The sequence below is a fragment of the Danio rerio genome, chromosome 9, assembly GCF_052040795.2.
Source record: "Danio rerio strain M-AB ecotype USA chromosome 9, GRCz13ab, whole genome shotgun sequence".
NCBI lineage: Eukaryota > Metazoa > Chordata > Actinopteri > Cypriniformes > Danionidae > Danio > Danio rerio.
In genome coordinates, this window is record NC_141029.1 from 21,077,370 (window position 1) to 21,221,548 (window position 144,179).

At 36.9% G+C, this 144,179-nt stretch overlaps 3 protein-coding genes across 10 annotated transcripts in view; 2 read left to right on the forward strand and 1 right to left on the reverse strand.

Moving 5' to 3' along the window:
* The first annotated feature begins 23,729 nt into the window (after window positions 1–23,729).
* Window positions 23,730–68,757, forward strand: htr1fa (5-hydroxytryptamine (serotonin) receptor 1Fa). The gene is made up of 3 exons (XM_087267664.1): window positions 23,730–24,026; window positions 60,962–61,090; window positions 66,150–68,757. The coding sequence occupies exons 2-3, from the start codon at window positions 61,072–61,074 to the stop codon at window positions 67,220–67,222; spliced, it is 1,092 nt and encodes a 363-aa protein (XP_087123790.1). The 5' UTR covers window positions 23,730–24,026; window positions 60,962–61,071; the 3' UTR covers window positions 67,223–68,757.
* Window positions 68,758–103,382: 34,625 nt separating this feature from the next.
* On the reverse strand, window positions 103,383–130,700 carry zgc:152951. 7 transcript variants are annotated; one of them, XM_087266978.1, is made up of 9 exons: window positions 130,430–130,700; window positions 128,058–128,305; window positions 127,835–127,940; window positions 117,117–117,190; window positions 116,312–116,505; window positions 116,092–116,229; window positions 112,959–113,048; window positions 112,706–112,849; window positions 103,383–106,093 (listed from the first exon to the last, which is right to left on the reverse strand). In XM_087266978.1, the coding sequence occupies exons 5-9, from the start codon at window positions 116,489–116,491 to the stop codon at window positions 105,965–105,967; spliced, it is 681 nt and encodes a 226-aa protein (XP_087123104.1). In that variant the 5' UTR covers window positions 116,492–116,505; window positions 117,117–117,190; window positions 127,835–127,940; window positions 128,058–128,305; window positions 130,430–130,700; the 3' UTR covers window positions 103,383–105,964.
* A 997-nt stretch (window positions 130,701–131,697) lies between these two features.
* The window catches only part of slc37a1 (solute carrier family 37 member 1), a 52,046-nt gene continuing 39,564 nt past the window's right edge, over window positions 131,698–144,179 (forward strand). The window contains exons 1-5 of one of the 2 annotated variants that reach the window (XM_087266388.1): window positions 131,698–131,894; window positions 132,321–132,544; window positions 138,498–138,579; window positions 142,746–142,857; window positions 142,955–143,033. In XM_087266388.1, the coding sequence (XP_087122514.1) occupies window positions 132,489–132,544; window positions 138,498–138,579; window positions 142,746–142,857; window positions 142,955–143,033 (329 nt within the window). In that variant the 5' untranslated portion in view covers window positions 131,698–131,894; window positions 132,321–132,488. The remainder of the gene's footprint in view (window positions 131,895–132,320; window positions 132,545–138,497; window positions 138,580–142,745; window positions 142,858–142,954; window positions 143,034–144,179) is intronic. The other variant, NM_001007439.1, reaches the window with a different exon arrangement.

Here is a 144,179-nt window from a genome sequence, read left to right on the forward strand (position 1 = left end):
ATATTTATCTTTTTTTTATTTTATATAGTTGACGTTCACAATATTCACACTAAAATTATGGATCCTTAATTTCTAAAAATTGAGGAAACAGTTAAGTCATCACGTATTTTAAAAACCTAGTGGAAGGTTTTCTGGTAGTTTGTACAATATAAACATCCTAAATAAAGTGACTGTTTTGAACCCTTGAAATTTTGAAGTTTCATCCCTTCATTAATTTGTGCTTTTTTAAACATTGTGGGCGATTTGTACCCAGTGGTGTAAAGTAACTAATTATAAATACTCAAACTACTGTAAATGGGTAGGTTTTCTCCGAAATTGTAATTTACTAAGTAGTTTTAAAAATGTGTACTTTTACTTTTTCTTGAGTACATTTTAGTGCAGTATCTTTTACTCCACTAATTTACTTCAACCGTGCAGTCACTTATTTATTTTTTTGTGCTGGAGGGCCGATGTCCTGGAGATTTTATCCCCAACTTGCCTCAACCCACCTGCACGGATGTTTCTAGAAACCCTAGTATAAGATTGATTAGCTAGCCCAGATGTGTTTAATTGGGATTGGAACTAAACTTTGCAGGGCACTGGCCCTCCAGGACCAAGTATGGGCACCTCTGGTTTAAATGCATGTCATTGATGAGAAAATGATGGTTGTGGAGACGCTGCATTTTGTTTGGAATTTGTTTGTCAGAACTCAACATCAGCTCGAAGTCAATGTCCAACGTACAACCTAAAACCAACTAAATATTAACGCCTAATGATGTTACAGCTTGACGTTTTGTCGAAGTTACCACTATGACGTTTATCAGACGTTGAATTTTGGTTGCCATAACTGATGAATAAATTTCAGTATTTAACATCAATAGGATGTTGGTTTAAGATGTTGTCTCGACATTGGATTTTGGTCACTTTCTAACAACCTAAAATCAACCAAATATCAACATCATTTGATGTCATTATTAGACATCAAAATAATGTTGTCCTTAGACGCTGGCTAGACATTAAATTTTGGTCACATGACATTACAACCTAAATCTAATCTAATATTAACGTGTTATGACATTTTGTGCCTGCTGGGCAATGACTAAATGCACTACAGAATGTTACGTTTACACACTCATCCACAAGTCACATGTAAATGCATCAACTTTTAACAGCATAATACTCACTACTCATGAGTACTTTTAAAAGAGCTACTTTTTACTCCTACTTTGAGTAATATTTACAACAGGTACTTTTACTCTACTCACACTACATGTTTAGGCAAGTAATGGTACTTTTACTTAAGTATGCTTTTTCAGTACTCTTTCCACCACTGTTTGTACCATTATAGATTATGATTCTAAAGTGCTTTTGACACCACATGGTAATCGGCTCTATTAAAAAGGCTCCAATGTCTGGCTGGGTTTATCTGGGATGGTTATTACATTTGTGTGTAGTCTTATTTAACTAATGTTATACTGTACCTGTTAGATTGGGAGTTCAGTACTGGGCCCATATGGCCAGCCTGAACACCCGCTGCTGACCTACTCACACCTGCAGCTTCTCCACGATGAACCCCCAGTGTTCTCTAGTCTCCCGCATCTAGACTGCAGCTCTGCACAAGAAGTTTGTCCAGAGGAGTTGAAAAACCAACTAAGCCTGGTTTCAGGGTTTTTGTACTTCACTTTTGTCAATTGGTGAAGTTTGTTCCTCACCACTGTCACCCCTGGCTTGCTTGGTTCGGGACTTGTGGACAAATAAACTTTTTTCTCTGTTTGGACTTTTAGCAGTGAAAATTAAACCACAGTGAACTGAACTAAACTGAACTTTAACTCTGATAACTGGACTGACACAGTTTAGATTTACTAGAACTTCTGTGTTCAGCTGCTTTGATACATTCTACATTGTAAAAGAGCTATAGAAATAAACATGCATTGAATTGAATTGAATTGAATTGTATAGCAACAGGGTGGCGCAGTGGGTAGCGTCGCTGGTTTAAGCCCCCGCTGGATCAGTTGACATTTCAGTGTCAACTCCCTATCTTCACGTGGGTTTCCTTCCGGTGCGTTTGTTTCCGCTACAGTCCAAGGACGGGGTTTAGGTGAGTTGAATAAACAAAATTGGCTGTAGTGTAAGTGTGGGCGTGAATGCAAGGGTGTATGGGTGTTTCCCTGTGCTGGGTTGTGGCTGGAAGGGCATCCGCTGTGTAAAACATACAGTTGAGGTCAGAATTATTATAGCCCTCTTTGAATTTTATTTTCTTTTTACTTAAATGATGTTTAACAGAGCAAGGGAATTTTTACAGTTTGTCTGATCATGTTTTTTTTTTCTTCTGGAGAATGTCTTATTTGTTTTATTTTCGCTAGAATTAATTTTTAAAAAACATTTGAAGGTCAAAATTTTTAGCCCCCTTTAGCTATATATTTTTTCGATAGTCTTCAGAACAAACCATCAATAACTTGCCTAATTACCCTCTCCTGCCTAGTTAACCTAATTAACCTAGTGAAGTCTTTAAATGTCACTTCAAGCTGTATAGATGTGTCTTGAAAAAATATCTATTCAAATATTATTTACTGTCATCATGGCAAAGGAAAAAAAAAATCAGTTGTCAGAAATGAGTAGAAATGTGTTGAAAAAAAATCTTCCCTCCGTTAAACAGAAATTGGGGGAAAAATAAACAGGGGGGGCTAATAATTCTGACTTCAACTGTATGCTGGACAAATTGGCAGTTCATTCTGCTGTGGCAACCCCTGATAAAAAGGGACTAAGCCAAAAAAAAAATTTAAATAATAAAATAATCATTGTTGAAATCTTGGGCAGCATGGGGTGTGCATATCAATGATCCATGTGCAAATATTACTGTCTGTTTTTTTTTTTTTTTTTGTTTTTTTTTAAACTGACTGTATTTACATGAAAACAGTGAAATAATGGTGTTTGAGGTTTGTCACTTTTATATACTGAACTGTATTTAGTTATGCCTACAATAGATATTTCCAGAGTTTCATTATATGGCACCTTCAAATAAATGTATTATTTTCATTGACTGTACAGAACTGCACCACATATATTTGTTATGACTGTGTAAATGAAAGAACAGAGAAAAAGTACCTTCAATCCTTATATCTTTCATTAAAACAACTGCTCATCGAAATTGACAATGCTGTCATCATTTATTCACCACCATGTCAATCTAAACCTGCCTGCTTTTCTGTGGTAAACCACAAAATTAGATTTTAAACAGACATGCTGTGATTTCCATGAAAACAAGCATAAAAACAGGCAATCTGACTTCTGATACCACATCAAAACAAATTAACTCCATAATTCACCAAATTTCTTGGCTGTTGTTGTTTTGACATCACCCACTAAGTTTGTTTTTTTGTGTGTGTGTACTATCTTTTTAAATTGAATGAGTACTAGATGATTAGGTGTATGTTAGTCACATATAATCCCAGGTTCATGTTAATCTTGATTTGAAAACTAAATGAAATAGGATGTCGGGTAATGCACTTCTTAACTGGGCCAGTCAACATTAATCAATGACTGCCAGTGTCACGGTAGGTTGTGCATATCTAATTAAAAAGCTAAAATAAACTCTCATTAGCAAACAGGAGGCAGTGCTTCGAGGTTGCTTGTGAAAACACACCTGGTGGTTCAGATAATCAGCCTCTTCGCTACTTTGCATGTAGGAATTGAATTCTTTGACATTTCAATTCATCTTCAGTGTATTTCTGTTGGGCTTATCAGTGTGCTTATTTTCCCATTGTGCTAAAGCAGGGCTTGCTATAGCCAATGCATTATGCTCTAGCCTTGTGCTATTTTCATCCAATAAACATCAATCTTGCTGTGTTTGACAAATATGGCTGAGAGATTATAAATTGAACATATACTAAACCCTATGAGCACCAGCTGACAACATGAAATATTGTATTATTTTGATTAAGACAAGATAGTTGCAAAAAAAAAAAAAAAAACTTCAGGGATGTTTACCGAGTGCAAGCATAGACTAGAGATCCGCTGATGAATTGACTGATCTTGACGGCTTTAAAACGCTCCAAAGTCCTTCTATTTGTGTTTGCAATCTGTGAAGAGCAGTGAACTGATGACCTTCACGGCCAATCACAGTCATTTGTTGAGCACTTGTAAATACTATGACAAATCTGTGGTGTTTATGAACGTGCTCAGCAGCACTTAAAGGTTAGCGGGAAATAGACGTTTTTAAAATTTCAATACCAGGACAACACTGTTACACAAGACTGCATTGTTTTATCACTCACCACGTTATATAGGCTGAAGTGTAGGGTTGTATCCCCATGGTGTTTACAACTTGCCATGAACTGAAGGCTAGAAGCGTACAAAAATGTTTTTAAGTAATCAACAAAGTGTTTGGTTCTTTAAATTACACACTTGTGTTGTCAAACTGTTGTATAAATGCAATATAACAGACTTAGCAGTGCAGCATGGGTATATATATACCCATATTTGCTGCTTCTTTAAACTACTTATTTTAAATTAGTTGCAAAAACACAATTGCTGAGGATTTCATGGGGACAACTTAAATGTTTTATGTTCAATCCAATTAAATTTGTAAAAATTATTAAATGAACTGGATCAATTTGTGTTGGGACAACATGAAGGATTTGTTTGGAACCCAGCCTTTCTGACAGTATATATATATATATATATATATATATATATATATATATATATATATATATATATATATATATATATATATATATATATATACAGTTGAAGTCACAATTATTAGCCACTATTAGGCCCCCTTTGATTTTTTTTTTCTTTTTGAAATATTTCCCAAATGATGTTTAACAGTGTAAGGAAGTTTTCACAGTATGTCTGATAATATTTTTTCTTCTGAAAGTCTTATTTGTTTTATTTCAGCAAGAATAAAATCAGTTTTTAATTTTTAAAAACATTTTAAGGAAAAAATTATTAACCCCTTTAAGCTATTTTTTTTCGATAGTCTTCAGAACAAACCATCATTATACAATGACTTGCCTAATTACCCTAACCTGCCTAGTTAACCAAATTAACCTAGTGAAGCCTTTAAATGTCACTTTAAGCTGTATAGAAGTGTCTTGAAAAATATCTAGTCAAATATTATGTGCTGTCATCATGGCAAAGATAAAATAATTATGTTTAGAAATGTGTGGGGATAATAATACTATCTGTATATATATTGGTGGGTCATTATTGGCATTAACGTGCTGCATTAACGCGATAGTCTTATCGTGCGATAAAAAAAATAGCGGCGTAAATCTATTCTTAAAATTTGGGTTGGGAGATGGGTCTGTTTTGCGCGAGCTACAATAAGTTTTAGCTTGATATTTTAGCACAGATGTATACCTAACCGGTGAGACGTCTGACAAACAAGTGCCCTTCTGAATCAAATCAGCAGGATGCCTTTACTGCTGTTCGGCAGTTTCACTTTAACTCATAAACATTTAATTCATGCCGCTGTGACAAACTGAGGTATTAGACACAAATAAGAAGTAAAGACTGGTGAGAGTGTTAAGGAATTTACTAACGCATACCAATGGAAAGAAAGAAACTTCCACATTTCGCAATGTGTGTGTGTGGATCTTATCGGAAAATAGGGTGAAAACTCCTACGGTAATAGTTTGATTGCAGTGTTTACTTCAATAATGCCACTAATATATGCATACTCCACAGGTCTCAATTCCCTTTCTGTTTAGTTCAGTTATGACTTTAGTCAGATTAAGGTAATCAAAAATTGCTGTTTTGAGCTTATGTAGGCCTACAGTTCAAAATGCATGTTTAACTGAATAAACAGTTAGTAAACACAATTACATCCTATTGAACATCATTTATTTTCATCACCAATTATCATAGTAAATTTTTTCAAGCAGTTTGTGATGCATTTTGCAAACAGGAGATGAGCCCCTGGTCTAACGCGTCACCTGGCTTGAGAAACCTGTTCTCAAAGACTTGGGTAGCACACATATTCTGAATGCCTGAATGCAGAATTTGAATGAGCCATTTTAATCTAGATAAATTCTGATATATATATATATATATATATATATATATATATATATATATATATATATATATATATATATCAACACTATTTCTGCAGAAATCCTCTAGAATGATTTCACACTCAACATCAAATTATGCCTTTGTTTGTTGTAAATACACCCCATCTAGAGGTGAAAATGACATACTGTGCCTTTAAATAAAACACTGCAGAACATGTGTCTTTATAACAGGAATGTGGATGATTTAAACTCTACAAATCTGCATGTCAACCTCAAATATTAAAGCAAGTAGAGGGTTAAACAACAGTATGCAAAGTTTTGATGGATTTTGGTAAGTTTTTAACCACATTTTGTTGTCAGTGAGATTGCTTCATGACACAGTCACAGTAATTGTTTAAAACCTTCTTGTCATCGTCTTAGGAATGGGGAAAAAGCTTGCAGACAAACATTTTTCATCATAGAAAATGATAAATTCTTTATTTTAATTAAGAAAATGAGCACTACTTGCAATTTGATGTTTCTGACACCACTGAGATGACGATAGACAATTAAGTTCCAGCAGCTTTAATATTTTATACAAAATGTTTTTACATGTTGAGAGAATTATTGCTACAGAAAATGTCATCTTTACCATGAAACATTATCACATCAGCCCCAATACAGAAATAAGAATAATAGTGCTGATGTTATGGCGCTTTGATTACAAGAGATGCTGTTGAAATGATCTCAAGTCAGACAATATATCTCACTAATAAGTACCACTTTAAGTCAGTGGAATTGTGCACAATTCCACATGATGTCAAACAGCTCAATGGATCGCAATGGAAGGCTGAATATCTCGTCACCCAAGGCCATCTAAATCTTGAGGTCTTAGTTTTGTGGCCTTCATTCGGGGTATTTTGAAGAATGTCAGTTCTCATTCACTTCCTACAGTTGCTTGCAATCTTTTCATCAATCAGCACACATTCAGATTTATGAATAAGAATGAACTAGCCCATGTTCATTACAAGCAGGCAGGAAATATTTTTTTTGTAGATGAAAGCTTTCATTTCCTCTTGTTTTGCAATAAATTAATAACATAAAACTGGCTTTGAAGTACAATTCTTTTTCATAGATTTGCAATAGCATAGTGGTTCTTATTCTTATATACAGTTGGGTCAATAGATGTTTGGACATCGACACAATTTTATCATTTTTGGCTCTATACGCCAACGCAATGGATTTAAATTAAATTAACGAGATTTGTAGACAGTGCTTTACCAACAATTTTAAACAGAGAGAGAAAGGGAAAAACATTACCTGATAAATCGTTGGTAATATTTCCAGAAGATGACCATGTCGCAGTTTAGCTAAATTAATTCACGCCTCCTCCTAAAGTGACTTGCGATGCGCCTTCGCAGTTTGCAGTGCATTAAAAATAGTTTTTCAGCCGCAGCTGTGCTTCTTCCTCAAAATAGTTTGTCTGAAGTGATGTATACATACTATAAAGTATACTATGACCAGGGATACAATCAGCCAGCCCAGTTCCCCTTCGGGGGGAACTTCAGCACTATAAGTGGATTTGATTGTAAAATCCACGCATTGGGGAGGTTCGGTTCAGAAGCTACTCGTCTGAAAGAGTATTGAACGGGCCAATTAAGAATGAATTGGCAGCGCAAGCCTGCGCAGGTGAGCGGCATAAGCAATCAACTGAGTATATAAGCTCACCTGGCGCAGCAGACGCTATCCTTTTCGCTTCAGAGACTTTCTGATCGAGTCGATGAGGGTTCCTCCTGCTGTGACCAGCGATTCTGAGCGAACGAGAGCATTCTCCCGGTCCAGAGTGTGTACACGCAGTGGCAGACGGTCGAGCTGGGTTTCTCCCTTGCCTGGCGTTCTTTGGGTCCGGTCCTCCAGAGCGGTGCGTATAAAGTTGCAAACTTCACAGAAAGAGCAACACAGTCGTGCAGCACGTCCTTATCAGGACGGCGCTCCGACTGTGCGTTTCTGGATGCGGTGGTTTCCTGTCCTCGGATGATGGGCGCGGGCACTGTGTTACATGTCTGGGGGTCCAGCATGTTAATGCGCTGCTCGCGGGCAGTTCATGTCGTCATTGCGATGCCATGACTGTTGCGCAAGATCGCGGTTAGCCTTTGCAAAAAGGCGAACCACCCCAGTTGTCCCCTGCTCTGCAGCGGGCACTCGGGCAGATCTGAGGGTTTCAGCGAGAGATAATCCGTCGCCCACGGGCCCGCGGACCTCCCGCTCCTCTAAGCGCTCCATCCAAGCTTCGGGCGGAGGAAGCGATCCGTCTAACAGATGGTAGCCCTTACGCCCGATGACACCGGAGACCAGATGTCCACCGCGGCATCGGAGGGTGGGCTTTCATTGTCCGATGATGATCCAGACCCGCTCGCCCCCTTCGGGCTGGTGAGCGCTGTCACTACGGATCCTGAAACGGACATGTTAGCCGTGCTTTCCCGGGCTGCTTCGGCCGTGGGTTGGAGATGGTTTATCCCCCAGCTCCGCGGCCGGACCGACTAGAGGGGCGTTCCCTTCTTCCCGGAGGTGCACAGTAGGCTCACGCGGTCTTGTAAAGCACTTTTTTCTGCTCGTGCTGCGTGTTCCTCCACCCTAACCACTCTTGACGGTGAAACAGCCAGGGGGTATGTGGCGATTCCTCAGGTTGAGTGCGCGATGGCGGTAAATCCGCGCGGCGCCTCTTCTTGGCGGGGTCCGCCTCGTCTCCCATCCAAAGCCTGTAAGTTATCTACCTCCCTCGGAGCTAGAGCTTACATAGCTGCGGGCCAGGCTGCTTCCGCCTTGCATGCGATAGCCACCTACCAGCGCTACCAAGCGCAGGCGCTGGCCGAGCTGCACGAGGGTGGGTCCAACCCAGGCTTACGAGCTTCGCACCGCCGCCGACTTAGCTCTTCGGACTACTGAGTCCGCTGCGTGTGCGTTGGGGAGGACGATGTCCACATTAGTGGTCCAGGAGCGCCACCCCTGGCTGATATGCGCAAAGTCGACAAAGTCCGCTTTCTTGACTTCCCCATATCCCCAGCCAGGTTCGGCGACACTGTCTGTGAATTCACCCAGGAATTCAAGGCGGTGAGAGAGCAGTTGGTGGGTGATGTCTTATCGGCGGTCCGTAGCCCGCTCCGCCCGCCGTGCCATTCATACCTGCTCCTCGCCGAAGGCGTCCGCCTACGAGAGCTGCTCCGCCCCCGCACACGCCTAAGGCGAAGCGAGCGCGTCGGGCACCTCGGAAGCAGGCAGCCCCCCTGCCCAGAACGCCGCTAAGTCCGGCAACGGACCGCGAAGCGCCCCTGGGACAGGCCATCTGGAGAAGAGGGAACTTGCTCTTTCCCCGCTGGAGGGCGGGGCCCCATTTCCAACGGCACTTTTTACTGCCATGAAAACATTATGAAAGGGCACTTTTCACTTCCCCAGATGTGACAGCCCGAAATCTGCCAGTCTGGGACGCTATGCTTTCTAGCTTGCAGATTCGGTGCGTTTCGCCAGTGGCTCACGAGCGCTGGGAGGACGGTCTCCTTTCTCCCACCCCTCGAGCCTCCCCTCCGGAGCTCGGGTTTGGAGTGAGAGCAAATATCTCACCTCCAGCTTTTCCGTGGGACCCGCGAGCTTCCCGGATCAGCACACCCACTCCGCGCTGCCCCACTGCTGGTACGTCAGCGATTGTAGCGATGAGTCCATTAGCGAGAGCTCTGCCTGCCTGGTTAGCGCGGGCCAGCTCTTCGCGGTGGCTCATACGCACAATCAGACTCGGCTATGCGATTCAGTTCGCGAAACGGCCCCCCAAGTCACGGGTGTGTATTCACCAGGGTCAGCCCCCTGTCCGCCCCTGTCTTGCGAGAGGAGATTGCTGTCCTCCTGGCGAAGGATGCAATCGAGCCGCTCCCTCCAGCCGAGATGGAGAGCGGGTTTTACAGCCCACGCTTCATCGTGCCCAAAAAGAGCGGTGGGTCACGGCCAATCCTAGATCTGCGCGTTTTGAACCGCTGCCTGCACAAGCTGCCGTTCAGAATGCTCACGCAGAAGCGCATCCTCCGGTGCGTTCGTCCTCTGGGTTGGTCTGCAGCATTAGACCTGATGGACGCGTATTTCCATGTCTCCACTCTTCCTCGCCACCGACAGTTTCTGCGGTTTGCGTTTGAAGGTCGAGCTTGGCAATACAAAGCCCTCCCCTTCGGGCTCTCTCTGTCTCCGCGGGTCCTCACCAAGCCCGCGGAGGGTGCCTCAGCGCCCCTTCGGCTCGCGGGCATCTGCATACTCAATTTCTTTACGACTGGCTGAATTGCCCTCTCTTTTGATTATGCACAGAGTTGATTATGCACAGAGACAAAGTGCTCTGGCACTTCCACCTGTGGGGGTTTCAGGTCAACCGAGAAAAGAGCAAACTCGCCCCCGTGCAGAGGATCTCTTCTCTCGGGCTGGAGCTGGACTCGGTCACCATGGCAGCGCGCCTCTCCGGAGAGCGCGCTCAGCTGATGCTGTACTGTCTGAGAGAGCTCGACAGTAAAATAGTGGTCCCACTGAAACAATTTCAGAGGCTCCTGGGGCATATGGCATCCGCAGCCGCTTCATGCCGCTCGGATTATTCTATATGAGACCACTTCAGCACTGGCTTCACGATCGAGTCCCCAGACGCGCATGGCACGCGCGCGCACACCGAGTCTCTGTTACTGCGCTGTGTCGCCGCGCCCTCAGCCCTTGGAGCGACCCCTCGTTCCTACAGGCCTGGGTGTCTCTAGAACAGGCGTCCAGTCTTGTTGTCGTTTCAGCAGACGCTTCCAACACGGGCTGGGGGGCTGTGCGTTGCGGGCATGCGGCTGCGGACCTGTGGAAAGGTACCCAGTTGCATTGGCATATCGCCTGGAGCTGTTGGCAGTGTTCCCCGCTCTCCACCGTTTTTTTCCGGTGTTGGAGCGGCAACACGTGCTGGTCAGGACGGACAGTACGGCGGCGGTGGCGTATATCAGCCGTATAGGGGGTATGCGCTCTCGCCGCATGTCTCAGCTCGCCCGCCGTCTGCTCCTCTGGAGTCATCCGCGGCTGAAATCGCTGCACGCCATTCATATTCAGGCAAGCTCAACCGTGCAGCCGATGCGCTCTCACGGCAGCCTTGCGTCCTGGAGCATGGAGACTCCACCCCGAGTCTGTTCAGCTGATATGGGCGCGATTCGGGGAAGCCCAGATCGATCTGTTGCTTCCCCCGAGATCGCTCATTGCCAGTTGTTCTTTCCCTGACCGAGTGCTCTCGGCACGGATGCACTGGCTTACAGCTGGCCTCGGGGCACGCGCAATACGCGTTTCCCCCAGTGAGCCTGCTCGCGCAGTTACTGTGCATGGTCAGGGAGGACGAGGAACAGGTTGCTGGTTGCGCCCCTCTGGCTCAACCGGACCTGGATGTCAGAGCTCTCCCTCGCGATAGCCCTCCCCTGGCAGTCCCTTCGAGAGAGCACCTACTCTCTCAGGGACAGGGCACCACCTGGCACCCTCGCCGATCTTTGAAGAGATTTTTAGACGCGAGGAAGACTTAGGTAACCTCCGATTGCGGTGGCTAATACCGTCACTCGGGCTAGAGCCCCCTCCCCGAGCGCGCCTATGCCCTGACGTGAAGTCTATTCACTGAATGGTGTGTCTCTCGCTGAGAAGACCCCCGTAATTTGCCAGATCAGCGTTGTGCTTTCTTTACGCCGAGAGAAGTTGGAGAGCAGGCTGTCGCCCTCCACACTCAAGGTTACGTGGCTGCCATCTCCGCTCTCATAACGCGGTGGCTGGCAGCACCGTGGGAACGCATAACCTCATCATCCGGTTCCTCAGGGGCGTTAAGCGAATTAATCCACCCCGCCCCCTCTTATGCCCTCTTAGGATCTCGCCCTCGCGTCAGATCCCTTCGATCCTCGACTCAGTATATTTCTGTCCCTGAAGACAGCTCTGCTGGTCGCGTTGATATCGATTAGAGGGTCGGGGACCCGGAGGCATTTTTCGGTCAGTGACTCGTGCCTGTAATTGGGCTGGCTTCTCTCACGTATGAGACCCCGCCCGCGATATGTGCCCAAGGTTCCTACCACTCCGTTTTAATACGAGGTAGTGAGCCTGCAAGCGCTGCCCTCGGAGGAGGCAGACCCAGCCCTTATTTATTGTCCAGTTCGCGTTTTGCGTATTATCCGGACCGCACTCAGAGTTTAGATCATCTGAGCAGCTCTTCGTCTGTTATAGCGGTCGGCAGCAGGGAAGTGCCGTACCGAAATAAGTTCCCACTAGATTGTGGATGCCTTCTTTCACTATCAGAGCCGAGATAAGCCGCGTCCCCCGAGAGCGCGTGCGCACTCCACTCGGAGCTTCGCATCCTCTCGAGCGCGCGCACGCGGCGCCCCTCTAACAGACATCTGTAGAGCTGCGGGCTGGGTGACACCCAACACATTTGCAAGGTTTTACAATCTGCGAGTGGAGCCGGTTTCCTCAAGGGTATTAGGTAACCCTTGGTGATTGAGGAAACAATTCGGTAGGGTGTTGAAACACGCTTGCTGCGCCATTTTCCCTAACACGGAGATACGTGCGCCTTTTTATCTGTCAGTAAAGTTCCCCGTCAGGTGAGCCCTGCAGATTCCTCCGTGGCCCCCAGCACTGACTCAGCGGAGGAGTCACTTGCTGGCCCACTACGTTGTAGGTCTGCCCGCTGGTCAGCCCGCGTTTTGGGTAAAGGTGTCTGCTATGCGTGGTCCCCACTAGGCGATCCCATATGCTTATTCAGCCACGGTTAAGTCCCCCCCCCCCTGGGCGGACCCGTGTCTTCCCTCCCCGCTAACCACTCTTTTGCTATGCGTACTCCCCCTTTTTAGGGCTAGTCCATATGTAAATTCTGCCATCTATCCCCCCTTGGGTAACGGATGGCCTCCGCAGCGTCCTCCCTATCGGGATTGCACGCTTCCCAACGTACTGTCGTATTTCCTAGAATTATCTAGATGCTCACGACACCCCAAAAAATATATATAAATCCGTAAAACTTCTGTTGAAGTAGGATAAATTAGGGCCAGGGACACGTTGGAGGACCGCGCCCCCCATGATGTGGGTGCGTCACGCTTGCTTGACTATCTCCTCATCGGGGGTGTTGGTAAGGTGCAGTCATTATGGCGCTTTCAATGGGCTCCCAATGCGTGGATTTTACAATCAAATCCACTTATAGTGCTGAAGTTCCCCCCGAAGGGGAACGTTCGAGGTTACTAAAGTAACCCTTCGTTCCCCGAGGAGGGGAACGGAAGCACTATACTCCGTCGCCATAATGACTGTCCCTTAGCTGTTGAAAGTCTCTTCAGCTTAAAAAGGATAGCGTCTGCTGCGCCAGGTGAGCTTATATACTCAGTTGATTGCTTATGCCGCTCACCTGCGCAGGCTTGCGCTGCCAATTCATTCTTAATTGGCCCGTTCAATACTCTTTCAGACGAGTAGCTTCTGAACCGAACCTCCCCAATGCGTGGATTTTACAATCAAATCCACTTATAGTGCTTCCGTTCCCCTCCTCGGGGAACGAAGGGTTACTTTAGTAACCTCGAACGTTATCCATTCATAGTAAAAAGCGACATTTTGTGTCTGTCGGCTTGATTACTTTCAGGAGTTCCATTGGCATTTCCCAGCACGTTATTTCTGACCAACCGAAAAGCAGTTTAGGAAATATGTTCAATAACATCTGGCCAATGGGTGATTTGGATTTTGTCACATGACTGCATTTTGATTCTTTTCAACCAATCAGTGTGGTGTGAAAAGGACCCAAAAACGACAGGAAAATGCTACAATGTATTATTTGTTGCCCTTGGTCCAGACCAAATTAACTGAACCACAAATGTGAAAGCACCCTCAGAGTCTGTGTTTGAAATCACACTTTGTGAATGAAATGAGTTTTCTTGAGTTTTAATTCAGTGCATGTATTTTTACAGCAACAGACTTTAAGATAATAGTGCAGTACTGCCAACTGCAACTGCCAGTACTGTACTGTTAATTTACAAGGCACATTTTTTACAGTGTACAGAATTGACAGAACTAGTGCTGTAAAAACACAGTATGTGGCTGGCAATCCAGCTGCTAGTATTATTCTATAAATTTACAACGAAAGGTTTTACAGTGGACAACCTCAAAACATTATGCATTTCTGAGTGTGCCTCAAGTGAGTGGGCTTGACAAACCACCAGCAAAAAAACACACTTTTTCATCTCTCTGACACTTTAACCAACCCTCGCATCAGTTTTGCACATTTGTATAATGCTTTCTTACAATCACTCAATATCTCTAAAAAGCTAAACAAAACAATATTTAACATTTATAAAGTGTGCTTCACACAGGTGAGTGGGCTTGACAAACCACCTACAGAAACTATAGGAAAAAAAACCTCCTTACTCTAGTGTATTTTCTCTTCTTGTTGAATCACTGAATACCTTCTCAATAAGTCGCTTTGGACAAATGTGTTTGCTAAATGACTAAATGTAAATATGAATCTCCACGGACGAAAGTAAATCCACATACAAAATTCTTTTAAAAGTAATTATGTGATTGTATCTATTATACATACTTGTGCTGTCGAAATACACAAATGTAGCACAATAATCAGCACAGGTCCATAGAGCTTAGCAAATTATACTCACCAACTGTAATTTGATATGGATATCAATAAAATCATGCATGTGACTTTTTCTAGGATAGGACATGCTTGATTTATTGAAGTGTATAAGATTTTTTATATTCTGACTATATTCCTGCTGCCGACTGTGCTTTTCATTATTAATCAAACAATAAAAGACAAGGACAAAGTCACTTTCTGCTCTTGACTGAATCACTTTTTTATAGCTTTAATGAGAAACATCTCAATGTTAATTCTTATAGTGAAGACTAGCTGAAAGCACAGTTTATTTCATTTGTATCTTCTCATTTTATTTGTATTTTTTTATGTTTTCAATAATATTTCCTTCATAATTATTTTAAATAATAGTGATAACAATATTGAATAAAATAATTGAGATTAAAATATTTACCCAAAAACCAAGCAACCCGAATATACAACCCTGGCTCATTCAAAATACGTACTCCTATATATAATTCTAAATGTGCCAGGAGATTTTTTTTCGCAAATCCAGCAGAGGCCACTGTGTATACTTTTTGAGATCTCAAATTTCTTTCATGAGTGCCGTTCGTGCCTGCTCTTCTTGCGTAGATCCACCAGAGGCTGCTGTCGACTGACTGACTCACTGACCGACCGACTGACCCTCCCACCTTCCTCCTTCCCTAAACCCAACCGACATTGTTTTCAAAAGTAATCCAGAAAAAGAAAAGCCCTCACAGCAGCCTGACTTTTACTACATTTTCAGATTTTACCTCATTCTCACCTTGTTATTTACTTGTTTATTTTATTTTTTGGCTTTTGTTTTTGTCTTACCTGCTTTCTGGAATCGTTCTTCACCACACTCAAACCCTGTTGTCACGGTCAACTCTGCTCTGCATCTCAAATCCTTCGACGTACACGACGAGGCACTGGACAAACTGGTAACAGCGGAAAAGGCACCCACATGGAGGTAAGCAGTTGTTAGCAGGCATGGATTAAGAATTCAGAGGCCCCTTGGCACAATGTCCTGTAGGCCCCCTACTTGGCCGCATTCCTATAGTTAAATTAAAAAATAAATTAATATCATATTTTTTAATCTATAATGTATTGCCTGCATTTTTAAGTAAATGATATACAGTACATATATTTCTAGTCTGCAAAGATTTAGCTTATTAAAGCATTTAAGGCACACTTTAAAAAAAATATATACTAATACAACTAGTGAAAATTAATCGATTTAATATACTTGTTCAGGTTCAGTGAAGCAGTACTAAAATTTATATTTAAGGGTATTTTAAAGTATAACTTCTATAATGCATATACTTTGGATATAACACCTCTCCAATCCAGTTCAGTTCTAAGAATCTGAATCTTCCATAATACACACACTTATTAATGATTCCTACTTGTCTTCCTCATGATGATGAGTAGGCAAAATCTCATATGTAGTGGGGGGAAAAAGATGATGGGTGTTCATCAGACGCTGGATTCGAACTGGGTTCATGATCGATCATGTCAAAACATGTTGCCAAGTGCTTTACGAGCTATGCCACTTACGCTACTGTTTGCCGCTCTCTTTAGTTATGCTGTCTCTGTGAATTAAACGGTGATGGGCGGGAATCACTCAACTAGCTCATTCCAACGAGGTGTGCTATTTGCTCTACAAAAATCGACACTACAAAATTGCCGTTTTTTTCCCCTCCTCGCAGGGGCCCCAAGTGTGCATGGGCCCCTGGGCTAATGCCCATTGGTTAATCCGGCCCTAGCTGGTAGCGCGAAAAGAAGCAGAAGCCATTGGTTGCATCATCCCATACCATAGCATTTATTATAAAGATAAAATGCAACCTTACGTTTCTCTAGCTTACATAATTCGCAGTCTCCACAAATGTACTGTATATAGGGTAACGTTGCTAATTTAGGCTAGTCAACATTTGAAGTGTATCAGAAAGGTTTTTTTTTTGTTTGTTTGTTTGTTTTGTTTTTTCTTTAAATAATACAAGAATTGTTGTTGCCAAATGATTTCATATATAGTTTTATTATATGTACAATAAAACATTTGGGGTCACATGATATAAACCAACCAATCAGAACATGACCCATGTTATTATAAAGGTGGCAAAACAGAGAACAAAACTCTAAATAAATAAATGAACTCTTTAATCAACAAAATACTCTCTTTTTAAAAATAGTTTGTACCAAATTAGCCTATTAATTTTAATTAAAAGTAATAAAATGTAAACGCTCAGAAGAACTAAAGGTGAAGGACAGAGTCACATGCTTCAGAAACATCAAAAATGCAAAAAAAAAAAAAAAAAACACAAAAACAATATTTTTATAGTGCCAAGGAGACACAGTGTCTACACATTTATTTACACTATGAGAGAAACAGGTTCACATCAAGAAAACACTTCACCTCTAGCAGATTTATATTCATTGTGACTTGTGTTTGTTTGAAATGTTTTAAAATGCATTTACTTCTTTCCAGCAGACAAAACAATGAATTGATTTTTACCGGTCAAAGAAATCTTTCACGAACACATACACACATATAAAAACAGAACAATCTGTCCCTCGCTCAAAAAAATCAACATCTCAGCAAATACTGACAGAGAAAATGTGTCCATTGTACAGAGTTAGCATGATTTGCATGTGTCTGACTTCTGTGCTATCCAACAGTTCCCGAATACTTGTCACAAAACTAAAAGCTTAGCACAGATGAAAGCACTGACTTCAGAGAGAAAGCGAGTATTCCCCCAACTCTGGGTCTGAAACTGCCTCCATACCTGACAAAAACAGTCAGGGAAAGAGAAATGATCAAAACGCGTCTGCGGCTGCCTGCAAAACGCGCACTTCTGTATCAACAACTGAATTCACTGAGCACATTTAGCCAGCAGGTGGCTAAAACAAACCCCTTCATCGTAAAATGGGCTGTTTGGTTGCTGTTTCTGCAGTCCTGCAATTAGAATGATTGATTTTGAACATTAATAGACTGCCAATAACAGTGAGGCACTCTGTGGGTTTCTATTTGTCCTAGCAAGTCTTTCCATATTATCCTTTGTGTCCTTCATTCTTCCACTTAACTGAACTGAACTGTGAAGGACTGAAGCAGTTTCAGTTTACTAGAACTTCATCTGAGCTAAGCTGTTTTAACACAATCTACATTGTAAAAGCGCTATAGAAATAAAGATAAAATGAAAATTTCGGACGGAACCCTTCATATATATTTACAAAAACCACGGTTAAACAAAGGTTAGTGTAGCAAAACCATTTTTAGTTTATGACTAAGAAGTGTGCAGAATATATTTTAAATGTTCACAGAATGTCTCAAATCACAATGTAATAATTCAAAAGCACTAATTGAAGGTAATATTATTAGACAACTAAATTACACCAGCAACAATAATCCATTTGCAAAAAAGCACATGCACAAAATGAGCATAAAATGTTCAATTATTAAAGATAGTGAAGATCCATTAGGGAACAATAAAAGTAAAACTTTTAAAACAATAAAATAAAACTTTTTTGCATTCTAAAATGATCATTAACTAAAATAAATAATAAAAATTATTATATTATAAATATAATACTGTTTTTGATATTTGATATTTTTCAAAGTGTAATTATTGCTGCAGTTGGTCAATTACAATAAAAAATAATAATAATACATTGCTTTAAGGTCAAAACCTGGTTATTAATCAACCCAGGCTCTTTCTGAAAATGTATCCCTATATACATTTCTAGGGAGAAGTATATTGCAGTTTTTGTTTTCACAAATTCACCAGAGGTCGCTGTGTACATTTTTGCATACCATTCGTGCCTGATCTTCTTACGTAAATCCACCAGAGGACACTGTCAACTGATTAAATGACTGACTGACCGATTGACTAACCCACCATACTACTTCCCTAAACTCAACCAAAAGTGTTTTGAAAAAGTACAGATTAACCTGCTGATTTAAAAAACAATACAGAAAAAAGCTCTCAACTCGGACTTTCATTTGATCAACTTGTCTCTGCATCTCAAGTCTCAAGTCCATTGACATAAGCGTTAAGCTACTGAACAAACTGGTAACAGCACAGGGAAAGCTGTGCATATGAAGGTAAGCGGTCAGTTGGTAAGCGCAAAAAGAAACAGCGTCATATCGCCCCGTAGCATTTGTTTAAAGATGAAATGCAGCCAACATACTTCTGGCTACACAATTCTCGATCTTCAGAAAAGTATATAGGGCTATGTTTTCAGAATGAACCTATGTTATTAATATTATTAATATCATCATCATTTTGAACACTCTATAGACAACCTGTTTTAATCTTGTCATGTTTAGTATTACATCAACAGCATAATTGAAAGTCTATATTTTAAGCTTTTAAATGCATTAAAATATTATTTATGGTTGTTAAAATTTCTGCTAATAATACAGCCATTAAAAATTCAACATTTAGCTACACTTACATCTTCTTTCAAACTCCATTCACCATTAAAGCTGAAGTGTCTGTCAACAGTAACATCGCTTTAATTTGATTTGGTTTCGGTTATTTTCACACCAACTATAGTCCATCTTTTTGTCCATGACGGATGCAGCACTGAATTACACGCTTTGTTAAATTAAAACGTAACTTGCCCTTCTCAGCTTGCATTACAGGTGATTAGAACTAGGCAAAGGCCAAGCGGTCACAGAGACAACCAGAAAAGCAAACTCAGCAAGACACAATGTTTTTTTTTTTTTTTGTTTTAGATGTTTTTGGAAGCTACACATTTAATTGGAGACATTTTACAGTTTACCACAAGCTAAAGAGGGAGGATGAGACCAATTTACTCATGAAAAGGGCTTTACTGTTGCATGCACAAAGAAAGTCAAAGGCCACTGACAGTGACAGTCTGACCTTTTCAGCATCTACAGCTCCACTAATTAAATTCCCAAACCTTCTTTTTTTTTCTCCATTGTCAATGCTTTCTGCTTATAGTTTACTCATATTCCTTGGTGGATGTAAACAAATGCAATAAAAGGAACAACATGATTCATGTAAACCTTGCATGGATATAGTGACACTTTTTTTAACTGATCTATTAAATTAAAAATGGGTCAACTCGGCACAGTCTGCCCAGAAGCCACAAAGGCGACACATCCTTTTCAAATAATTAATCATTCATTTCATTATTCAATAAATGAAAACTTACATTAGCTGAAAGATAAAAGTGATATGAGGCGTTCAGCTCTCCTTGATCTTTTTTTAGATAAAAGAACTTCCGCATAAAAAAAGGAAAGTGATTCAAACTAGGCTAACCCTTTAGAAGTAAGCTACTGTAAAATAATCTTTATAATGTTAACTAAAACCTAACGTATACATTGTTGAATTTTTTTGTGCATGTTGTACAGTCAAATTCCCAGTCTTTCAAATTATATTTATTAACACATGCTCTGAAAAGATTAATCTTTATCTAGTTTTTTGGGTGACAAAAAAAATTGTATTTTATTAAATTGGCATTTATTGTTTTTGTCCTTAGTTGTGTGCTGTTGCTATTGTTCCTCTTCCATTACTTGTTGAACTGTAAAAAAAAAAAAAAAACACAGCTTCAAGTTTCCAGATATTGGCTCTTAAAGGCACATTATGTAATTTTCACCACTAGATTGCGCACATTTACAACAAACAAAGGTGTAGATGGATAACGCAGTGATTAAGTGTAGGATTATGGTATAAAAATTGCAAATAGCAGTATCCAGGACTGCAAAAATGTTGTTCTCGAATGAGCTTAAGTACTTATTCTCATGGAGGTATGATGAAGAGTAAGTCATCAAAATGAAACAAGAGTGAACTATTGCTGAGGGGAAAAATGCGAAATGACATAAAAGCAGCTTAGCTTTTATTATGCCGCAGTCCACCTTTTCCAAATCTTTTTCTCATGTTCATGTGGAGCAGAATCAGTGCTGAATTATCAGACTATACCCTACAGACACACAACGTCAAAAGACATTATTATTAGGTTAGATTTACATTGCCAGCATCTAAGGACAATGTTATTTTGACACCCAATAACAACGTGAAATTACATTGATATTTTTTTGTTTTTAGTTTGTGTTGGAAAGTGACCAAAATCCAATGTCAAGCAAACATCTTAAACCAACGTTATATTAACATCAAATACTGATACTTATTCATCAGGTATGGCAACCAAAATCATCCACACGTCCACACAACGTCAAGCTGTAACTTCATTAGACGTTGATATTTTGTTGTTTTTAGGTTGCGTTGGAAAATATGCAAAATGCAACATCTGTTCGACGTCGCACATGGGATCTGATGTCAACCGATTTTCATTTCAAAACTAAATTAAATGTAACACAACATTTAGGTACGATGCCAATTAGACGTTATGTTGATGTCCTGTGCTTGCTGGGTAAATACATTTTAGGGTTCTGAAAAAAAGCTGTTTTTTAGTCTAATAAAATGCACAGCATATTAAAGTGTCTTTGGTGTTCCCATGTTTTCTATAAAACCAAATCAGAAATAGATGGTGTGCTTATAAACATAACATGACATGTTTCAATCACTTCACTTGATAACATCATTTATTTAGACTTGTACATTCCTCAAAGCATTCGGGATAATGTAAGCACACAAACCATCACAAAATATACAACACTGTTCTTGTAGTTTTTCAGAAAGTTTAATAAAAACAATGTACACATTGTGCCTTTAAGAGCACTGTCCATCAGCAAAAACTACCCAGCATTTGTTTGTGTAAAAATTATCTGAATAATGAATCCCCAGGATGTGTTGCATTGTTCTGTTCTGTCTAGCATTTAGATTTCAATTTGCACTGGTATGTCGCTCACCCGTGTCATTACGGCACAAGAAGTATTATTAAGACATTATTGAAGCATCTATTAATGTAAAGATGTAAAAAGCCCTTGAAAGAGTCACTGGAAGAGCACATTTGAATTTGCATTTAGCTGATCCTGACATTTTACCAAAATTTTCCAGTGAATGATTCCAGTGTGTGTGGTGGTGGGGGTGGTGGGGGGAGGGGGGTTGAGAGAGAGAGAGAGATTATTATAAATGAATTATTGTAAATATACTGATTATTATTGATTATTACTGTTTGATCCTAAAATGTTTATTGTTAAATGTACAGTTTATTCTGATCTAGTTATAAATGAATAAGATGATATGAATGATATTATATATTGAATAATAATGTAATATATTGAATGATAATATGAATAATATGATGTACAACTTTATGGACCCTATCATACACACAGCGCAAATGCAATTGTTGTTTGCAAGTTTTAGCTCAGTGCAAGAGTCGTTTTGACGTTTTGCACCACGCTGTTTAAATAACAGACGCCTTTGCGCTCATATGTGCACCCATAGGCATTCTTGTCTAAAACAGGAGTCGTGTTGAGGCGCATTGCTGGTGCATTGCTATTTTGAGGAACTATAATAGACTTTTCTATAGACCAGAACAAAGCAGGTCTAAAGTCCAAAGTGCGTTAGTTGTGCACCTCGCTTAAACATTGCTTAAAACACACTGGATGTACAGCAATAGGCAAATATCTTTACATATGAAAAAGATTTAAAGGATTAAAATATTACAAAAATTATTATTTTCTAGCCTACATAATTATAAAAACCATGCCTTCTTTATCATGGGGGCTTTTTTAGTTAATTCATGACAATTTGCTTCTGTATAATGTTATTATTACTAGCAGTATTATTTATCATATCCATGTTTATATTTGTTTTATTAAAAACAAGCTTAGATTTGCCCACCTGTCAGGTTTTAGACCATATGAGGCATAGCATGTGTATTTTTTTGAACACACTTCGTTATTATTGTTCATTTATTTGTTTGCTGGAAATTAGAAATGAATTTAGAAATAGTTTTGAAACAAATCTTTGCACTTAATAAACAAAATTAATTCTATATAGGCTAATGGATGTCTGTGCCTACAACTTGTTTCCCTATCCACAAGAGTGAGAGTGAAAGTAAAAAATGAGGAGGCTTATTCTCATGCTGTAGATCCTCTATTTAACCGTTTTCTCTCCAATGAAGCGTTCAGTTTTTCCACTTACAAAGTCCGCCATTTAAATAGCAAATGCGCTATGGCGCGACGCAACCGACTCTTAAAGGGAATGGGAGATGAGACTCTGATTGGTTTATTCTCAAAACACACTCGTAACTCATTAAGAGAATAAGCTCAACCTTGTTAGACCATGCGCCGAGCCGCAAAGTGGATTTTTCTGTCCTTAAAATAGCAATTTAAAATTAAAATAGTAGATTCTGACACGCCCTTAATGTTTTTTCCCCTGACCGCTTCCCCTTCGCTTTGGGCTTTGCGCCTTGCGCCTTGCGCCTGGATTGTCAAAATAGAGCTTTATAACTTTGGCAATACATTTGTAACATTTGTAATCAGTGTTGCCAGATTGGACGGTATTCTGCCCAATTGGGCAGTTTTTAAGTTGTTTTTGCGGGTAAAAATGACATAGGTGGGTAGTGAAAATTTGTGCGGTTTTGCAATGGTGTTCCCGCCAGCCCCGGTCTTCACTTATAAACCTGTTATGATCTCCCAAATAGATGCCATAGCCCTCGTTCTTCACATTCACATGCATACAACAGTTGTGATCTCCCAACGAGACAAACCATGTTTATTTTTTATATATATTTATTATTATTATTATTATTTACAGTCAAAATGTAAGAGCTGTGAGGACGGGTTATGCGCAAAAGAGCATTTTCTGCGCTACTTCACATCACTATTTTGTTTGTTTTGTTTAATATTACAGCAACACAACAGCAACAACATAATTAATACAAATCATAGCGTAGATTTGTGGATTTCAGAAAAATTCAATTGGATTTTTCCAAATGTTGCTCAAAGACCAGCCTACATTTGATTTTTTGTTTTTTATTTACCGTCAAAAGAGCTGTCAGGACGAATTTCGCGTGAAATTTTCCCGCTATTAATACTATGCTTTCTAAATAGCCTATAACAGCAACAATAATATCATTACAAATAAATAGATGTGTGTATGTGTAGACTGGTTATGCCACTTGTAAAGCGCATCAGAATGCTGAATTTTGAATATTGAGAGAGAGAGAGAGAGAGAGAGAGAGAGAGAGAGAGAGAGAGAGAGAGAGAGAGAGAGAGAGAGATACGATGTAACTGATGCATAATGGATCAGGATTCTAGCATGAATCAAGCAGTCACTCAGTCTAGCTCATTTACACAACTGTACACGTGCGTCGGCGAATGCGCGCGCCCGGCGCCTGCCTGTAGTCGATGCTGTTGGTTCAATGTCAGTCTGAGCACGAGCGCACCTGTGAAACACATTCATTCATCTGTTTTCATGAGGAGAAACATCACATTCCAGCGCGAGCCTTCACAGGAATGCCTCCATCTCAACACAACAGCACATCACAAAGTAAGTCGTTATAATATCCTTCTCTGTGTTTTAACGAGATGTTTCTGGAAGTTCTTCTAATATTAAGATGGTTTTGTTTTATCCTTTTAAAGTTGAATCAAGTTAACGCTGTTACCTAGTAATTGCTTATCGAGTGGATATGAACTAAATACGCAAAATAAGTTTGCACTCAAAAGGCTGATCTTCATTTTGATAGGACCGCGCGCGGTTAACAGTGTGAACGATGCTCATCATTTATCTTGCGGTTTGATATTTCTTCGGTTTACAGTTTCGTGAGAACGGAAGAGTTCATGAGACGACATGATTTCATCTCAGCAATTCTGTTATCATGTTGTAATTCTGTTATGATCTTATAATGATAATATTTTCATCTATGCCGCTGGATTTTGTCTTTATGTGTGACTTCCTGGACCTCAGGACTTTCACGGGACATTTTTACAATGTTGCATATTGTATGTGGTTAAAATGTGCATCTATGCCACAAAAGTCATTAAAATATTAGATGGATAGTTTACCCTAAAATGAAAATTCTGTCATCACTCAAATTTTCTTCTGCGTTGAACACAAAAGAAGATATTTTAAAGAATGCTGAGAACCTGTAACAACTGACTCCAAAAGTACTTGTTTTTCAACGGATGTCAATGGTGACTGGATTTCAGCTTTTTTCAAAATATCCTAAAGATATATATCCACTAAATATTCATTTAATGAAAAAAAAATAGCGTGAATCCTTTAAAATAATGTTCCATAAAAATATTTAGTAAAATCACAACTGTAACTGTTTTAAAAACGTATTTTTGATTAGTAACGTGCATTTTTAAGAACATTTAGACAGCTTTAAAGCCATTTTTTTTGCAGTATTTTGATTTATTATTTTTACCCTCAAATTTCAGACTTTCAAATAGTTTATTCTCAGCAAAACATATCCTTACAAACAATACATCAGTGGAAGCTTAAATTTGTACTTATTACTGGTTTTGTTATCCAGGATCACATTTAAAGCTTTCCACTCACACATCATTTTTAATGGTTTTAATGACCAGAAGCGTGATTAGCCTATGAAGAGAGTGATGTGTGTTCAACAGAATCACTGTATATTCCAGTACTTATCCCTTCATTCATAACTGATGCATTATTTGACTTAGTGGTTGTTTTAGTTTATCTCAAACTGATCATGTGTACATAAAGAAACAATATCAGTCAATATACAATCAATACATATTCAATAAATCCTCAGTACAGTCAAGTTAATACTCAGTATAGTGCGTGAGATAATCATCCTTTATAAAGTACCTCAAATTGACCACATTTTCAACAGTTCATGCTACATATTGCACATTGAATGTGTGGATTTATACAATAGTCAGTTTTCAACCATTTTATTAATTATTCGAGGGACAATAACAAAATACTGTGCTAAATAATAAACTCTGAAATCCAAAACTGGTGTTATTTAAATGAGCACTTATAATTATGCCTAAAATCTTCCTAATGAAGACAATACATTTTATTTTGAGAAACATTTGAAATATGTTAGAGCAGTAAACGTGTCAGGCTAAATTAATTATTGACTTCTGCTGTCTTCATTTGTTTCTAAAACAGATTTTCTTTTACAATTTCAAACATCATCTTTTGTTTTGCTGGAGATATTGTCGTCCTAAAAACTAAAAAAAAAAAACTAAAAAAAAAAAAAAAAAACAAATAAAAAATTGTACACATACCTTAGGAACAGTATTGCAGAAAATTTTGACGATATTAAAACCTTGACTTTTCCTGGTATACTTTAAAAACTGTTATCATTCCATGTCTAGTTTTGACATATTATTAGCTCCAACCAAAACCATATGTGACCCTGGACCAGAAAACTATCTTATGATGCATAGGTATACTTTGGGCCAAAATTATAGATTTTTTCTTAATGCCCAGAATCATTAGAATATAAAGTAAAGATCATGTTCCATGAAGATATTTTCTACATTTTCCTACTGAAATTATATCAACTCAATGTGCATTGCTAATAACTTAATTTGGACAACTTTAAAGGAGATTTTCTCAGTGTTTGATTTTGTTTAAACTAGACATGGGCCAGTATACGTTTCTGACCGTATGATAACCTTGGATAAATATATCATGGCTTTAACAGTATCATTGTATTGTGATTACTCTAAAAAGAGTTCTTTTTGAAATGTCAGGGTAAAAACTACTTTTTTCCCATTTAACACAATATATATATATATATATATATATATATATATATATATATATATATATATATATATATATATATATATATATATATATTTTTTTTTTTTTTTTTTTTAGAAACAATGTTAATATTTTGGAACAGTAAACATGTCAGGCTAAACAATTAAAATAAATCAATGAAATCTACTATTTTCATTAGTTTTAAAAACACAGATTTCTTTACAAAATATATAACACACAAACATACTTTAAAAAAAAACACTTTACATATCCCTTAGAAACAGTGTAACAGAAAATTTTAGTGGTTTTAAAAACCTTGAATTTTCCAAACCACGCTAAACCTTGAAACAGGTTATTATCCCATGCCTAGTTAAAAGCCTCAGATTCTACATTTACAAATAGTTGTATCATGCAGCCTATTTTTAAATACAGGATCACATACTGTATTGGCTGATCACTTAAATCTTTGTTTTTCCATTTCCATGATATGCAAACAACATAATGGTTTTTCCACTGAAGTTAAAGGAAAGTCTCCACATTTAAGATAATAGTGCCTGTAACTTTACACAATATTTGATACTTAAAATAGAGATTTCCGGAAGTTACATTTATGCGAAAAGCTTATTATTGCAATCATTGTTTTCATTCATAATGTATTGACTCGATAATTTACCATATATTTTTCCACCATGAATCATGACATGCACACGATGGATGAAAAGCTGCCTCAGAATACTCTATATCCTCACACTGTTTTTAAAGGAAAGAAAAAAAAAGATGCTGGACCTCATCCAGGCGCAATGACAGATGTTGAGTCACTTGTCAGCAGTAACAGATAATGTGTTATGCACTGGCAACTCTCCATTCAGAAGCATTTGTCAACATGGGTTAAGAGTGTGAGAAGCGTATGGACTTTGTCTTGTCATTTCACACAAGTCTGAGTTTCTGTATTGAGAAGACTCGAATGCAGTCGTGTGTTTAGACTACAGAAGCGTGCACTGGAATCGTTCCAGTGTTTTTTTCTTTTGTTTTGCTTTAAGTTTTCACAGGCTTTTCCATCCATGATGTGAATATTGCATTTCAGAAATGAAGAGCAGATGCGGATAGCACTAAAGTGTTGATTATTTGCCCCCGGGAATCCTATATATATATATATATATATATATATATATATATATATATATATATATATATATATATATATATATATATATATATATATATATATATATATATATATATATATATATATATATATATATATATATATATATATATATATATATATATATATATATATGAAAAAATAAAGGTTTTGCATATTTATGAAACACAAGAATAATTCTGAATTCCCAGAAGAACCTTTTAGAGAACTACTTTTTTTCTCTCAGTGTGAAGAACATTTTAATATCTAAAGAAACCTGCATGTGGAACTTTCATGGATGATAAAAGATTGTGATTTGATATGCATAGAAAGCATTTTAAATGAAAGTAATGCGTCTGCTTCAATGTTTCAAAGAACTTGCGAATATACAATGTAAAAATATGGGTGAAGTAATGTTTAATAGATATTCAGTGTAACAGACACATGCCTGTCAAATTGCAACAATAGATTTTTTCTAAATAAATTGCAAAGTATTAAAAATGTACAAATTATGAAAAAGAATTATAGATTTTTAATTAATTTGTTATTTGTGGACTTTTTTTTCTGAAATAGAGTTAATGGAGTCAATCTAGTGCCATATATACTTATAATTAAAGAAAGTTTTGCAAACAAAAATGTCTTGAGCAATTTTAAATAAAATTGCAAAGCAAAAAAAAAAAAAAAAATCTATATATAAAACTATATATAAATTATGTAACTTGGGTATTTATGGCAGGCCCAGACCTTACTGGGCTGTTAGAACACCTCGGTGATACTGTGTCTCCAGGTGATAACGTCGCTAAAAATGGAGACAGGTCTGGGCCTGCTGTAAAGGGCCAAGTTCCCTTGAATCCGCCCCCTTGTCAAATCAGGGCCACAAAGTGAAACGCGCAGAAACGTGAAGTGAAAAGTGAAAACAGCATCGCAAACTCACAGTTAACTAAAAAGCAAATCAAAATGAGCATTGCAATTGACTGGACTGGGTTTTGGAAAGGCAATGTTGTAAAAAATGTTTTGCAAATATAAATAGTTTTTTTTATAAATAGTTTAATATTTTAGTTTTTTCTTTTCTTTTTTTCACTGCTTGATTTTTATTTGCAGTTCTTTTTGTTTGCAAATTTCATTTTTATTTCTCAAAATTTCTCTTTGCAGTTTTTATTTTTATTTTTATTTTTGTTAGCAAATGTTTCTCAAAAAAAAAATTTGCTTTGCGATTTTTAGAGATTTGCATTTACTTATTTATTTTTTGTCACTTGCAAAACTTTCTTTGCGATTATATATGACATATATATGATAGATATGATAGATTGACTCCATTGGAGTCTTAACATATGATTGCATGTTTTTGTTATAAGCATACTTAAGAATATTTTTGGTACAGAAACTACTGTTACTGTACACTGAATTAAATTTGATTGTGTGCTTCTTGAAATCACATTAAAATGTATGTTAAGTATGTATGGAAATATTTATAAAGAGGACGTTATAATGCATAACAACTATAAAAAAAAAAATTGTTAAGAGAACAATTCAAAAAATATATATATATAACGTAGAGTCTTTATTTGCGGAAACTGACAATAGGTCATATCAAAAATTCCATGTTTTCAGACCTTAAATATTAATACAATTTATACACTCACTGGCCACTATATTAGGCACACCTAACTAGTACCGGGTGGGACCCACTTTTGCTTCAGAACTGCCTTAAATGTAAATTTAAATATTCCTCAGATATTTTGGTCCATATTGACATAATAGCATCACGCAGTTGCTGCAGATTTGTCAGCTGCACATCCAAGATGCGAATAGAGTAGCACCTGGTGTGGTCTTCTGCTGCTGTAGCACATCTGCCTCAATGTGTTATGTGTTGATAGATGCTCTTCTGCATACAGTACTTTAGTTGTAACGAGTGGTAACTTGAGTAACTGTTTCTATTAGCTCGACAAGAGATTTACACCCACGGAACTGCTGCTCACTGGATATTTTCTCTTTTTCGGACCATTCTCTGTTAACCCTAGAGATGGTTGTGCATAAAAATTCTCGTAGATCAGCAGTTTCTGAAATACTCAGACCAGCCCGACTGCCACCAACAACTATGCCACGTTTAAAGTCACTTAAATCTCCTTTCTTCCCCATTCTGATGCTCGGTTTGAACTGCAGCAGATCATCTTGACCATGTCTACATGCCTAAATGCGTTGAGTTGCTGCCGTGTGATTGGCTGATTAGAATTTTTCATTAACGTGCAGTTGGACAAATGTACAATAAAGTGTCCGGTGAGTGTGTGTATATATGTATTTAAGGTCTGAAAATAGGTCTGGAATATTGTAATATTGTGCAAATAAAATATTTCAGCTTCTAATGGTTCAGTTCATCTAGTTCATTCTATTTTTTCAGATTTTTTAAAGGCTGGTAGATAAACTTAATGGGGAGAACACTCTCAAGGCCAGTGAAAATGTGGGCGGACATTTTTGTGCTCTAATAGCAACAAGATGAGACTAGAAATCACCCGCTGTATCTATCCACTAGCATTTCCTAAGGCCTGCATATCAGCAAATACCTGTAATGCTAGGCTATGATCTCAAATAATCTTACGCGATGTTATCTGATCCTTGAAAAGATAGAGATTAAACATCAGCAGGGATTAATAGCGCTTTTGTCACGCTGCTCAGAGATGTATTTCTCTTATATTGTTTCACAGCTCTCGGTGTAGGAATTGGCGGGGATAAAATCAATGAAGTGTCTCCCCAGAGATATCTTGGAAACTGCTTTTATGTGAGCAACAGGATAAATTGTTGGCTGTTTTCTCAGATACAATACCAGTGGTGTTCTCGAAGCAGTCAATGTGACGAGACAGCATATTAGTCATGTCTGTTGTCTTAGTGCAGGGCTTGTTTGCATTGAATAGTTTGCATAATTCTCTCTACCTGCTTTGCATTGCTTTGATCCAAATAAATGGACCTGTTTAATATCCTATTGTCCCAACACCTTCCCCATGGCTGGCATCAGAAATGACAACAGGAGGTGTTTTTATTCCCATGAAGAGTCTTCCGAGAAACACAGCGCGGATGCTACAGAAATAGCGCACAATCTCCAGGCATCTCCTTGAGTACTGCTAATTGCATTTTTAAGCGCCTCGGCTCAAGTTTTGACATCATTCTAACAAAGAAACGTGGACGTCTTTCAAGAGGAGACATTTAATGGTAATTCCTTTGACTTGAAGAATGGCAGGTCAGCAATTTTTTCCCCCATTTCAGGCTCTTCATCTGAGGCCAGTGCAATCACTTCAATCAAGAGCATCATCCACTGTTCATCCAGAATGATGGTGCTGTCATCATTTACTCAACCTCATGTCACATGAGCCTTTCTTGAGAGGATAATAAAAGAAGAAATGATGAAGAATGTACTGGCTGCTCTTTTCCATTCTTTGAAAGATCTCTGTTTGACCATGATGACTTGTGCTTTATAGACCTATTGTTTGTTTGTTTGAGCAGAGCTTAGGTGTTGAAGGCAGATGGATTTCCCCGACTACTTCACTAATGCTAGCTACATTTATGGTACTGTAAAGGCCAATTTACAATTCAGCTTTGAGTGATCATTTAGCTTACTCTATTGTGAACACTTCTACATTCTATCTGTTGCTCTGCTATAACACTTCTGAACACTAGTATAACACTAGTAGGCAGTATGGTTTTGCACTGGGTTATTTTGCCGCCGTTTTGAGTTTAAATTTGAAATGCGTGCAATGCTTCTGTAGCAGTTCTGTTGTTCCAACTCAGACTCATTCAGGGAAGAAAGAAATAGCAACCAGTGAACATTTAACAACTTTAATTTTAAACAGAAAACAAAACTATGCATTCGGAACACTCATCACCGATGAGTGTGAAACTATGGCAGCCAATCACAGATCTTCTGCTCCGTGTTGTCACGTGTGCATCAGGGCACCGCTAATGTACTCGAGACTTACCATGTATGCTCAACACATAAGTATAAATTGACCTTAACTTTAGAAAAGAGATGACCCATTGATGTTGACTTTGTGTTTTGTCTTTGGTCTTTAGCTCAGCCAATTCGAATGTTATCTCTCGATTGAATGGGGATGAGTGGTTATTAGCTGATAGATATGGGCCAGTAGGGGCATTCTGTGGCTACTAGTAGGCTCATAAGGCTGTTATCATCCACCCATCCACATGGTTAATCAGCTTTAGATCACATACGGCCAGAAGTTTGCAAAAACTATTCATATTATTTATAAAATTTCCCATTAATTGTATTTTATTAACGTCTACCCTAACCGTAAACCCAACCATCACAGTAAAGTAAAAACAGATCTGGATCTGGAGTCTTCTCTATTAGTATAGCTGATTAACTATGTGGATGAATGATAACAGCCTTCTGAGCCTACTAGTAGACACAGATGGCCCACTCTGGCCTATATCTATACAGCTAATAACCACTGATAGTGCCTATTCATTCATTCATTCATTCATTCATTCATTCATTCATTCATTTTCTTATCGGCTTCATCCTTTTATTAATCCGGGGTCACCACAGCGGAATGAACTACCAACTTATCCAGCACATTTTTACGCAGAGGATGCCCTTCCAGCTGCAACCCACTTCTGGGAAACATCCACACACACACTCATACACTACGGACAATTTAGCCTACCCAATTCACCTGTACCGCATGTCTTTGGACTGTGGGGGAAACCGGAGCACCTAGAAGAAACCCACGCGAACGCAGGGAGAACATGCAAACTCCACACAGAAACGCCAACTGAGCCGGGAATCGAACCAGCGATTTTCTTGCTGTGAGGCGACAGCACTACCTACTGCGCCACTGCGTCGCCCTTAAAGCCTATTCAATCAAGTGATAACATTCAAATCACATTTAGCTAACTTCTAGTTGAGCCACCGAAAGTAATAGCTTACAATGCTAATAAGTTATGCCCTAAAAAGCATTATAACAAAAGTCAATATTTAACCTTCCCTTATGTGAAGTGTGCTGTTAATACAAGTATTTTGATTATTGTTTCTGTCTTGTCCACTCATTTTACAGAAGCTATCCTTTCAAAGCTTTATAGCTTCTTTGTTATGGTCTGACATGTATGCAATACAACTTCAAATTGGAGTCTGTATTTGGTTGATTCTGGCACCCAAACAGACAAGGGGGGACTATGTCTGTCACAATAATCAATATATTGACTTATCGCACATGGACATGACCCCAATCATTTTAGACATGCAATATATATCACCCCTACATAAAAAACTATTCTAGCAACATTTTAGCTGATTGTGCAACCTCTCTATCTCTATTGGATATGTCAGTGTCAGTATGGTTAAAAAAACAACACTGTAATATTACTATAATATATTTTCATGTGTGTCTGACAACTGAAAATAGATCTGTGAGCAGATATCACAGCATCTGTTACTTTTTACCTTGCACCTTTTTGTTGACATTTATTATTATTTATTTTTTAAGGATATATACATTTTCACATTTCGGTTCCAATGCCTAATTATTCAATCGTTAAAATGACTATATTTAAAGGAAATATTCTAAAGAATAAAATATGATGCGTTCTTTGGAAGAGTGTACTTATTATGATAGTATGTTGTCATTCTGGCATTATATAATGATTGACAAAAAAAGTATTATTGCAATATATATTGGCGCAGTAGCGAGGCAGTAGCGCAGTAGGCAGTGCTGTCGCCTCACAGCAAGAAGGTCGCTGGTTCGAACCTCGGCTCAGTTGGCGTTTCTGTGTGGAGTTTGCATGTTCTCCCTGCCTTCGCGTGGGTTTCCTCCGGGTGCTTCGGTTTCCCCCACAGTCCAAAGACATGTGGTACAGGTGAATTGGTTAGGCTAAATTGTCCGTAGTGTATGAGTGTGTGTGTGAATGTGTGTGTGTGGATGTTTCCCGGAGATGGGTTGCGGCAGGAAGGGCATCCGCTGCGTAAAGACTAGCTGGATAAGTTGGCGGTTCGACCCTGGATTAATAAAGGGACTAAGCCGACAAGAAAATAAATGAATGAATGAAAATTGGTGCAGTACACTGAGAAAAATTATTCAAAGATGATTCCTTGGATTTACTCAATTTTTTTTACGTTAAGTGGTTCTAAACAATTTATTTGTGTTGAATTTAAACAAACAAATTAAGTTGAACATTATTAAACTTAATTTGTTTGTTTAAATTCAACACAAATAAATTGTTTGCAACAATTCTGCATGCAACACTTTTTTCAGTGTATATAATACCACCAAAAATAGATATTGTGACAAGTCTAGGGGGAAATTTTAATGGTTTGTAATGCACCGGCCACTTCCTCCGGTAATTCCTTTGTTTTGTCTTCAGCTGCATGGCACCTTTTTTGATGTTGGCACTGAAATTAGTTTGAAATATGCGTTATTATTCCCTGAAAGTTTTCTTGTCTCTTTCCCAACATGCATAGTTTTCACTGTGTATGGATATCGTTATGTATTGTAACATTTACTGTACAAGCACAAAAACTCTCCTTAACCCAAACCAGTTTTTAACCATTTAAATATAAACAACACACTATTATACAGACTGTCCATCTACTTTCTTTAAAGGGGTGGTCCACTACGATATCATATTTTAAATTTAGTTAATGTGTAATGTAGCTGTGTGAAAATAAACAACATCTATGAATGTAAGACGCTCAAAGTTCAATACAAAGGGAGACATTGGCTTTTACAGAGTTAGCTTAGCAAAGCCTACAGCGTATGAAGTTTGGGGACTACAAAAAAATACATTCGGGTAAGTGAGATCAAACGCTTCAGGTTACGTTGTAACGGTGTCCCTACCTTAAAAGTGGGTAATGTTTTACTTTTTTGTTCAGGTGCCAGACGGAATAAATCCATCAATATTACAAATTTAAGTTTAGCCTAAATAGCTATAAGCTACCGACTACAACTATACTAAGATAACAAACAAAATACACAAAAAATATACACAAATTCAACAAATGAGTACATATTAAAATATTTATATTTTCCATCACTGAAATATCACCACCACCATTTCGCTCACAACCAAAACTGAAAAAAAAAAATAATAATAAAAAAACTGTTTTATGAAAACATCATAATCAATTTATAGCACGCCAAAAGAAAAATGTATCCACTGAAATATAATTAACAGCATCTACTACATGAAGGACAACCCAGGGAGCATTTCATTAATATAAAAAAACAAACCCGAAGAAAGTTAGTCATTGGCTCTCTGGCCATACAAAGGTAAACAGCATGTAAAGAATTAATTCAAGGAAACCCAATTAAGTCGCATCAGAGTTCAGTTTTCTCTCAATTAACAACCACACTGGAGGCACTGCTGGGATATGAGTGTTAAATAGTTTGTGCAATGTATGTGTGTGTGGAAGTGTGCATGTCCAGCCGTCTCTATGCACTGAATGTATATGGCCACTAACAGTTCATTCAATGAGTCACTGCAAATTTTAGATAGTAGATTTAACTACCTTAAGTTAAGTTAAAAAAGAGTTAAAACTAACACTCCCTCAGAGTTTATATAGGAACCACTGTTAAAGAGTTAACATTATCGACACTGAGAGAGTGTTAATTAGCCAACTCTTATAGTATAACATATCTGTTAAATTTACAGAAAAATACCAGCAGCTACTAAGCAGATCTTTCAGCCCATAATATTGTAGTGATATTAACGTACTGTAAACTGAGTAACTTAGAAATCATTTTGACTAAGGTCTGTCTTTAAACACTAAAAGAGTACTGTGGAAGATACGAACTATAACTTTTCCATCTGAATGACAAAAGAAAGGGCAATGATCGCACACACTTACCAAATTTGTAGAGACAGGACAATCAACACCAACTGGAGCCGCATCTTTTTTCAAAAGGAGACGAGCAGTAAATCCGGATTTCACCATCTCAGATGCGAAAAGCTTTAGCGTAAAAAAATTTCTGTACAAATAGATTTTTGTCGCGTGTCACGTGCACTGATCCACACATGAGTCCAGCTGTGCTCTCATAGTGGGAAAATGAAAACAATACATTCCTTGTAACAAATGATAAAAGCAACACTGATGACCCGTATCTCCAAACAAATCTTTTTTTCCCACTTGTTTTGGCAACACAACATTGGGGTCTCTCTGCCATCTAAACACTGTACAGGTACAAACAGTCTTCGAAGCTATCATGCATATTAATGAAGTTGCACCGCATACACAATAGAGTGCACTGATTGGTTTAAAACAAGTCTTTCTCATGAATAAATGCGGCACACTCAGAGAGGCCAGTCTACATGCTGAAATACACGCAAGTACCTAATCCGCGTGATGCAGCTTCAAAAATTCGTTTCAAACAAGAAGAACGGATTTGCTCGAATTAACGCAAAAACAACCAATTTTTACTTTTTAGTGAAATATGTGTGTCCTAATAGTGTTTTTAGCAGCGTGGGACATATATGACTGTCACCAGCTCAAAAAATGTGTTTTGGTGTTTTGTGACCCTTTATGATTAAAATAAAATATTGTGTAATTAAACATATAAATATAGTATTGTAATCATAAAAATGCAATAATGCAAATTAACATAAATATATTTTATATATTCTATAGATGTATTTTACATTTTAAAATAGGGGTCCATTATATGCGTGTTGTGAAATCTATTCATGAACTTTCCTCGCTTGACCACCAGAGGGAACCATCACCTGAGTTCTAATTGGGACTGATTACACACAGCTGAAACCCATTTCAGACTCTCTATATGAACACATTTATCACACACACATTCTATCACTCGGTGCGAAGTTTTGATTAGCCCCGGCCATCATCTCTGAGCGTTACCCTATTGATTATTGCCTATCTGTGTATTGACCTGGACTATCTGCCTGCCCTGACCACTGCTTAGTTATATCAATACCGACTGCCAGCACCAGTCCCAGATCTCTGCTTGTCTCTCATTTAAGATTACTCTCTCCTAACCTCGACCCACACCTGCTCTTCGACTATTCTACGGGAAAGTTTCCATTGAATCCGATGTTTGTGAGTTTCCACTTGTGATTCATTACTGTTATTAAAGAGCCCATATTATACATGAAATAGGGTCATATCTTGGTTGTAAGGGTCTCCAACAACAGTCTAATATGCATGCAAGGTCAAAAAACACTTTCATGGTCTTATAATCAGCATTTTTTTTTCCTAATTATCCCAGCGACTCCCGTATGAATCGTCCAGTGATTAATTTGTTCCCAAACCCCTCCTTAGCGCGAAGCTAATCTGCGCTGATTGGACCGATGACAGTCTGTTGCGATTGGTCGATTTAGCTGCCAGTGGGTCAATGTAAATACAGACGATGGACTTGAAAATACAGACGACTAACATTTTTATTGAGCAAAAACTCCAAAAACTGTTGAGGAGATCTTCTAGCTTGTCTAACTCTGCTCTTTTCACAGACACACACACACACACACACACACACATATATTGCCCTCGTCCTTGCGCGCGCACACACACACCCCCCCGGACGACAACGCGCGCGCACACACACACACACACTACTGCTCCGTAAACAAAGCAGCACGCGTCGCGTTTTTAACGTGGCTTTGCACACGATATGAGAATATAGCGAGTTAACCTGATACAGTACACGCGGTTACAAGTAACAAATCGCAACTAAATACATTTGCAAGCTAGAGTCAACGAGGCAACAATTTAGCATGTTTGTGTGTGTATGTTTGTGGGTGTGTGTGTGTCTGGGATTCTGTGTCAGAGGGCAGGGCCGCAGGTTTCAAATCTCCCGGGTTTGCGCGAGCACGTGAATAACTTGGTTTCGTTAGTTCGTCATGGCCACAGCCATAGTCACCCATAGTCACAGCCATAGTACGCCACAGCCATGTCACCCTGCAGCCCAAGACCGGTTACTCACTGAAGCTAAGCAGGGCTGAGCCTGGTCAGTACCTGGATGGGAGACCACTAGGGAACACTAGGTTGCTGTTGGAAGTGGTGTTAGTGAGGCCAGCAGGGGGCGCTCAACCTGTGGTCTGTGTAAGTCCTAATGCCCCAGTAAAAGTGAAGGGGACACTACACTGTCAGTGGGTGCTGTCTTTCGGATGAGACGTTAAACCGAGGTCCTGACTCTCTGTGGTCATTAAAAATCCCAAGGAGAAGGACTTCTCGTGAAAGAGCAGGGGTGTAACCCCGGTGTCCTGGCCAAAGTCCCTCTATCGGCCCTTACGATCATGGCCTCCCAATCATCCCCTCTCCACCGAATTGGCTCTATCGCTGTCCCTCCACTCCACCAATAACTGGTGTGTGGTGAGCGCACTGGTGCCGTTGTCCTGTGGCAGCCGTCGCATCATCCAAGTGGATGCTGCACACTGGTGGTGGTGTGGAGAGACCCCCTCATGATTGTGAAGCGCTTTGGGTGTATGGCCATACACAATAAATGCGCTATATAAATTAAAAAAAAAAAAAAGAAACACCTAATGACTCAGTATCAAGGCGACTCGTTTGAAGCACTATGAGTCGACTCTTTTATAGATGAATCAACCGTTTTAAACACTGTACTCTTACAGATTTAAGCCTTAGCTGGATACTTCACTTAAAGCTGTGCTACACACAAGAAATGTCTGATGAATCATTACAATGAGGATAATCATATTCATGGTTTCCATGTCACCAAAGCATAGAAGAATCAAATGGTTCATTAAAAGAAAAACGTAGCCCTATATACATTTCTGGAGATTGCGAATGTAGCCAAAAGTACATATGCCTGCATTTAATCTTTTAACGAATGCTATGGGGTGATGTCGTTCCTTTTTGCACATACTGCTTGCCTCTGTGTGAATGGCTTTTCCGCTGTTACCAGTTTGTCCAGTTAGCTCGCCATGTACGTCGGCGGACTCGAGACACAGAGAAAAGTTGACAGCGATGATGGGGTTTAAGTCTGGTGAAGAATGTTTGTGGAGAAGCAGGTAAGTCAAAAACAAAAGCCAAAAAAATAAAATAAACAAGTAAATAACAAGGTGAGGATGTGGTAAAATATGAAAATGTGGTAAAACTCAAGCAGGGGCTTTTCTTTTTCTGTATTGCTTTTTAAAATTTTTGGGTTGGTTGGGTTTAGGGAAAGAGGAGGGTGGGTCACTAATTGATCAGTCAGTCAGTCGACAGCGGCCTCTGGTAAATTTATTCGAAAAGAGAAGGCGCAACTGGCATTAGCGAAAAAAATTTGAGATCTAAAAAAGTGTACACAGCAGCCTCTGGTGTATTCCCGAAAACAAAAACAAAGAATCGTACCTTCTTGGACATATTTTACAATCTCCAGAAATGTATATAGAGGTAATCAGAATGAGCCTGAGTTGGGAGGGGTTGTGCATTAAATTTAAAAGAGTGCTGAGATCCACCAATTCAACACAAATACAATTCAACATTTCTCCATCTGAAAACCTTATGCAGGTTTGAAATGCCATGGGGGTGAGCAAGTAATGGCAGATCAGTTTAATGAAGGTTGTGCTACTGCAGCACAATCCAAAAGCTATACAACAAAGAAAAGCACAAGTTACAAAAAAGCATATTGTTCCTCTCAAGTGGCATAGGAAAAAAAACAGTCCAATGCTCAGAGTACTTCATGCATACTGCCTCATACAGTATTTGTCCTTGAAAAGCCTAGATCTTTTCTCTAGTCAAACACAGTTTCTGTGGCTTAATTCCCATTTCGTAGGAATAGATGACACATTGAGTTATCATCATGACTGCTGATTTCTGCTGTGCTCTTGTCAGACTAGGATATGCAGAATGTAATTGAGAGCACAAATGAAGCCCTTAGCTGAAGGCATCCTTGCTTCTTTATCAGTTTCTTAGTTCATAATTCTGACGCAGGCCCTTATTTTCGTCATTCATGCACTCTGCGCAAGTGTAATTACTCTCCATTCTGACAGATTTGATACTGGCCTTGCTCTGATGACATCACTCGTTATATTACAGCAAGTGGCACTGTTATCTTTTTTCATTAGTACCTGCGGTGAAGAGGAAGTATGTATTAAGGCCTCTTATCAAGCATGTCTTTTTCAAACCCAGCGCTGAGTGGCTTCTCACTCTGCATAAACACAATTAGAGCTCTTTCTGGATTGCTTAGACATCAACAAGTGGCCAATTGTGTCATTGTGAGCTTTGTTCCTATCATTCTGACATCTTAGAGATAAAACATTTTCACAGAACTTATTAAATATTAATGTATGTTGGATAAAATATTGACATGTGTTGCTGAGTCGTTCAGTATAGGCTGATGTTGTTAGCTGTTAATTTAAATATTTGTCATTCAAGCAGAATGGACAACTTAGCGGAAATATTCTACATGTTATTTTGAAGAGGTCAGGAACTGAGAAACCGAAATTCTTATAATTCTAAAAACAGCTAGTACATTGGCTTACATGTTTACATGCTCTAATTTTCGTCAATCTGAATTGGATGCGATCGCTGGTCTGTTTATGTGTACTCTAAACAATTAATCTGATCTAAATATCCGTTTATGTCCAATCCGATTAAAACTTTTGCATTTAAGAAAGCTTAGGTTTATTCGTGTACTTTTTAAGCAGGCTATGTGTCTGAGATAAACTAGTTTTAATTTCAAAGGTTTGTTTTATTTTATTCATTTATTTTCCTTCTGCTTAGTATCTAATTTAGAGGTCGCTAGATCGCAATGACCTGCCAACTATTCCAGCATATGTTTTATACAGCGCATATACTAATGCATGTAAACATTTGCCCCAGATACTTCTGAATATGATTGAGAAAGTATTCAGATTCAAGCATTTACACTACCTGACTGAAGTTGTGTCGCCTATTCAAGTTTTAGAAACAACAAACAATAAGTTGAGTTTACTTCTAGTTGAGCGTTTGGTATCAGAAGTGGCTTAAATGAAAGGCCTCTAGATTACGATCATTTTACCAAAATAAAATATGATCATGCCTTGATTTTTAATTATGTATTAGGACAGTAAGGTCTGACTTTGCTTAGACAAAAGTCTTGCCTCTTAACAGAAATAATGTACAGTATAGAATATAAAGTCATGGTGCAGTGGAAAAAGAATGAATATTGTGTATGACTCCCATGAGCTTGGAGGACTGCATCCATGCATCTCTACAATGACTCCAATAACTTATTAATAAAGTCATCTATAATGGCAAAGAAAGCCTTCTTGCAGTACTTCCTGAGTTCATCAAGATTCTTTGGATTCATCTTTTATGCCTGCTCATTCATCTTACCCCAGACATGCTCAATAATGTTCATGACTGGTGACTGGGCTGGCCAATCCTGGAGCACTTTGACCTTCTTTGCTTTCAGGAACTTTGATGTGGAGGCTGAAGTATGCTGAAGAATTTGCCCTCTTATGTGGTTTGTATTGTAATGGGCAGCACAAATTTCTTGATGGCTGTCGATGTTGCCATCCACTATGACTGATTTCTGTGAGAATTTTGGGTCCATGTAGGTTCCAATTGGTCACCTGTAGTATTTGTGATGATTGGAATGCAGTTTAAAAGATGATTCATTGGAAAAATCTACCTTTTGCCACTTTTTAAAATGATCAACTAGAAGTCGTTATTATTTGCTGCTCTTACAACTGAGATCAATGACAAGACTTTTGTCAGGTAGTGTAAAATTATTTCTTTGTTGTTGGATCAGATTGGTAAAGGAACAAACCACCCATTCCAATCCGACTAAAATAATTTCAGATTGAGCTTAAACAACATTAAAAGTTGGCTGAATGCAGAATGGCTGACAGCATCCTAATGATTAAATGAAGGACTAAATAGAGCCTCCCCTGTGTAAAATGTGTAAATTTAGTGGTCAACACTGTTACCTGCAAACTTTGTCTCACAGACTTTACAGCAAAGGTCTCGAACTCAAATTATCGGGGGGCATTAGGGCTGCACGATTAATCGGAAAAAGATCAAGATCTCGATTTGACACTACACACAATCTTAATTCAGCTTTTCTACTATTCAGCCAGTTTTATGTTCAATGTAAGGAGAGAAGCAAAGTAGTCGCATACTGTAAGTCTTCAAAGCAACCTCGACACCTTCAAATGGTGTTAAAAGTGTCACATACTGTATTTATAAGGTATAATTCACCCAAAAATGTCATTTCTGTCTATATGTAATGATGTATTTGCAGCCGCAAAATCACACATGAGCTGACCACCAGCTGTTTGTTTACGTTACTACAGAGAACGCAAGCGTGCACACCCAATGACGCCTACTTTAGTGAACAGAACCTGCATAGGTTGTGAATAACAGGTAATGAAGTTGTAAATAATGTTCTGTTGGTTGCACAGAGCAATCATTTGAGGGCTTGTGGGAGGTTTGATTTGCATGTATGTGTTTTTTCACACAGTGACGGCAGCCATGAGCCGCACTCGGAAGTAAAAGTGAAACCTGTGTGCACATCATTTAAGTGAGCATATACAACAAGAATTTTATGTTTTTTTCTTTTATAGCGAACACACAAAGTGTTTTGCAGGAAAATAAATGTTTACTGTGTCAGTATAACAACCCTAGCTTATAATGTTAAATATATTACAAGAAGGAATCTAATAGACAGAATTCTAATTTTACCAGTGAAAACAAATGGTCTAATAATGTTGACAGATGACAAGCACAGGTCTTAAACATAATAAATCAACTTCAGAATTATGAATAGTTATATTCTGATGTCATCATTTTACTGTGAATTAACAAACAGAAGATATTGAAAGTCATTATACAAAATTTAGCAACAGTAGAGCTACACATAGGCCTATTATGATTAATGTTGTTTTACCATTTGTTTGAGAATTAATCATAACAATAGGCTAATCATATTAACCTTTATTTTACATTTAAAGAATTGTGAGAAAATCGTGATCTCGATTTTAAGCAAAAAAAATCATGATTCACATTTTTGCCAGAATTGTGCAGCCCTACAGTGACTGCCAATTTATAGGAGGGCCTTTTTAATATTCAATGGCAAAAAAAAGTGGAAACCTGACATAATTGAGGCATATTAGAACAACAGACATGACATTTATATTTCAAGAATTACCTGTCACCAGTGATAATGCAAATCAGGACGTTTATCGCGTCACACAGCTGCTGAAATATATCTGTGGCTGTTGTGTGCATGGCTGAGCATTAGACACACACTCAGTCATCTGTCCACTGAGTATATGCTGTTAAAACTCTAGCTTTGTGTTTCTTGCTGTACTTATTGAAGGGGTAGTTTAATAAAACAATAGACATAATAATTATTATTCTGTCCCAAACAATTGTTGCTTAACCAAAAGTTTGTGATAATGTTGTTGTGAGAAAATGCAGGAGTTTTTGTAATTTGTTTGCGCTGTGAGAAAAAGCAGTGCACTTTATTAATTTTTTTTTTTTTTAGTTTTTTTAATGTGTATGTGTCGTGAGAATTTGCAGCACGTGTGCTGTCAAACGAATGAACATTTTTTCATAATTTGTTGATGTTTTATGGTGAGGCAGTGGCGCAGTAGGTAGTGCTGTCGCCTCACAGCAATAAGGTTGCTGGTTCGAACTTTGGCTCAGTTGGCGTTTCTGTGTGGAGTTTGCATGTTCTCCCTGCCTTTGCGTGGGTTTCCTCTGGGTGCTCTGGTTTCCCCCACAGTCCAAAGACATGCGGTACAGGTGAATTGGGTAGGCTAAATTGTCCGTAGTGTATGGCTGTTTCTCAATTCCAAGAACGCAAAGACTGGACTTGCGTTCTTGTGGAGACCGGTCTTGCCAGGTGTCCTCGGAAGAACGAACTCAGGAGACTGCGAGGACAGAGAATGCGTCCTTTGAGAAATGGGATGCTGCGTTCTTCCTGATGGTCACGTGACCTTCACGCGATTTAAATGGAAATTATTTAAACATTACAGCATTCATACAACGATGTATTGTTTTCCCTTCTCTTCAAAATATATACTATGCATAAAAACATTATAAATGGGTGTTGCACAATATAAATAAAACACATTTTAATACGAATTTCAGCAAACAAACACCCTTAATGTGTTTATTCCTTTTTTAAGATATTCACATTAATGTTTACTTTCACCGTTTCATTTAGGGAAACTCCTGAGGTAAATAAGTGATATCTCTGAACTTTAATAATAAATCTAAATCAAATGCTGCACTTCCCACCTCCAGTCGCAATGACTTCTGGGACTTCCAGAGAGAGTTCAGTGCTCAAGTCTGCATCAGTGCGTCCTCGATAGTAGTATTGAACTGATAGAGTATTGGAACTGAACTTAGGCAGCTGATGATGACGTTGCACGAGAACACGAGGACGCAAGACCGCTGAAGAACGCATATTGAGAAACCTACGAGTGTGTGTGTGAATGTGTGTGTGGATGTTTCCCAGAGATAGGTTGCGGCTGGAAGGGCATCCGCTGCGTAAAAAACTTGCTGGATAAGTTGGCGGTTCATTCCGCTGTGGCGACCCAGGATTAATAAAGGGACTAAGCCGACAAGAAAATGAATGAATGAATGTTGATGTTTTTTTAATTGCATGCGTTTTCTTAAATTACAGCACGTTAAAAATGCTTCATGTACACTCTATCATCTGTAATTCTTTCCGTCATCCACACTAAAATCACTGAAAATGGTTTTCTTTACTACTGCACATATACACAGACATAGTATGCTTTTACCTGTGTCAAATCCGCCTGGTGTTTATATACTTTGCTTCTTTTTGAAGCTGCGGCAAAATGTTGCAACTGTCACCTGCTTTCGCTGTTAAACAGTAGCTCCCAGTAACCATTTAAGCAAATATTAAAGGGCAGCTATGGTAAAAAATCTACTTTTCAAGCTGTTTGGACAGACATATGTGTAGGTATAGTGTATAGAACATTATATTGGGGTGATATAAACACACCCAGTCCTTATTATTTTATTTCACAACATAAAAACGGTGGACCAATTGGAGTGGCTTTCAGACCGACCGCAACTTGACGTATTAACAGCTGCAACAGCTGCGTATTAACATCTCTCTGTAGTAAAGCATATAATTATATCAACAAAACAGGACGTGAGCAAAGCAACCAGGAATAAAAAGTCTGTTCAGTTTGCTATGCTCGACAATCATCATCAAATGTGATTAGGAGTGAGTTTTACAAGTTTAAAATTTTTTAAAACAGCGCATGTGTGTAATGAATTACAGCAATTTATCTCAGATTCACTTCATCAGCACAGCCGCGTATTAAAACAATTATGAAGACGCTTCAATCCCAGTTTGTGGACGTTAAATCAGGTTTATTTTGTACATTACCGTAAGAGATATCCATACAGCAGTGGAGATTAACCTGTATCCTGTCACATGTGCTGTGCAAAAAGAGTGCAAAGCTAAATGCGCGAGCTGTCTGTGTGTGTGTGTTCGCGCTGTGTGTGTTTGTGTATTTGTGTGTGTGCGTGAACTTTGTAATGAAATTGTGTGTGACTCATCATTGCAACTCCACAACAAATGCATCAAATATTCATTGGTAAACATCTTACTGTAGTATTTCTCACAATCGCTTCGTGAGATCTTCTTCTTTTACATCTGTTTGTTGTCTGAGGCAGCCGTGGGAGGAGATTAAGGCACGCTGACAGGCACGTGGAAACGGTGGGCATGAAGGACTAGCCTTAAAGTCGCAGTAAAAAAAAAACGCTACCTGATGCTCAGAGGTATAAAATAGAAACTTATAAAAGATATAATAAAAAATCTGATGGGTGTTTTGAGCTGAAACTTTACAGACACATTCTGGAGACACAAAAGACTTTTATTTAATCTGTAAAAAGGGGTAACCTACAGTAGGTGCCCTTTAAAGAGAGGCAATGTGGACCATGTACAAACTGACATTACTCTTTAATAAAGCTGCATCCAAAACACCTGCTTTACAATGTCGCGATGCAACTCCAGTGTGGACATGGTCTGAGGCTACAATCTGCCACACCTATTCAAACTGTACATTGTGATCAAAACAGCACAGAAAGCTGCTCACCGGTAAATTAATAATTTTTATTTTATGTAAGCATCATGATATCTTGGAGAACAGTACAAAATAAACCCCTTTAACATGTTTTTTTCAGTTTTAGTCTTTAGTTATTAGTCTTTTTTTAACACAAAGACAATTACTGTTGCTACAAAGCCAGATGAAATGGTTTATTCTAGATTATTTGCAAACATTTTTAACTGTGCATATATAATATAGAGCTGTCTATGTGGTCTTCAGTGGATGCATGAAGTCAGTTCTCCTCAAGTCCACACAGGTGTTGCTCATCACATTAACTATGGACGGGATCCATCCACTAGAATTGTCTAATAAAATTTGACTACCAGATGGTGTAAAATGCTTCTATCCTCATTCTGCAAAGCATATCTACTGATGCTTAATTTAAACTGACTTTTAACTCAAACCTTTTTTTTTTTTTTTTTGCGTCTGTATCTGAAATAAGTGGCATATCTAGTTAAACACAATCGATTTGTGTTGGGACTACAAGAAGGAATTAGGTTAACTTATTAGTTTTTACAAGTTTAAGTGAATTGAACACTAAACTATAGTTTTAAATAGTTATATATAGACTAAGTTGTCCCCCAAAAAACTCAAGAATTGTGTTGTTTCAGCTCATTTTTGAATAAGCAATGTAAACAAAAAGCAAACAATTAGAAAACATTAGATTTCTTTTACTGATCAATTATAAAGAAGAATTCTCTAATATTTATATAATGTCAAGTGCCTCAATTAATATTGATGTAAGATGATCCAAAGTCTGCTACATTGTAATTCATTAAAATCCTTGTTTACATGATTTCATATTAATAGATTTTTCAAGACGAAGTTGTTGTTCATCTTTTTGTTGTTGTTGTTGTGACAGATTTTTTTTAATTATTCATACTCAAGTGTTCAGGGTTCTAACTAACTAATCAAGCACTTTTTAATTATCGTCCTCTCTAATCTAAATATCTGTTCACTTGTTTTATAGTAATTAACAAGCTCTCCTCAATGGCTAGCGCTCCAGTAATTCGAAATTATCTTCTGAATAATCATGACAATAAACAGTTGTTTATTGACAAAAGGCTTCATTTAAAGTAGATAGTGAAAAGAGCCAAATGTTTGTGACCTTGTTTGTCCACTTTGGTAATTAAATTAGAAATATACAATGTTGTAAAAAAAAAAAAAAAAAAAGAAAGAAAAAACATGTGAACTAAATGATTTAGTATAGGTCAAACATTGTTTGGCAAATGAAAAAGAAAAGCATTTCTTTTATGAAATGAGTCGAAATACAGCTATCTTTTGTCATTTTGTGTACAAATTGCGTTTGTCACTTAATTTTAAGTTTCAAAGTTTGTACCGTGTAAAATTGTGTTTATGTGGCTTTAATGTTTGCTGTTTAGTGGCATCGATTAGACAAATCCATTACGTTGATGATTTAACCTGGTGTTTAATTATAGTGGTTACCAGTGCGTTGTAAGATAACTTTAGGTAGCATTAAATAAAACAAGATATAATACTTTCTGTGTATTAATCACTCATTTAATGCCAATATTGGAAAAGCTTGTGGCAAATTTGTTGTCTCTAAAAGCCTGTGAACTGATTTTTTTAGGAGTATGGCTCAGTTTGTTTGTTTTTTAGAAGGTAATAAAATTGTCATTTATGGGTGAAGAATCCCTTTATATTAGTAATAAATATAATCTGCAAACACTAAAATTCCAAACAATATACGAATATCAGCCAACTGCATTCAGTAAGAATTTACTTGAAGGGATGCTCATGTAACAGGATTATTGCAAGCATATTGATTTCACTATATTTTCCTCCTGTTTACTTACTGTTCATTTAAAATTGTTTTTTTTTCCCAATATAAATGTAAAAAGAGTGTGCAAAGCAGCAGTGGTTTCACCTCTTCTCTCCTTTGGTGTTAACATCAAGGTGGTATAGTCCAAGCAGCCATACCTGTTGCACTATTGTTTGAGCCGTCTTTTCCACCTTTACCTTGAACTAAGGAGGTATGCTCTACCTGTTCCATATTGAACTTGCCACTGGTCATAATTAACATACACACAAATATGTATTTAAGTTTAATTTTAATCATTTGTTATATTTACTGATGTAAAAACTATTAGTTATATTGTAAAATGTTATTTTTGTTGACAGTATACATTTAATGGTATGAGCTGAAGCTGCCGTTCTGTCATAATGACATTCTCTGTGCAGGTATGCATTTATGATTTTTATTTTGACGATGTAATATGTGGATCGTCAAGGTTCATATGCTGGTTTTTGTAATTGTGAGAGCTAGTTTGCTCTTTCCTTTTCCTGTCTTCGCGCCTTTCTGCGGCTACTCTCAAGCGTTTTTTCCATCTTTTGCTTCTCCTTTTCCTTTTCCATTTTACCTTGAACTAAGGAGTGTACATTTAATGGTATGAGCTGTAGCTACCGATCTGTCATAATAACATTCTCTGTGCAGACTGGAAATGTTGTCCTCTCGTCATTTACTACACAACGCAGAGCAAAAGAGAGTACGCTTACACTCATAAGACTGTGGTAAAACCTTTATAATCCTGACATAACACAACATGAATGTAAACAAGATTTTATGCATGCTTTTAACAGTTAAATGTAATCTTTAAAATGTCATTTGCTCAATTATGATATTTTAAATGCAAAGATGACATAATATATAATATATATAATCTCTTTTTTACCTCAACTACCATGGTACAAGCTGATTTTGTCCCTAAAATGTAATTAAATATTAAGGACACTTTTAATGAGACATTTTAATGAAAATACATTTGTTCCACTGAAAAAGTGATCAGAAAAACATTCTTGACACAGTTATAATGCCTCATGACAAGTTGACAAGATATGTTGTCTTGGTAGCTGTCATGACAGACAAAAAACAGGTTGTAAAATATTTGTTTATATTAAATCGTCATAACAAATAATGGCATCTTTGCATTTAAAATGACTTAACTGAGTAAATAACACTTAATATCAGTTGTTAGAAGTATGCATAAATCCCATTCACAATTATGACGTGTGTTATTTCATGTTCATTGTCACATGTACCCTCATATACATTTCTGGAGAGCACAAATTATGTAGCCAGTTGTACATGTGGCTGCATTTTATCTTTCAAGCAAACGCTGTGGGGCGGTATAACGCTGCAGACAGCTTCTGTTTCTTTTCACGCTACCAGCTGACCTCTTACCTCTGTGTGGACCAGTTTGCCCAGTGGCTCACCACGTACATCGCTGGCCTTAAGATGCAGAGAGAAGTTGTCAGTGATGACAAGGTTTGAGTCAGGCAAAGAACAGTTCCAGAAAGCAGATAAAACAAAAAATGGCAAAAAAAATTTTTTAAATTAACAGGGTAAGAACATGGTAAGATCTAAAAATGTAAAAAATCAGGCTTCTTTTCATTTTCCGGATTGCTTTTGAAAACACTAGCAGTTGGGTTTAGGGAAGGGAATGGGTGGGGGTATCATTCGTCCCTCGTTCAATCAGTCAGTCAGTTGACAGTGGCCTCACAAAATTTGGTGGTTTCCCGAAAACAAAAACTGCAAGAAATGTACCTCCTGAGACGTAATTTATGCTCTCCAGAAATGTATACAGGGGTAAATCCATAATGAGCCTGAGTTGCATGATTATAAAGGTTTTGTTATGGTCTTATAAACACCCTTTATGAAGTAAAGTGTTACCCTGCATGTTTGTGCCTGTATAATGAACAGGTGGTTTCCAAGAGTATCTGTTAAATTCAGGGAAGAAATTCAACATTTAAAAGTGACATTTTGGAAGTTCCTCTACATGAATATTGCAATATGGTTCTATGAAGTTTCGATGCTTTTTTACTATTATTTCTGACAATCTCAGGGTTCCCAGGAGAATCTCTACACAAGAGCAAAAGAAGAGCATGTGGGGTGAGACAATGAAGTCGACAGTAGAAGGAAGTTTGTTCTGTAGAGAAAAGAAATACTGCAGTAAGAACAAAAGCAGAGATTTACATTCATGTAGACGAGCTAAAAATGTTATAAGATGTCAGATGGAATGTATTGCTGTGACCAATGTCACAAATGTAACCATAATATGATTATGGATAGACATCTCCACACATAAAACGCTTTTCTTACTCAGTTACTTACTTACTTGGCCCAATCCCCAGTCTATTTTTGTACCCCTTCTTTAAAATTTACCCCAAAGAAATGGGACAGCACTACAACACCTGAGCATGTCATCATATGTCATCGGGATTTCTTACTTTATTTGAGATTAACGATGGTGACTGCTGTAGTTATTCCAGTTGAGTTATTTTTTGGTATTTATCTTCAGTAAATCACTAAAGGCATCGATATCATGTTTTTAAAACGATATAATGTGGCAATAAGCTTGTAATTGTACTGTATTCACACCGTGGGCATATTCATCTATGTAAACACAAAAATACAGCATTAACATTATGCCAGACACTGTAAAAGGTCATTCACAGCCGCTAGACATTTCTGACAGGGTATTCGAATGTCAGATGTGAAAGTATGTTGTGGGACTGCTTTACAGGAGTTAATATTACGGAATATAGATAGCGAAATTTTGCGTTTTTTTTTAAGCATGACTCTCTGTTTCAAGGGCTATTAAGCCCATACACTTAGCCCTACGCAAAATGAGGGGTAGGGGGAAGGGGAAGGGCTGAGGGCTAGAATTGGAATTGGGCTTTACTTATTTTTCTACTTGTCTTGCTTCTAGTCCAAATATAAAAACATTCTTAAATCAAGAAGCCTTTTCTTGACAAGTAAAATTTTTTTTTTTTTTTTAGAAATAGTGTCAAACTTTCACACACGCACTCATACACAATGGACAATTTTGTTTACCAATTCCCCTATAGCGCATGTCTTTGGACTGTGGGGGAAACAGGAGCACCCAGAGGAAACCCACAATGTCTTTTTACACATTATGCCACATTATGTCTTGTTGAATCAGCTAGTAAGTTTCTTGTTCAATATTGTTGTTTAAATTCATTCATTCATTTTCTTGTAGGCTTAGTCCCTTTATTAATCCACAGCGGAATGAACCACCATCTTATCCAGCAAGTTTTTTACGCAGCAGATGCCCTTCCCGCCGCAACCCATCTGGGAAACATTCACACACACACTCATACACTACGGACAATTTAGCTTACCCAATTCACCTCTACCACATGTCTTTGGACTGTGGGGGAAACCGGAGCACCCGGAGGAAACCCACGCGAAGGCATGGACAACATACAAACTCCACACAGAAACGGCAACTGAGCCAAGGTTCGAACCAGCGACCCAGCGACTTTCTTGCTGTGAGGCGAACGTGGTACCCACTGCGCCACTGCCTCACCCTGTTGTTTAAATTACATTTTTTAAATTACAATACTATGAAGCAAGATATATATATATATCTTTCCTTTATTATAGCCTTTAGTAAGCACCAATCACATTTAAACAAGTTTCTTCTTTAATATTCTGATACAAAATGTTATATAATATCCAAAATTGTAATATGTAATATGAAATGTATAAGAAACATTTAGCCAACAAAATAACATTGGCTCTTAAGAAAACTGATCCCCAAGCAATACCTGTAGGACGTTAACATAATTTTTTTTACCAATTGAGTTTAAACAGCTTTCTTCACTTTGGTACTCCTATTCAAAATGTAAAAGTATAAAATGTATAGGAAACATATAGCCAACAACATAACATGCATAACGTTCAAGCTCTTGGGAAAACCAATTCCCAAACTGTGCTGAAAACACGCGGTGATACTTCTTCTTGTTGTTTTCGTATGGTGACATCCAAACGCACTACCGCCACCTACTGATATGCGCGAAGTGACTCTCCAGAGTGAGAGTTGTCAATTTGAAGCATCTCAGTCTCATTGAATCAACATGTTCTGATCAAATTCATTTGATTATTTCTTGATTCAGTTTCAAATAACATGAATTAATCATTTAACATACGTAAACTTGATTTGTTATTTTCAATCTGACAAATTTTTATTGTGTAAATCCAATACATGCCTAGTTGATTTTTTTTAAAGTGCACGTGAAAACAGGGAGAACATGCAAACTATACACAAAAATGCCAGCTGACCCAGCTGGGACTCGAACCAACGACCTTTTTGCTGTGAGGTGACAGTGCTAAGCCACCGTGCCACAGACTCATCTTTCATTCAGAGGCATTTTGTCAAAATAAAATAGTAGTATGAGCATGTCTCTCCCTCTAATACAACATACCAGTAAAATAGCTGGGAAGAGCCACTATTAGCATTACACTGTTCATCTCAATGGCAGTTTTTTGGCAGGCACATCACCATCCGGGAGAATGTAAACTAAAATCGCCTGTGCTGTAAATACCATGTAAATAATTACACTGTAAAAAAAAAGGCCATTAAAAAAAACTCTTGAATAGCAGTTGTCTGTAGCTCGTGATTCATGTGTGCTTTGTGTTTATTTTGGCTTTTAAATAGTAGTACACTATCTTGATCCCTGCTCTGATTGTATCATATTTAATGTCGAAGATCTGGTAACACTTTGAGCTCTATTTTGACCGTCCATGCGCAAAGTGCAAAGCGCAGAGCGCAAACGCATTAAGGACATATCAGAATCCACTTTTGCTAATATAAGGATGGAAAAATCTTCTTTGCGCCGTGGCGCACAGTCTAAAAGGGTTGAGTTTATTTTCTTAATGAGTTATAGGTGTGTTTTGAGAATAAAACAATCAGAGTCTCATCTCCCATTCCCTTTAGGAGTCAGTTGCGTTTTCATTTGCTATTTGCATGATGGACTTTGTAAGTGGAAAAACTGAGCGTTTCACTAGCAAGAAAACAGTTTAACAGAGCATCTACAGCACAAGGATAAGAGATGAGCCTCCTCATTATTTACTTTTACTTTCACTCTCGTGGATAGGGAAACCTTGTACACACAGATATCAATTAACCTATAAATAATTAATTTTGTTTGTTAAGCGCAAAGATTTGTTTCAAAACTATTTCTAAATTCAGTTCTAATTTCCAGCAAATAAATAAATGAACAATAAAAGTTATATCCAAATACATATGATGTGCCCCACATGGTCTGAAACCTGACAGGTGGGCATATCTAAGCTTGTTTTTAATAAAACAAATATAAATATGGATATAATAAATAATACTGCTTATAATGATAACATTATACAAAAGCAAATTGTCACAAATAAACTGAAAAAGCCCCCCGAGATGAAGAAGAAAGTATGGTTTTCATATTTATGTAGGCTAGATATATATATATATATATATCCTTATTATATATATATATATATATATCCTTATTATATCCTATATATATCCTTAATATTTAAATTCTTTTTCATATGTAAAGATATTCGCGTATTGCTCTACATCTTGTGTGTATTAAGCAGTGTATAAGTGAGGCGCACAACTTATGGCTCTGTGCTGGACTTTAGACCGGCTTTGTTCTGGTCTATTAAAGTCTATTATAGTTTCTCAAAACAGTAACGCGCCAGCAATGCGCCTCAACATGTCTTCTTTTTTAGATCAGAATGCCTATGGGCACACATGAGCACAAATGCATTTGCTATTTAAACAGCGTGGCGCAAAACGTCAAAACGACTCTTGCACCAAGCTGAAACTAGCAACAATTGTGTCTCGCCTTGTGCCACATTGCGCTTGGTGTATGATAGGGCCCTTTTTCTTTATGGTACATTTGAGTATTAGTAGATTGTCTGCTTAATATCTGTTGATACTGCTCCTTCAACAGACATTAAACTGACTATAAGAAACTTTGCAAGTACATAACAATTTACGCTAACCCTAACCTCAACCCCAACCTAACAGTCTACTTATAATCTAATCAGAATTAGCTGTGTAGGTAGTGCTGTCGCCTCACAGCAAGAAGGTCGCTGGTTTGAGCTTCAGCTGGGTCAGTTGGTGTTTCTGTGTGGAGTTTACATGTTCTCCCCGTGTTCGCGTGGGTTTCCTCCGGGTGCTCCGGTTTCCTCCACAAGTCCAAAGACGTGTGGTCTATTAATTATCTGCAAAAGCCAGTCTCTGCTCAAAAATCCTCATTTCATCTCTCAATTATAAATATCTGTCAATGAATATGTCCGTGGCATCAGATTGACTAGGCCTTGTGTCTTTGTGTATGGATAAGACAGTCAAATGACTCACTCTACTGTACTCTGGAGGGATGTTCTGATTTAAACTATGGCTGCAGTTTTGATGACAACTATTGTAAATTGTAGGTTACACCTTATGTGGAAGTTCTATTGTAAGTGACTGGACAAGATTCACATTTATCCTTTTACTGTTTGTACTGTAATTTGTTGACAGACTATGTTATTTTGACACAGAAAGGACAAGACAGCCCTGCATAGCACTAAGGAAAAATAGAAATGTGAACACAGGACAATCTCTCTAGGGAAAACTGTGGATGCAGTGCTGTATGAATGACAGTACAGTCTTCTTACACCTCCTGACATTCCTGTCTGTTGGCCCACAAACTCTCATCCACATTACAAAACTTGCTAGTCCATTGTACATATATATATATATATATATATATATATATATATTTAAATATTTATTTATTTATTTAATGGGGAAAAAAGTATTGGAGATGTCATGTTTTTTCCTCTGAATAATATTTCTAAAAGAGCTGTTGACATGGATTATAATGGATTATGATTGTAATAACACTGAAATGACAAGGAGAAAGCACTGAACTGCTGGAATATATTTGATACTTTATAAAAGGGTTAAAGACACCACTCATATGGAGAATAAAGTCACATGAATTGCTCAGGTGTGAGTTTTTCACAGACTTCAACAGAGTGTAAAAATCTTTCTTTATCTGAAAGCATTTAAGTGTTTCCTTGGCTGTGTTTTGGATTATTTTCTTGGTGAAACAATTTCTGATTTCAACTTCATCATTCTGATAATGTAGATGTTGGACTTAAGCAACTAAATTTTATTTACAATGACGAAGGACAGATGGTTGATGAAGAATACAGAGATTTCAGCAGCTGTCTGGGCTTTCACTGCCTTTCTACACCTCCATTTCTTCATGTGTTCAATATTTCTTCCCTGCATCATTTCATTGTATTATGCATAACCTAATTTGTAAACTAATTTATATTGTTTTCTTTGCATATATGGATTTATTGGGTTGTTACCAACATCCATTTCAAGTCAGCAGCACCTTTAGAAACATGTTTTCTGAGAAAAATGGTGTTGTGTTCAATACTTATTTTCATTCATTCATTTTCTTGTCGGCTTAGTCCCTTTATTAATCTGGGGTCGCCACAGCGGAATGAACCACCAACTTATCCAGCAAGTTTTTACGCAGCAGATACCTTTCCAGCAGCAAACCATCTCAGGGAAACATCCACACATATCTGTATTCATCTGTACCATCTGTACCACATGTCTTTGGACTGTGGGGGAAACCGGAGTACCCAGAGGAAACCCACGCGAACGCAGGGAGAACATGCAAATTCCACACAGAAACACCAACTGAGCCGAGGATCGAACCAGCGACCCAGCGACCTTCTTGCTGTGAGGCGAATGTGCTACCCACTGCGCCACTTCGTCGCCCAATACTTATTTTCCCCACTGTTTTACATATACACAGTATATGCACTTTCATTATCATTAGAGAAAGCAAGATTGATTGATTATTTGATTATGACAATATATAATGGCAATTTGTTTTACAATTTTACATGTAAAGACTTGTGCTATGAAATCAAACTTAAATGTTAGGGGGTGAGACTATTCAGACAGACCTCTATAATACAGTTTGTTCAACATGGCATAAGTAATTGATAAACAGGAAACATGAGAGAATCATCACAATCATTTGCATGGATGTACCAAAACATTTGCAACTTTTTCAAAGAAATTAGAGTTTTTGATGTGCACAGGTAACACAATTTTGTGAAGATTGAACAGGCAGTTTTGAGAATTTCAATGAAGACCTGAGAAATAACCAATATATTATTAATATTTAACAATAATATAAGCTAATCTGAAAAGTTTAGTCATCTGTGAATTGAGTGTCTTCTTATTACTATAAACACTGACAATGTGGCAGTGTGTCATTTACTTCATTAGCTGAAAGGATCAACTTGATGAAGAGACAGACAGACAGATGCAGACAGGCAAACACAAACAGACAGCCAGATAAGCAGACAGAAAAACAGACACAGATAGAACAGATAGGTAGACCAACAAAATCTCACGGCAATTCGTAACTTTTTGATTTAGTGGCTAATTCATATGAATTCGTACAATCTAATTCATACTATTTAGTACAATTTGCTCATCCCACAATGATGGTTGGGTTTAGGGGTGGGGTTGGGTTGGGTGCCACGCCCACTTTTCAAATCATACAATTTCATATGACTGAACTTGTACGAATCAATGAATTAGCCACTAAACTGACAAAATGTAAAATACTTTTGTGTTTTCTCGTGAGATCAGGCTGGACAGAAAGACAACCAGAGGAAAACAGACAGATAAATGGAGGCAGATACAAACAGAGAGACAGCTATAGAGGCAGAAAAGGCATGCAGACAGATAGACAGACAGATACAGGGCAGATAGATAAACATCAAGCCAGACACAGACCAACAGGTAGATAAACAGACAGCCAGACAGGTAGACCGACACAGACAAACAGATAAAGAGGCAGACAGACACCTAAAGAGACAGGCAGACAGTTAAACAGAAAGACAGACTGGCAGACAGACAGATAGATAAACAGACAGATAGGCAGACACAGAGAAACAGACAGACAGATACAGACATAGGAAGATAAACAGACAGACAGAGAGATAGGCAGATGCAGAGACAGATAAACAGACAGACAGTCATGGACGGGCAGGCAGATAGAGAATCATACAGAAACAGAGGTAGACAGACAGACAGAAGTAGACAGACAGAGGTAGACGGACGGACGGACGGACAGACAGAGACAAACAGATAGATAGATAGATAGATAGATAGATAGACAGACAGACAGACAGACAGACAGACAGACAGACAGACAGACAGATAGATAGATAGATAGATAGCAGGGTAATAATTCTTCTCATATTGACACACAATAGAATCAGTTCTTCAGATAAACTGGCTATAAAAGAATAAGCAGACTAATATGGCAACATGATGCTAATAGAGAAGGGCTTTGTAGAGTGTTTAAAATCAATTTTTGTTGTATAGCACTGGCCTTTCGCTCATAACGTCTGTCCCCGAGAGTCTCTATGACAACCATACTGTCACAGCCAGTGTTATTACACAGACAGACACAACGAGAGCCTGTAATGAAGTGTGCTTCACTTCAGCCATCTTTAATACTCACTCACACACTGCTAACCTCATCTTGTGTGTGTTTAGATTAGAGATGCACCAATGAGTCCATTTGCATATACTGACACGGACACATACCAATAGTGCTTCTGCCTTTTGTAAAAAAAAATTTTGAGTGAATAATATTTAATTAAAACATTTTCATTGAACAATTTAACAAAAGACAATTATACTCTTATATTAATAGTCTTAACTTGTTAACTGTAACACACACAATTGCTTCATGCTGTCTCATCACAAATCGATTAAGTGAACTTAATTGTTACAAATTTCAGTGGATTAAACATAAAACACTTAAGTTGTCCCAAAAAAAAACTCAAGAATTGAGTTGATTCTGCTCATTTTTAATACATAGTTTGAACTCAGCAAACATAATTCTTTAAGTGTAAATCCTGAAGATTAAGATGTTTTTTTTTTTTGTAGAAATTTTGAAAACCTTAAAAAACCTTTGAAAACTCCATTCCCTCACCACAAACAAAAGCATCTCTGTGCAAACTGATTGAAAGTAAATAAGCAAGTATTTATTAATGAAGTGTCATCCACTCATCATAATGTGAGATGATATTTACATCTAAAAATAATGGCTTAATTTGTGATTACTCCAAAAATATCACTTATTATTTATTATAATATATGAATTCCTACTTTAAAATGATCTGCACCTTTACCCCAGTCTTTAGTGTCACAGGATCCTTCAGAAATAATTTAAAAATGATGATTGGTGCTTAATTATTGCTAATGGTGCTTATTATGTTCTGCTCCATTTTTATTTTAATTTTTTTGCATAAATCATTCTATTCAAACGAACAGCATTTATCTGAAAGAAAATCTTTTTGTAATACTAAAAATTCCTTAAATGTCACAATTGATCAATTTATAATAAATGTGAATGATTTTATTTTTCAAAAGTGAAAAAAACATCAATTGTAATTAATCACATCGAAAATTAATGTTTGTTTTGACATAATTTAAGTGTATGTACTGTTTATACTAAATTTTTACAACAGTTTTGTCTGATTCTCCAACCTGGGGTGCGTTTCCCAAACAATGATGTAACTCACAGCTGAACCATTATGTTGTGATGCATTGTTCGGGAAAAGAACAATGTAGTGACGATTGTTTCCTAAAACGCATTGTTTCTGTCGCGGATCCATCGCTTGAACCACATTATATAACGTAAAATGCGTAATGACGCTCTAAACTGGGTGGAGTAACAACTTCTTTAGAGAAGAACCCCATAATTTCTTTGGGCAAATTATCTTGTTTTAAACAAACATGCATTTAAAACAAAATCCAATGATAGATTTGGTAAAAACAAGCACTCGTTTTCCATATTAATTGAAATATATGGCACATATAGGGCCTATGTTTGCTTAACAAATATTATTGAAAATCACATGTCATATTCTAAAACATAAAATCACTTACAAAACTTTACATGTACTCTAATATCATATATAAATTAGATAAATAAATAAATAATGAGGCGATTTATCAAGAAGTTTAATTCAATAATTATCATGTATTAGAAATTTAAAAATCATACTTTATTAATATAATTAATAATTATGATTATTATTATTGTTAAGTAGGATATTGTTTATTTTTTTTAAAGTCTTCTTTTACAATTTTTGTAAAAATTGTAAACTACAGCAGAAAGTTCTAACGAGCAGGCCCATGTCATAAACAGAACAGATACTTAATAAATAACCTACTTTAAATGAAAAGAATTAATGTATGCTTTTTGTTTTCACTATCTTTGGAGACGTAACATAAATTCTGCTTTTTAATAATAGGTCACCTATAGCTTTCGCCATGAGGCTGTGTTTAAAATGACATAAATGTTTTTAAAGTGCACTGCGAAGGGAGCACAATTGTAAACATAAAGATTGCTAAAACTGAACTGTAAAAATAGTTTGAAAGCAAATTATACCTAAGAGAGATGACCTTAATTCTTTTTTACCTTTTATAATTCTAACTTTGAATGATTGAGTGTTCTAAATGAATAGGGTATAGGGGGGATAATTGGGAATAGAACACAGCCAGGAACAATGTTTTGAACTACAGCTCCAAAGGTGTATATATATATATATATATATATATATATATATATATATATATATATATATATATATATATATATATATATATATATATACAGTTGAAGTCAGAATTATTAGCCCCCCTTTGATTTTTTAAAATCTTTTTTAAATATTTCCCAAATGATGTTTAACAAAGCAAGAAAATTTTCACAATATGTCTGATAATGTTTTTTTTCTTTTGGAGAAAGTCCAATTTGTTTTATCTCAGCTAAAATAAAATCTGTTTTTAATTTTTTTAAAACCCATTTTAAGGACAAAATTTTAAGCCCCTTTAAGCTATATTTTTCCTATGGTCAACAGAACAAACCATCATTATACAATAACTTGCTTAATTAAATATCTAAATATCTAGTAAAATGTTATTTACTGTCATCATGGCAAATATAAAATAAATCCATTTTTAGAAAGCAAATATCAAAACTATTTTGTTTAAAAATGTGTTGCAAAATTTGTCTCTGCATTGAACAGAAATTGGGGAAAAAATAAACCAGGGGGTAATAATTAATAATTCAGGGGGGCTAATAATTCTGACTTCAACTGTGTATGTATGTATACACATATATATATATATTAGGGTTGCTCGATTAAGGGAAAATCATAATCACGGTTTATTTTGGTCATAATTGTAATCACGATTATTCAAAATGATTATCAGTTGAAGTCAAAAGTATTAGCACTTATTATTAGTTATTTATTTTTAATAAATATTTCCCAAATTATGTTTTATAGATTTAGGAATTTTTCACAGTATTTCCTATAACATTTTTTTTTTTATTCTGGAGAAAGTGTAATTGTTTTATTTTGGCTTTATGATAGCTGTGATATATTTAAGTAATATCAGCATCCGTACAGCCTCTTTACCCTTTGTGTGTTACTCCGCCCACATATAGCCAGCAACAAGCAGACACTACAGTTTGACAAATATTACAGTGGTTAGAGAACAAAATATACTTTTGAGGCTTATTTTTTCAAGAATGTAGTTGTTTAGATTGCAACTATGTAGTTTATTTGCAAGAATAGTGACTATTTTAAAATATTTACAATTTCTGGAAGTCGTCGGCGGCCAAACACAGTTGACGTTGTCTATCCACAACATGGCGCCAGGACCGCATAATAAGCCCTTGCTCAGTGTGTTCTCTGAGTGCAAATAAAAAGCTGAAAAACGTGGTTTTTAAGGTGCACCGGATAGAGTCAATAAGAAGTTGCGAATAAGAAGCTGGATTCAGCCTTGTCCCTCCCTATTGCAAACACTACAGCAGTCTGGTAAGAAATCTCTGTATACGGATGGCATTTCATGTTACGTTCAGCCTTATAATCTTAAAATGTGAGCAAAATTAGCTGTTTTGTCATCACATTAAGGGGGTCACACACCAGAAGTGCCGCTTTACATTACGCCTGCAGCCTTGTGCCAACGCATGCCTCTCACCAGTGGTGATATACAGCCATAGCACACTGCTACTAATGTGATATTGCTCATATATATACACGTTTATGTCGCCGAATTGTTGTATAAATGCAATATCACACTCGTATCAGTGCAGTATGGCTGTATATCATCACTGGTGGAGCACTAAGGCACTCGGCCTGCGGCCTCAAGCCGCAAGCCAACACCCACCTCCTACCATAGTTTGCACTGTGATAAATTCCAGTTTGCACAATGATAGGAAGCAGAAAAAAACTCATACAAAACAGTTATTTTAAATTGAACAAATATTTCACAGTGTTACTGTTTTAATGTACTTTTGATCAAATAAATGCAGAATTGGTCAATATGCCAGACATAAAGGTTGGACAAATAACCTAAAGCATTATTATTATTATTTATTTATTTATTGTTATTATTATTATTATTATTTTGTGGATTATGTGCCTGCCTAGCCTGACTTCCTTTTAAAAGAAAGCGATTGCGAATGGATTTAGAGGAAATGACATTCCTCTTTTATCAATGGCCTCAGCTGCAGTCACACAAACACATCATCTACTCTCTCCCAGTCTATGCAGGGCCAATCTGATAAACGTCCCTTTGACATTAACACTCTTTGATCTTCATCTTTTTCTTCCCAGATGCTTTGTGACATATTCTGCCATGTATGGCCATGGTCAAGATCTCTGAACACTGGTGCTGTGACGACGTGCAGCTCCTTTAATGCACACCGGCGGAAGACTTCAGATGAATGAGCAGCAATTCTGCAGGTATGAACAGAGAAGTGCGCCGTGTACTCACAAGTGTTTTCCTCTGCGCAATCAAAATGAACATAAGCAAGGAAATGCCCACATTATTTAATACTCATAAAGGTCACTAGATTAAACGGGTCTTGCTGTGTGACTCACACAGCATTATTACAGTTCTTGATTTATTTCTGTTAGGACATGAATGAAGTTTATGATGACTTGGTGGTTTAAGGAATGAATCTGATGCTTGTTAGCATGATTCAGTGTGAAAGCTTGTGAGTCATTAAAAATTGTTTGTTTGTGGTGGAACTAGGGATGCTAATTTAGGGTAATTTTGCCAACTGACAACTTGTTAACCGAATATTAACGGTTAACTGGTCTGATTAATATGAAATTATTATTTAACAAAAAAATATAGATATTGATGTGTCTATTTTGTGTCTGACGCATTACATATTGCATTTTAAAATACTGATTTATTTTAACATGTGAACAGCATGCAGATCATTATAACATAACATCTTCACACATCCTTCCTGAATCCTTTTAAGAACTGCCATATGCTGTGTTTATCCAATCATATGTTTTTTGTCTTCTGTCAAATTAAAAAAAGCAGGCTACCTCAAATTGATCACTCAGAAAATATGCATTTAATTCATGCTCCACTCTTATTCTTATATCACAAGCCTCTGTCAACATTTTAATAGATGTGATTAAAGATTATGTCTTGAGCATCTGATTTTAACTTAAAGCTTGTGTGCTTTTATTTCCTCTCTCACTCACGGTTCATGTGCACGCCCTGCATGTGATAAAGTATGTTGACTTTGCTCATACAGTATGTTGACTTTTTGTTAAGTATATATTACTATAACATATAACAGTTCTATTGTTTACATACGATATTGCATTTATTTACATCCATATTTTATAAGCTATAAAGTGAAAGCTTCAGTTTGGAGCAGAGTTATCACTAAACAAAAATCATACATCTTCAGATTTGTTTGATTCGTAGCTAAGGCTGTTTTAAAATCTGATATTTTATAATAATTATTAGAAACTATAAAGTAATTTTCCAAATGAAAAAAAAAAAGGTTAGTTTGTTGGTTGTACACTAAATCATCAATAGCCTATTTGTTGAGTTTATGATGCAGCTCCAGGACAGTTCAGGCAATCAGCATCAGCGCTGGTTTAGCATCAACTCGTCTGTGTCAAACTGTGTTCAGGAATATTGTTCTTTCATTTTGCTTCTTTAGCAAAATATGTCTGTAGGCACTTGTGGTTGCACGTGTTACTGTCCCGGGAGTTAACAAATATTTGTTACACATTTAGACACACATTAAACACGCTTTTACATCCCAAAAATGTGAGGCGCACCAGCCTACTCTGTGCAAATGTTGCTGTTGATGTTTTTATAATTGTAATGTTTAATAATATTGTGATATTCAAGATTTGTAAAGTAATACAGCTCTGGATAACTTGAAACAGCGACCACAAGTCTCTCCTCTATCTTAAAAAGTCTTTGTAGTTTTCTTAACAAAACAAACACTGGTGTCACCTCAACAGAACCATCGATGTGCATCGATGGATTTGCTCTTTAGTGTTTGGACTCTCAGTAGTGACTATTAAACCACACTGAACTGAGCTAAACTGAACTGAACTTAAACTCTGAAAACTGAACTACTCAGTTTCACTTTACTATGTGAAGCTGCTTTGACACAAGCTAAATTGTAAAAGTGCTTTACAAATAAAGGTAAATTGAATTGAATTCATACCATTAATCAGTTACACGCCCTTTCGGTTTACGGTTAATCGGTTATTTGGAGCATCCCTACATAAAGCACAGAGAACACAATGCCAAATAAATAATTTGTTTCTTTTTTGCACTGCCTGGTCTTTACTTCACACTGCCTGACATTTTGTTTAAAGATCGCAACTTTATTGGTTATTTACAATATTGTAATGGAAGATGTAGTGTGAATCAGATCATATTTGTTTTTGTCACAAATTAGGGTGAAGGGAATATGTGAGGACTCCAGAATGCAAGAAATGAGATTTATTTATCTTTGACAAAACAAACCAAACAAATAGAAAGTACCCCATAGGGGAAAAACATCACTAAACTGGGCTGGCGAGGCAGGACTGGACACAAAGCAGGATAACTTCAAACACACCAAATGTAAGACAATAAACTCGCACAGGACAGCAGACAAGAGGGAGCTATAAAGGAGAATACTTAAAAAAAAAACAGGTGAACAGAAAAAAGTATATTGGATAACAAGGAGGGTGGGAATAGACATTAGACAGAAGAGCATATGGTACAAAGACAACACAAGCCATGTGCTCACATAAAACAGGACTAGAACGCGCAACCAATGAAAGAGCTCAATAACTGAGTGTTCACACATGGCTGAGTGTAAACACAGGCCACATGCAAGAAACAATGGTAACTCAAACAGAACTCAAGACATGATGTACATGATAAATAAAACACTTACCGTGCACTCACACAGGCAGTCAGTCTAGTTAATTTCGGTTTCAGTTGGCGCTGGGATCGGAACATGCATGCGCCAACTGAAACCGAAATCAACTAGACTGAAGCTCTGGGAATAAAACTGCATGCCGTGAATGAAACAAACACAAAGACGAGAGCGCGCATCCAGAGCCTGCCTAGACCTCACACCTCTGCAACACGCAGCTCGAGCACAGCCAAGATCACACTCATACAAAGACAGACAGAGACAGAAGATATGATTATGAAAAAAGTCAAGCCAAGCACAATATACAAGACAAGAAAGGACTAGGGACTGGACTCTGCCATCAAAAAAAGAATTAACTAAGTGGCAATGTACTGAGTTTCAATCAACAACACATTTTAGATGTAATTTAAACTACAATTATTTTTTCCGTAAGTTTAAAACATACGTTTCACAGGAAAACTCTTTAGCATTTCATGTATAGTTGAATGATGTTGTTTTTTTACTTATTGAAATTTACTTGAACCTAACCTAACATTTTGTTATTTAGTTATTTTGTTAATAAAAATTTACTTCTGAAAAAAAATTCTGCTGTTTATTTAAGCTTTCTATTTGCATGCATCTCAAGGATATTAAATATCCTTCAATATTTCAATGAAACTATTAAACATTTATCATAATAAGAAATGTTTTTTTACTTCATGTTTTTACTTCAAACTCACCTCAATACTATAGTCGAGTGTTTGAAATAAATCCTGCAAGATGATTCCATAGTCAAGGGTTTATTAGTTACGCTGAATCAATAAAGGCAGTGAAATTTTCTGTTTATTCAGCAACCACTATTACCCAGGAGATTTTCTGGTTGTCTTCACATGTATATGAACAGGTTTGTGGATTTCAGTGAGTGCTTTCTGGCCTTCAGAGATGATTTACTACAAATCACACAATGCTTCCTTGAGAAGATTTGTATGACAATTGCAGCTTTGCACAATTATGTCTTAGATTTCAATTTGATTAATCGCCCAGAGGTGCGCTTCCAAAAAACATCGTTATCCAACTACGGTCACAGGTTCTGTCATTACAAACATAGTTAGTTGATTTAGTGTTTTCCAAATCCACCGTTCCAACGAACATTCGCAAACTTGTACATTTGCAACTACACCTCTAGAGCTGTAGTTAGAAACATAGTTCCTGGCTGTATTCTATTTGTCATTATCCTCCATATGCCCTATTCTTTTAGAACATTACAACATTTAAATGGAAAGATTAAATAAACTGTAAATCTTACAGCCATCTCTCTTGCGTATAATAATAATATTTAACATTTAGCCTACTATAAATTAAAACCGTTAACGTGCTGATTCATATATGAGATTAGAATGTGTGTTCGCTTTTTGTAAGTGGTTTTATGTTTTAGAATAGAATATGGAATATTCTTAATAATATCTTTAAAGAAAACGGGTTTTCACAAGTTTTTTCTCTAAAACTAATATTGGATCTTTTTAAAAATGCATATGCATGTAAAATAATCCTTCGTGCAAAAAAAATTGGGGGATTTTTTTTTAAAGAAGTTGCTTCTCCACCCTGTTTGGAGCGAAATTATGGACGATTTAAGTTATAACTAACTTGGTTTAATCAATGGATCTACAACAGATAACTGCAGTTTTGGGCAACCCAGGCACATTCTGAAAACGTAGTCCCATGGACGTTTCTGGAGATCGCGAAATACGTCCTTGGAAGTACATATTTTTGCAGTTTTTGTTTTTGCGAGTCAGCGAGAGGCCGCTGTGTATGCTTTTTCGCATCTCAAATGTCTCTCGCGAGTGCCGTTCGCACGCACTCTGTTCTCACGTAAACCCACCAGAGGCCGCTGTCAATCAACTGAATGATTGACTGGGCGACTTTTTTATTTACTTCCCTCAACCCAACCGATGGTTTACAAAAGAAAAACCCTCATCTGATTTTTACTACATTTTCGGATTTTACCACATTCTCACCCTGTTGTTCACTTGTTTTTTTTGTTTTTTTGGATTCTGTTTTGTTTTACCTGATTTCTGGAACTGCTATTCCCGGCCTCGAACCCGGTCGTCATCGTGGTCAACTCCTCTCTGCATCTCAAGTCCGGCGACGTACACAATGAGCTAACTGGACAAACTGGTTGCAGCAGGTAAGCCCTCCATATGGAGGTAAGCGGTCAGCTGGCAAGCGACAAAAGGAACAGCGTCATACCGCCCCGTAGCGTTCGCTTAAAAAAATTAAATGCAGCCATATGTACCTCCGGCTACATAATTTGCGGCCTCCAGAAATGTCTGCGGGACTACATTTTCAGAATGAGCCTGTGTTGGTTTTGGGAAACACTCATCACCATATCGTTTTCCAAATGATGCATCATACTAAAATGGTATAGCCACGAGTTATGTCGTTGTTTGGGAAATGCACTCCAGACCTACTTCTGACATTAGAAATGTAATTATAATATATAATAATTGTGCATTACACTGTACCAAACCATCAACTCAATGCTAATTCTTACAAGCCTAAATTGCAGTGTAAACACAGCATATGTTTCCTTTCTGACTGATTCTATCTGTATTACTTACTCCTAGGCATGGATTCAAACCACACCGGGCCCAGCAAAAACAACGGAGACGTGGTTCTTCTCTCACTCACGCTTTCATTCCTGGCCATACTGACAACAGCCATGAACTGCCTGGTCATCACAGCCATCATTGTCACACGCAAACTCCACCATCCCTCAAACTACCTGATCTGCTCACTAGCCGTCACCGACCTCTTGGTTGCCATTTTAGTCATGCCCTTCAGCATCATCTACATCGCAAAAGACACGTGGCTCATTGGTGAAGCCTTGTGTAAATTCTGGCTAAGTGTGGATATAACCTGCTGCACGTGCTCCATTTTACACTTGGCGGCCATCGCTGTGGACCGCTACCGGGCTATAACAGATGCTGTGGAGTATTCCAGAAAAAGGACATCTCTGCGGGCTGCCATTATGATTAGCGTAGTTTGGCTTCTGGCTATAGTCATCTCGCTTCCACCAATACTTTTGAGAAATGGAGAGGAAAATGAATGTATTATTGTACATACAAACATTGCATCCATGCTTTACTCCACATTCGGAGCTTTTTATATCCCGCTTATACTCATTCTCATTCTCTATTACAAGATCTACCGAGCAGCGAAGACTCTTTATCACAGGAGAAGAACAAGTTGCCTAAATAAGTCAGAGATGAATGGACACATGCTTCCCAAATGCAGCGATAGGGAGCCAACAACGCCAGACACTCTGAGTCCACCGGAGAAATCAATGTCTGAACCGTCCACCGAAGGCGACAGAGTTCGCATTACTGCAAGAAGCCCAAAGTCTCGCAGGGAAAGGTCTCTCAGGAGACATCGCATCTCGAATATTCGTGAAAAGAAAGCTGCAACCACTCTTGGACTCATTATTGGAGCGTTTGTCGTCTGCTGGCTGCCGTTCTTCATCCACGAGGTGATTTACAATATCTGTACAGTATCCTGCAGTCGTTCTGTTGCTGTTACTAACTTTCTGACTTGGTTGGGGTATTTGAACTCTCTCATTAACCCGCTGATTTACACCATCTTTAATGAGGATTTCAAAAGGGCTTTTCAGAAGATAATCAAGTGCAAGAATTATCTTTAAATCCTGTTGAGGGGTCTTTGATGATGTGAATGGAAATTATTACACTCAAAAAATGGAAAAAAGTTCAAAGTTTAATCTTTTCTGTTGGCAAAGTAGTTCAATTAAAAGAAAGAAGGCTATAATGATGGAGTTTTCAAAATCTTTTTTTTTTTTTACTTTTAATGAGAAAGTTAAAACAAGTTAAAAATTAGTCAAATGATTGAAATGGAAATGGAATAAAATGGATTAAGTATTTTATAAGTCCACGTATGGATAAAAGGGGTGATCCACAGTATATTTTTAAGGCTTGGTTGTGTTAAAAAAAATCACATTATTTTTTCATATATCTTATTTTGATTATCTACTAGCTTATTTTGATAATCTACTAGCACATGCTTTGCCGAATCTAGCACTGAACTGGGAGAGATTCTGGAAGCTGTCCTTTGTCAAATGCTAGCTATAGCTTTTTTATAATTTTCTGGAACATAATAAGAATTAAACTGTAAGCACTTCTCTCTTTGTGTCGTGTCCTTTGGAAGCCCAAATACAAAAATAGAAGAAGCTCTGTGGAAATAGCAGGACGGCATTTTAACTTTCTCTGCTATAACATTACAGTGCCTCTAGCCATGCCCTTTCACTGTGTGGGGTGTATCCATTTGGTGAATGCACGTAACCTGAAGTGTTTGTGATCTCACTAATCTGGATGTATTTTTTGTAGTCCCCAAACTCTGTAAAAGCCAATGACTGCATTTACATGGACATCAGTAATCAAGTTATTTGCCTTAATCTAATTAAGGCAATAATAAGATTTAGGCGTTTACATGAGTTGCTTTTTGAATGTTCTTTCATAATCCCATTTTACATGTTATAGCATATAATTCGATTAATGTTATCACGTTACCACACTATATGTATTTCCTGCAGAGTGTTATGTAATTTTAACTGCAGTTTGGCACTTTCACTTTCAATCGGGAACATTTCATGCATGCCCCCCATGACAAACAAGATATTGGATGCAACTATGAACTGCTGGAAGAGTGTCGTTTTAATGGAATTTCATACCGCATGCTGAATGGAAAAAAAAACCTCTGCATTTCACCATGCAGGTGTCTGTGGTCTGTCCTGACTCAGTAGGTGCAAAGACTATCAAACAGCCATGTTGCAAAACGCGTCTAAAAGTCCTACATGATGGTATTAATTCGATTAAGGTGTTTACATGTCTGTACTGCACTTCAATAATGCGACTAAAATCAGCATACTCCACACCGCTTAATTAGATTTCTCTTTAGTTCGATAATGACCTTAATCGGATTAAATTAATAAAAACTTGCTGTTTACATGGTAGACTCTTAATCAGAGCATTGTCTTAATTGCATTAAAACTGAATTATTGGTGTCCATGTAAACATACTTAAGGTCTCCCTTTGCATGAAACTTTGAGCATTTTACATTCAGAGATGCTGTTTATGCACACAGCTGCATTACACATCAACTAAATTTTAAAATACGATATCGTAGTGGACCACCCCTTTAATGCTTGTTTATACCACGGATGATAAAAATAAAGATATAGTTTTACAAATATTTGTAAATGTGAGAGAAACCACCACATGTCTAAACCACATTTACATTTACACAATATATAAGAACAACATCATTGGAATTACTTGCAGATTTTTTTTCCAGCTGATAAACAGATAAAATTGACAGCCAACACGGAAAAAAAGTATTCATTGGATTTACAGTGGATTTAGCTTCCTTGTTGGAGCAACCAACTCCCATTCAGAGAGTCAACGGTTCGATCCCAGCTTGGAGCAGGTTGGGTGGTGTAGGGCCGGTGGGATTACATTTGCAAGTTGTTTTTTTTTCTTTGAAAATAATATAAAATTATTATTATTATCATATTGATATATATGATTATAAAATAAAACATTACCCCGCTCTAATAAACAAAAACCGATTCATTTTTTTTTTTTGAGTGTAATATGAAACCCCTGCAAAGAAAATGGCATCTGACTGAAAACGTCTTATATTTAGGTAGAAATCTGTATATGCAACTAGACTTGCTAGAGCTCAATATATTTTTGTGGCTTTTAACATCATAGATTGTAAACAAACTTTAAAGCTGTTAAGTGGAAATGATGTTATTTTTCATAAGATAATTCATAATTAAGTTTACAGCCTGTTGATATGAATATTCAACCATGAATATGTGAAGTATAGGGAAATGGGTGAAGTTTAGAAAATAAATATAATGTGTAATATATTGTATGTAGATGGACATACTGCACTTGCATACAATTAGAATTGTTTTACCAGTGAATTATTGTTTAACTGAATGTTTCCCATGATGTGTGTGTGTGTGCGTGCATGTGTGTGCGTGCGTGCATGTGTGTCATTTCACTGGTAATGAATTGTTTATTATTAGAAACGTTATGAGTTTGGGGTAGATTTGTTAGGCAAATATGTTGTGTATTTGTTTATTTTTTGTTTGTTTAATAATGTTGCTGTATGTTTTATCTGAGACTTCTTATTGTTGGCTGTAAAGTTACAGTGAAACCAAAGATGTGAACGGAGAGAATATTTTCACTGATCTGATAAGGGTCCATAATGTACTTAATATTTGTACCGTTACTCATTATGTACTTCTTTTCATGTTAATAAATGTTTTGCATAATACACCAGATACGTTGATTGTACAGTTTTTTTTAGATAATGGCAACTTTTTGTACTCTGATTTTACTTGTGTTTAATTAAATATCAATATATTTGTCTCTTTTACTTCTATACACACAAACACACACAATTTGGAAAGCGTTGTATGACGTTTACTGCAATTATTGTATATGTATTAAGTAATACAGAAATATTCTGAATATGCAACACTAGCTTGTATGCCATACTAACTGAATAATTTCAGTAACACACGCACGCACACACACACACACACACACACACACACACAAACACATATACATCATACATTATGTTTACTAGATTCACTTATACCACATGTCTTTGGGCTGTGGGGGAAACTGGAGCACCCAGAGGAAACTCACACCAACACAGGGAGAACATGCAAACGAATCGCCAACTGGCCCAGCTGGAAATCGAACCAGGGAACTTCTTGATGTGAGGAGACAGTGCTAACCACTGATCCACCGTGTCAGCCATTTTAGGGAATCATTTTGTTTAGACTTTCATTTCTACTGACAGGTTTATTAAAATGATTCAGTGTTTCTTTAAATCATCTTTCAAAACTCACCCAGAAGCCTTCACGCCCCATTTGACAGCATCATTTACATCCTGACTATGTTTGTGCTTGTTAAACAACATTTGGTTTTGTTGTTTGTTTGATTTTAATAATTCACAAATGGTATTAAAGTTGTAAATAAATGTTTTGCTTCATAACACCCCGGCATATGTAAAGAGTCAAGCGTATTAATTACTGTTAAGTTACAGCTCATACATTGCTCAACCATGTTGTGCAGTTTTGTGTGAAAGCACATGCAGTTTTCATGTATGTTTCTTTAAATGCAAATGAGATCTGTGTTCCCACAAGACATGGAACTTCTGGCATGGAATTTTAAAAGGTTTAATCGTGACATTAAAAGTCAGGGATTTTTTTTTTTTTTTTTTGGTCTAAGTCATGAAATACCAGGGATATTTCCAACCCAGGCTTATTCTGAAAACATAGTCCCGCGGACGTTTCTGGAGACCACGATGTGAACGCGAGGCGGTGTGATGCTGCTCCTCTTCACCACACGCATACACCCAACCTCTTTTCTCCAAATTTATTCACAACCAATTCATTTGATATGCTATTATATTAATTCATTTAGCAACTACACTCGCTGACTTCATCTGTTTTGTCATAACGGTACAATGGAGAGTGTGTCAAATATGTAAACCTCTGCAACTCACGGCTGTGCGTTATTAACTGTGATGGTTTGGTTAAGGGTTGTGGAAGGTGTAGACATTAATAACTGTGATAGTTGGGTTTAGGGTTGGGGTAGGTGTAGGTGTAGATGTTAAAAACTGTGATAGTTGGGTCTGGGGTTGTGGAAGGTGTAGACGTTAATAACTGTGATGTTTAGGTTTAGGGTTGAGGAAGGTGTAGATGTTAATAACTGTGATGGTTGGGTTACGGGTTGGGGTAGGTGTAGATGTTAATAACTGTCATGTTTAGCTTTAGGTTTGGGGAAGGTGCAGACATTAATAACTATGATGGTTGGGTCTGGGGTTGTAGAAGGTGTAGACATTAACAACTGTGATGTTTAGGTTTCGGGTTGAGGTAGGTGTACACATTAATAATTGTGATAGTTGGGTTTAGGGTTAGGGTAGGTGTAGACGTTAATAACTGTGATGGTTGGGTTAAGGGTTGGGGAAGGTGTATACATTAATAACTGTGATGGTTGGGTTTAGGTGTGGAGTAGGAATAGACGTTAATAACTGATGTAAAGCACCATCTTGTTGACAACAGAGTTTTGACATGTGGGTCTCCATAGCTTCAAGTTATGCCTCTAACATACTACAAGTTATACTTCTTCATGTTACGCTCCTGTCCTGCAGTCTACAGATTGACCCTACTCAAGCTACTGGGCAGACTGGTAACATCGGTATAGCCATCAATACAAAGGTAAGCAGTCATCAGTAGCATGAAAAGGAACAGAAGTTGTCTGCTGCATCATACCACCTTATAGTGTTCATTTCACAATAAAATGCTGCCAGATGTAGCCCTAAAGCCACCTTTCCACTGCACATTACATTTGGACACGACAGTCGGAATAGGTGGCAGTCACACAGAATTTTTTGTTCTGACATGCACCATGGGAGCGAAGCTGTTCTCACAGTGTCTGAAATAAAGGAGTGCAAAAGCAAGAGCCAGTATTCTGTGCGTTCACCATAATTGAATTAACAAATGAATTCTAGAAACTCATAGACCACTAAAAAATATTGGAGACAAAGAAAAGAATTTTTTTATTTTATTTTTTTAAGAGACTTTTTCTGATTAAAAAAAATTCAAATAAACTACTTTTTCTCATTGCGCGCAAATAGACCTTCTTGGACAACACTGGAATACATCACGTCCGATCGGCTGGTCGCTTACGGTCTAGTCGCAGGACTTCAAATATTTAAATGGATCCGCAGCTCAATTCAGATCCAAATTTTCCACATACGGAGATGATTCAAACTTCATGCAGCTTCCGAACTACTCTTCATTGGAAATCAATAGCCGCTTTTCCACTATCGTGCTGAATCGTTCTTTAAACAGAACTGTTCCATTCTGTCGTGCTGCGACAAAGCTCTTTAAAACATTACACAAAACGCATCAGTAGTTGCCTTGGTAACGCAATGTAAACGGCTCCCTTTGTTCATTTAAAGTTAAATAAGAGCCGAAACTAGTTTTTTTTTTCTTTTTCATAAAAGCGAAAGCAACCATGTGACTAAACACTGTTATGCCGCTCTATCAAATAGGGGTGGTAAATATAGGTACATGTGCACCCTTATTTATTTATATGTCGCGCAGCTCTGGCTAAATTTTATTTGAAGGGAAAATTATCAAAATGTAACGTGATGATTGAAAATAATTGGAGGGGAAATAAATAATATTTAAAATCTCTGAACATAACAAAAAAATAAACAATGACAAAAACAACAATAATAGTGCATTTGTATTATAGTGGCAGAAATATCATTTTGGACAGGCCTTGTCAAAGGTGAGCAGGCACTTTCACTAATAAAAACACATTAACAATTAATTAAATTACACTGCGTTTTTATATCAAAAGTTGATATAAAATATAGTACATTTTGATTGTAAAATAAAACCAATTAAGCAATGGCTGTTATTTGTTTCACTATTCAAACATTAAATAACGAATGCAGCAAGTGAAATAAAAAACGAATATGAAACAACACATATATAGCAGGATTTAAAGCATATAAAGCACTATTATATTTAGCAAAATGCTGCTCTGTTATCTTTTTATTTTGATCATTTTATTTTTATTATTATAATTATTTTTGTGTTCATAATTAACTAACAAGCTGTAGGCAAATTATTGCTTGACGTTTTAGAAAATATTTGCGTAGCTATATTAAAGATCACCACAAAAAAACAAAAACACAGAAACCTGTTACATGCCTCATAAATGTCATATAACTTATGTATAACTGAACCATATAATTGCCTTTAGCTGAAATGATGAAAATTGCTCATTTTATTTTTATAAAACATTTGTCAAAACGTATTGATATTTTTTTAAGTAAAAGCAATACTGACATTTAAGAATCCATATTTTTTTAATTTATTCATTCTTTTAACTTGTTTATTAGTGCATATGCTATAATATAAATCATACAACAGTACCTTGGACAGTTACTGTGCCCCTACGTAAAGCTTTCAAGCAAAGTCTTTTGGACGGCCGACATTACGACACGCCGTCCTTCAGGTGGTCTCGCCGGAATTAACAAGCTGTCCTGGCTTTGAATTAAAAAGTGCAATTATTTCCTCGTTGTTAAAAGAGTCTGCAAGTTCGTGTTCCATGGATATAGTGATGTTGTTGTGTAATTTGGACATCGACGATGCTAAGCGTGACTTTATTCGCTTTATTCGCTTTATTCGATGCGCAGCAGGAAAAAAAAGTCAGCAGCGCAAGTCGCTGGCATGTCTCTCCCGGATCAGAGCGAGTTTTGTGCTGTGAAATACAGCGCTGCGTGCAATAAACTCACATTCAGGCAGGCGAAGTAGGTCTGTATTCAAGTCAATAAAATAATAACTTTAATGAATAAAATATCTTCGTAAGAATGTGATGAGTTATTCACTTCTCTGCCAGAGACTGCTTTAAGGTTTTAAAACCCTTTTCAAACTGTATCATTTAGACCTGGATCATTATTTTATATTAAATGTACTGTAGTTTATCGAGGATGTCTGATGACTAGCGCGCTTCTGCTGAGCCAGCTGTGGTAGCTTAGCAACCGAGTCGCAACGTCAACACACAGAATCTGTCAGCACAGTTCAGCAAGGTTGTCTAACCGTGCCGAGAATTCCGGGCCGAGAACGGTTTGTAATCGTGCCGCGCCGTTCCAGGCTCAGGGGAGAAACAACCGTAACCATACCATGTAACCATGTTCTTAGAACGGTTTGGCACGATAGTGGAAAAGCAGCTAATGACTTCCGGTCTGTCGCTTGCCGTGTGCAGCGGAAAGGAGGCTTAAGTACATATTTGTGGTTTCACAGAAGTGTAGACCTGGGGCCTGTTTCAGAAAGGAGGTTAAGTGAAAACTCAGAGTATTTTAACCCTGAAATGAGAGAAACTCTGGGTTTTCCGTTTCAAAATGGCAGGTTTGTTAAACTGGAGAAAGCAGGGTAAGTCAAGCCTGTTTCCAAAAGAGAGGTAACTTTAACTCAGAGTCAGTTACTGTGGTAACTTACTCTGTGAATCTAACCTGGTCCGGAGCAGGTTTTATTCTCTAAACTCAGAGTTTCTGTCGGTCTCCTCCCCTTTTTTAAAGACGAAGCGGTATTTCTCACCTTAGCCTCACATTTCCACACACATATTTTAATGCTCATTTTGGATATGTGCATAAAAATGATTGATGGAAACGTCATGATGCACATAACTTTTGAAAATATGCATAAAAAACACACATAATTGAGCAGGATAAACTTTTATTCGATAGAAAATATGTGCATAAACTACGATGGAAACACTTTTACTGAACAAATTACAGTATGTACATTAAAAAAAGGTCTTCATGTGATGATGAAAATGTGTATGAATGGACAAATCAGCAGGCTGAGCACACTGTAACACGTCTTAAATGTTGTTTTAGTCATTCTAAAATGCCTTTACTGTTTCAGTATTAGTGTATATAATTAGGCTACCTAGGAGCATCTGGAGCGTGTCAAGAGTCTCCGCGTCTCATGGCTTCAAACGCCCCCACGTGTTCATTGTCTTCTGAGGCTCAAGTACATTTATTAAATAAATAATTGACGCAGCTTCTTCTACCACAGTAAATTCTGTTTTTACTGTTGACATTTGGCGCCAGTTAATCAGGAAGTGACGATTTTGTTCTCTTTGACTCGTTGGATGGCAACGCTGCTTTATTCGCATCTTTTATACAATATTCCAGTTTTGCACTTAAATTTATGTAATATATTTGGATGGAAACATAGATATTGCCTACCTTTTAGTCGCACACAGAATAATAAATAATTAGCTTAAATTTATTGACCTTATGTACTGTAACTAGATTAATGGGATTATTATTCTTTCTAAAAAAATATTTTTAGTACTGCTCACCTTCTAAATAATATATCAAACTCTATCACTTGATCAAGAAAAAAAGGCAGACACACAAGTGCACTGTTAAAATTATTAAAACTGATAAAAATGTATAAAAGTTTACATTACTTATTTTATTATACTTAAATATTTAAATATTTTAAATGTAAAATTATTCAATTCAATTCAATTCAGCTTTATTTGTATAGCGCTTTTACAATGTAGATTGTGTCAAAGCAGCTTCACATAAATGGTCATAGTAATTGGAACAGTGTGGTTCAGGTTTTAGTGTTTAAGTTCAGTTCAGTTCAGTTTAGCTCTGTTCAGTGTGATTTAATCATTACTGAGAGTTCAAACACTGAAGAGCAAATTCAACGATGCGTAGCTCTACCAATCCTGAACCATGCGAGGCAGTGGCGACAGCGGAGAGGGAAAAAAAACTTCACCTAAAATTATGCATTAACTTGAGCAGCTGTTTTCCCAGGCTAACTGTCTCTGTTTCAATGATGGTTGCTTCATTTTAAATATATACACTCATATTTGCTATAACGTTGCATGATCACATCAAGTTCAGCTGGAGAAAGAAATGGTGATCTCTTTTTTTAAGATGTTGCCATGGTCACTCGTAATATCTGCGCTCCATTGATAATGCCTTTTTATAGTCACGGTGTGCGCGCTTAACTCTGAGTTGGTCTACTTAAAGTTGATCGATCTAACTCAGATCCGCTATTCTGAAACCGAAAACTCAGAGTTTTTAATCTCTCGGTAAATCAACTCAGAGTTTAAGTTTGAACTCCGAGTTGTTTGAACCTCCTTACTGAAACAGGCCCCTGGGTACTTATTTACAATGAATCTGTGTTGGTTGTTTTGCTGTGAAAATATACACAAAAACTTTGGTTGCAGGGCTGTGCCTGGTCAGTACCTGGATGGGAGACCACATGGGTAAGCCTGAAATGGTGTTAGTGAGACCAACAGGTGGCGCTCAACCTGTGGCCTGTGTGGGTCCTAACACCCCAGTATATTGATGTGGATTATATTCTAATCAGTGAGCACCGTCTTTGGATGAGATATTAAACCAAGGTCCTGACTCTCCCTGGTTATTAAAAATCCCAGAATGTCTCTCGAAACAAAGAGTAGGGGTTTACCCGCGGCATCCTTGCCAAGTTTGCCCACTGTCCTCTGTCTATCATGGCCTCCTAACCATCCCCACATCATAATTGGCTTCATCACTCTGTCTCCTCTCCACCAATCAGCTGGTGTGTGGTGTGTGGTCTGGTGCAATAGAGTGGAGGAACTATGACGTCAATTTGTATGCAAAAACCCGGAAGCGAGTTAGCATTTTAGCAGTTCCGGTTCCCTTGTCCCAAAGTCAATGGGTTTCTTGAATGGGGTTTCAGTAAAATCACTTAAATAAGGTCCGTGGTGAACACAAACTCAAGATACTTTCACATTTTGTTCTACAACATAAAACACATCAGTTACATCACACTCTTGATCTTTTAAAAATCAGTTACGCGTCTTTAAAAAGACGGTTGCTATCAAGTTGATAAATGGGACTACAGGCGGTGTCGGAGACATTATATGTCATCGAGCTGAGCTGGTCTGGAGCGCAGCTTGCTTGCGTCGGGCATTTAGATTTGTCTGTGATTTAAGAATTTTCATCAATAGTATTTTATAGTTTGTAGTGTTTTTCTAATTGGGAATTTATATTGTGTGTAGATAATGCCTTCACTTGTAAAGACTGTCAAGACAGATTAATTTGTAGATCATTTATTTTAATTAAACAATATTATAAAGAAACTGCTCACCAGGGCTCCCTGTCTCTCTCCTGCTCTCAGTAATGCAAACGTGTGAATAAATGTGTAAAACTACATGCATGTTAACTGTTTTAACACCATCAAGTGATTTTTCGTCTGGTTTTTCTTCATCTGAACACATTTAACTCTGTCATAACTGCAATATTTACACTCCATAAAATGTATACTATATGTGACTGTATGGGCTGCTTTTCGCTGTACTTCGTGACATAAAAAGAATATTGGATGTTGTTCTGTTTCCATGATGGAACTTTAGGCATTTAAAAGACCTGTTCCTCATGCCTAATTTCTGTCGTTTGTTAAGGTAAGCAGGCTGTGTGTTTGCGAGCGATACACTTATTTAATTATGTCTTGTGATATTACTATGTAGGCACATTTATACATACAGTTTTAAAACTTTTACAACAACCGTAAAACAAAACAGATGGGATTTCCCACGTAAAAACGATCCAAAATGTACGTAGGTCTATGTGTTTTGCATATTTATTTGTTTATAATATATAGTGTGGATTATAATATAATAAACCAAGAGAGAGTAAATCTTTGTCATAAAGCATATTTCTAATTATAAGCTTGATAAGTTGTCGGTAGCAGGGTGGTGCTGATGTCACAGGCGAGCGCCCTGAAGTCAGTGTAGTCTGTTTATAGCCTAATGTTAGCTTTTCAATTCTTGCGTTTGCATTTAAGATCCAAAAGTGCTCAAAGTTGTATTTTTTTTGTGAGGATTATCCGGCTGGACAAACTGTGTAAGTGTAATGAACTGTGTTTGAAAACAGAGCTTATTATTTGCAATCTTCGAAATGCCTATGGGAAAATCCTAGAGTGATTTTATCGAGGGAACCAGTTTTTTGCTAGCAGCCGATTAGACTAAAAGGTGCCGTCATAGTTCCTCCTCTCTATATGGCTGCCGTCACGTCATCCAGGTGAATGCTGCTGTAACCACGGGGGTGACACACACTACTGGAGGTAAGATCCAATATGCAGGTTTATTCAGCGTCAGGCAAGCAATGGTCAAAACAGGTGCAAACGGGTATATGTGGACAATCCAGAATCGTAGTCGGAAACAGGCAATAGGTCGTAAGGCAGGCGACTAAACAGGAGAACAAGGGTAAACTAGGCTAGGGTCTAAACACAGAGAAACAAGACAGGGAAAACGCGTAGTAATGTCTCACAGGATAAACAAGACTGGATGGTTGAATGAGTGGCTTAAGAAGGGTGTGTAATCAGTCTCTGATGGTCCTCAGGTAATGCGAGTGTAATCAGTCTAGATGAGTGAGCAAGCGTGAGTGTGACCGGAGAGCATGTATGAATGTGTAGTCCAGGGGAAGGCGGAAGTGTAGTCCATGGTTATAGTGGGAACCAGGGATCTCTGGGGAGCAATCGCTGATTATCGTAACAGCTGCACACTAGTGGTGGATGAGGAGATTCCCTTCAGAAAAGCGTAAATCGCTTTGAGTATCCAGAAAAGCGCTATATAAATGTAAAGAATTACGTTTACACTGTACTGTGCATATGATAGCTTGAGGTGTCACATATTGGATGAGAGCATTCCATACGCTAACAGATTGTTGATTAACATAAACAATGCAGACGGCATTTGGACAGTGTCCGGGTTGGCCAAAATTGAAAGCAAAAAAAATGCCAACTTCCTCTAAAATTCTGGAAAGGCTGCAAAACACAACAGCTGCTGGTATTCTAATAATTTTAGGTCATAAAAAAAATAATGCCAATGCACAGTGCTCAGGATGAGTAACACAGTGATACTTCAAATGTCTTAATTAGTATTGCAAAGATAATGAGGGATTTGGAACGACATGGGGGGGGGGGGTAATTAATAAAACTAATTACATTTTTGGGGGAACTATCCACTAAAGGGGAACACCTGTGAGCTGCGGAGCCTCTCAACTCAAATCATCAATGTTTTTACAATTCTCTGATATATTTCACACTCACATGACACTGCAATTCTTCATCATCATCATTAAAGTTCATTACATCTGTGTTTGATTTAAAACCAGCTACAATAATTTCCTCCCGAGCTTCAGTTTACACCAGAAGCTCTCCCTTCTCTGTACTTTGCACCATCCATTTTCCCTGTATTTTAACAAGATGTCCAGTTCCAGCTGATGAAAAGCAGCCCCGCAGCGTGATACTGCCACTGCCATACTTCACAATGAACTATGTGCTTTTTGAGGTGTAGGAAGTGTCAGATTTGCACATCTGACTTTGTATTCGGGATTAACAAGCTCTATCTCAGTCACATCAGACCGCACTGTCTTCTCTCGCGCTGCTGCGAGGTCACCATTAATGTTTGTTCCACATGCTTCCCTCAGAGTAATGGCTAGTTTTTTTGTGTGTGTGCCACCCTCCCTTATAGACCAGTGTTATTCAAAGCTCTTAATGTGGTCAGACTGTTTTGATGTTGTGTTCGCTTCCTCATAATTCCTTAGAATAATACTGCCCACTGGGATATGCAGACATTTGAATATTGTTATGTTGTCTGAAATACAACAATTTTGTCTGACAGCTTTCTTAAGAATGCTTGTAGTTTACCTGAATAACAAGCCTCTTTATCTGTGTGGTTTTAACTCTGAAATTTGGTCGTTTGTTTAATTATTCAGAGGAGAGGCGAGCGTAAGGCAGCTGTGTCCTCATTAGGGCCATTTATTTATTATTTCCTTCAAGAGATCATGTGGAGAGGCTGTAATACTGGAGTTGAATATTTTATCAACACTTTTTTTTGTTTTAAGAAAAGATGTTTTCCAGTGAAACATCACTTTACAATCATTTGGGTTTCAGAGGTTATAAAAAACATCATAGAAGTACTAAAGAGGATGCAAGCATTTTTTTTTTTTTTGTGAGCTTAAAAGTTCTAAAATACGTCCAAACAAGGCTAAAACAAGGCTGAATTTGGACTGTGAAAATTCAATAGATGTCTAAGAATAGCCCACAACTAGGCTAGTCACCAAATACACAAAAAATATGACTATGCATAGGAAGTCTGTATAATCTGTGTTTTAGCCAAGCTGTGTATGTTTAGACATCTATTACACGTCTAACAAACAGTACAGAGCTGGTCCAGGGAACCATGGCCTGGACAAAATCCTGGATCCTAGGTTCAATCATCAGCAGGATCCTCCTCTCCAAGTACCCTTGCATAGTCTTTTTCAGGGAGGCTGAAAAGTGTGATTTCCTATAGTTGGCACAGACCCTCTGGTTCACCTTCTTAAATATGGGAACCACCATCCCAGTTGCCCAGTTTGGAGGTACTGTCTCCAACCTCCAAGCGATATTAATAAAATATGTCAGCCAAGACAGTCCCAAAATATCCAGAGACCTGTGATATATAGGGTGTATTTCATCCACCTCTGCTGCTTTGCCACTGTGAAGCTTGAACACTACCTCAGTGACCTCAGCTTGGGAGATGGGGACTGGTTGGGCGGATGCCTATGAACCCCTAAGCACCCTGGTGTAGAGCTGTAGAGTGTAGAGCGGGTCCAAAGAACCATGGCCAGGACGAAATCCTGGATCTAAGCTTCAACCACTAGCCGAATCCTCCTCTCCTTTCTATGCCAGTACCCTGGCATAGATTTTTCCAGGGAGGCTGAAGAGTGTGATCCCCTAAAGCTGGAACACACCCTCTGGTTCCCCTTCTTAAAAATAGGAACTACCACCCTAGTTGTCTAGTCCAGAGGTATTGTCCCCGACCCCCATGCAATAATGTAGAGACATGTCAGCCAAGACAGCTGCACACTTTCAAAAGTCCCAAGATACATTGGGTGTATCACAGGATTCACCCCCGCTGCTTTGCCACTACAGCTTGGGTGATGGGTGAGTCCAAGGGTGCAGAGTGTAATGTGGCTGGGATGAGAATCATCGATAACATACTGTATCGTCTGTAATTGTATTAAATAAATAAATAAATGAACATATATGAACACATACAGCCCCTTACAGTCTCCGATATGTTACCAACTACAGAAAAACTACACACATCATACATTTCGTCCCTAATTAGGTTCAGAACAACACAAAATATAGCCTACAGTCAGTGAAAACCTCTCATCTGTGTCTGTAATCTTCAGCAGCACATGTAGCCTCTGTTAGAGAGTAATCCCATCATTCTGAGTTCAAATTATTACAAAAGGTGATGCTAGAAATTAAAACAAGGCAGTTTGTTCACGTTTGCTGAAGAAATAATGTGCTAATTTTTTCCGGCTTCTGCTTTTTTTTGTGCTTTACACAAAAGCATGTCAGTAATCAAGTGCACATTATTATCATCAGCTCAAGACGTTTGTTATTTCAGATATAGATGCAAGTAAGAAAGCAAAACCGCTCGCGCTTCAGAGTGGATCGTAAAAAACTACGAGGCACAGGGTAAATTCTGTTCTACTCCATGGCTTTGTGGCTGTTCATCAAGACGACGACAGGGTTTGTATAAACCCGGATTGACCATGGCTTGTTATTATATGTATAACGTTGGCTGTGTATTTCAAACATGGCGGGTTTTTTGTTTTCATTCTGGCTTGTTGCGTTAGTGAATGACGTATCGCTGTAAACCAATAGCATTCAGCTTCTCTTTCTCGTGTTTGGTACCCTTTCGAAAGGGTGTCAAAAAAGTGGTACGCTACGGTTCCATACGCCTTTTGACAATGGAAACAGCCATAAAAGCGTACCAAACAAAACCGTATCTTACCACTCAGTGAAAACGGGGCTTTATAGAGAGTGGGGGTAGCTCAGTCACTTGGGAGGAGCTTGGAGTAGATTTGCTGCTCCTCTTCAATGAGAGAAGCCAGCTGAGGTGGCTTGGGCATAAATCACTTGGGCACTTTTAGCTTAGCATAAATCATAGAATTGGATTAGCATCTCACTTTAATATAACCAAAGATTTTTTTTGTAAATTTCCTATTTAAAGCTTTACTATTCTGCTGTTATATTCTGTACTAAGACTGGCGGGCAATGAGAAGTTGCTATCAATATGGCTAGCTATGGCTAGTATAGTTAGCCTTTTTTTATAAGATTGTGATGACATGTTTAACGGTCATAACTTGAGCATCTTAATTCTTTAAAAGTTTTTAATTACTTGATATTTGTTTGAAATGAATTCACATTTATAAGGCTATACTTTGTATTACATCACCTTTGCATTAAATTACAAAAAAATAACTACCGCTTATGCAAGATCTTTCTCATGCGGTGTCTATGAATAGAACAGTATGAATGTTGTTTTGTGTTTAACAGAAATTCATACAATTTTAGAATCAATTGAGTGTGAGTATAATGAGAGCTGTTTCAAATACATACTTTTTTGTTCATCATTGAAACAAATTGAGAACATTTTTAACCATGAGATGGGTTTCTGTCCCTCCATTATAAACCTGTTCACACAAACTACAATTCATAAATATGAATCATGGATATGTATAAATCACAAAGTCTTCTGAGGAGATATGATCTTTTTTATTGTGGAAAGATTTAAAGCCCTGTTAAGCCCTTTTTAAAAGATGTACTAAAGTCTTGGGTGTCCTCAGAATGTGTCTGTGAACATTCAACTTAAAATATCATGAAACTCAATGGAAAACCTGATGTTTTTGTGTCTCTTTCTTTAGGGTTTTAATGTAACATTGGTGTTGGTGTCACTTTATTTTAATGGTATTTTAACATTTTGTTCATTTTTATTTCTAGAAAGACTTTAGGAGGCAGATAAATGTTTGAACATTTATTATGAATTGTTTGCATAAATTAAAAAAAAAATATGCAAACATGATTTTTTTTTGCTTGCGAAACAGATTGTTTAAATGTGTTTATTATACGTCATCCATGGTCAACACTGACCGATGGAGGCCTACAAAAAAAAAATACATATGGCTTGCTTGGTTATTATAGGCTGACGAGATAATTATTATGAATGACGTGACATCTAAGCTTCCATTACAACAACAATAAATGGCAACTCATTGTCATTAGAGTATTAGCATACTAGGGTTAGTGAAAGTTGATATTTACTTGCAAAGTTAACTATATTCAGGAAAATGATGGTTGAGCGGTATCTGCAGATATTTAGCAGACAGTCTACAGACACTCAAATTAGTTGGCATTTAGTCACAATGTAACTTGTGTTCAGCAAAACGTGCAACAGAGACCATCAAGAAAAAGTGATGATGAAATGTTTTGTATGGTTAATGAAAAAAATCTGAAAAGAATTACAGTAAATATTCAAATTAATCAAATAAACACTCACCGGCCACTTTATTAGGTCCCCTTTTCCTTCAGAACTAGGGGAGGTTCATGTCACTTCAATGTCTAACCCTAAACCTGCCTGTTACAGTAATGTAAGAATATTAATCATTGTTGTACCATGTCACAAAAAATGCTATATTGATGCGAGTATCCAGAGCTGTATCCCATCTAGATTTTTAACACTATCATTGGATGTTTAGTTTCTGCTCTGAATGTGCCTATTTGTCAACCTTCCTTCATTTTGTTAGCAACTCCAATCTATCAACAATCCAAACGATTTCCAAAAAATAAAATCACGCCACATTTTGTTCTAATATTAGGACTATTTCACATGGTTGTACATCACAATAGCAGAAAAAAGGATAATCTTAACTTCCATTTTATGGACTTTTAATTGCAGCAAATTATGCTCTCTCGACCATCATACATCTCAAATTATTTCACTTATCCCAACACTATCTCACAGCAATTCGTAACTTTTGATTTAGTAGCTAAAGCCGCGATCACACTGGGCTTTTCCTCCCATAGACTTCCATTTATACGCACGCGAATGCGTCAGACCAGAAACTCTGACCTGCGAAATCGCATCACTTTACTGCGTGAGACCAATCGAGGATCAAAACATGACCTCTCTGGACAGAAATTTAAAACATGGAGCAATCGCTCGCTTTTTAAATGTCTAATCATCTTGTTTAATCCCACCCCTTTTTGTAGCACCGCAACAGAATTTCGCACACACAAACTCTAGTGTGACTGCAGCCTAATTCGTATGAGTTCATATGATCTAATTTGTACAATTTAGTATGATTTGCCCATCACCCACTGACGGTTGGGTTTAGGGGCAGGGTTGGGTGCCAAATCTACTTTTTAAAATCGTACATTTTTATTTGACTGAACTAGGAATTTGTACGAATTAGCCACTAAACTGACAAAAACGTAAAATAGTCACGTTTTCTCGTGAGATCAGGCTGGTTATTCCAGTTTGCCTAACACATCACAAGTCAAATCCTACCAAAACTACCCTTCAGTCACAAATTACTGCAGCTCTCATGCCTTGCATTGTGCTCCTCATTCGGTGATGTAAGAATTGAAATATTACAAATATTCTGATATCTTTGACAATTCAAAACATGAGCTGAAGACAGGGCCAATGGACTCCACAACCCACCAGGGGGGAATGCGTGAAAAACCAGTTCCTGCTGCATTTGCATCTGACTATGCTGAGACTCAGCTTCATCCCCCCAACTCACACATATGGTCATTTCAATGTTTGAATGTTCTAGAATTAACCAAACTGACTTTAACTATCATGTTTGATATCATTTGAAATGTCTCAGTGCGATTGGTACAATGGTCTCATTCTCTCAGAAATAGACATAATCAGAACAATAAATATATAACTTCAGGCATCTTTTGAACCACTGTGAAGGGTGTGACCTTTATATACACACACCCCCTTCCTTGAGGGAATTCTTGGATTATTTAAGGTAAGGTCTAAGAAAAACTCAGGGCGATTCTGCCTAACCAGATCAGCCCATAACATGGCTTGCGCCATGTTATGTATATTACAAAGTCAGGAATGCATCTTTTTCATCTTGGATTTATCTTTGATAATTTGATGTTTTGTATTGATCATTTATGAATTGACTGATTGAATTGGCATAATACATTTACCTGACTAATAAATTGTTATGTTTTGAATGATTCAAACAGAGTTCGTGTTATTATCTTTAGTAGATTGTGGTAATTTCATAGCACCACAAGCCCCTGTTCAGGTTAGTAGCGGACTAGAACACGGTAGACGGAGCATTGCGGCACGCTATACGATGTCTCTAGAGCTCCGACTAACAAATTGGCATTTATTCATGTATACTTAGGCTGTAAAAGGATATCTAAGGGGATAGTCCTTCACCCGATAAACTTTTAATACTATTTAGATAGTATAGTGATTATTCAAAGTTACTACTAGTTTAAGTACGACTGGTCTGCTTAATTCTATAGTAATGATCGTTATATGACTAAATAGCTCTGTCTGATTTAGGAGGTAGCAGACCTATGGGGACCGCATAAAAAATATCCTAATCTGAGTAAGTAGGGTTCTGCCTTTTTAGGATAGCGGTCAATCGCCACTGTTTAGTGACCAAGACTGACACGCTTGTGCTTAAGAAATTGTATACTCGGCCGGTACAAGATTCAGGATGTTATAGAGATCCCAATGAACGAGAATAACATAAAATAATGAACCGAAGAGAATATTCAATCATAACCTAAATTAATGTGAACGGAAACAAAATAACCTTCTCAATGTTTTATAATTGGAGTCAGATAAAACGAGGATAAATATATTAATATTCTAATAAACCACCTCATACTAAAATTGGAGTCAGATATGAGTTAAGTTTAATATAAATCAACATTGTGCACTGGAAAGACCGAACATGCAGTGAACCTTCATCCACCAGTGGATACCGTCATTGGACCAACTGGCTGGACCTTACAGTGACAAAGCTCGTCTATCTGATGCAGGTTCTGTAAACCACTACACATGCTTGCCCTGATGACTCCACAAAAAAATCAAACAAATCTCTCCTCATGTCACACATATATCAGGTGGCTACTAACAAGATTTGACTCTCCAGCTTTTGCCCTATGCTTATTAGCTTGTTTTGGAGAGCTCAGGCTATATTCTAACGTTATGGTTTTCCCTCTGGACAGCAAGCCAAATATGATCACTATTTGCTCAAAAAGATTATATTTGAAGGTAAAGCTGTGAAATAATGGTTTGGAAGTTAATGTTCAGGAAGAGTACAATCAGATAGTCAACCAATTCTGGATGCAACTTGTTTATTTAATCTTCAATTTCCACTTCAATATTTTGTAAAAATGTTTGAATGTGCCTCACACAGGTGAAGGGAGCTTGATAAACCGCCATTTTGTACAAAAAAACTAAATGACTAAATGTAAATGTAATCATCAAAACTAGTTTAATACATAAACATATATCCTGTGAACTCACCTCGGTCCCATGACATCTCTGTTCCACTCTTTATCTAGTCTCATCCCATACAGGGGGATAGTGGGAGTTTTCCAATTTTGGAGCCCTCCCTCTAGACAGCAAGCCAAATATGTGCACTATTTGCTCAAACAGATTATATGTGATGGTGAACTCATAAGAAAATCATCAGTATTGAACTTACGTAGCCACTGAGAACAAACACAGCAGGTTTGAATTAAAGAATTTAAGAGCTTTATGAGAATAAAGATTTAATGTGTAGAGTTCAACGACACTGACTGGAAATCTCCTCATGATTGCTGAAAAATCTCTTAATTGTATAGGACTGTTTCCAAAGAAATATTCAGACATATGGTTTTATTATAGGGCTCATACAGCGTAAAATACCTATAAAAGCATGCATCTAAAATATATTTGAACCAAAGCACCATTTTTTTAGATACAAACGCAGCAATCATTCATTCATTCATTCATTCAATCATTCATTTATTTGTTTATTTTCCTTCGGCTTAGTCTCTATTTTAGAGGTCGCCACAGCGGAATGAGCCAACTATTTCAGCATATGTTTATGCAGCAGATGCCCTTCCAGAAACACCCATACACACTCATTGCCACACACACACTCATACACTACGGACAATTTAGTTTCTGCAATTCACCTATAGCGCATGTCTTTTGTGATAACAGTTACATGTAGATCACACGTGTTGTTTTTTCCCTCTACATATTTCATTAAGAGACATCATTTAAATAATATTAGGGCCCAAACCCAATTCTACCTCTCAGCCCTTCTCTGTTCATGTCAAGGGGTAGGGGTGTCCCAATTCTCTTTAACTTGAAGGCATAGGGCTAAAGCTCCATTCACACGGGGCTTCAGCGTCAACGCTTGACAGAGGGCATGACTGAAGTTGGGGCTGACACGATCGTCATAGCAGTGCCAGCCAATGAAATTAGTCACTAATAGGCCACTGTCTGAGCTAGTGTATTTGCATACAGCGATCTGATTGGCTGACGCTTCCATCGGCGCTTGATTGAAAGTTGAGCAAGTCCCAATTTTTGCAGCAAGCAACACCTATGAAGCGACGCCGAATGAATCCACAATGTAGTTCAGCAACGCCTGACGTCACCCATTCAAAGTGATTGGGAAGCTTTGAAGCTGACATCCCATGTGAATGGGGTGGAAGGGGAAAAAGTGAAAAGCCCTTTGAACAAAGATTTTTAAGGGCCACACTCGAAACCAAGGGGTAAGAAAATTTCCCAGAATACACCAGCCACAATGGCAGTATTGCTGAACGCGGAAGTAGGGAGATCCACAAAAATAGTATTTTTGTCATTATTATGAAATTTTACAACAAACAAGCACATTTTATTATATTCATAACCCCTCTCGTGTTTTACCATCATGCTTTTTAAAGGGGTGGTCCACTATGATATCATATTTTAAACTTTAGTTGATGTGTAAGGTAGCTGTGTGAACATAAACAGCATCTCTGAATGGAAAAAGTTCCAAGTTCAACGCAAAGGGAGACCTTGGTTTTTACAGAGTCAGCTTAGCAAAGTCTACAATAAACAAATTTTGGGGACTACAAAAATAGTCTGCCCCGTGTGAGAACACAAAGGTTCATTTACTGTGCACACAAACTGCGCAGCTAAGGGCAGTGGCCAGAGGCGCTGTAACGTTATAGCAGAGATGAAGCTAAAAATGCGTCCAAACACTGCTGTTTCCACAGAGCTTCTTCTGTTTCTGTATTTGGGCATCCAAAGGACACAACACAAAGTCAGAAGTGCTTACAGTTCAATATTAATTATGTTCCAGATAATTATAGCAAGCATGATCTGACAAAACAGCTTTCAGAATCTCTCCCAGTTCAGTGCTGGATTCGGTTAAAAATCCCCTCTGAATATATGTGAAACATGTCGTGTAACGCATTGAGTTAAAAAAAAATACAGGATAGCTAACCTTACTCGTGGTAGCAGCAAAAAAATAAATCAAGGCTCACACAGGTCGCATCCCACATCTTGTGCTTTATTCTTCTGTCACTCGATATTTCAGAAAATAAATTAATCCGAGCATCAGAGAAAAAGGAAAAACTCCTGTGCACATGCGCTTGTTACAGAAAGTTCACACATTCACACACACACACATAGACGCACACACAATGGCAAATGCTCTTAAAGGAGCCACGCCCATTTTCACTCGTTACAGACACTTGTTAGATTTTACTTTAGTGAGCAGACAGGATGTTGACTGAGGTTTACATAGCAGAAAAGCGTGTGCTGTACGGGCGTGACGTGAAGCCGATCCACGAATCACAGCACATTATGACGATGACCAATCAGGGTCACTTAAGGGCAGGCCTTTCAGAGGTCATTTTGGGTACAAAAATAGAATTGGGATTGGGCCTAAGTCATAAAACTCTTTCAAACTATTTCCTGAAGCCTTAAAAAGTGCAGTATGTGTGTTTGACACCCAGTGGTTTAACAAGGTATTGCACTCCATAATCAAAACCCATTTCACTCGGCTTCCCCACTGACGAGTCCACGCAAGAGTAGCTTGCCAGATTGACATGAGTCTTTTTGAAAGTGAAGGTAAATATTTCTTGTGTGGTTAATTATGGTATATTAAAATGAAAATGTGATCATTTTTAGAGAAAATTGAGAGTTTTTATTCATTGAGTGGCCGTCTATCTAATGACACAATGGGATTGATTGTGGGACAAAAGGGTAGAGTGAGAGGATTGTATCACACACTGAGGAAGGCATTGCGCAGAAATGTTTGAGTTTTGTATCACCTGAAGAACGTAAAAATAAAAACTTTACGAAGCAATTATTTAATAAGTGTGAATGATGACCTTCTGATTAATATTATTAAAAAGGTTAATGCATCAAAATAGTTTTTAAAACCGCAAGTGCGCTTTTTTTTTTTTACAAAGTTTTGTACTAATTTACTAACCTTATGTGGAAGAATGTTTATTTAGCATGATTCTTAATTATCTGCAAACATACTTTGTTATTTTTATGCTTTAGTTATATTTTAAACCTTTTAATTTGTTATCTGTGATTCCGTACAGAAACAAGATTTCAACAATAAACTATACATGAATGACTATTTTACTGTGGGCAGAATTATTAGATGGACTTTCATACAATCATTTCATACAATCTACAGTACAATTCACTTATGGTTTGGCATGAGATTGTGTTGATTGTTCAACACAAGAGTCTTTGGAGCCGTTCCCAGAAAGTAGAGACCTTGGTGTTTTTTCAAACAAAAGACATAATGCATGTTGACTTTCTCTGACGCCTCAGCATACGTTTGGAAGCCTTTGTTAATTGTAGTTCTAATTACTGAAAATAAGTTCAAAAACAAGCACATACTGTACACAACAAAAACAATCACCCAGTCAGGGTGCTCATTTACCATAATAAAATGCTTTCATCAAGCCAGTGTGCTTTAGTTTAAAAGAAAAGTCAAAAAACTTACCACTTTTATTATTTGTTTATTAAACTTTTACAGATATAACAAAGTATTTTTACAGAAAAATGTAAACAAATATTATTTCCACCCCATCCCTCTACACAAGTTGAAATTACATGTATCTATCAGAAAAAAATAATAATACTAATGATAATAACAAAAAATATATTTTAAAAAATAGATACAATAAAGTAAATAAAATAAACAAATAATTTAAAAAATAAATAAATAAATAAAATAAAAAAATAAATCATCTGTACAGAATACATATACTTTGACAACCCAATATTATTTTAAAAGAAAAAGAGTCCTCAGGTACTTATAAAGTACCTAATTATGTTTGCATTGCAATTGAATGGCCCTAAGATTTAGATTGACTGTTTGTAGACATGCTGACATGCTCAGAAAAGAAAATTCTAAATGGGTCCCATGTTTCAGAAAAAAGCCCTAGTATTGCCATTTATTGTAAACCTGATTTTTTTCCAAATGGATGAAGCTCATTGCATCTCGCAATCAGTTAGTTTTTACACATTTAGTAAATGCTAGTTGCAAAAACTGACTTTGCTCTTAAGCAGGAAGTAATGTAGTTCTCTTCTCCCAAATGGCTAACTAACTGAACATTCATTCATTTTCCTCTGGCTTAGTCCCTTATCTATCAGGGGTTACCACAGCAAATATGCTACAATTACTTACTATGGCCAATTTAGTTCATCCAATTCATCTATAGCTCGTTTTGGGCTGTGGGGTAAACTGGAACACCCGGAGAAAACCCACCCCAACAGGGGGAGAACATGCAAACTCCACACAGAAATGCCAACTGGCCCAGCCAGGACTCGAACCAGCAACCTTCTTGCTGTGAGGTGAGAGTGCAAACCACTGAGCCACAAGCTGCCCCTCTTACTAAACAATTCATTTTAAAAATGCTCATTCAATATTTAGAAGAAATTTTAATGAGGCATTTTAATAATCAACAAGATTAATATTTTGAAGTCCTGTCCTGTTTGCATGAGTCGTCCATGGAACAATCTAAACAAAATAAAACAATAGTATATGGAATAGGTATCGAGAAAGGAAACAGGTCATAACTCTTGTTGTGTCAAAAAACAAACAAACAAACAAACAAACAAACAAACAAACAAACAAACAAACAAACAAACAGGTAACTTCAGTAATAGTTATAGGAAACCTTGGATTTAAAAAAGGCATCACATTCTGAAAACATAGCCCTATATACAGTTCTGGAGATTCGTTTCGTCTTTAAAACAAATGCAACGTATGACGCTGATCCTTTTCGCGCTTATGGACGGCTTTCCCGCTGTTACCAGTTTGTCCAGTGGCTCACCGCGTATGTCAGAGGATTTTAGACACAGATCGGAGTTGCCTGTGATGCCAGGGTCCGAGTCTGGCAAAAAACGGTTCCAGAAAGCGGATAGGGCAAAAATAAAAGCCAAAAAACAAAATAAACAAGTAAATAACAGCATGAGAATACAAGTGGTGCTCACTGCAGAGCCACTTGTGCAGAGCTAAGCTCTATCCAGGGGGAGCTTGAGCTCCAGCTACTCCTTGTTTGCACTTCTTCTACAAGTGATGTCACTGGGGTTAGGGTTAGGGGTCAGGTGGGTGTTTGCATTAAAACAGCTTATAGGAGGAGGAGCTCAAGCCCAAGTTCCCCCTCGCTGGAGCTCAAGTGGCTCTGCAGTGAGCAGTGTCTCTGAGAATGTGGTAAGATCTAAAAATGTGGTCAGGGGGCTTTTCTTTTTCTGAATCGCTTTTTAAAATACTATCGGTTGGAAGGGGGTGAGTGGGGTGATCAGTCAATTGATCAATCATTTAGTCAGTCAGTCGACAGCGGCCTCTGGTGGATTTACATGAGAACAGCAGGCACGAAAGAGAGAAATTTGAGATCTTTAAAGGCGTACACAACGGAATGGATTCGGCACTCTCAAGAAATGTATATAAGGGTATGTAATCAGAATGTTTACAAACGATCCAATGGTGCAAAACCCCTTGTTGAGCCTTTTAAAAGGGCACTTCTCTTGAATTCACATTTCAAAACAGTTGTGTGCGTATATCAACAAATATTGTCAACTAGCTTGCGATTTACAGGCGTTCATTAACTGGTTGACCTTTTATTCATAGGATATCATTATTATTCTAATTGCTTATTACTATTTACCAGAGTTGTGTCAGCATATTATTTAATACAAGAAAAATTGATAATTAATAATTGTAAAACATAAGCTGGAATAGCTGCTATTTCATTCTGCTGTGGCGACCCCTGATAAATAAGAAACTAAACTGAAAGAAAAATGAATAAATGAAGGTAAAGCTATTGTGAGACAAAAATCCCAGGATTTGATTTAACTGTAATCGGCTGTATGCACAGCTAGAGTTTTTAAAACCAACAATAAACTTCCGGTTAAAGCTTAATGTGACTATTTCAATTTCACAATGTTGTTTTTACAGTATCAATGTTGTTGCAATGTAATTTCAATACCTCCAGTTAAACAGACTTAAGCATTTATTTAGTTGTTTAAGTGTAAAACCAGATGTAAGACCACTACAGCTAGCATTGACAAGGAGTTCCGGCGGCTAAGAAGTAGTTGTGCGTGTGGTCCGCTCCCAAAAACTTTTCAGTTTTGTCTTTTAACATCAGTGCTTGTGTTAGTATCTGACAGTATTTGTTTATTTACTGTACTGTAACTTATTTCACCTTTGAAATGTCAAAAGGAAGGGGCAGACAGGTCAATAAATAAAGGATCCGTACGTTACATGACGACCTTAGAGTCTCGATCGCAGAGGATTTCAAAACATCTTTTGAAAGTTTAGCAACCAAGCTTAAAAATATTCAATCCATGAAGGCTGATCATGACCGTCGCCTCAAAAACCTTGAGTCCGGAGCAACAGAGATCAGTCAGCAGCTCAATTAACTCGATGCTACATGTTTCGAGGCTCCAGAAGGACGAGTGGCTAAAAGCTAAAGTCTCCAATCTTGAGAGTTGCAGCCAGCGGAAAAACATTCGAATTGTGGGCTTACTCGAATCTTTTTACTCGAATCGACGGACGGATTTTTTCTCTCAGCTTCTGGCCGCTGTCTTTGATTCCCATGCGTTAACCCCACAGCCCGAGCTGGACAGAGCTCACAGTAGCCTCGCACCTAAACCTGCACCAGGACAGAGACTGCGTCCTGTCATTTTATGATTTCAACGCTTTGAAACGAAGAACTTAATTATCCATGAATCTCGCAAAAAGGGTGAGCTGCTGTATGATGACCACAAGATCTGTATCTTTGAGGATTATTGCCCTGATGTTCTGAAACTTTGGAGAATGGTCTGGCTGCAGACTCAGTGCAGATGCAATCTGAGCTGCATCCAATGCTTTTTAATGGGCTCACCTAACCCCACCCCTAACCCTACCCGTCACAGTGACGTAACTAGCTCCATTGAGTGAATTGTGTCTGACATTGCATCTATGAGCGATGCAATCTCAGCTTGCATCATAAAGGCTGCATCCAGATACTGTTGAAACTTTGAGCAGAGTATAGAAATTCCGTTAAAAAGACAGTTAATTTAATGCAGGGCTTCTTGTCCGATTTGAGACCCACTTCATATTGTATATCTAACAGACAGTGAAGATCACTGATTTTTAAAGAAATCAGAACTTAAACGTGACAATTCTGTAATGGAAAGTCAGTTTGCCTGAAGCCCTTGGGCTGCTTGGCTAAAAATCGAAAGTCTGTGTGCATGTACACTGCAAAAAATGCTTTTCTTTCTTAGATTTTTTGTCTTGTTTCTAGTCCAAAAATCTAAAACTTCCTAAAACAAGACAAGCAAAACATATTGTCTTGTTTTAAGATATAATATGCCAATATTAAGTGAGTTTTTCCTTAAAACAAGCAAAATAATCTGCCAATGGGGTAAGCAAAATAATCTTACGTCAAAAGAAAAAAACAAGATTAATTTGCTCACCCCATTGGCAGATTATTTTGCTTGTTTTAAAGAAAAACTCACTTAATATTGCCATATTATTTCTCAAAACAAGGCAATATGTTTTACTTGTCTAGAAAATGCTTCTTGATATAAGAAATTTTAGATATTTGGACTAGAAACAAGACAAAAAATCTAATCAAGAAAAGCATTTTTGCAGTGTAGCAGAGGTGGGCAAACTACAGCCTGCGGGCTATTTGCGGTCCGCTGAATACTTTCATCCGGCCTCCGAGGGAGTTTTTAAAATGCTGCTTCTGAGTAACGCTTTGGTTTCAGAATTAGTAAACTAATGATGCAATACAAGTGAATGCCAATTGATGGCAGTATTGCATATGGTACAGTTAGACCAACCAATAATTAAAACACACACACGGATATAAAAATGAACTCACCTGTTTATGAAAAAAAGAAAAATTGACTCAATGTCGTGTGTTTATGGAAGAATGGACAGCAAAATACTTTTCACCAATATCGGACATAAAGCGGTATGTCTAATATGCCAAGAAAGTAGTGCTGTTTTTAAAGACCACAACCTAAGGGGCTAATCATATCGAACACGCATTTACGTTCCAAAAACACGTGGTGTACTGCACTGTCTTTTTGTTGACAAGAAAAAAAGGAGCCCGGTGCGCTTTTTTATGTCGCTAGGCAACGACTGAATCAGCTGGGTGTTTTGCAAGAGTGTTACTGTTGATATTTATATAACTTAATATAACTCATTGTTGTTCACATTAACACACTCATAATAACATGACTTGGAATAACAAAGACTAAGATTCTTCTTCCATTTTATCTCAAAGTTTTCAAATGATTGATATGAGCATATTAACTCAAATGAGATTGTTGTGAATTTGACTCAATAATTGAATAATTGCTGGTTAAATGTGTTTATTTTTGTCATAGAATATATTTTCCATGCATACATCCACTTTAAAAAAGTAGTTTTATCAAAGATTTGTGTTTTTATCAAGTTTTATGATGATTGATCTGTATATTCTAAAAGCAGTGCAAACTAGATTATTGTAAATTTGACTGAATAGTAAACTTTAAGAATTATTTTAATGTGTTAATATGAGATCAGACAATAGATTTTCTAATATCTACTGTAAAAAAAGATTGCATTATTATTATTGTATTTTATGAGGGATTATTTGGTTGATTTATGATGATTGATAAGTAAATATAAATAGCACTGCAAATTAATTTGACTTGTAAATTTGACTCAATTAGAACTATCAAAAAAAATTGTGTTAATGTGACATGATTCTGTCTGATATTATGTTTCATGCATATTGACACTAAAAATAGAAGTTATTTTTTGAAGGATTTGACATGTGGCCACTTGGTTTGCAAAACTTGATGTGGCCCTCGGGTCTAAAAAGTTTGCCCAACACTGGCATATAGGCCTCTACTTTTTACTGTACACAAGTTTCCCATCTTCAACCCATACAACACACAACTATCTGTGGTTTAAAATGCTTTATCTGCAATCTTAATCTTAGTTCAGCATTGCTGAGACTTTTGTTCATTTTGCAGGGCACCAATTAGAATTACATTTGATTTCCTTCTTTGGTTTACATCTGTGAGATATATGTGGCGAGGTGGTTAATATGTTGTGCTATTGGACACACATCGTGAGAAACAACAGTTTTGTGGTTGGTGAGGTAAAGCTTTTCGTCAGTCGCACGGTTATTAGCTCAAATGAATATCAAGGTGCAAAAGGCTTTTCAACAGCCTGTAAAAGAATGTCTTACTATTTTTTTTAAGAAAAAATAAGAGGACGTAACAATGCTTTTTTATTTTAATCAGACTGAACCACACTCAAAAATGATGCTTGCTGTTTGTTCAAATAGCTTATTTTAAAATGAGCTGTTACAATTCAATTTTTGAGTTTTATTTTTAGACAACTTAATTGATAAACCCTAGAGATGGCTGTGCGTCTACCAGTAGATCAGCAGTTTCTGAAATACTCAGACCAGCCCATCTGGCCCCAACAACCATGCCACATTCAAAGTCAGCTTAATCACATTTCATTCCCATTCTGATGCTCGGTTTGAACTGCAGCAGATTGTCTTGACCATAGCTGCGTCCCAAATTGCATACTTATGCAGTATTTTACGCCATTTTGTAGTATAAATAGTGTACATAGTGTGTTCCCACTGAAAACTCCAAAAATAACTTTAATTACACGGTTGATGCACTCATTCAGCCGGTAAAATAAGGTGTGAAATGATGGACACTTCACGCACTCAACCATAGATATATACACTAGATATCGCATAGGGACCCTTAGCATGCGTCAATAGCGCCGCCACATTGGTACTGCCAGGACAAATGTCATTCAACCGCACTAGTCAAGACAGTTTTATTATGTGAAGATGCGGGACTTTAGCGCTGTCTACGGGTGTAGTAATGAGCAAACAAAGAAAACAACGCACAAAGGCAGAACATTTTATAGGTAAGATTTAGTTTTTTATGTTTTTGTGTGTTCTGAACTTTTGTGCTAAACAGGTCACGTTATTGATGAAAATACAGTCACTTAGGCCTTCTGCACTCACCATACGGCAAAGTAGCTCCAACTCGCACTAAATACTCGGCTTATGCTAGTTTTGTTGAATAAAATCAGCAAACAATGCAAAAGAAATATGACAACGAGATGCTGCGCTGCCAGAAACTTGTATTATTGTCGGCTAGTGAACGAGTGGTTCATTATGGAGATTCATTCACAAGCAAATCGCTCCCTCCGTCAGTATGAGAAGTGAAAGCAGGAGAGGAGGTGTGTTTCAGGACACGGTTTAGATTAAATTTAACAGGGGGGTGGATAGTACATTTCTGTACACACAAACACAAGCTTTTTGTCAGGAATGCCTGTGCGATCACTGATCCATCAATGTAGAAAAGTGATGTAAAATGATCATTTTCATAATTAAAAAAAAAAAAAAATTGCATACTGACATCCAGGAAAACTCCCGATCATAGATATATGTGTATATGTATATATCTCTGGCTTTGGATGGCCACAGTCCTCCACTGTACCTTGGTCCCGCATTCATTTCAAAGTAGCGCTACCCTGTTCCAAAAAGGCGGCTCTATTGACGCATTCCTTCCAATAGACAACAACAGGGTAGGCAACATCTAATGTATATATCTATGACCACAGGTTTGCTTGCATAGTGGAAGGGGCGGAGCTATCGGGCACACATGTTAGATAACTATTTATTTTGGATGGTGAAAGCAAAATTGTCCTACGAGAGTGATTATAGCGCCTCCTGATGGTGAATGTGGTTATACTCACGGCAGGTATTATTTGATAATTCGGTCGTTTATTTCACTGATTTGGCAACCGTCAAACGTCATCAGGGAAAAGGTTTGAATTTCCGCTTAGTAAAAAACATTACTGTGCCATTTGGGACGACACTACATACATATACTATCCTGTAGAGTGTGTAAGTGCATAAGTACATAGTGCATGAGTGCATAGTTTTTAGTGTGCCAATTGGGACGCAATTCATGTCTACATGCCCAAATGCCTTGAGTTGCTGCTATGTGATTGGCTGATTAGAAATTTGCGTTAATGAGCAGTTAGACAGGTGTACCTAATAAAGTGGCGGTGAGTGTATTAAGACTCATTCATTACACACACATATATATATTACAGATGTTCATTACTTTAAATTTGAATGAATGTCTTAAAGATAACAAAACCCCCAAATTCAGTATCTCAGAAAATTTAAATATTGCATAAGACCAATAAAAAATTATGTAATTATTGCTGAAAAGTATGAACATGTACAGGTCCGGGTTCCCTCTTCATGAAGTACTTCAACACCGTCATGTGAAACGAAGGTAATCAGTCTGTGGCACTGCTGAGGTGTAATGAAGCCCATGCTGCTCTAAAAAACAGCCATCAGCTCTTCGACTATGTTGGTTCTGGTGTCTCGCGTCTTCCTCTTCACAGTACTACAAACGGGGTTAAGGTCAGGCAAGTTTGCCCTACAAATTAGGTACAGGCACACCATGGTCCTTAAACCAAGTATTCGTACTTTTGGCAGTGTGTGCAGGCGTGAAGTCCAAGTACTGAGTGCTTTACACGCTCATGCTGTTCAGCAATCCAACATTTATAAGTTTAAAACATTTTTGTATTGGTCTTAGCTGATATTACAATTTTCTGAGATACTGAATTTTGGGGAATATTTGACAAAAAATGCACAAAAGGACTAATAATTTTGACTTTAATTGAATATATATATATATATATATATATATATATATATATATATATATATATATATATATATATATATATATATATATATGTACATACAATTGTTTGTCTGTGACACATGCATAAAGCAACACTGCCTCCTCCTGAATATTACACACACTGCAGTAGGTCTGTACTGAGGTCACTGCTTTTCATTTTCCAAGTAATTTTCAAAAGACAGACACAGATTGTTCATTAGACACAACATTATTTACTGCATAACGCAAACAAATAAAATGCATTAAAATGGCAGTGAACTCCATAGGCAAAACAACATACAAAAATAGTTTTGCATATTGTTTGGTTTCTAAATGTCTCGCGCTTTCACTTTCTCAGCCGTCAGTAATGCATAATATATGTGTCTGGCACAATTCAGGTCACAACTGGTTCATGTTGGCATCTGTTATTTTTAGCTGCTTCAACCAAGTGACAGAAGAATTTGCAGCAAGATACTGGAGAGATTTATTGACACAGCCTTTGACTTGAAAAAACACAGAAAATGCTTTTGCCATTCAAGAACTTAAAATAAAATCAGGTTAATTTAAAAACAAATACAGAAATATTTATTTCAAATAATTAATTAAAATGTATTAAGACCCTCAAATACACACAAACTCATTTGTAAAATTATTTAAGACATTTAAGCATGAAAAAAGTAACACCTTTGATGTTGATAGGATGAATATTAAATATTTTAACCTATCCCCATATATATATATATATATATATATATATATATATATATATATATATATATATATATATATATATATATATATATAAGATTTCTTCAACACATTTCTAACATACAAGTTTTAATAACTCATTTCTAATAACTGATTTATTTTATCTTTGCCATGATGAGAGTAAAGAATATTTGACTAGATATTTTTTAAGACACTTCTATACAGCTTAAAGGTACATTCAAAGGCTTAACTAGGTTAATTAGGTTAACTTGGCAGGTTAGGGTAATTAGGTAAATTATTGTAATATATTGATGGTTTGTTCTGTAGACTATCAAAAAATATAGCTTAAAGGAGCTAATAATTTTGACCTTAAAATGTAATTTAAAAAATTAAGGTAGCTTTTATTCTAGCCAAAATAAAACAAATAAGACCCTCTCCGAAAAAAAATATATATATATATTATCAGACATACTGTGAAAATGTCTTTGTCCTTTTACACATCAGTTGGTAAATATTAAAAAAAAAAAATAATAATAATAATAATGATTGGCTAATAATAATGATTTCAACTGTGTGTGTGTGTGTGTGTGTGTGTGTGTGTGTGTGTGTGTGTGTGTGTGTGTGTGTATGTATATATATAACTTTACTTTTAGTTGATTATTTGGAGATGTGTAAAAAGGTAGATTTTTTTCCTGATGAATCATCTGTAGAACTGCATCCCAATCATCATAATACTGAAAAAGCCCAAGATTTTCACAGAAATCAGTCAAGTTTTGTGAAGGAAATATGAGAGATCTGCAGAGTGGATGGCAACATTAAAAGCCTGAGATATCAAGACCTAAAGGCCTTTGCCTTTCATATAAGCCACTTTTGATACCAAATGATCAACTAGAAGTCAAGTTATTATTTGTTGTTCCCAAAACTTGGATAGATGACAAGACTTTTGTCAGGTAAATATTATATATATATATATATATATATATATATATATATATATATATATATATATATATATATATATATATATATATATATATATATATATTTTATATATATATATATATATATATATATATATATATATATATATATATATAAATATATATATATATAAATATATATTTATATATATATATATATATATATATATATATATATATATATATATATATATATATATATATATATATATATATATATATATATCAGTATTGTATTCCCACCAGTATTAAAAATAATATATAATAATATATAATTAATAAAAAGTGCATATAAATGCAGTAATAACAACAAAAGCATTCAATTCATTTACAGTGTTGTAGCTGATCAGACATAATATTGTTTCACAAATAATAGTTAATATTGAGAAAAAAATGTTTCATAAAACAATGATAAGGTTTAGAATTATAAGCTGCATTTTATTATAAACATTATCCAAATCTGAACAACTTGACAACCCACTTTCCATTCAACCAAAAAATAAGAGCACACAAAATGTCCACTGAATATTTTATTCTTTCACATTTCGTCTGTAATCCATTCATAAAAATACAGTGGAGTATTGCTCTAGTGTCAAATATATAAATACCTTCATGCATTTGACTTGTTTGTTTTTCAGCATAATTGCATTGCATTAATTCCCTTCCTTACAGCAGAGAGAAAGATGAGGAAACTGGGGCTTTTTTTGTTAGATAGAATTCACCAATCTCTCAGCTGGCAGATGAAAGAGTCAAATGAACTGATTTCCTGAAGCAATGGGATGTGCGGTCAAGTATAGAGCAATATGAATATATCAGTCTCATGCAAAAGGTGAGAAGGCACTGGCTGAAACAGGAACTACTAAACCTCATTACTTGTGCATTCCATCCCACAACATCAGCCCTTAAACATTCAAAACTATTCTACAGCACCACATGAATAACCATTAAACTACAGTGCATCGCCGTAAATTAAGCTTCTTTAAAGCATTTTTCAGATTTAAAAATCGGCCTCTAAATGCACCTTTGGATTATATTTTTCTACCTTTAAGGGGACCTATTATGCCCCTTTTTTACAAGATCTAAAATGTCGCTGATGTCTCTAGTGTGTATGTGAAGATTTAGCTAGGAATATCCCACAAATAATGTTCTATGACTTTGTTGAAACTGCTCCGTTTTGGCTTTGATTCTAATTGTGCCATTTTGGGGACTAAATTTAAATAAGATTTACTTTACAAAAGAGGGCGGAGCAACAAATGCCAGTGTGTCAGCATAGTGGCAGATTAAAAGACTAATGTCCTATGCTAATGAGGGAGAGATCGTCACTATAATGAGTACCAGTACAAAAGTACCAGTAGCTGGTTTTATTCACAGACTATTGCCACATAACTATGTTTAAACCCCTTATAAAAGTTTTTTTTTTTTTTTTTTTTGCAAAATAGTTCCCCTTTAAGGTAATATGAGGTATACATTTGTACTTTTTAGGAATGAATATACCTTTTAATGGACAAATATGGACCTGTTAGGTACAAAGTGTATTTGAGAAGGTATCACCCCACTGACAGGTTTTATGCCTTTACTTTTGAGAGTGAACAGTAGGGCTGCACGATATTTGGGAAAAACGTGATTGCGATATTAGATTTTTCGGCAAATAATAACTTGACTTCTAGTTTGGAAAAGTGGCAGAAGGTAGATTTTTTCTGATGAATCATCTGTTGAACTGCATCCCAATTGTCACAAATACTGCAAAAGACCTATTGGGTCCCGCATGGACCCAATATTCTCAATGAAATCAGTCAAGTTTGAAGGAAAAATCAAAGTTTGTGAAAGCAAAGAAGGTGCTCCAGGATTGGCCAGCCCAGTCACCAGACATAAACATTTATGAGCATGCCTGGAGTAAGATGAAAAAGGAGGCTTTGAAGATGAATCTAAAATATCTTGATCTTGTTCTTGACTTGGGTGTCCTGCAAGAGTGCTTTCTTTTCCATTCCAGATGACTATCAGTAAGTTATTTGAATCATTGCGAAGATGTATGAATATTCATTCTTATTAAATACTCATTCTTTTTCCATTGAACCATGGCTTTATACTGTGCATTAATTCTGTTAAGTGACAAGACTTTTGTCTAAACAAATTCAGACCTTACTGTCCTAATAAAATAATAAAAAATAAAAAAAAATCAAAGAATCATCATAATTTCTTTGGTAAAATAATTGTAATCTAGAGGCCTTTGACTTTCATATAAGCCACTTCTGATTCCAAATGATCAACTAGAAGTCGAGTTATTATGTGTTGTTATAGGTAAATTTTTAAATACATTTATTTATAAATAAATGTATGTATGTATATATATATATATATATATATATATATATATATATATATATATATATATATATATATATATATATATATATATTAGATTGATTGGGATGGTTTTGTTGGAGACTGCAACTAAATGTAATAATATAATACACTAATCATATGCATTGATAAATACGATAGAGCTAATATACAATTGAAAAAGAAACTGAAATGAAATGCTTCTCTGGAAGTATAATAATAATCAGGTCAAGTTACTGAATAATTAAACTAAAAATAAAAAAGGAGGATTCAACAAGATTGTGCGAACTTGAAACAAATTTAACTTGTACAAATTAAATAAAATGAGAGTATGATCTCTGCAAGTTATCTTTTTTTGGATACACTTTGCATTTTAAATGGATTTCAAAATGATTTTAAGATCCTTCTTTTGATGTATTATACAAGCTTTGCAATGAATCCACAAATCAAATGTGTTTTCAACTCTGGCTCCTGGTCAAATGTAATCCAGGTTCAACATCGCAGATCCTGACTATTGCAGATGCACACATTGCGATTTCGATGCTTAAGCCATATATATTGTGCAGCCCTAGTGTACAAGAAGATTATCTCTGCCTGAAGCAAGACAGATCGGTTTTTAAAAATAAAAAAAGTTTCAGCCTGGATCTCATTTTCCATAAAAATATTATGGAATTCTCGATAACCCTTGATCAAATCTGGTGCTGAAGCGCATCATGTGAAGCAGGCCATTTTATGAGATTCCATCAGCCTTGATGCCTGGTCAATAATTGATTAAATAACACATCATGCATTACAAAATTGACTGGCTGGTGTCATTCTGATAAAACTGATATGTGTTTCTAGCTTCTCAGCTGAAGACATCCATCATCCAGACAGAGACTCAAAAGTAGAGCCAACATAATGAAAAACACACAAACTAATCCAGGTCTCAAAATCTCCCATGGCCTATAGATTTTCTACAGATCATCTAAAGGTGCACTAAGCAACATTTGAACAATGTTTTCGACCACTGTGTCAGACCAAGAAGGAAAACTAGCCCAGGCCCATTGGAAATATGTGCCTCAGCTCAACGAAATGTAAAATACGCTGCTTTGGATACATTTTATTGCACGTTTCATATGACAAAAATCCACTAGAGGGCGTTATCAAATACGTTATTTAGGGTATGTTGTTGTACATTACAGATACACATCCTTGTTGGACACATCCATGAGAAGCTGGAGCTTGTTGTACAAATCCTAAACCCTTCCCTAAACCCAATCAATCAAGTTTTCAAAAGCAAACAAAAAAAGTACACCGCAACATAAATTTACCTTGATTCTACATTGATTTCGATCTCTTTTGTGGAACCGTGCTTTACTGAACTTTAATCTGAGCACTCTAATTTAAAAGTACAACACCGTATGAAGTGAGCTACTGAACCAACTCACCATGGCAGAAAAGTTGTCCATATATAATAAATAATAAACATCATATATAATATGATAAATAGGTAAGGCAAACTTAATCGATTACAAATTAGACACTGTTAGGTTGTTCTGTGGTATTTATTTGGTGTTCTCCAAAGAGCCGCTCAAAAATAATCGTTTATTTGTCGATAATATGCCTCAGTATATGTCATTAGTGTAAAAAGGAACCAAAGTTGTTTGTATCATATTGCTCTGTGGTATTCATTTTACCAACTAACTTCAGTCAAATATATGCTTAAAAGTGCATTGTGTATGATCAATTACTTCACCTAGTATCTGAAAAAGGCATTGCAGTACAAATTCAAAATAAAAGGTTTTTTTTTTCACCTTGTTCCTCATCTGACTTAACACCCAAGCAGGTTGCCAGATTGACAAAACCAATAGGAGCGAGTAAGCTGTTTAGCTAATGTAAACGTTTGTAATATTTGTAAAACACCTCATGTGATTTTTTATAACTGTGAATCTGCCTCCAATTTCAGAGGCTGCTAATGTCCTCTGAAGGTCACATTTATAACCACATTTTGTACCTTCATGACTGAAATTAAATGCATTGTGTTTTCCACTAAGGCAACCTGGCTTGCTGAAAGATAACTGAGTAAATTGGGCAGAGTTACACAAATCAAAACAAAAGCATGGAAAGCACATTTCAAGAATTTAGCATTGTTTATCAGATAAATTTGTTCACTTGCTTAAATGTCCTCAAATATATTAGTATTTTTATGCTTAAGAAGAGTCAAAAACCAACATGTAGCACATTTAAATATGTAGGATAAAGCACATATTTCCAATGAGTCTTTACAGCCCAAAACACATCAGCATTGATGTCCTGTTGGGTTATGGGTGTTTGTTTTGGTGCTTTCAAATATTAATGACATTACGCTAAATTTGCTTAGAGAACCTTCAAAAAGAAACTTCATTAAAGCATTGTCCTTCGGCTTCTGTCCCTTATTCAACAGGGGTTGAACTGTCAACTTTTACAGCATATGTTTTACGCATCAAATGCAAGTCCAGCTGTAACCCAGACCTGGGAAACAGGAATATACCCAAAATAAAACTAAAAACAGCCTTAGTATTTACTCATCCACGTATTGTTTTAAACATTTATGGATTTCTTTCCTATGCTGAACATTTAAGCAGTCATTTTGAAGAAGGCTGGTAATCAAACAGCTAAAATCAATTCCTGACTTCCATAGTAAGAAAAAAAAAATACTATGGAAGTTAATGGCTACAGTATCTGTTTGTTTACAAACATTCCTCAAAATATAATATTTAAGTAGATTTAAAAAAAAGGTTATGCAGGTTTCAAGGGGTAAACGATCCCTTTAAGAAAAAAAAAACATCAAATCAAAAGAACAAAAATAAATTTCATCTCATAAGCTAACGTATGGCTTTTTAAAGACTTGAAATGTGGCTTACAAGTCATTTTGAACACTTTCCAGGATGTTTTTTTTCCCTTTATGTTAAAGTACATATAGGTTACATGTATAAGTTAATTGACATCATTTGAGTTTCATTGAAGAAAAGAAAATAACCAATGCACCTTTGGAGGGAATAAAAAAAAACATTTTTTCTGGGTGATTTTAGAGTAAATCTGTGAGTAGAAAAGCATTGTAGATGTATATTTTGGCGTTTCACAGATATTTGAGCTTTATCACTTAAAAAACATTCCTGCAATCCATGCAAATTTATAATGTTTTACAAAAAATATATGTTGGTAAATATTGCTGTTTACTATATACTGTTAACATTAGTTTGTACTTGTATAGCACTGTCATTTTAATATAATTTGACTTAGCAATATGCACCCACAGCTCAATCTGTGCTAATTTTGACTTCGCTATTCCCTTTCCATACATCTAAATTAACAAGACATTAAATTTCCCAACCATCATTACCTGTTAGATCATTTAAATAAACTATATTTATTCAAAAGGACATCTTGGTAGGACAGTATTTAAAACGTAATTGCATAACAACCAGTGCAACTGCTGCGATACAATTTTAAAAGTTATAGAAATTAACCTTTGTCAGAAATATCAGGCTACAGTATCACATTGCCCTTTTGGGAGGTGGATGAAAGGTAAAGGGATCTGAATGCATAGTTTCAGGGCACACTTTTGTTTTGAGATCGCTGCGTGTGTTCAATAGAAACACACAGTGGCCGCGATGAGTCACAGCGATCCTGAGAATGTGCTTTAGATCAGTCTGTGCTGTTTATAGACCAGTCATAGGGCAGAAAGCTCACTTTGACCTTTCCTGTTGACAGCAGAGCCTGTAGTTTCCTCTTCTTCTGCGATGCTCTCATGTGGTCAAACACCCAGTTCAGCACCTGACAAAGAAAGTAATACTACATTTACATCTACATTTACCCACTAACAAGGATGTGAAGGTACAGATTTTATTAATTCTTGCTTTCACTGTGAATCAAACACACAATCCTGATTCTATAGTGCTTTACTCTACTAATTGATCTACAGGAAGGCTTTGAGCTACAGGAAGTCTTTAGTAATTAATTAAGCACCTTTAAACACATAAAAGAACCCCTGCTCCCCTACCAATTGCTGCTAGATATCTCCAGTGTTTAAGACATTTGAAAAAAAAAAAACGCTTTAAATTACTCTGTATCAGGTTGTGTAGGATTCAGAACACTGAAGAAGATGTTATCTAAAATTTTAGCGATTGGCAATTCATAAAGTGCACATTGAGAATAAAAACAAATTACAGACAAAAACATTATAATTAGTACCATATAATTAGTATAATTAGTACCCTATATATACTCTTTTTCTGCTTCTTAAAGTGCTATGTACTAGCCATAATTGCCAAAAAATCAGTTTCACTTAATAACCTTACTTTTTTTTTATACTAAACAAGTAGCCTGCATCTTTTATTTAATTGGTTCAATTGTTCAAGTTCCTCTCCATATGCACCAGACACCTTCTATAAGTGCCACATACACTGCCACTTTATAAGGTACACCTTACTAGTACCAGGTTGGACCCACTTTTGCATTCAGAACTGCCTTCAACGAGGTACTGCAAATATTCCTCAGAGATTTTTCTCCATATTGGCATGATAGCATTACCCAGTTGCTGCAGATTTGTTGGCTGCACAACCATGATGCAAATCTCCTGTTTCACCACATCCCAAAGGTGCTTTATTAGATTGAGTTCTGGTGACTGTGGAGTACAGCGAGTAAAGTGAACTCATTGCCATGTTCAAGAAACCATTCATTCATTCATTTATTTTCTTGTCGGCTTAGTCCCTTAATTAATCCAGGGTCGCCACAGCGAAATGAACCGCCAACTTATCCAGCACAATTTTTACACAGCGTAAAAAGGAAGATGCTCTTCCAGCCGCAACCCATCTCTGGGAAACATCCACACACACATTCACACACACACTCATACACTATAGACAATTTAGCCAACATAATTCACCTGTACCACATGTCTTTGGACTGTGGTGGAAACAGGAGCACATGGAGGAAACCCACGCGAACGCAGGGAGAACATGCAAACTCCACACAGAAACGCCAACTGAGCCGAGGATCAAATCAGCGACCCAGCGACCTTCTTGCTGTGAGACAACAGCACGACCTACTGCGCCACTGCGTCGCCCGTTTAAGAAACCAGTCTGAGATAATTTGCGCTTTATGACATGGCGCGTTATCTTGCGGGAAGTAGCCTTTAGAAGATGGGCACACTGTGGTCATAAAGAAATGGACATGGTTAGCAACAATACTCAGGTAGGCTATGGAGTTGACACGATGCTCAATTGGTACTAATGAGCCCAAAGTGTGCCAAGAAAATATCCTCCACACCATTACACCACCACCACTAACCTGAACCATTGATATCAGGCAGGATTGATCCATATTTTTATGTTGTTAATGCCAAATTTTGACTTCACCATCCAAATGTTGCAGCACAAATCGAGACTCATCAGACCAGGCAGCATTTTTCCAATCTTCTGTTGTCCACTTTTAGTGAGCCTGTGTGAATTGTAGCCTCAGTTTCCTGTTCTTAGCTTAAAGTAGGGACAAGCGGTGTGGTCTTCTGCTGCTGAAGCCCATCCGCCTTATGGTTGGATGTGTTATGCATTCAGAGAATCTCTTCTGCATACCTTGGTTGTATTAAGTGGTTATTTGAGTTACTGTTGCCTTTCTATCAGCTCAAACGGTCTGGCCATTCTCCTCTAATCTCCAGCATCAACAAGGCATTTGTGCCCACAGTACTGCCGCTCACTGGATATTTTCTCTTTTGGGACCATTCTCTGTAAACCCTAGAGATGGTTGTGCGTGAAAATCCCAGTACATCAGCAGTTTCTGATACTTTCTGATAGAGTTCTGATACTAGATCAGCTCGTTTGACACCAACAACTATGCCATGTTCAAAGTCACTTAAAAACCCTTTCTTCCCCGTTCTGATGCTCAGTTTGAACTGCAGCAGATCATCTTGACCATGTCTACATGCCTTAATGCATTGAGCTGCTGCCATGTGATTGGCTATATAGAAATTTGTGTTAACAAGCAGTTTGACAGGTGCACCTAGTAAAGTAACCGGTGAGTGTACATGTCATGCAATTCTGAGTGTGCGCCACAAATGTGAGTTGGCTTTACAAACTCCTGTAGGACACACTCACTCCTTTCAGTATGCTTACAGCAAAGATCCACAAACTAGAGCCTGTGGGCAAAAGTTGGCCCATGCTAAACTTTGATTTTGATCGCCATCCCATCTAAGAAAAGAGGGAGAATGATGGTGATGGTTTCAAGATTGTCAATTCAAATGAAATGTAACCTTTTGTTTGTTCATTGCTAAAAGCTAACTGAAATTAAATGTTGTAAATCAGTGGTTCTCAAACTGTGGTACGTGTACCATTAGTGGTACGTGGAGGAATTAAATATGTCATGTACGTGCTACATATATTTCAAAACCTATTAAAAATTATGTATATAATATGACATATAGTCTATATTTCTGAGGTAATCAGCCACGTTTTTTAACTGTGCAGAGTTGTAGCTGCTTTAATGAGCCTACTACGCTACTGTATTTTAGTACTGCTCATTTTGGTGGTACTTGGAGAGACTGGATTTTTTTTCTCAGGTGGTACTTGATGAAAATAGTTTGAGAACCACTGGTGTAAATGAATAAGATTTTGTTTTAATGTACATACTGTCACCTGTCAGAGCAGAGACTTTAGTGAGTCAATCAAGTCAAAGGGAGATTCTGCTTGACTAGAGTATCACCATTGAAATCCACTGTATTATAAATGTGATTGTCTGTGATTTAACTGCAATAAGTTATCATTTAAAAAGTTACAATGCATTACTTCACATGATTTTAAAAAATGTTTTCTATTTATTTTGAAATATTATGAAAAATTTGGAAATTACCCTTGACAGCTTTAATGTAATATAGTTTGGTATATTTACTTCCAGCCCACGGCTGTCAATGATATTTGGTTTTTGGCCCTTCATACTAAGAAGTTTGGGCACCTGGCTTGGAGGGAAGATTAAAAAATGTATTTAAAAGGTTTATTAAAATGAATAAAACTTTTTTTTTCTTAACTAATAAATCAAATTAACTAATATTTAGACTTTTATAGCATTTATATACTGCTCCTCTATACTCTGCTTCTTGTATCCTCACTTGTAAGTTGCAAATGGATATATGAATACATGTAAATGCAATTACTGATATGTATGGTTACTGTGAATGTTGATTAGCCTGCCTGGACATTTCCGGTGAACTGTTATGTCATTATAAACTCGCTTTAAGATCTTACTTGTTCAACATCTGTGATCTCCACTGCCTGATTAGGACAACATTTAAAGTGGGTCACACAACATACAAGAAGCCCTGCACCAGGTCTATTTAGGTCTATTTAACTGGCTATATTCTGATCATAAATTAAGTATTACACCCCTCTAACTGAATCCACTATTTTAGGAGTATGGCAGGACACTGTGCTCTGCTAATGAACATCACTTCGTGACTCTGTTTCAAAGGGGCACAAAATCATTTTCAAGGACTTTGGTGGACATCTCTATGCAGAGCAGTTGAATCTCTGGCCATTTTTAATAAACAGCTAAAGAGGCATCCGTTTCATCAACACTTAATTGTCCAACAACAAGCCTACTTATTCTTGATCTATCTGCTTTTGCTGTTTGTTTCTTTGTTTTAAAAGGAAAAGCTAATGCACAGTGCTAAACTAACTGAATCTTGTTACTACATCTACATATTGCTGCTTTTCTGGTAATTTGAAGTGCTTCAATTATCCTCATTTGTAAGTCCCTTTGGATAAAAGCATCCGCTAAATGAATAAATGCAAATGTAATGTAAATGTACTGAGCATGCCCGACCCTGCTTAGCATAAATGGGCAACCACACTTGGGCTACAGAGCCATATGGCAGCTGTGGCAATGGTGTGGTAGGAACATTGTAATGGTTAACTTCAACTTCAAATTCATTCTGTATCGCTCTTTTATTTGTACCAGATACCCCCAAGACTTTAAGGCTGATTTATACTTCTGCGTCAAGCCATGCATATGGGCTGGTATAGCCTTCCCGCAGTCGTATAACACGCACCTCTCAATAAAAGTAACTAAACGTCGCAATGACGTGTAGCGCAAGCTCTGTGATTGGTCGGCTTGGTGGCTGTGATGAGTGTGGGCAGTGCTGGAATGTTAAATCCCATAAAGGAGCTCCAGATGGAAGCTTTTGTTTTGTGTTCACCTACAATGATTAAAGTTGTTGCACGTCTGCCTGTTTTCGCCTCTGAATGAGCAAGTTTGAGCTACTTGTACATTAAGATAGTGTTAAAAAAACAGAACACCCGTGAAGAAACTGGACACAGAGGAATATAACAACCTGCTAGCAATTCGGAAGTGCAGAGCAACACAAACAGCACAGAGAAGTAAAAATGCACGACTAAGCGCAAGGCAGGCACTGTGGATCACATCGATCACTCGATGCAGAAGAATAAACCGGCCTTTAGTTGGAACTTTATTAGAAACTCATGTCATTATGAAAAAAAAAACATACGCATGAGTAGGGTATTATGGCTGAGGGAGCTCAAATGCACAATTTAACAACAAATGTGCATGCAAATTCTCACAACACATGTAAATAGAGAAATGCCTTGCAAATAGCATAGACCACAAAAGAAATATGTTGGGGACCCAAAAAGTAAAGAATCTGGCTGCTTCCTGTGTAGAGTCAGCTGCATTGTCAGAGATCAACAAAAAAACTCACGCCCTATTAACACGGGGCTTCAGCGTCAACGCTTGACTGAAGTGTGTGTGTCTGTGTGTGTGTCTGAAGTTGGGGCTGAAGCGATCATCATAGCAGCGTCAGCCAATGAAATTCAGTTAGCAATAGGCCACTGTGTAGCTGGTGTATTTGCAAACAGCGCTCTGATCGGCTGACGCTTCCGTCGGCGATTGAAAAATTGAGCTAGTCCCAACTTCTGCAGCGAGCAATGCCCCTCGAGCAACGCCGACGGATCCACAATGCAGTTCGGCAACGCCTGACGTCACCCATTCAAAGTGAATGGGAATCGTTGATGCTGACGTCCTGTGTGAATGGGGCGTCACCTCTCATATCTAAAATACTGCAGATTTATGTTTTTCGTAATGACATTATAGTAAAAATTGAGAGTGCAGATTGTGTATGGTATGTCCAGTTTAGCTCAGTTACTATTAGCCATATCACATAAAATATAACTACACATTATGCGACATGTAGCACAAGAGCTGCAATTGGACGGTTTGGTAGCTGTGACAAGTGTGGGCAGGGCCGAGAACTGTGGTAACGTAGCTTATCCAATGGCGCAAGTGTTTAAAAAATGTCGAGGCCTGCAGAGGAGCTCCATATGGATACTTTTGTTTTGTGTTTACTTTATGATTTAAGTTGCTCCACATTCGCCAGTTCTAACCCTAATCCTAACCTTTTCCTTTTTCTTCATTGAACAAGTAAAGGTTTGAGCTATTTATACAGTAATACAGTAACTCAAATTTCCAGCAAAGAAACTTCACACAACAAGTAAGTAATGTGAATTTATATAGCTCATTTTTCATATATGGCTATACACCCAAAGCGCTTCACAATCATGAGGGGCATCTCTCCAAATCACCACCAGTGTGCAGCATACACTTGGATGATGCAATGGCAGCCAAAGGACAACAGCGCCAGTGCGCTCACCACATACCAGCAATTGGTGGAGTGGAGAGATAGTTATACACCCAATTTAGTGGACGGGATGATTGGGAGGCCATGTAATGTAATGGCTGATGTAGGTAAACTGGCCAGAACACCAGGGTTACACCCCACTCTTTACGAGAAGTGCCATGGGATTTTTAATGACCACATTGAGTCAGCACCTCAGTTTAACTCTCATCTGAAAGACAGTGCACACTGACAGTATACTGTCCCCTTTACTATACAGGGGCACATTTTGAGTGCTCCCTGATGGCCTCACTAACACCACTTCCAACAGCAACCTATTTTCCTTTGTGGTCTTCCACCCAGGTACTGACCAGGTTCAGCCCTACTTAGCTTCAGTGAGTTGCCAGTCTTGGGCTGCAGGGTGATATGACTGTAGCAATAACAAAGAGAAACACAGAAACCCAACTGCCTGCTAGCATTTCAGAAGTGTTAATGTCAGTGCAACACAAACAGAACACAAAAGTATAAATGCATGGCTACATCTCTGCGAACTTCCATTGTGATCTGTGATATTCGCAGTGTGTTTTCATGTGTTGTGAGTATTTGCGGGCGTTCTTTGTGTGTGTTGTCATATTATTTAAATTTGTTTTTTCAGTATTTTTCTACATGCTTGTGCTTGTTCTCTTGGCTACTGTAAATTGGGTTTAAATGTAACAACAACATTATCTTCCATGAGCACTTGCTTTGACAGTGATGATATACATTTACGATACCTTATCATCAGTGCCTCCAAAGTCGCCCTTGTACCACTTAAAGATCTGGCTGAGCTTCACTTCTCGTCCTGTGCTGTCAATCACACAGCTGTCATCATTCTCCAGAAAAGCTTCAGCTGCAGTGCGCAACTGACCATCAATGTCCTGATGGCAGACACACATCAAAGTTTGACTATATTGACACAATATGCTTTACATGGGCATACAGCATTTCTTTTTTGACTGTCTTGTAAATGATAAAGGTTTGGTTTACCTGCGGAGTGTATGTTTTAATCGGTGGGCAGCCCTTGGCACCACAATTCAGTGCAAAATGAATAAGGGGCTCGACGTCAGGAAGCGCCACCTAGTGGATGAAGGTAAACTTGTTTTAAACTTTTTTTTTTATTTCTGACGAACAGGCAAAGATGCAGACTCACAAAAACACACACCATGGTCTGACTCGCCGGGACAAGCATTTGCATTATTGCATCCCTCCAAATGAGTTTTTTTCAAGATAGCCTGACAAGAATGCAAGTTTGTTCTCTGATTTCTAATTGAGAAACAGCCATATAGTTTGTTGCAATGATAGCAACAGCGATTTCCCTAAATGTAATGTGCATTTATATGGTGCATTTATTATGCTTTACTATACACCTAAAGCAAAGTACAACTGCAGATTTAATGCCTCATGATTTATTTTGAAATCTTTAAAGTGACAGATTAACCAAAAATGAAAACGACCTTATCATTTACTCTCACTCATGTGTTGGTTTTTTTCACTTTTTAAAACATAAAAGATGATATTCTGAATAATGTTGGTGCATGACATCCATCAACTTCCATAATAGGACAAAAAGATTATCAACATTTTTCAATATATCATTTTTGTGTTCAACAGAGGAAAGAAACTCAAATAGGGAGTAAACGAATGTCAGAATCTACATTTTTTGAGTGAATTTTCATGTTAATTCTACTTTAACTACAGCGCAAGTGGCAAGTACTCATTGCACTTTTTCCCACATTTTTTGTTACAGTCTTATTCCAAAATGGATTAAATTCATTAATGTCCTCAAAATTCTACACACAATCCTGCATAATGACAATGTGAAAAAAAAAAAAAAGATTTTTTAAAATAGTTGAATATTAATAAAAAATTTTTTTTTTAAAAATCACATGTACAGAAGTATTCATAGGCTTTGCCGTGAAGCGCTAAATTGAGCTCAGGTAGAATCTGTTTCCATTGATTATTCTTGAAATGTTTCAGCAGCTTAATTGGACTTCACCTGTGGTAAATTCAGTTGATTGGACATAATTTGAAAAGGCATACACCTGTCTATACAAGGTCCCAGGGTTGACAGTGCATGTCAAAGCACAAACCAAGCATGAAGACAAAGGAATTATCTGTAGACCTCCGAGACAGGATTGTCTTGAGGTACAAGGCTGGGGAAGGTTACAGAAAAATTTCTGCTGCCATGAAAGTCCCAATGAGCACAGTGGCTTCCATCATCCGTAAGTGGAAGATGTTTGGAACCACCAGGAATTTTCCAAGAGCTGGCTGGCCATCTAAGCTGAGTGATCAAGGGAGAAGGGCCTTAGTCAGGGAGGTGATTACCTGATGGTCACTCTGTCTGAGCTTCACAGTTCTTCTGTGGAGAGAGGAGAACCTTACAGATAGACAACCATGTGTGCAGCAATTCACCAATCAGGCCTGTCTGGCAGAGTGGCCTGACGGAAGCCACTCCCGACCTGGAATTTGCCAAAGAGCATCTGAAGGACTTTCAGACAATAAGAAACAAAATTCTCTGGTCTGATGAGACTACAGTTAAACTCTTTGTAGTAAATGCCAGGCGTTACGTTTTGAGAAAACCAGGCACCACTCATCAGTGAAGCATGGTAGTGGCAACATCATGCTGTGGGGATGTTTGCTAGCAGCAGGAACTGGAAGACGAGTCAGGATAGAGGGAAAGATGAATGCAGCAATATACAGAGCGATCCTAAATGAAAACCTGCTTCAGAGTGCTCTTGACCACAGACTAAGGGCGTACTCAGATTATGTACAGTTGCCTTGAACTGGGCCAAAGCACGCTTGTCCCCCCTCCCGTCTCACCCGACGGCCCGCACTCATAATACATTAGGGCCTGGGCAAGCTTACGTCGTCGATGATGCTCTATTCAGAAGAGCTATCGCTCAGCACAGAATTGATTTCTTTAGTTATGTCGTCTGACTTGCGGTGAAACGCAGTCAAATATTTCGCTGAACAGATCATCCCCTTTTGACGCTCATAAACAATCATAAAAAAAGTCCTCGTGCTGCAGAAATTAGGAGGTTTGCTGAAGGTGCGCAGCTTTCGTGCAGTGGTGGGTTTGCAGCTTTAATAATCTACGACAGTTTGCATTCATTGAACAGTAAGAATGACTAATAAATCCATATGAAACAGTCACGTCTCGCTTTCAGTTTCGGGCTTACACTCACACACAAGTGTACCGCGCCAAAGCCCAAGTGAACCGCGCTCAGGCACACCTCTTCCAACCGGGCCAGGACCGGAAAAATGGACCGTGCCTGAGCCTGATTCAGCGCACTTACACTTCTCAAACGATCCGGGAAATGGGCCTGGACACGGTTCGGATAGCATTGTGTGAGTAGGCCCTAAGGCAACAGTTCATCTTCCAGCAGGACAATGACCCAAAGCACACCACCAAAATATCAATAGAGTGGCTTCGCAACAACTCGGTGAATGTCCTTGAGTGGGCCAGCCAGAACCCAGAACTAAATCATATTGAACATCTCTGGAGAGACCTGAAAATGGCTGTAACACTGTCGCTTACCATCCAACCTGATAGAGTTTGAGAGGTACTGCAAAAAGGAATGGGCAAAATTTCCCAAAGACAGGTGTGCCAAGCTTGTGGCATCTTATTCAAAAAGACTTGATGCTGTAATTGCTGCCAAAGGTGCATCAACAAAGTTTTAAACAAAGGTTGTGAATATTTATGTCCATGTGATTTTTCAGGTTTTTTATTTTTAATAAATTTGCTACAATTTCAAAAACGCTTTTTTTCACATTGTCATTATAGGGTAATGTGTTTAGAATTTTGAGGAAATAAATGAATTTATTCCATTTTGCAATTAGGCTGTAACATAAAATAATGTGGAAAAAGTTTCCGGATGTACTGTATATTGCTGGCCTTAAACCTGAAGTGCAACCACTGTTAAAAATGCTGAGTTCCACAAAATTCCTTCATGTTGTCCCATCACAAACTGATTTAGTTAACAAATTTAAGTGGATTGAACATAAAACAATTAAGTTGTCCCACAAAAACTTAAGGATTTTGTTGTTTCAATTTATTTTAAAGACATAGTTTGAACAAGTAATTTTTTGAGTAAACCAAACCATAAATTATCTAGTATACCTGCAGTCGTGGGTCATCCCTGGAGAAGGGTTTCAGGAATTGTCCCACACCTTTTCGATTTCCTCGAAGCACTCCATTCTCAATATCCTGCAGTGTGAACACCTCACCGCCAATGAAGTAGCTCACGTAGTTAAAAAACTGGAAAACAAGAGACCAAATGTACGAGCACTGAAACCATTTATTTCTTTCACTTTCTGTCCTAAAAATCCACCTCTCTTACCCGATACCTTTGCCATATGTTTTTGGGAAAGCCCAGACGCAGGTTCCCGTGGATGACAAGTGCGTTGTAGATGTTGATAAAGAAGGCCAGTTTTTCTTCTCGACTCATAGAGAGCAGCTCCACATGCTGAAGTCTGACAGCCAGATCACAGTAGCGCTCGAAGTACAGGCTCCGGGACATTGCCTTGTAATCAACTGTCTGGTCAAAAAAACAAGTCACAAAACACACACACACACACACATCTTTCTTGTCTGAAGCATTGGCAGAACGTTCCTTAAGTAACACTCCACTTTGTTTGGAAATTTTCTCATTTTACAAGTCACCTAGGGTTAAATTGATGAGTTTTTCAATTTTTCAGGCAATCTCTGGATCTGCTGGGAGCACTGTTAGCTTAGCATAAATCATTGAATCAAATTAGACCATTAGCATCTTGCTCAAAAATTTTTAAAATAATTTATATAATTACTATTTTATTATTATTGGTCTTAGTACACAATGAGTGAGATGTAACAAGTGAGATGCTAATGGTCTAATCTGGTTTAAGTATTTATGTTAAGCTAAGCTATAGTGCTCCCGCCAGACATGTAGAGCGGCTAAATGGATTAAAAAATGATAAAACTCAACTCTAGGGGAGTTGTAAATGGAGCTGTTTTTCAAAAAACCCAGATTGTTACTTTTTAGATCCTTCACAAACATCAAACGTCTGAATGCATGTAAACTTCTGTCTGTGGCAAATCCTTTCACAATGGTCTTATATATGTATTTGATATGCAGTATGTGATGAGAGATTGACGCAGTGAGTTACCTTGCCATTTTCAGAGAGGTGATCGGAGTAAAGTTTCAGGATCAGATTCCTCAGCGTCTCCGAGAGCTCACACCCTGCTGACAAACAATGAGAATGAAAAAGGACTTAAACAAAATACAAAAGGCTTTAAGCTACGGTAGATGTGTACGTTTTGTTGATAATGAAAATGATAGTAAAGTAAACAAAAGAGGCAGCAGCAGAACGGTATTACAGTTGTACATTGGTTTATGTTTAAGGATGTGGTGGAATTAAAATTCGATATTCCCATTCGATATTCTCGCTTAAATCGATTCTGAGCCTAATTTTTTTTCCACTTATTTCGTAAACAAAGCAAGTCGTTCATATAATTTATATACCATACATCTACTAAAAAAATGAAATGATCACTTTACAAGCTGTAAAGTACTAAAATTAATTTAAAAAGCTGAATAAATATACATTTACACAAGAGTATAAATAAAATCAATGATGAGTTAAAAATCTGTGCATGCAGATTTCATGTGGACCTACTTATGAGCAGTTGAGTGTACAGTTAAAAGCTAGCCCAGAGCACCCTCTTCTCTTAAAAAGTCAGTTAAGGATTGATTAGATAGAGAATAGCGATGCATTTTGAGAATCTAAGAACAGATACATTTTCTTCAAATTATTTTTGGCCTAAGTTCTAGTTTATGGCAGTCAGCATGTGATTAAATTATTATGTTCATGCAAGAAAGACAAAATTAATCAATTAAAGTATATAGGTGACTTTTCCAAGAAGCCCATTTACTGTAGATGAAAATGTGGAAATCCAAAAAAATAACTACATAAAAGAAACTTTGAGAATCCAATAAATGATATAATCAACATACAAGCAAAAAATTTCACTTGCGCTATATATAGTTAGGTTCATAAATATGTGACAGTGACACATTCTAACATTTTTGGTTCTATACACCAACACAATGGATTTAAAATGCAACCGTGTTAATTTGAGATAATTTACATTCAAATCAGGTGAACGGTGTAGGAATTACAACAGTTTACATGTGCCTCCCACTTATTTAGGGTCCAAAAGTAATTGGACTATTGGCTCCTAAGCTATTTCATAGCCAGGTGTGTGTTATTTCCTTATTCCCCAGAGTTAATTTCAAGTGTGCTATTCGCATCTGTTACTGTCAACTCTCAAGATAAGATCCAAAGAGCTGTCACCATCAGTCAAACAAGCCATCATTAGGCTAAAAAACAAAACAAACCCATCAGAGAGAAAAAAAAGAACATTAGGCCTGGCCAAAACAACTGTTTGGAACATTCTTAAAAAGAAAGAATGCACCAGTGGGCTCAGCAAAACCAAAAGACCCGAAAGACCATAGAAACAACTGTGGTGAATGACCGAAGACTTCTTTCCCTTGTGAAGAAAACACCCTTTACCACAGTTGGCCAGTTCAAGAACACTCTCTAGTAGGTAGGAGTCTGTGTGTCAAAGTCAACAATCAAAAGAAGACTTCACCAGAGGGAATACAAAGGGTTCACCACAAGATGTAAACCATAGGTGAGCCTCAAAAACAGGAAGGCCAGATTAGAGCAAGATGAAGATGAGATCAAGATCAGCTTGTACCAGAGAGATGGGAAGAGAAGAGTATGGAGAAGGAAAGGAACTGCTCATGATCCGAAGCAGTGAAGCATGGTGGTAGTAGTGTCATGGCGTGGGCTTGTTTGGCTGTCAATGGAACTGGTTCTCCTGTATTTATTGATGCTGACAAAAGCAGCAGGATAAATTCTGAAGCACTATTTTCTGCTCATATTAAGCCAAATCCAGTGCAGATGCAGAATGACCCAAAGCATCCTGCAAAAGCAGTTTTTGTAGGGAAAGTGGAATGTTATGCAATGTCCAAGTCAATCACCTGATCTGAATCTGATTAAGCATGTATTTTACTTGCTGAAGACAAAACTGAAGAGAAAATTCCCCAAGAGCAAGCAGGAACTGAAGACAGTTGCAGTACAGGCCTGACAGAGCACCACCAGGGATAAAACCCCATGTCTGGTGATGTCTATGTACTCCAGACGTCAGGCTGTAAATGACTGCAAAGGATTTGCAACCAAGTTTTAAAAAGTGAAAGTTTGATTTATGATTATTATTCTGTCCAACTACTTTTGGACCCTTAACAAGTGGGAGGCACATATGCAAAATGTTGTAATTCCTACAGAATTAACCAGATTTGGATGTAAATAACCCTGAATTAAAGCTGACAGTCTGCAGTTCAATCTTGTTGGTTTAATTTCAAATCTATTGATTTGGTGTATAGAGCTAAAAATTTTAGAATTGTGTCAATGTCGAAATATTTATGGACCTAAATGATATATTTGCAATACTATGTTATTAGGTTAACACTAAGGTTACACAAATGATGTCTTTAAAAGAATAAAAAGAGGCAATGAAACATATCATGCTATTTTATGATTTAAACATATAATATTTAATTTTAAAAATGTATGAGAAAGTGTGATACATTATTTGTTATGGTAAGCAAGAAAAGAGACTGCAGCAACAACATTATCTGAAGTTTAGCACTCTTTTCTATGGTAATCTGCTGCTTATATAATCTTTAATCCATATTCAAATACTTAATTCTGCAGGTAAAGTCTAACACCTTAAAAACCTAGCAAAAATTTTGTTATTTTATAGTGTAACCCCCATGCTTGCTGCTTTAAAGATGCATACTAAAACATCCAGACAAGCATACAATATTTAAAAGTAGTAGAGGCAGAAAGATAGGGTTTCCAAAGAGAAAGGTGACTCTATAGCAGCTGACATACTGTAAGCTGCAATGCTAAGACATATAGAGAACAATATGATGTATGGTGGCATCTTTACTTCTGCCTTTATGTGGATTTTATTAATAGTAGACCCTTTCAGGATCTATTAAATAAGAGAGTAATTCAAATACCAGTTTTAAAGTGAAGATTTTGAATTAGCAATGCGTTTTGTTGTTCAGATGTTAAGCTACAAATGTAAATGTGTGGTGGAAGAAAGTAGCTCTTTTTCTCAAATGCGTTTTGAGACTCTCTGTGTTTATTTGAATAGTTATATTCACGATTATGCCATCGAGCTGTTGTATACACATAATATCACATAAAAAGCAGTGCGAGAGAGTTTGCAGGAAATGTGTCTTGTACTTGAGCTGCAAAAACTTTTAGACAATAGACAACAAGTAACATAAGTAACATTAATAACAAAAACAGCAGTGACCTTTAAAAAGTGCAATAAAAGGAGGTTGGCAATTTAAAATAACAACAGATAGAGGTACAAATGATTTCTTATAGCAGTTACTTCTGCACAAACTCTATAATCGCTCCCCTGATGATAATAATTCTCACATTGGAAATAAAACAGGAGGATCATTTACAATGAATGTAAGGATGACATATATGTATCTAACTAATATAATGTTTACAAAGCAGTTATATAAAATAAAAGAACAATTAAAATCACTGTTTTTTTAACCGTCTATTGTGTGCTGTTTGGTTATGCTTTTTTTACAGATTCTACAGAAAGTAAAAACTACTTGCTCTTGGCAAAACTAGGGCCAGACAAAATCTGCAGACCTGACCATGTCAAACTTGACATGAAAAAAATAAAATAAAAATTGGCGAAACCCTTCTAAGGTTGTTTTCATAGGCTTGAACTTGACACACTCAAAATGTCAACATTTTCACATCTGTCATATCCGTAGCAAAACTTTTTCCTTATAAAAATAAAATAAGTAAATAAAGTGCAATTTAATAAGTGCAATTTAATTCACAGACTTTCTGCAAGTTATGCTGTAAATTTTTTTTTTACTTTTTTGCCCACAACCGTAACACGTTTATTTCCCTCATTTCAAATATAAAACACATTTACAGATGTATATTTTCTGACTTAACTCTGTGGTTATTTGTTTTAGAAAATGTAAGAAGTTTCAATGTACTGTTAATGTTTACATTTACCGGCCACTTTACTAGATACAACTGCTCGTTAATGCAAATTTCTAATCAGCCAATCACATCTGCTGCAGTTCAAAGTGAGCATGTGGCATGGCTGTTGGTGCCATCTTCTGATGGCTACTTCCGGCAGGATAACGCACCATGTCATAAACCATGAATCATCTCAGACTGGTTTCTGGAACATGACAATGAGTTCACTGTACTCAAATGGCCTCCATAGTTACCAGATCTCAATCCAATAGAGCACCTTTGGGATATGGTGGAATGGGAGACTCATAGATGTGCAGCCGACAAATCTGCAGCAACTGCGTGATGCTATAATGTCAATACAGACAAAAATCTCTGAGGAATATTTCCAGTACCTTGTTGAATCTCTGCCATAAAGGATTAAGGCAGTTCTGAAAGCAAAAGAGGGTCCAACCTGGTACTAGTAAGGTGTACCTAATGAAGTAGCTGGTGAATGTACATTCTTTGTGAATTAAAATATTAAAATTTTATTGAAAAGTCACATCCATAACGCTGGAATTGCTCTGGTATGATAGAATTGTTAATATGCAGTTATGTGAAGAAGTGTACACACTGCCATCTGAACACTGGTAATCAACAAACAAGCAGACCGACATGACAGAAAAAGCAGGTCTCGGTCCACTTGCAAATATCAAAACTAAAATAAATAAATAAATAATTGGTACTTCCACAATACAATATGAAATGCATTACATCGTTGTGTGATTTGATCAGAAAAAGACTGTCCCGAGGGCAGTAATGCTGTAAATAATGTTCCATTTCTTGCACAGACTGATTGTGTCGCTTCAGAAGATCTCTAGAGATGGCAACTATTACCTTACATTTTATGAATCATCACCACGGATCCCAGGAGCTTTCCTGCACAGAGAATTACTCCATCAAATTTTGTACCACCTGCACCTTTTGACAAAAAACAGCCAGGAAGTCACTGTGACCGACAAACCCCAAAGTGATGCTCAAGCACTGCTCATGTATTTAATTTCATCTAATGTTGGCATTTTATACAGCGTAAGTTATAATATTTTAAAAAAAAATTGCTGCTTGTTCAAAACTACTTATTTAAAATGAGATAATATAACACAATCCGTAAGGATTTGATTTGTGTTGGGACAGCATGAATGAATTGTGGTACCCGGCATTTTTTACAGTGCATTTGACTTGATTTAATAGATTATAAGAATAATGCTAAAGGTGTTTGTTTTAAGCAGTGGGGGAAAGAGTACTGAAAAATGATACTCCAGTAAAAGTACCATTACTTGCCCAAAAATGTAGTGCAAGTAGAGTGAAAGTATCTATTGTAAACATTACTCAAAGTGTGAGTAAAAAGTAGCCCTTTTAAAAGTAGGCTTCTCAAGAGTACTGAACAGCGAGTACTACGCTGGTAAAGGTTTCTGCGTCTACTTGTAATTTGTGCATGTGTGTGTGTGTGTAAACGTAACATTCTGCAGTGCATTTAGTTATTGTTTACAGCCATTTTGGTCATCACACATCAAAATCTTCTCATTAATGACATTCAGTCTAAACAGTCTCTGGCTCATTGCGTGTAAAGTATCTTCTTGGACAGTTTGATGCAATTTACTTTCAATGTGCGATTTGATTGGAAAGGAATCGCAGGACTGATTTTTCTAATCCTTATAGACAGGAAATAATAAAGTAGTGACTGCAGTTTGATAAAAAGTAGTGGAGTAAAAGTACCAACACTGCATTAAAAAAGTACACATTGTTAAAAATACTTAAAGTACAATTCCTGAGAAAAACTACTCAATTACAGTAATTTGAGTATTTGCAATTTGTTACTTAACACCACAAGTACCAAAAATTATATAATTGCGATACCACCTCCACCTTGATTTGAGACAGGAAAAGCCTGGGTCCTGATTTTATCTAAAACAGTGGTTCTCAAACTGTGGTACGTGTACCACAAGTCGTACACGGACTCACTTCTAGTGGTGCGCGGGAGGAATCAATAAGCAATGAAAGAAAAAATTTAGAAAATTTTAATTATTTGTTGCGTATGATAACACCAATGTGATCAGCATTGGCGGTTCTCTATGTTTACTTTTGTGCATCGCGTCATCAGCTGCTAAAATCGATCCAATTGGCGCAGAACTAGAGAAAGACGTACGTGGGGCTTGAAGAGCAGATTTGTGCTAAAGTAGTGGTCCCAAACCCTCAGGCCACAGAGCGGCATTGGTCTGTAGATCAATTGGTACCGGGCCAAACAAAAAATCATTAATTATTTCCATTTCATTTGTTATCGGAGTCTGAACGATCATTTATTTTGAAAAATGTTTTATTTAAAAAAAATGACTGTATTCTCTTGTTACATCTCGGTCACTTGAGCTCCAAAATTTAACCCACAGACCAAATGAGTAAGAACTGCCAACGAAAGGATCCGCAACCCACTTGTCAACAAAACAGGTGAATCCAGCATGTGCAAGAAGATTAACTGCTGTGGATCGCAAATGAAGGAAGCTGCTTACATATTGTCTCATTTCCACGCGCAAGCTCGTTAGACACAAAATGCAAGCATATTCCATGCATTGCTATAGCTGAAGACATCTTCAGAATGCCGCAATGCGAGTCACATGACAAGAACTGACTGATCTGCTTCATAATTTGTATGGAATATAATTTTGTTAGACTAATTATCTCAGAAAAAAATCAGAACAGCCAAACACTGCAGTGCTTTTTAAGTTTCTCCATAAGTAAAACTTGTATCAGAGTGCAGCAAAGTTTTATCGTCTTGACATCCTCTAAGAAAAACGGGTTCCCTAGCAATCTACATACAAATTAATATTTAAATTTCAAAAAGTTTTACAAATATTTCATATGCACATGCAACATATTTTTCAAAATTTATCAGAAATTGTATAAATAAGCCTCGTTTTCGAACTGTGCAGTGCTGTAGCTGCTTAATTTGGCCAACTACACTACTTTATTTCAATACTGGTCATTATGGTGGTACATGGAGAGACATTTTTTTTTCTGAGGTGGTACTTGGTGAAAAAAGTTTAAGAACTACTGATCTAAACACCTTCTTTCAATGTGGTTCTGAAGAAAAGAGACTGATGTGTTGGATTGTCTAAGCCTAAAAGAATAAACAGCAACTTTTAATTTTGGCTGATACATCCTTTTAATACTCAAGATGAATTTAAATGTCATAATAAACAGTCATAAAAGTATCAAACAAGTCATATACGACTACATAAATTCATGATACCCTGTGAAAATCTATACCTTTACTCACATTACACCCGGCTTTCAAAAGACCTTCAGGATAAATTTGTAGAAAGGCACAGGTTAGGGGACAGCTACAAAAACCTTTTAAAGGCTGTAAAAGTAATTGGGTTTCAGAGTTTATGACAAATAAAGTAATTTCTTTACCAGCATTAGTCCTGGCGGTGAAATACCAAAGATTGAATTCTGAAGATTTGAACACTTTAAATGAGCTAAAATACAGAAAATAAGTTATTTGCTTCATTAAAAAGAAAATTCTATCATCCTTTACTCACTCTTTACATGTCACAAACCTGTTTGAGTGTATTTCTTCTGTTGAACTCAAATGAAGATATTTTGTAATATGTTGAAAACTGTTTTTGTTCCTATGGAAGTCAATTGTAAATAAAAATAAAAAAAACACTTCTTTTTGTGTTCAACAGAAAACACATAACTAATAAGGGTTTATAACCAGAATTAAGCTTGAGTAAAAGTGAGTTGATTCAAATGACCAGCAGAAAATATAAGAAAGTACTAAAGGAAAACAAATGAGGCCACATTTCTGAAAATCCCAACTATAGACCCTTTTCACAAGACAGTATCCTCGAATGTTTTAAATATCTAGATTTTAAATATATTTACATTTTTGGAGCTATAATTTATATTATAAAATAATAATAATAATAATAATAATAATTATTATTATTATTATTATTATTATTATTATTATTATTATTATTATTATTATTATTACCACTTATGAAAGGCTAGTGAAGCACCTGTATGGACGGGACAGTAAACTTAATATTGTTTTCTCCCTTCTGGTTGCCATCATCAGTCTCACACAAAAAAAAACACAAAAAAAAACTATTTACAATTTTCACAACAATTTCCAGTACAATAGTTAACCATTGGCTACTTACTGTATAGTAGAAGTGTAGTGTAGCACCACCGGATGTTTGTTCACTGTTTACACACTTGAATGGGTTAAATGCAGAGCCCAAATTTTGAGTATGGGTCATCGTTACACCTTTCACTTACACTTCAGTGTAATATAATTCATACATTAATTTATAATTAATTTTGGTGTATTGATTACCATACGTAAAACCACTACAAACTTTACTAAAAATAACATGGTTAAACTATGGTTAGTGTAGCATTATTCATGCTAATTTAAGGTGTTTTTATTTTGCTGTTGTAGTTATTTTTGTAATTCAACCAATATTTATTTGATAAGGGTTCTAATGTGGCATCCATGGATAGGATATTTATATAAGCGTGCTTCAGCCCGGGCGGTTGCAGAAGCAAAAACTCGGCCCTGGGAAGAGTTCGGGGAGACCATGGAGAAAAACAATCGGTCGGCCCCAAAGAGATTCTGGCAAACTCTCCGGCGCCTCAGGAGGGGAAAGCAGCTCCACATTGACGCTGTTTAAAGCAGAAGTGGGGAGCTGTTGACCTCGACTGGGGATGTGGTCGGGCAGTGGAAGGAATACTTTGAGGATCTCCTTAACCCCACTGACATGTCTTTCATTGAGGAAGCAGAGACTGGTGATGCAGGGGTGGACTCACCCATCACCCAAGCTGAGGTCACTCAGCAGCGGGGGCAAATGAGATTCACCCAGTCTTAGGTCTCTGGATGGTGTTGGGCTGTCGTGGTTGACACGTCTTTACAACATAGAATGGAAATCGGGGACAGTACCTCTGGACTGGGCCACTGGGGTGGTGGTTCCCATTTGTAAGAAGGGGGACCAGAGGGTGTGCTTCTACTATAGAGGGATCACACTCCTAAGCCTCCTGGGAAAAGTCTATGCCAGGGTACTGGAGAGGAGGATCCGACCGATGGTTGAACATAGGATCCAGGAGGAACAATGCAGTTTTCATGCGGGCCGTGGTACACTGGACCAGCTCTATTCCCTCACCAGGGTGCTCGAGGGTTCATGGGAGTACGCCCAACCAGTCCACATGTGTTTTGTGGACTTGAAGAAGGCATTCAATCGTGTGCCTTGTGGCATTCTGTGGAGGGTGCTCGGGGAGTATGGGGTCAGAGGCGATCTGTTGAGGGCCGTCTCGTCCCTGTATGAACAGAGTAGGAGTCTGGTTCGCATCCGGCAATAAGTCAGATTTGTTTCCAGTGCATGTTGGACTCCGGCAGGGCTGCCCTTTGTGATTAATTCTATTCATAATTTTTACGGACAGAATTTCAAGGCGCAGCCTTGGGCTGGAGGGGGTCCGGTTCGGGGACCACAAGATTTCATCTCTGTTATTCGCAGACGATGTTGTTCTTTTAGCTTCATCGAACATAGACCTTCAGCATGCAACTGGGGCGGTTTGCTGCCGAGTGTGACGCGCCTGGGATTAGAATCAGCACCTACAAGTCTGAGGCCATGGTACTCCGGTGGTTTGCCATCTCCAGGTTGGAGAAAAGTCCTTACCCCAGGTGGATTAGTTTAAGTATCTCTGGGTTTTGTTCACAAGTGAGGGAAGGATGGAACATGAGATTGACAGGCGGATTGGTGCAGCGGCAGCAGTAATGAGGTCGATGTACCGATCCGTTGTGGTGAAAAAGGACCTGAGCTGAAAGGCAAAGCTCTCGATTTACCGGTCAATCTACGTTCCTACTCTCACCTATGGTCATGAGCTTTGGGTCATGACCAAAAGGACAAGATCTCGGATTCAAGTGGCCGAAATGAGTTTCCTTCGAAGGCAGGGGACACTCTTATGGATAGGGTGAGAAGCTCTGACACCCGGGAGGAGCTCGGAGTAGAGCCGCTGCTCCTCCACATCGAGAGAAGTCAGCTGAGGTGGCTCGGGGATCTCTTTAGGATGCCTCCTGGATGCCTACCTAGGGAGGTGTTCCAGGCATATCCCACCGGAAGGAGGCCTCGGGGAAGACCCAGGACACGCTGGAGGGACTAAGTCTATCAGCTGGCCTGAGAATGCCTCGTGATCCCCCGGAGAAAAAAAACGAATAAATGAATGAATGAATGAATATATATATATATATATATATATATATATATATATATATTGTGGATCAGCCCACAATTCAGGAAACATTTGAAAAAAAAAAAATTGCTTATGCACCAACATCCAAGCATACTATAGACCTGAACAGTGCAGTTGCTTACTGTATGTATAAAAAAGAAGATAATGAAGATAGCAGAAGTCAATGATTCATTTTAATTATTTAGCCTGATATGTTTACTGCTCTAAAATATTTGTAATGTTTCTAAAAATAAAATATATTGAGTTCAATGGGAGAAAACGTAGATGTTTTTACATAGACATTTTAAAAGAATATATATTAGAGCAGTAATCACAATACCGTGACACTGTGAAACTGTGATATTTTAATTCAAGGTTATTATAACGTCAGAATATCATACCGGCCCATGCCTATTTGTGGTACTCTCTAATCTACTGCACCTTCAAGTTTACCCAACTATGATGAATCTTTTGCATTGCTGAGAAACCCAGAGATGTGAAAAGCTTCCATTAAACCCACTGACCTCCATCAGTCTCAGATCTGCAGTTTTCAACAGGCACAGGCAGAGCATCCAGAGGCACTGCTTCATCCCTCACAGACAGGAGGAGATGTTCAAGCCGCTTAGGGTCCTGCAAACACAAGTAAACCACTTATTTTCATGTTGATCAGTCTCATTTCCCAGAAACAATACATCAAGCCAGAGTGAAGAGTCAGTCAGTCAGAAGGGAGATTGTATATCAGCTCACCAGGTTCTGGAGGTCTTCATTGTTTCCAACATAAAGGTTATTGAAGAATATTTGGGGTACAGAAGAGTGGCCGGTGAGCTCCTTCACTCGTGCTCTGATTTCTCTGTGTTTGTTCACATCCACGTCGCACACGGGAACGCCTAACGCACCCAGAGTGGTTTTGGCCCGTGTGCAGTGTGGACAGCCTGGCACAGAGTACACCGTCACCCGGCCCTTCATGAGCGTCCCGTCCTCCACCATCACAGCCCCTGAAAAACCACAGAACACATTAAAAAAAATAATTCATCATATTCTGACATTCATATTTTGCATTATGTTTTAGAGCATTAGGTAAAATATTGTATTATTTAGATGCTTTTAAGATGATTTTATAGCATAAATGTAAAATCTTCTTCTTGATATTAACTCTTAAATACAGAAATTTGCCATTGTAGAATGACATTAAATTGATATCACATTTATATATGATTAAAAAGTCCTTTTAATATTTATTTTATTTGATTATTTTAAATGTATGACTTTTCTTTAATTTTTAAGTCATTTTATTTTATTTTAATTTATAAATGTATTATTTACATAAGCAGCATTAAAATATATTAGCACACACAGTATTGATAGAAAATTCCTCCTTTTTCTGTGCTATTTTAGTATTATTGTGATATTATTCAATTTTTAGGTTTTTAAATATATGTACATTTTTAGAGCCATTACTTCATTTATTATTTATGATTTCATCTTTGCATCAAATTAAATCAAACTTTATGATTTTTTTTATTGAACTTTTAAAGTCATTTTTCTAAATGTATTATTTACATATAAGCAGCATTTAGGGATCACAAATATTTGAGCACACAGTATTGCTAAAAAAATTCCTACATTTTCAGTGTAATGTTGGTTTTATTACATAGTATTTTCGATTTCTTAATAAATCAGTTTTAATTGTAGTTGTTAAATGTTTTACATTTCAATGATACATTTTTTTATTTCAGAATTTTTTATAAATTAAATAAAAATGTATCCTAAGTTACTTTAGTTTAATCAGTTTTAGTTATTTGACAAGGCATTGTTTTTCATTTAAGTGTTTTCTCTCTTTAATTTTGGCTCTATTTGTGAACAAACAAACAAATAATACATTTTATTTAATAGTAACATCCACGCTAAAGCAACTGCTGTATGATAAAGTCATACAAAATATTTATAATAATAAAAATTTAATAACATTTTACAAAAAAAAAGTGTGCGTTTCATGCGGCACGGTGGCTCAGTGGTTATCTCAGTGTTTTTTCTGTGTTATTTTATTGGTTAGCAAGAAGGTTGCTGGTTCGAGTCACAGCTGGACCAGTAGATATTTCTGTCTGGAGTTTGCATGTTCTCCCCGTGTTCAGATGGGTTTCTTCTGGGTGCTCCAGTTTCCCCGGAGTCCAATGTCATGCCCTATAGGTGAATTGAATAAACTAAATTGGCCGTTTGAATGTGAATGAGTTTGTATCAGGTTTTCCAGTACAAGATTGCAGCAAGAATTCAATTCAATTCATCCTTATTTTTATAGCGCTCATACAGTGTAGATTGTGTCAAAGCAGCTGCACATAGAAGAATTTAGTAAATCGAAACAGTGTCAGTACAGTTTTCATTGTTGAAGTTCAGTTTAGTTCAGTTCAGTGTGGTTTAATATTCACTGCTGAGAGTTCAAACACTGGAGAGCAAATCTATCGAAAAAAACCAGTGGCGAAGGGCATCAGCTGTGCAAAACATATGCTGGAATAGTTGGCAGGACTTCATTCCTCTGTAGCAACCTGAAAAGACTGAGCAGAAGGAAACTGATTGAATGATGAATGAGGTTATGCTCCTTGTTTGAAGGAAGTGGCAACACTACATTTTTTCACAAATTTCCCTACAAAAGAGAACCATAATTATAGTAGAAGTGTAGTTACCAAGAAAATTGCTGTAGGAATTATTATATTAGCATATTTTTGACATTGAAAATGATTTGTAAAACCCAAGTTTGACAACTAAAACCATAGTTAACTATGGTTAGAGTGGCAAATCTATGGATATTTTAGGTGTTTATGTTTTTGTGAGCACAACCATGATTGATTTTCATAACGATTAACCTTTATAAATACATGTATTTTTATTATAAAGTATAAAATAGTGGCTAATACCAACTATCAGTTTTAACTAGGGTCAGAGCATTTTGATAGAAACTAGAGAACCGTAGGCTATATTCAAGCATCCCTAATTTAACAGTAGTTTAATGCAGGAAGTGAAACCGTCCCATAAAATAATGTTAAATAATTCCAGAGGGAAACTAACAAACATAACCATGCAGCATATAATACACCAGAACAGAATAATCGAATAATAATGTGTACCTGCTCTCTCCAGTTGCTTTAATGAGCGTCAGTGCGGCGTTTGTCCACCGTCACATACACTCGACTCTGTGTTTACGCCACAAACCGATCTGCTGAGTGTGCTAATTTTCACTCGTAGTCAGCAGTCGTTAAAACGTTGTGTAAAGTCTCGACGCACTATAATTCTGTTTATAATGACCCACAATTATATTCATCTGCTGCTGCTGCATGACTGAAAAATCAGCGAATAGAGAAGCAGCCGACAGGACAGCAGAGGGAGCATCATTACTGCAATGTGAAGCCAGAACACAGTCGAACAAGAGTCCAACCAGTCTAACAAACCAGTCTGACAATAATAATAATAATAATAATAATAATAATAATAATAATAATAATAATAATAATAATAATAATAATAATAATAATTATTATTATTATTATTATTATTATTATTATTATTATTAAAGTTTTTAAAGAACATAATTTATTTGATTAACATAAAATAAAATTTTTACTAATATTGTGAAAATAATTCAGTATATTTATGCATTCATTTTCTTTTTGGCTTAGTCCCTTTATTAATCAGGGGTCCCCACAGTGGAATGAACCGCCCTATTTCAGTTTAAAATAACCAAATTTATTTATTCATTTACTTATTTATTTATTTATTTATTTATTTATTTAAAATAAAGTTATGCGCATTTACTTAATGTCATTTATTATAACGTTATTTATTGCTTCATATATAGTACTATTTATATATAAATATGTTGATTTCAAAGCTGAATTTTCAGCATTACTAAAGTCTTTGGTGTCTCATGAAAGTTCTAAAAATCCTTCTAATATACTGTTTAGCTTCTCAATAAATATTTAAGATTTTTAATAATCTTGTTAATTTTCTTTTTCTTTTTCTACTTTTTTAATTCATCAAAGGATCCGGAAAAGTTAATGTTTCCAACAATGACAATGATCACAGACATTTTTAATGATTGAATATTATGAATGATTCTTCATATGAGAGTAACTAATCAACATTTTATTTCTGAAAGATCATGCGTCACCAAAAACTTAATTTTTCAGCATTTTGACCAGTAGCGTATTAATATATTGGTTCATTAAAGTATCGACCATTCTCGATTTTAAAAGTGTAAAACAAATGTAACTTAGACCGAATCGCACATTGTAACGAGTAAAGTCTTTTACTTTGAAACAATCTTCTGCCTTTACCGCTCCTCTTTACGTCATCTCGCACCGGCTGAATGAGGAAGTAAAAGCGACGGTCGGTAGCTAAAGACAACGCTGAACCGAGCGATGGCAGATGTGGTGAGACATCCTCCTCTGTTTAAACCAAACCTTTAATATATGCTTTTATATCTTTCATAAACGCTCTCCCACTTCTGACTGATAAAACCCGTTCTTCCGACGACATTCAGCAAATGTGAGAGCAACGTTATCATTAACTTAAACCTACTGGAATAATAATAATGTAAGTTAATGTTACTCTATTTAGTCACACTATAATTAAATGTTAAACCGATCATAGTATAACTATATTTTAGCACTGTATTAGTTTTTTTCAAAATATCTTTTTGTTTCTCATAAACATTAGTTCTGCTTGTACGGTAACATGCCACGTTTTGACTTCGTCGTTTATCATGTTTGACAGTTCGGTCTTTTTTTAATATATATATATATATATATATATATATATATATATATATATATATATATATATATATATATATATATATATATTCTGAAATAAATAATGACAATATGCCATGAATATGCAATTAATCAAATTTAAAGTTTCATTCACTTCTCTTTTTGCAGAGGGCTTTTTTTTCTTTCTTTATTTATTTATTCATTCATTCATTCATTCACTTGTATCTTTGTTTGTTTGTTCTTTCAGAATGTAAAGCCACAGTTGTGACTCTTTGTAATGAAACCTTCCATCCTTCTGATCGCACCACAATGTCCTCTTGCTCAGAGATGGGTCTTGTGACCACATATCCTCCGGCGTCCTGCCTAACATCTTTATGAGATTTATTAAGCAGCTGCAAACACACACAAACCTGAAATGGCACCAGTTCCTCCTGGGATCCGTTTCCTGGCATCCTTCAACCGGGACCAGTGGTGAGTTTGAGTTTATAAACATTTGCATGCGTGTTTGGCATTGATGATCAGCAGGCTCTGATCTAGATCACCAGATTTCCACAGAGCATGTCTGTCATTATAGTTGGGCACACATCCCAGCTATCTTATTTGTTTATTGGTATGAAAGTTGATTGTGGCTTCTTTGGAACTTGTTTCCACTATTGAGAGAAGAGTTTAGCTTATTTGCAGTTCTGAATGACTTTTGTCTTACAGTAGCATGATTGATTTAGCAGTTTTTGGTAATACAGTTAGAAGAACCTATGAAGAGTGCCGGATATAAGCTAAGAATTGTGAGACATGTTGTGAGCAAAAAAAAAAATAGTTGGAGATTTGTTAGAGATGTTTTCAAAATTATATATATATATATATATATATATATATATATATATATATATATATATATATATATATATATATATATATATATATACACACACACACACAGTTATATACCCTGCTGTTTTTGTTTAATTATTTCATATTATATTTTATTTTATAATTTTATTTTATTATTATAATTTTCTTCGGTAATGTAAGCTCTTAGGTTTTTGACCACATTTTTGATATGCAGAATTATGTAATTTAGACATAATTCTGTATTGTAACTTAATGGACTCCCTTGACGCACAATGATAATAATAATATAAGCAGTTATATAAGAATTCTTTATCCTCATATTGTGTTTTTGTACCCCATAATATTTTGTTTTTTTTATAGACTAAATGGTTAAAATAGATTATAATAATCTGGAAGCATGTAAAATTCATTAAACAAAAATCATGAAATCATAGTTTAACAACAAGAAAATCTTGAACATATAATGTAATATTAAAATAACAATAATTTAACTTCATTCATTCATTTTCCATCGACTTAGTCCCTTATTTATCAGGGGTCGCCACAGCAGATTGAATCACCAACTAATCCCTCATATATTTTGCGCAGTTGATGCTCTTTCAGCTGCAACCCATCACTGGGAAAAAGTTTTACTTTTTACTGTGTAATTATTCATTCAAAATAAAATAATTTTTATGAATAATAATAATAGTATTAATATAGTAACAATAATAATGAATTATTATTGTTATCACTGTTGTTATTATTACTTTAAGAAGCAGTTTACTATACAATAGTATTTTATTTTTGCTTCAAGTTATCGTTATGAGCTGTTATTAAGATTCTTTAATTTCTGTACACAAGTGATTTTATTATAGTTGTTCTCGGAGTGTAAAATGCTGGTAAACTGATGCTGAAGAGACTTTCAAACTCTGTTGTTGGATGATGAAATAACCTTTTAATCCGCTTATATTAGATAGTTGGGTATATAGTGCGTAGGTTATAGTACATCTTTCTTTTTTTTTCCCCTGACAGCTGTAACAAATGTATTCTATAATGTGTGTGTTTAAACACAACTTGCATATTTCCATTTGCACACCTGCGTCACTCGCTCTGTTTCAGGATGGACTGTGATCAATCCGGTTTGGTTTGTTCACAGGCATGCATAGACTAAACTAGGTGTGTTGAAATTCCTATGTACCGTCAAAACCAGACAGACTAGACGTGCAGGGGACTGAAAATATGCTTTTAACTTTACCAAAAAAAAAAAAAAAAAAAGAGCAAATACAGAAATCGGTTGCATTTTGTGTTTCATTATTTGTTCTTAAAAAGGGTTTTTTTACGTGTTTGGAGTGACATAAGAATGCTAATTGTTGGCTTTGGAACATTACATAAGAAAATGCAGACCTGGCTTGCTAACAATGCTGTTAACACACAACACAATACCGTTTTCTCACCTGAAATCAAAAAAATGTTCTTGAAAAAAAATCTTGTTTTCTTTTCCTCTCCTACCTGTCTTTGCTTTTTAGGGAACCTGATATTTGTTTGGATTTTTGTTTTAATATCATGTCCAGCTCTGTACACTTGACTCTCTAGCTCCTCTCCGCCGAGACTATTTCTTCTTGCAGCCAACTGACCCTTCGCAAACCCCGCTCACTTGTCCATGTCCAACAAGTTATCAGTTTTAACCATGATGCTCCACTATCAGTTTGTGCACTCCTTAACGACATGGCAAATAATTTCTGCAAAAAATTTCATAGCTTACTGATTTCAGACAGAAGGAGACATAAAAATGTGCAATATGCATATGAGGAAGGATATATTCAGGATGTGAGCATAACTGGAAATGAAAACGAAATAAAAAAAAAAGATTGATGCTACAGCTTACAGTAGTCATGGGAAGTTGGATCATTTGAATATTACAAAATAGGGGTGCACAGTGGTCCCTCGTTAATCACGGAAGTTCATTCATTCATTAATTTTCTTGTTGGCTTAGTCCCTTCATTAATCTGGGGTCGCCACAGCGGAATGAACCACCAACTTATCCAGCAAGTTTTTACGCAGCGGATGCCCTTCCAGCCGCAACCCATCTCTAGGAAACATCCTCACACAGTCATACACACACACACACACACACACACACACACACACTACGAACAATTTAGCCTACCCAATTCACCTTTACCGCATGTCTTTGGACGGTGGGGGAAACAGGAGCACCCGGAGGAAACCCACGAGAACGCAACGAGAACATGCAAACTCCATCACGGAAGTTACTTTCTAAAAATAACCTGCAATAGTGAAATTTATGAAAAAGTCAGCTTAATTTTTTAAAATGTTACAGATATTTTAAGGCTGTAAATTTGAATGTATCAAACTAAATAATATTTTTTTTCTGTAATGGCACCCTACAGCTGTGTTGCTTTTACCTATAGCATGTCCAGGGGCCTCATGTATCAACGCTGCGTACGCACAAAAACTTTGTGTACACCAGGTTTCACGCTCGCGGTTTGATTTACTAACGATGAAATGAACGTGAGAATGTGCGTTGGTCCACGCCAACTTCATGTCTGGCGTACGCACAATTCTTGTGTGTGTTTGTTTGATTTCCATTGGCGACTACTGGAGGCAATTGTGTTAAATTGCACACTACAACGTATCTTTGAGCCGTGCAATGGCAGCTGTATGGGACCAGATCATCCGCATGTCTAGCAGGCATACAAAGTTTCCATACCATTCAGTTGACGAGATGAACATTAAAGCGCAACTTGCAGCGATCGCTGGTTTTCCCATTGTAATCGGAGCGATCGACTGCACGTACATTGCTAAAAAGGCGCCAATCTGAAGATGAATTTGCATAAATGAATCAGAAACATTTCCATTCAATAAATGTGCAAATAATATGTGATGCTCAAATACAAATCACATATTACACACATACAAGTACACAAATACAAATAACATAATACACACACTTATTAAAGATTTTGACTTGTGTTCCTCATGATGAAGAGTAGGCAAAATCTAATAAGTAGTGGGGGAAAAAGAAAAATGTATTCATCAGACGCTGGATTCAAACTGTGCACTTTACGAGCTACGCCACTCACACTGCTAATGATCTCCCTCTTTAACATTGTTGTCTCTGTTAATAAAATGGGCGGAAATCACTCAACTAACTCATTCCAACAACAAACTTGCAAAAAACACAGTTTTTCTCCAGTCTACCTCCAATAGGAGCACCTGTTCACATTCTGTTCAAAGTTTCTCTTTTTGCTTGCTTTTGCCATTTCTTTTAAGTTTGGTTTTGCCAAGGTAAGAGTCATTAGCGTATTCCTACAGAGGAGGAGGTAGGGAGGGGTTTTACGCTCGTGCATGTGCGTTTCACGTTAATTCGCATGTACAAAGAATATGCGTGGGATTCTGCGTACGTAGTGTTTCATACATCTGAATTTTTTACTGCGTATGCATCTTTGTGCATGCACAATGTTTTAGTATGATTTCAACGCAAGTCTTCATACATGAGGCCTCAGATGTTTTTACTTTTTGTGCGATGGTTATCATCTTCCTCTACTGCAGGTTTCTTTCGTTGGAAATGGAGAACATTTCGTTGACTATGGGATTGATGGGGTGAAAACTTGCAAACATTCAATAAAGCATTTCAGAGTCACACTGCTAGCGATCGAAGATTCATGTAAATTAGGCAAGCTGAACGCATTCTGTAATGTACAGGAGGCACACGGCACGAAGGAGATTGATTGACAATGGTCTACAGCCAATATGAATGCAGAACACAATGTGTTAATCAGGTCGTAGAACACAATGAGCTGTAAAATAAAACTGGCGTCGTTGTCCTGTGGCTGCCGTAGCATCATCCAAGTGGATGCTGCACACTGGTGGTGGCGTGGAGAGACCCCCTTCATGATCGTGTAACGATTTGGGAGTATGGCCATACACAATAAATGCGCTATATAAATACACATTACAGTACAATACATAATAGTACACTGAAGTCATGGTTCGGTTAATACCTCGGTTTTGGACTCACGGTTTGGTACGGATACGATACAACAGTAATGAAAAGAAATCCCCAGTGCTTGCTTTTTCTGTTTATTTTGAACATGTGGAAGTGTTTTGTCACAGTAAGCTACAGAACTGAAAATCTTCTTGTGAATGCAAAAGTACAAAATAAACCGAATAATGAAAATTAGAGCTTTATAATTACCCTATGGTATACTTTCTAAGCTTGAGCAACCTTCTCTTAACTACAGAAAAACAGTAGAAGTTCCGGTCTCTGCTTTTGAATGAGAAAACTAATACTTCCCTCCATGGGTGCGAAAATACACGTCCTCCCATGCAGGTGCAGAATGTGTGCTCTTGTTTAAGTCAGCTTTAGTCTGTTTGGTGTGTTTACAGACAGCTTTTTGGTCCAGATGGAACCAGATGTGAGCCACTGCTAGGTGACAACTCAATTGGGTTTCGTCAGTGCCAGTTGTCTCCCACTGGCTTGATGTGTACTGACATTTAACAAATAATTTACAAACATGCAAAAGCTTGCATCTTAAACAAGACTAAACTATAATACATCTATAACTAAAGCTGTCCTGGTCCAATTGCAGACAAGAGTAGGTAAGTAGTTTTGAGTTCTTGCATTTTGAGTAATCCGTTCAGCAAATGGCCGCACCATTGATGGTGATTTTTCCACACAAGCATATCCACTGCACATCACTTTTGTAGGTTTCAAGGAAGGATGAAATTGTGCATCACCCAGCCTGCTGTATCTGCTGTCTGACTTGCAAGTCCCTTTTTCTAAATTTTCAATTCAATCACCATTACTGCTCTACTATTACTTTTGGCAGAAAGTGATGGGGGAACAGAATATTGTATTATGATTGGCCGGATAGCATGCTGGTAAAGGATCAATTAACATTCAGCATTGTTTCCAACCAACCAATGAAATCATCAATTAATTTGTGCCTATGAGAAGGTAACGATTCCCAAAGCTTGTCAAAATAGCTATGATCAGTCAGTGCCAATAGCCCAGTGGTTAGTACCGAGTTAGATTCCTTGCTTAATGTCCTTTCCCGATCCTTCTCCTCTCTCTGCTCCCCATTCATTCCTTTCTCCTCTCTGTGTGTGTCCTAAAAAAATAAAGTTTAAAACCCTTCAGGATCAGAATATTGCATGCAGGTATAAATTTCAAGATCTTCAAGGCAAGCCAGCCTAGGGTTTACAACATGCCAGGGCCCTATGCATCAGTTTCAGACTACAAACCGGATCTTAGCAAGATTATATAACATCAGTGGAGTTTCAAAAGTCTCTACTTTGCCCTTTTTAGTTGACGTTAAGCAATTGTGAGACAGGCTTCCTTTAACTTCTGATTTGTTTGCTCATCAAACAAGCTCATTTGCGTAACTGAGCAGTGGGTGCGTCTGTCATTTGCGCATGCTTTCAGTATACGCCCAGCGTGCTTTTATTTTTTTATTTAATTTTTTAACTTATTTTGGCATGAATTCAGTCTTTTCTATTGTTATTGAGTATGACAAAAGGATGTTTCACTCTGAAAAGTTTCTCTTACCTTGTCCTCATTTTTCCACAGGTACAAAGCCTTCACATTTGCCCTCACTTTTCTGCTCTACACAAGTTTCCACCTCTCCAGGAAACCCATCAGCATTGTTAAGGTACAGTAACATAAGCTCTGGTAAATGAGCAACTCGCTGAAAGATACAGTTACATTTGCTGACACACCTACTTTTGGTTGAAACTTAAATTGAAGCTTTGAGTTGAATGTGATGCCAGAAAGTTAAAGAAAATTATACAAAGACAATACATTGACACGTAATTATACTGTGATGTACTTGTAGATTAAGCTCTTAATAAGTAAATGAATAAACGTTATCAGCCAGCATACATGCATAGAGTAAATAGTAAAATATATAGCATATCTTAAATATATACAGTTGAAGTCAGAATTATTAGGCCCACTAAATTATTAGCCCCCGTTTATTTTTTTTCCCAATTTCTGTTTAATGTAGAGAAGAGTTTTTTTTCAACACATTTCTAAATATAATAGTTTTAAAAACTTATTTCTAATGACTGATTTATTTTATCTTTGCCATGATGACAGTAAATAATATTTGACTAGATGTTTTTCAAGACACTTCTATACAGCTTAAAGTGACATTTAAAGGTTTAACTAGGTTAACTAGGCAGGTTTGGGTAATAAGGCAAGTTATTGTATAATGATGATTGTTTCTGTAGACTATCTGAAAAAAAAAATTAGCTTTAAGGGGCTAATAATTCTTTCCTTAATATTGTGTTTGAAAATTTAAAAAAAAGTTTTTATTCTAGCTGAAATAAAACAAATAAGGCTTTCTCCAGAAGAAAAAATATTATCAGACATACTGTAAAATTTTCTTTGCTCTGTTAAGCATCATTTGGAAAATATAAAAAAAATTAAAATAAATCAAAGGGGGGCTCATAATTCTGACTTCAACTGTACTGTATATAGCAACATATAAACTACATTATCAGTCAAAGTATTTTAATGCACTTTGTGATATTACGAGCATTTACTTCAATATTTTCTATAAAGTCAATTTAAAGGGCACCTTTGAAGAATATCATCTTTTGTAAGTTGTCTTGACAGAACTGTTTGGTATAGTGTTCCCACTGTCATATTGGGGTGATATAAAGAATGTTGTTATATTATGTCTAATAATGTAAAAATGTATAATTATATCAACAAGACAGGATGTGCACAAAGCAACTGGGATTAAAAGATCTGTTCTACTTTCTGTGATCATCAATCATTATCAAATGTGATCAAGAATGTTTCACAAGTTTAAAATGTTTTTAAAACGGTACTTGTTCGTAATAAAGTAAAGAAAGTAAAATCGCTGTAATTCATCACCACAGCCACATGACAGTACAATTACAAAAGAAGATGATTCAATGCTAGTTTGTGGACGTTAAATCAGGTTTATTTTGTACATTAACATACAGAATTGTATATTAACATAAACACGCATGCTGTGTGTGCGTGTCAACTTTGTAATGACATTGTGTGTGACTCATTGTTGCAGAAAAGGCTTAAAGTTTCTCCCCACAAATATATCAAATAACAGCTCGTACTGTAGTATTTTTCACAAACGTTATTTGAGATCTGCTTCCTTCATGTCTGTTATTGTGCTGTTTATTTGATGCAGCAGGAGATGGCACATCAGAGCCATAGAGGTTTTCTCCTCATGGGGACGGTGGGCAGGAAGAACTAGCTCATTTGCATTAAAGACACAGGCTAGAAAAACAGCTACAATGTGTTCAGAGCTAAAAATTCCAATATACAGAAAGGTATAATAAATAATCTGATAAGTGTTTTAAAATGAAACTTTACAGACACATTCTGGAAACACATAAGGCATATTTTAAATCTTGAAAAAGGGGTCAAATAGGCGCCCTTTAAAACGATGTTTGCTGTGAAAAGCTTAAACTTAAAAAAAAAAAACTTATTTTAGCAGTTGAAAGGGAAAGAGAAAATGGGCTGCAGATTTTAATAGAATATTTGAAGAGTTCAGATGCAAAAGCCACTAAACGCCACTTCCGCCAAAAATGAGCTAATGACATTGAGTGAATGCTTTAGGCACGTAGTAGATCAACAAATATTTTTTCTTCAAATCATCTAAATCGCAGCATCAGAACATTCAGAAATGACAGATTATTTGCAAAAGCCTCTAAATGCCACTTGCTTTTGACAGCAAAAGACGCTATATCCCGAGATCCAATCAGAAGGCACGAATCGAATCATATGTTTTCAATGTATACGCCGGCTTTTATGAGACAGTTTTATTTTGCTTTCTGATTTAGTTTTTAAAAGATCGTTCGAGTTCGATGAACTGGATGAGCCTGTCCGACTGTCGGTCAATGACAAATGAAAATGTCCCTTACCTCAAAACTCTGTGCATTATAAGAAAAAGAAAACATATTGTACAGTCGGAAGTGTAAAGTGCATTCATTACATTTTTGCACAGGGACGCTATGAGTCCGATTTACTAAGAATTAAATGGCAACTGTGTTTTTCAAAAGATGAAGTTAAGATGCCGTTCTTTTATCTCACATGGATGCTAAAAGGATAAATATAAGACAAAAAAAGAGACGGACCTTGTGTATAGTGAAAACGAATGAATAAAATCATCTAAAAATGTCTGTGAGACATCCCCCTTTTAAACAGAAGGCCTACCTTGTGTTTTATTTGTTAATGTAAGCTATTTTTTTATATAATGTATAAAACTTCATTATTTATATTACTTCATACTTGCCTATATGTCTAAAAAGCTTTTTATATTAATGGACAATGCATATTGATGTTTCGCAATGTTTTTACACTACATTATTTGAATCTAACAATTTTAGTTTACAATGTCTACATTGCTGTACTTGCATTAAGTCTAAATCCCAAATATCACAAATGACAACAGATCGTTCAGATTTGATTAATGTCAGTTTTATTGTTATTTATTAATGCACTTGACAGATTTCATTAATTTTTTATTTTCCTTTTGCTTTGTCTCTGGTTTATTAAGGGTTATAACCACGGAATGAACCGCCATTTACTTGACAGATTTATATATTTTTAATTTTAGGTGGTTTGTGTAATGTGTTTTATATTTGGTAAAATAACTTCTACGTTATTTTTTCAACTAATTGCAATGTCTTGTCTCGATAGATGGATTTAGAGGTTTTTGGAAAAAAGCACAAGTGGATTTAGCGGTTTTGACACAAAAGAAAATCGACCTTGTTAAAAACCCAAGAATTATCTAAAGCAGCGGTCACCAATCTCGGTCCTGGAGGGCCGGTGTCCCTGCAGGGTTTAGCTTCAACTTGCCTCAACACACCTGCCTGGATGTTTTAACTATACCTAGTAAGACCTTGATTACCTTGATCAGGTGTGTTTGATCAAGGTTGGAGCTAAAATCTGCAGGACACCGGCCCTCCAGGAACACGTTTGGTGACCCCAGATCTAAAGTCACATTTTAAAAAAAAAAGTTATTTTATTTAGCAGCTAATAACCTTTTCCATGTCGATAAAATTAAACTGTTGAACCAAATCAGAGGAGCCTGATAGAAAATGCTAGTTTACAAGAAAAGAGGTCTGATGGATTTAGAGGGTTTTGCATCTGAACCCTTTATTTGTTAATTTTTATTATTCTATTATAATCAATAATAATCATATAAATAATACTTCATATTTTTTTATTATAAATTGTATTTTATTATTGTTCATTATTCATTTTAACAGAATATTTGTTGTTTATCGTTTTTATTTTAAAAAGTCACAATATGGTAATATATTGAAATTATATTTTGAAAATTGTATGTATGGTATTGAATTGTATGTATGTATTTATTTTATATGAATTGTTCAATTTTCTACACAGACATTTTACTTTAAGTCATAAATTACATGGTTAAAGTCAGTGTTTTGTAACCATTTATACTGAAATAAATGATGAAGAAACAATGCAATGAAACCAAAGAAATAAAAGTTAAGGAAATAATGTTATTTTTATTGATCATTTCCACATGAGATGTCATTCACATAACATTTATTTAAAAATATGTAGTCAGAATTTTAAAAATAAATAATGGTTGTATTTGTACTCCATATATCTCAAAGTGCTCTTTCCTTTTTAGTATTTTCCATCACACGTTATCTCGTGTAAGTGTAATCCAGGAGTGCACTTCATCATACAGTCAGCCACCATGTGATGTCATAGCCTGTGTGAAATGATAGAAAATGGTTTTATGTTTTTGCCCATGGTGACGAGCTGATGTTGTATGTGTTAATATAGAGTGAGCTGCATAAGAACTGTTCTCATGCGGTGGAGGCTCCTACAGAGATCAGCAGCAGCAGTCAACAGCCTGGACATCACCCAGAGTTTGACTGCAGCTGGAAACCGTTCGGTAACATTTCACATATTATATTACACACAAGCAGCATCTGCTTGTCATTTTCACTCAGTACATAAAATATTTCGCATTTGTTTTTTTGTTATTGTAGACAGAAATAACTATAAGCAGTTACTTGGAGCAATGGATTATTCTTTCCTGTTTGCTTATGCCATTGGCATGTTTCTCAGGTAAGAGCAGATACAAAACACTGTTTTGTTTTGTTTTTCATTTATAGTCTGCATGAATCATGATTTGTAAAGTCTTATTTCGGTATGTTGATGTACTTCCAACTGAAACTAAATATTCAGTAAAGGTGTGGCTTTCTTTTTATGCATATACAAAAAGCTTATGTAATATTGTGAAATTGAACAATAATAATAATTGTTATCAATTATAATAATATCAATAATTGAGCAATAAATTGAAACTCAAGGATGTGCCTTTGAAGTGTGCAATATACTTTTTGAAGCATCAATATTTGGGTGTAATGAACTGTCAGGGGTGGAACAGAATTTTTGCATGTTTCATAAAAAAAAAAAATTGTGTTAGATCAATGAAAGATTTATGGGTTTGGAATAACATGGGGTAAGTAAATAATGCTAGAATTATATTTTTGAACAGACCTACCTAATTAAAATCATTAATACATGTTTTTTGCTGTTTTTCAATTAATAAACCTGTTAGTTAACAAGTTCTAAACAACTTGTTACTGTATTTTAAGGATTTATAACTATACCTAATAAATTAGTAATAGATCATGAACAAGCTGTTAGTAAATTACTTACTAAAGACTTGTTAAGTATCAGTTTATTTTTTATATGTTATCAGGACGTTATTCTAGTTGCAACTATTCTTCATTTATTAACTGTTAGTAAATGAGGAATTGTTGCAACTTTAGAATAACGTCCCAATAACACCCATAAGCTAATACTTAACACTTAACTAATATATTAACTCACACTTTACAGATCAATTGTTCATATATTGTTAACCATCTACTAACACCAGTGAAACATTGTAGAACAGCAAATGGATGGAACAAGTTCAAGCTACAGAAATTTGATGTGATTAAAAAAAATAATAATTATATATATATATATATATATATATATATATATATATATATATATATATATATATATATATATATATATATATATATATATATATAATTGCTCTTTATACCCATGGAATCATGGGAGTTCAACAAAAGTTTCACTGGTGTTTGTAGATGGTTAACAAACTATGAACAACTGATCTGTAAAGTGAGTTAATATATTAGTTAAGTGTTGGTTAATAGCTTATGTATTTTGTTATGTTGAAGTTATTCTTAA

Excerpts from the sequence above, each read along its gene's own strand:
- zgc:152951 (XM_087266977.1), bottom strand. The coding sequence starts at position 128,297 with ATGGTGGAGGACGGGACGCTCATGAAGGGCCGGGTGACGGTGTACTCT. Across the intron at positions 113,049-116,091 it reads GGGATGACCCACGACTGCAG|GTGGCGCTTCCTGACGTCGA; the intron begins GTATACTAGATA and ends TTCATCCACTAG. Across the intron at positions 112,850-112,958 it reads TTAAAACATACACTCCGCAG|GACATTGATGGTCAGTTGCG; the intron begins GTAAACCAAACC and ends GTCTGCCATCAG.